The sequence below is a fragment of the Lontra canadensis genome, unplaced genomic scaffold (assembly GCF_010015895.1).
Source record: "Lontra canadensis isolate GAN:19392208 unplaced genomic scaffold, GSC_riverotter_1.0 scaffold4, whole genome shotgun sequence".
NCBI classification, from domain to species: Eukaryota; Metazoa; Chordata; class Mammalia; order Carnivora; family Mustelidae; genus Lontra; species Lontra canadensis.
Window position 1 is genome coordinate 13,836,308 of NW_022630998.1, and position 144,179 is coordinate 13,980,486.

Below are 144,179 nucleotides of genomic sequence, written 5' to 3' on the forward strand. Positions count from 1 at the left end.
TAATAGCTATTGTTACTTAGTTTTAATAATACTATGCACATTGCTATAATCCAGAGTAACTAAAGGCTCTCCTTTCCCTATATCAAAGAGAGGACTGCATATTTATTACATATTTTCATTAACTAGAATATATCAAACCTCGGGCCAAGAGGCTTGTATAGATTTCTCATTTAGTCTTCTTTGTGTGAAGTAGATCTTATCATCCCAGCTTTACAAATGGAACCCTGATGGCAAGGGAGATTAACAGTGCATCCTAATTTTATTCTACTGAGCACTTTTATTGATAATAGCAACCACCTTAATAATGAATCCCACAAACCCTTGCCGTGATAATAATTTAAACAATAGAAAATAGTCAGTACTGCATTGTGTGGACTATTTCTAATTGTTCTTTCTGTGATTATTGAACTTTGGAGCCTAAGACAAAGTCCAGCAAATGTGGGACTATCTCCATGAGCAACAATAAGGTGCTTTCTCCCTTCGGAAAACAGAGGAGAGAGTGATAAGGAGATGTTCAGAATTCAGAAAGAAAGACCTGAAGGAAGTAACACTGTTGGCCAGAATGACCTGATTAGAGAAACAGTTTGATTTCTAACTTTGGTCAACTTTTTTTCCTAAGGAAAACAATCCCAATGGGCCAATGGGATCTTAAATGAGCAAAGAGAAGCCCTAGTCCCTTTGCACCCTGGCTCCATTTCTCCCCACTGGTTCTGCCTCTGAGGAGATGGATCCCAAGCAGGGGTATTTTAATTCCTAGGAGCTGGGAGACAGCGTATGTGCGGAGACAGCGTTACGTGAGTCTAGATGTGGTGGAGCAGGTATAGAGAATATTTTGCTTGGATCTAATTATGCTTTGAGGGCCTGCTTGTATGCCAGGAGAGTATTCTCTGTACAAGCAAAATAGATCATTAATATGGAAGCCCAGTAGAGACTGGGTTTTGCCTAAGAGGCTCATAAGCATAATATTCATCACTTTCCCATCCATCCATCCTAAGAATATCCAGATGGTGAAATGCATTCCCCTATGACCAGACCTGTGAGTACTGTCTGGCCAATTCTTTCTATCTGCAGCACCTAAAATAATAAGGCTCTCTCTCTCTCTCTCTCTCTCTTTTTTTTTTATTAGTGCCTGATACTAGTGTTCTTAATTTGGTTGGAACTTGATCTTCTATAATTCTTCAATTAATCCATATCTTAATCTGAGATCTTCTAAAAAACATAGTGTAAAAAAAGGATCTGCGTGTCAGTGGTAGTTCGGGAAGCAAATAATAGCAGCGAGCGGGAGCTCAGACAGGGAGGCCCAGCAGCCGAGACAGAGCTAGGTTGCTGAGAAGGTCACTGCCATGGGTCACAAGGGCTCCATCCTTCTGGGGAAGCGTAGAGTATCTCAGCACTGTCTACCCGAGGGCACCCAGGACAAAGCATTTACCCTTTGCTCTCCTACTGCACCTCTTGTGGGTTATCCGGTGTTTTTATTCCCCAGGGGCACGAGGGTGTGTGCTGAATGGAATCCTGCAGGACTCTCAGGGCACAGAATTGGAAGGCCCTGGGGCAGTTGCTTGAGGCAAGATGTTGTCAACACCAGTGAGTCAAAGCAAACCCTTACCTGATCCCCAGAGCCAAGGCTGCAGTTAGAGATGAAGCCTGAGGATACTGAGAAAGGGCATCTGAGTTAGGCAAACAACCTTTTTATGGCAGTTCCAACTGGATTTGAATCTGAACCCCATAACTTGCTCTCTGAGTCATTTTGGACCCATTGTTTATCATTACTATGTCTCAGTTTACTCACTGTAAAACGGAAATAGTTATGTGTTTCATAGCAAGGAGCTGCTTATTAGCACCACTATAGGGAGTGTTTGAGGAATATTGCCTGGAAAATTCTAAGTCATGTAGAAGAGGTGGTTTGCAATCACATCACATGTCTCTAAAAAGGCTGATCAAAATTATTTCTGTGGAACACTACAGGACTATTTACTCTGAGTAGGGCAAGTGTTATATTTACTTTATAAGGACTTTGAAACAAAAAGAGGTTATATGATTTAACTAAAATCTCTTACCTAATAAAGGACAATGCTGATTGTTCTGCCCCTTCTTTAAGTGTTTAGTTTTTTTTTTTAATTTTTAGTAAATATTAAAATTGCTGAGTTGATCTGCAATGTGCAGATCATCGTTTACTTGCAAATACAAGTTATGGATCAAGGCTTAATTACAGTGGACTAATATCTGTTTACTTACTGAACTTGGTGAGTAGCTCTTTCCCTGTCATTGATTTTACTGTTGAGAATTGGGCAAGGCCTTGCCAAGTCATTTTTCTGTGTCAGAGTTCACTATGGAAGGACCAGTGTAATTACCTCCACCGACTTCTGGCTCTTAATTGAATTAGTGGTTCCTATAGTCTGCCTTAGATTAAGTTCTTAGGAAGCAATTTAGCTGTCAAATGACTTAGATTAAGTATGCACATTTGGATGTTAATTTTTTGAATACCTCAGTAACTAAAAAGCATACACAAAACAGGTAATAATTGAAAGAGTCCGAAACAGAGTTACAGAAACTTCATTAATCCCAAATTCACCATTTAGCAGAAATGTTAGTGAACACATTAATTTGATGAAGCTTATTCTTTCTATTCATGTATTTAATGAAAAATGCATTGCAGTTCTATACCACAGCTTAAAAAGTAGCATCATCTTCTTTGTAAACATTATATGTTTATTATATGCCCAGCCCTGCTCTAAGACTCTTACAAATACTAACCTATTTAATCTTTATAATAGCCTTATGAGAAAGGAATGATTTTTTTTTTTTTTTTTTTTTTTAGAGAGAGAAAGAGAAGGGGGAGGGGCAGAGGGAGAGGGAATCTCAATCAGACTCCCGACTGAGCATGGACCCACAGGGCTTGATCCCACAGCCCTGAGATCATGACCTGAGCTGAAATTGAGTTGGAGGCTTAACTGACTGAGCCACCCAGGTGCCCTGAGATAGGAAGAATTATACCCATTTATGAAAGGAAACTGAGGCACAAAGAGGTTAGGTGACTTGGTGAAGGTCACATAGCTAGGAAGTGGCAAAACTAAAGTTCCTATTGAGTTTACTAAGCACAGGTGATTCCAGTTAGGGATGGGGCTTTTTGTTTGTTGGATTCTCACAAGACCCTCTTAAGTAAACATGTATAGTAGAACTTGTTATTGAAATGTTTAACAAGATACATGATGTGGACTACTACAAATAAAATGCTGAGATGCCTGAGTTTCTTTTGTTTGTTTGGTTGTCCTGATTGAAATTTTCATATTCTAGATCATCTATGTCATCTTTGGGTTGCTAGGGTCAGAAGTTCCATTAAGTTGGTTTAACAAGAAAATGAAATTTATTGGCAATTTTAACTGATAATCCTGATGGTTAGTGCTGGTTTAGGACTTGATTCTGTGCAGGACATCTTTTTCTTTTTCTTTCTCCATCTCTTGGCTCTGTTCTTGTTTATTTTTCCCTCCAGTCAGGCTTTCTTTCTCTTTCTTCCTTCCTTCCTTCCTTCCGTTCGTTTGTTCGCTCTTTCTTTCTTTCTTCTTTCTTTCTAAGATTTTATTTATCTATTTGAGAGAGAGACAGAAGGAGTGTGAGAGAGAGAGACTGTACACGAGTAGGTGAGGGGTAAAGGGAGAAGCAGACTCCCTGCTGACCAGGAAGGCTGATGCAGGGCTGGATCCTGGGACTCCAGGAACATGACCTGAGTTGAAGGCAAATGATTAACTGACTGAGCCACCCATGCGCCCCAGGCAGGCCTTTTGTTTACATTTATTTTTAATTATTTTTTATTTTTCAAGATTTTATTTATTTATTTGACAGAGATCACAAGTAGGCAGAGAGGCAGGCAGAGAGAGGCGGGGAAGAAGGCCCCCTGCTGAGCAGAGAGCCCGATGTGGGGCTCCATCCCAGGACCCTGAGATCATGACCTGAGCTGAAGGCAGAGGCTTTAATGCACTGAGCCACCCAGGTGCCCCCCAGGGCAGGCTTTTCATATGTGGTGTCAATGTTGATTCTGGAGACACCAAAGGTATATAATCAGAACAAAAGCTCCTACCATCCAGAGTTCATATTAATTTCCAGAAAAGCACTGATTGGCTCTGCTTGGGTTGAGTGTCTGCTCCTGCAATAATCATTACTTCCAGAGGCATGTGGCAATTACTTGGCCAATCTGGGTTGGTTGGGATTGACACATTGTTGGAATCATATCACATATGTGACATGCAATTCCCCAAAGAAACAGAGGTTTTAGTTGCCAGAGGAGGAAAACTATCTGTGTAGCTCATAAGTCACAGTTGCTTGAGATTCCAAAATCTTCGAGTCCTTTCAAGATATTTAGTGACAATGACGACTGTAATGGACATTGTTGGACCCTGTTTTCTTATTTTCCCAGAAAGCAAGGTAATGAAAAGGAGCAATAGATACCCTGCTCATTATTTATCATCTTCATTAAATGGACAAAATAAAAACCTTTTAAAAAATTATTTATGATGAGTCTTAATTTGCTTCAGGTGATCAATGAAAGTAAGCTACTTAAAGTTAAAATAGTATAAAGCTCTCGCTTTGTGTACTGGCATACGTTTATGTGCTGCTCTCTCACTGCAATTCCAGTCCGTATCTGCCAAACATACTCTTGATTCTCAGGAGATCTACCCAGGCCACAGCCTCTGGAACTTTGCACTGACCTAACTCCTATTCTTAGCCCCTCCCCAACTGCCCAAGCAATAGCTTTTTAGACTAGGAAGAATGCGTGACTCTAATACAGCAACCTCTCTGTGAGGCAGAAGTGTTGTTATCCTTAATTTACATTTGAGGAAACCAAGGCCCTGAAACATTGCAGAGTTGGTTAATGATAGAGTCAAAATACAAATTCAGGGAGATTAGTGTCCAAACCCATATTTTTAATCACTATATTGCCTCTCGTTCAGGATGCTTATTGAGTAAATGGATTAACAGTTATTGAAAACCAGCCCTAATACTATGCCATGACTGACTAGAAAAATTAAGAGTCACAATTTTTTAAAAAAGGAAGAAAAACAAAACTGCTATTATGTTCATTTAAAAAGGAAACAGAGAAGACAATCCTCCTATATTTTGTGAATGCAGTGTTGATTGGTCAAAGCTTTTAGATTAATGTGAGGTATTTTTATAGGGTTTCTGGGAGAAAATTTTGATCTATAAGAACCAAAGCATTTGATTTAAAACACACACACACACACACACACACACACACACACACAACGCCCTTCTAGTATGACCTATAAATTCAATATATACATTTAATATTTCATTTTTCCCTTGAGGGAAGAGTCAAGCTTATGGTAATGTACATATGTTTACTTTTTTCTTTCACAAGATGTCAGTTAATGCTTGTGCTTTGACATTCTAGGAGCAAAGGCTTCTGACAGTGCTGCTGAATCAGGGACTGCTTTGGTTGGAAATTCTGTGTTCAGTGGGATGTGATATCTACCTAGCTGCTGAAAACTGGCAGTGTGTGGTTACTTTTGGCTGGAGAGCAAAAGACAAATGATTTGAATGTATTGGAAAATAATAAGATAGGGAATGGAAGTAAAGAAGGGTTGATAGATTCGTGTAAAACCAAATTAAACCTATAAAACCAAACAATTATTAAAAGCAATCATATAGTCTCTGTAGGAGCAGAATACCTTTACAAAAAATTAATGAGTTTCAACCCCAAATAGCAGAATAGTCTCACCATATTCCATATCCAGGAGAACCTTTTTGGATACCCATTTAACAAGGATCTTTATAGAATTCCAAATTTAATCCCCTCATTTAAAAGATCATTATTCATCCTAATTTATTGGTCTCTTCCTAGATAATACTAAATGTTCCTATTTTTATCTGAACTCTGCCAATTACCTGAGGAATCTTTGATTGTCACTTTATTTCTATTATTTGCTGCCAAGAATTTCATTGCCTTTTCTTCATTCTTTAAGTAAATCACTTTTTTTGACCTTTCATAATATATATTTGGGGATCAATTGCAAATAAGTAGCCATGGAAAAATAATTTTACTTTATTTTAAAATTAGGTACTTTTTTAACCATCTATGTAAAATAGTTAGCATCAGGTCTTTAGAATCATGTTTCTAAATCCTTAACATGTTAAAACTCCTTAACCTTTAAACTCTCTTCAATTTGTTCACTTCACAGAAAATACAGAGTAATGAGAAAGACCAATGGAGAATTGTCTCCCAACCCTTGGGACTCTTTTCTCCAGGGAATCCCCTATTATTTTGACTAGTTCACTGCACTGAAAAAATAAACCAGTACAGTCAGTCTGCAGTATACTCACACACATATTCCTACTTTAGTGAACTTTCACTCCTCTATAATGACATGGGTTTGTCTAGGAGACTATAGCAATAGGTGATATTTACAGGGATCCCATTAAGGGTTGAATTTTATGTCCTCAAAATTTATATGTTGAAATCCTAATGCTTGGTGCCTTAGAATGTAACCTTAGAGGGAATAGAGTCACTGTGGCTGTAATTAGTTCTGATGAGGTCATATTGCCATAGTGTGGCCCCTAATTGAATATGATTGGAGCCATTATGAAAATGGAACATTTAGACACAGACATGTCTACAAGGACAATGCCGTGTTAAAATGAAGGTAGAGGTTGGGTGGAGGCTTCCGTACAAGGCAGGAAAAGCCAGAGATTGTCAGAAAACTACCAGAAGGTAAGGGAGAGTGGTAGGATAAATTCTTTCCTATAACCTTCAGAAGGAACCAAGTCCACTGACAGACTTCTAGTCTTGGGTTTCTAGTCTCCAGCACTGTGAGACAATCATCTCTGTTGCTTAATCCATCCAGTTGGTGATACTTTGTTACAACAGCCCTAGAAAACTAACACAGACTCACACAGACTTGGAAGACCTGATCCTGATAAGCACTGACATTTGATCAGAATCTTCAAGTCTTTCTCCAACCTGAGCTCAGATCAACACCCCCGAGTGACAGTATTACCATTTGGTAAATTCCCCAAACTCAGCAGAGCCTGTACTAGAAGCCAGTAGCCAGAAGGAATATCACTAATTTCAGATGGTATTTTTAATGCTAGGATTTTAGAGCAGAAGAAACCCTTTAGATCTGAAGTGTTGATACTACTGATACTCCTCTCCTGAACTCCCAACCAAGTTTCCTTTGCTTTTAGCTCTTGTAAAACTCAGTTACAATTCTTCCCTCTACCTCTATTCCTGGATTTTATTTACTGAAGTGCTCCTAAACGTTGCCTTAATCGTACCATCATTCTGATCTTTATAGTCAGGGAGGTAGCTCGGGTTCTGAGGATCTGAGCATGCACAAGGAAGCATGTAGTGGAGAATTGGCAAGGTGGGAGAGGAGAACTACCTTTTTTCCCTTCACGAAAGAACAATGCTTACCTGCACATGGGCTTGTGTGTGACATAGCTTATGAATAACTTGAACAAGAAGTTCTCCGCCCCTGGGATAATAACACATTATGAATTCCAACTTTGTGTGTTATGGACTTCATGAGGTTCTTTGCCTATAAATTCCAAGTTGACCTTAGCAATGACCATCATTTTCATCATTGACCAAGCGTGTTTGCACCTACAGTGTGTTTGCACTGCAGGAGGTTTTAATACACTTAATTTTAGTTTATACCTAGGACAGCATTAGGGATTATTCTCCACACTGTACAAATAAAGGAAGGGAGGTTCAGAGATGTTAAATATTTAAGTCAGAAGGGCAGGAATTTTGACCGACAAGATTAATGCTGTAACAATCTAGGACAAAGTTATAAACATAAAAAGACAAAAAAAAAAAAAAGAAATGCAATAAATAGAAGTTTCTCTTTACATTGTCTGCAGTCAGAGAGATTTATTGCTCTTTTGGACATGTTAGTGAGCAAAGGTACCTCAAATCTGAAAGTCACACAATAACGAGCCTAATTCTTTCTACATGTAACTCACTCAATTTGAACAACATTTCCCCACTTCCGGCTCAAAATGTTCTACTCTTTCCCACCTTCCCTCCTTCCCTCCCTTTATCCAAGCATGGACATGGCCTGAAATGTCATGAGAACAGGCAGTATGTACAGCAGTACCTCCTACTCTGTGGCTCATGCCATTACTGTACTTTTTTTCCCCATCATTTCAGACAAGTGGGTCTTTACTGGAACTCCAAGTGAGAACTGATTTCTAACAAATTTTTGCAATAGTCTGTTGAATTACTATTGAAATGCAATAGACTGTGGCTAAATCAGCTGTCCTCAAGACTGTTGAAAATGGAGTTTTCTGAATCTCAAGGTTAATATTACTTGCAGTAAGAAGATTTCCCCAGAGGCGTTTTTTTTTTGGTTTTTTTTTTTGGTTTTTTTTTTTGCTGTGGAATACCGTAGATTTATGGCATGGTTTCAGGCAAGGTTCTGGTTTCTTTCTATCAACACCCTCTTAAAAATTCATGAATCAAAACACAGATTCAGAAATTAATAGAAGCATGAACCTGAAGATCACAATTCCAAAAGCCAGCTTGTCTTTTATTGTCATGCAGGAAACAAAAAAATACTCTCCCAGGGAACTTAGTTTAATTAACTACTCAAATATTCTATTCTAAGGATTATTGACACTTTAAATGGATTCTTTCTGAAGTAGCTAACAAAAACTTTTGTTGGGAGATTGTTAAGAAAAAGCAATAAATTAGAGCTGGTGAAATGTAAGCAAAATGGTTATTCCTTATTTGTGAGAAACAACTGGCAAGGAGCTGATCCATTCCTTTTCTTGTGAGCAGAAGAGAGAGAGAAAAAAAAAAAAAATCTTCCAAGATGTGCAGTAACATTGATTCAGGGATTCATATCCCCCAAAGACACTAACTGCACCTTTTCTTTATTTCTGCTCTTGAGACAGTAGGACAAATAAGATTTTAGAACAAGAACTAGAATAGAGAAATGCTGATTTGTGTTTATGTTTTCCTTCCTGACTGCTTCTTCCTGGTGCCATGAAGATTTTAACAAGTGGATGAACTGTAAGATCTAGAAATTATTACCAAATGGTAACACTAGATAAACAGAGAAAATGAAACCAAATGATGTAATTCTTCCATTGGTTATAAATTTCTAGGAATTAAATAAATATTAAATACATAGTATTAAACCTTTAGAACAAGTAATCTTTTTTTAAAATTAACATATAATGTATTAGTAGCCCCAGGGGTACAGGTCTGTGAATAGTCAGGTTTACACCCTTCACAGCACTCACCGTATCACATACCCTCCCCAGTGTCCACCACCCAACCACCCTCTCCCTAATCCCCTTCCCCCACAACCTTCAGTTAGAACAAGTAATCTTTGAAGGTCAAAAGTAATTTCCTTTATTCTTATTTAACATTAATTTTTACCTCCCTACTGTTTTTTTTTTCTAATATGGGACTTCAAAGGAAGATGGTGTATGTATGTTTATATTTGAATTTATAGTATGTATAAGAGGTATACAGGATAGTGCCTATGAAAGTGGGCCTTAGAGATAACTTGAACATGAATTCTGATTGTGCTGGTTGGTAAGTCTAACCTTGGACAAGTGATATTACATCTCTTTGTCCAAATATTCTCCTGTATAAATGGGTTAATAGTAGCTACTTCATGGTGGTGTTCTAAGAATAAAATGAGTTAATATGGTGGCCTAAGCCTGGTACATGAACACTTTAAATGGTAGGGACAGTTTTAAGGAAATTCCTTTTTCGATCCCCAAGCCCACATGCATTCTGCCTGAGAACTTGTGGCTGGGAAAGGGTCATGTTGGAGAGGTCGTGCCTCTTTTCTTCTCTCTTTTCACAACTGTCCTTTCCCACACTTTAAAATAAGGTGCATCTCTTACCCATCCAGAGTCTTACTCTGCTGCTTTCACTTAATGTAGAAATTCTTCAGTGCCAAGTAAAGGGACTATCTGAAATAGAGTTGTCAGTGTTGAGATGTTGAGTGACACTAATGAGTTGAATTATGTTTTTCTGCAAGTCTGGTGATTTTTAATTCTTTACTTTCAACAAAATTGAAGAAGGACTTAATTGAATTTTCAGCTGATAGATCATTAGAAATATTAAGGACGATAAGAATAGAGGCGTCAGTCATTGCTATCTACCTCTGTATGTGAACAAGTATTTTTAGCTTGTTATGTATCCCTGGTCACAATGTATTTTTTTAATTTTTAAAGATTTTACTTATTTATTAGACAGAGAAAGACACAGCAAGAGAGGGAACACAAGCAAGGGGAGTGGGAGAAGGAGTAGCAGGCTTCCAGCAGAGTAGGGAACCCAATGAGGGGCTCCACCACAAGACCCATCCCAGGATCATGACCTGAGCTGAAGACAGATGCTTGGTGACTGAACTACCCAGGCACCCCCTCACTGGTCACAATTTAAAAATTGTTTTATATACATATACATATACATATACATATACATATACATATAAATATATGTATATATTTACTGTTTGCTTTTTTTTGTTGTTTTGGGGATGATAGGTATCAAAATGACCTATACAAATTATAACTAGCTCATAATTTGTATAATACCAAGCATTATTCTGGTTGTATTTCAAAGCCCACTCATGTTCAAGGGAAAGACACAAAGATCCCACCTCTTGGTGGAGAGCTGCCAATGACATATTGTGAAAGAGTTTGTTGCGTGGGATGTATTATTGCAACCATCTTTGAAAAACAGAAAATACTACATATTATAAGAAGGGAAAACACTACAATTTCAAATTTGCAAGCAGTTTTTTGTTTCTATAAATGAGGAAGCTTGAATTTGCCTTTGAGATCAGCTGTTTCTTTTGTTTTTGGGAAGAAATCTAAACAGTTTAGTACGGCTTTTTCTGTGGTCAGTCAATATTACATTCTGAAATGAAGGGATATATACTGAGGGATGAAATTACTCTGCATTGTAAAAAAATTTTTTCCTACTAAGAAATGGAGCCACATCTCTGAAATTTGTTCCCTTTCAAAACAAAAAACTCTCCACTTTCTCCTCTAAGGGAGTCCTTGAGGGAGTTCTGGTCCTGAATTCTGAGCAGGACAGTCATGCTGAAGGACACTCATTTGTCTAGGAGCTAAATGTAACATGGCCGGATACTGGGAAATAAGGGTAGACATGTTCACAGGCAGGTATGTTGGAATGGTTTGGCCAGGGGATTCTTGGAATGGCTGTGTGTAACGTCCAGTTTTGAGAGGTTTTTGTTTTTGTTTTTGTTTTGATAATTCTGTCTTCTAAGATGTTGGAGACTTCAGTAGAATTTTGGTTTACATTACATTATACTGTCATTTTTTTTTTCTTTGTCAACTAAGGAATGGGATTTTGTTAGGATAACCAGCTTGTCCTGGTTTGCCCAGAATTTTCTGGTTCTACTACTAAAGGTCCTATATTCCAGGAAATCTCTCCAGGCCCAGGAGAACCTAGATGGTTGGTCACTATAGCTGAAATCAACACTGGAGGTGAACTTTTTGGGAGAAGGGGATGACAGCTTTGGGAAAGCTGGGTTCAGGTCAGTTAGTGGCAACCTTCAGAAGAGATGGGCCATCCTTGAATCAGGAATCAGTTCAGGTTTCAAAAAAAATGTTAAGAAAAGGTATCCTAATCTTAGAAATAGGCACAAGAGATTACTGGGCATCATTTTAGGGTCATGCTGGGTACTGAAGTTCGCAGAAATGTTATCTAATTCTCTAGTACCTTTGCTTGACTTACTGTTTTAATAATGATTATGTATCTTATATCTCTGTAAATGTTATTAACTTGTAGAAGCTGATGTGCATAATTATTTTTTGATAGCAGTGCAAATAAATTTTGTTCAAGAGATGAAATGATTTCTGTCCCATAAAAAGAAATGAACCCCTTGGGCGCTTGGGTGGCTCAGTGGGTTAAACCTCTGCCTTCGGCTCATGTCATGATCCCATGTTCCTGGGATTGAGCCCCGAATCGTGCTCTCTGCTCAGCGGGGAGCCTGCTTCCCCCTCTGCCTGCCTCTCTGCCTACTTGTGATCTCTGTCTGTCAAATAAATAAATAAAATCTTAAAAAAAAAAAAGAAAGAAATGAACCCCAGAGGTTATAGTTTTAGTGCCCTGAAGAATATTAACAGGTTTTATATTTTAATTAGTGTTCTTATTCTACTACCCTTTCTTTAAGCCACTATAAATACTTTGATTTTTGGAACATCTTGCTAGTTTCTCTCATTATTGAGGTAAATTTGATACTGCTAACTTTATTTGGGTGAGTGATATTTTCATCTTGTTGAAAATCATATTTTGACATTAGAGATTTATGGAATATACTAATATTCCTCAGAAACAGCCCAGAAATTCTTGGAGAGAGAGAACCTCCACGTAAAAAGTCAAAGTCTGGGTTCCCTACATCTTCTCTCTCTGACAGGGCTGGAGAGATGATGAGCATGAGATTATAAATAAGAGATTAGGTCTTCCTAGAATGAGGACGTGTTCTTGTTTCTCCTTCATTCTCAGTGTCAGTGCCCCCAGGACTTCATCTTTTTCTCTACCCGCAATTCCCTCCTCTTAGAGGATTCTATCAGTGATGCTATGGTGGGGTCTGGGGTGGGGCACGTTCTTCCCTGCACTCAAACCAAAGCAACTGTAAGTCAAAACTTTCTCTTATCAATATGGACCTCTTCGTAAAGCTTAATTGTACCATATAACATAATGATCCTAAAAAAGTCGGTGTTGCTTTCCTCAGTCTTGCCAAAGATGCTTTCCTTGGAACATATGGGAGATGGAATCAGAATAAAACTGTATGTACACATATAAGCATATGTGTGTGTTGTGTATCTTGTCAGGGTCCTAAGAGGAAAACAGAAACCAGAGACCACTCTACATATTTTTTAAAATGAAGTTAATACCAGGAATTGGTTAAACAGATAATGGAAAGACTGAAAAAACAATTGGGAAAGGGGAGGCACTCCAGAAATTAGCAAGAGCAGGAAACTGCTCCACCTCTCCTGCTGGTTGGACAGAGAAAGAGAAGGTAGTGTTCCTGGAGCTCACTGGCTCATGTCAAATGACAGGAATTGGATCCATGGGGAAGATGGAGCTATTGTTAGAGAAGCCTCCAGGGCAGGGAAAGGAGACAGATTTCTTCTTTCTTTCTACCTTCTCTAAAAGGTCCCACTGGATGGTCCAATAGGGAGCAGTTGATTACAAAGGTAGCCCCTTTGAGAGGAGAAAAGAATAGCAGAAGGGGAAAGAAGGAGAGTAAGAGGTGTGCCAAGCACACATGCATTATTTAGGGGGACACAGAGTAGATCAATAAATGTTAAATTCCCATTTCTTCCAGTTTCTAATTTCATTGGCCATTTAGATTATTTATCTGATTACTATGGATGTAAAAAAATCTTTTTTCCCAAAGATTTACTTATTTATTTGAGAAAGAGAGTGCATACTTGCCTGCATGCTGGATTGCAGGATTGCTTGTGTGCAGGGAGAGGCAGAGGGAGAGAATCTTTAGCAAACCGCCTGCTGAGCCCAAATCAACCAGGGCTTGACCTCACAACCCATGAGATCATGACCTGAGCTGAAACCAAGACTAGGATGCTTAACCGACTGAGCCACCCAAACGCCCCCAAAGTGCTTTCATAATATGCCCCAGGACTTTGAATTAGGTCAAAACTTCCTGAGAAGACGAAGGGCTGTCCTGCTTTGAATTTCTTGAAACTTACCCTGCTTTGAAGATAATCAACTTTGTCAGGCTAAATAAACAGTCACTCTCTCAGTTCCTCTACTCACTTCAGTACTTTTTCAGGATCTCTCTCTTTTGCCTGGCCTCCTAAAGATCTTCTTTCCCTGTTTATGATGCATCCCTAAATCCCACAAAACCCCCCAGATCTTTCACTGTTTATTTTTAATTCAATTGCTATCCTATTTCACACATGCATATGCAAAATACTGGGATTCGTGGTGAAACTAATTATACCCCCTTTTTGCTTTGAGTTCTGAAAACATTTAAAAAGTAGATACAGAAGTGAGGTAAGGAGTAAAATGGTAGCTGTTCTGCTAGAAAAGCTAGATCAAAGAGCACAGCTGGCACTTGAAGGTGAATTACACATTTCCTCCCACTGAATCAAATTTACCACTTTGTCAGAGGTCAAGAGAACAGATAACTTGCAGGCCCCGGTCCTGCATGCTCAATCCTGACCTAATTTCACCAATTTGATAAATTAATCCTTCTTCCTGGGGTCTTTTCAAATAACGAGGCAGACAGGGTGATGGGAAATAATCCCCATTGGGTAATATAGGGGAAAGCCTTTTTCCCTGAGGAATGAGAGAAGTAAATGTCTCCCTCCGTCAAACTACTACATACATCAAATGTCATTCAATCTGCTGAAACCTACCTATGGACCAGTTTAACCCCTTTCGTTACCAATTTGTGTATAATCAATCCTGGCCTCAAAAATTTGCAAATTAGACATTCCTGATTCCTAACTAAGAGAATTTTAAAATCTGATTAAATGTTTAAAATTTGAAAAGTTCTGTGTTGAAACTTGTTTTATAAATATATTATGCACTGTTATAAAAGTTAGTACAGCATAAAAAAATACACTATTGCACATCTAATATAGTCAGTAATTCCAACTCTTACAGAGTACTGGAAGCATGAATAATTCTGTAGTTTATAATAACTGAAAATATTTTCCTGCAAGAAAATGTAAGTAACAAATGTAACAGCATATGAATTCTACTTTAAAGTGTCTAAATCCATTTCTTTTAGATTTAATATAAAAATGAAAGTATATGCCCACTAGATGGCGGCAAACTAAATCTTTTAAAACCACCTCTGATGAAGCAGAGGCTGTCATTAAGTTGGTAGGCACTAGGAATTTAGACAGAAACCATGACTTGCAAAATACACTGGCAAATCGTAAAAGCTATCAACCAGGTTGTGGTTACAGACTATCTACATTGGCTTCCTAACGTCAAACTCTTTCAACACCAATTCCTTTGGACCCGTATGTTCAAAGATCACACCACAGATAAAACTGATTCAACAGTAACTCCTCACAGTCTGATGAGTTCTGAAAATATAATCATTCACTGTGACAGAGACTGACCTAATTTACAAATTCTGACCAGTCTTTGCCAAGCCCACCATGTGACTCAGTCTAGAACCAAACCCTTTCAGTACCCATCCTTCCCTGACTCCCTTCTGTGGTGTTCACTCTGGCTTGCTAGAGGTGGTAGACTCATAGAGGTATTGGCCTTGTAGAAGTGTTCCTAGTTGTGTTGATTGGGAGCTTTAATACACCAATGAAACATGCTGTTTTCAAACTTATTAAGGGATTATCTTCAACATTCCCTATGATAATTAAAATAGATTTATTTTAGGGGCGCCTGAGTGGCTCTGTCAATTAAGTGTCCAATTCTTGAAGCTGAGGCTCAGGTCTTGATCTCAGGGTTTTGAGTTGGGCTATGTTGGGCTCCACACCTAGCATGGAGCCTACTTAGAAAAAAAAATAGATTTATTTTAGGTAGTGTAAGTTAAGTTCTATCAACAGTACAGAAGCAAAGCATCAAATATCCTGACAAAGACTTTCTCCTTGACCAAACTTTAGACAGACCTCCACCACCCTCTTTTCAACCAATCTAAAAAACAGTCTTGGCAAAGAATCCTGCTAAGACATCATCCCCCTACCCTCCATAATCGGATCACCCTTACTGTCTGATCAAATTCCTCGAACCTACCTTTGGTCTATAAGTCCTTGGCTTGCTTTTAGCAAGAGTCCTGTTAGTAAGAATTCCCTCATGCTTGATGTCTCGTCTTAGTAATTTTCTATCTACCGACCCCCTCCGTCTGCTCTTTAGCTGTAAATCCCCACCTGCTTTGCTGTATTTGGAGTTGAGCACAATTTCTCACCATTATTGCAAAGTTTTTGTTTGTTTGTTTTAATTTTTAAGATTTCCTTACTTACTGGAGAGATACAGAGAGCATGAGTGGGAGGGGCAGAAGGAGAGGGCCAGAGATTCCCAAGCAGACTCTGTGGCAAGCATGGAGCCTGTTGTTGGGCTCATTGTAACAACCTGAGCCAAAACCAAGAGAGGATGTCCAACCAGCTGTGCCATCCAGGTACTCACAAAGTCTTGAAAAAAGTCTTCCTTTTCATTTTAATAATTTCTGTTTTTTTTTAATGTTTTACTTGTTTTCAAAACATTAACATGTAATCTAGCAATCATTCTGAATGGCTTTAAATTTGGAGTTATATATATACATGGCTATATATAGTTAAAGTGCATTATTTCTAACAGGAATTCTTTGTTAAAGGTCTTCTTCACCATCTGTCTTTATATTCAGCAGCTTATAAGTTTATTGATTGACCTAAATAATCTTCTACTGTCTCCAACCTCAATCTACTCAACCATTTTGCACACTGAATTCCTAGACTTCACTAGCTAATGAGTAAAATTACTTTATGTTCATTTCAAAATTATACATTCTTTTTTTTTTTTTAAGATAGTGGGGTTATGGCCCATTATTGTTTTCTTCTTCATTTTTTAAAAGGTTTTATTTATTTATTTGTCAGAGAGAGAGAGAGAAAGGGCACAAGCAGGGGGGAAAGGGAGAGGAAGAAGCTGGCTCCCTAATGAGCAGGGAACCCGATGTGTGACTTGATCTCAGGACCCTGGGATCATGACCTGAGCTGAAAGCAGAAACTTAATGAACTGAGCCACCCAGGAGTCCTCAACATCATACATTTTTCATTGTAGAACTCAGCTCTCCCAGATACTTCCATGTGCCCCTATTTCCACAAAGATGTCAGTCAGGGGTCATTCCTGAGCACCTACATACATTATTTATTTATTTTTTTTCCCCCAGCTCATTCCCTTCCAGAGTCATTTGTTATTGGAAAGCTGCTTCAGGTAGCCTTAAAACTCTTTATTACAGTTTTTAACTTTATTTCTAAATGTCTTCAGCTTTATCTCTAAGGTACCTCATGGTAGACATTGATTGTGGCTGTTATGTTTCTTATAAACCGTTACTTACTCAAGTTCATTAAGGATACTTTGAAGTGTTGTCCTCTCACTTTGGCCTTCTGTGAGAGCCTATGCTGATATATTTCCTCCTCAGTTAAGTCAACTTCTACTCATTAATGGAGGCTCTAACTTATAGAGGGCTATGCATAGTAGGTACTTTTTAATATATAGGTTTATGATTATAATTTGATAAATAATTATCTTTGTTGAAGTACTATATATCGGGAACTGTGCTAGACACTTTTAGCATATTACTTCTAACCCACACAATAATTTTTCAAATACGTTACCATTATTTTAATTGTACAGATGAAGAACTAAGGGTGAGAGTGTTTAAAAGAATTCTCCAAAATCATGTAATAACTAAGCAGAAGAGCTGGATCCAAAGTCTAGGTTGAATTCTCCATACACAGTGCTTCCTTCATGCCCCAATGTTTGTTTTTCTCTGGGTTTAAACATTATTTTGCATTTCAATTATCCAGCAGTTAGAACTTTCACCTCAATAAACTTGGGAGGTGAGGTATTAAAAACTGTCACTACATTAGATGAGAGAGAAATCAAGCATCATTTACCAGAGCAGCTAAGCAAACCAGGGCCATTTACTAAAGGCACAAATAGTTCTCCATCCCTCAATAAGGAAGTCATTCCTGTGTTAAACTACATTATGGTAATTTTTGCCATCATGTTGTTTTTCAGCTTTATTGATGCATTTGCCAAAAAGAGTTATATGAAATACACTCAGTAGGTTAATTTAGTGACTTATTCTTCCTACATACATGTTTAGAGGTTTTAGCTAAAATAGATATTATATGGAGAATGTTTAATAGCACCTCATAAACATTCATTGTTTAATTCAAGCTTGTTTCTTGAAATGTCTTAAGCTCTTGAATTGCCTAATTTCTCAGGGATTGCCTTAGTTGGTAGCTATATTCACGGCCCACATTGAAATTTCACTTGTTTAAATTACGACAGTTACTTGTTAACTTCTGGAAACCATGCAAAATTATTTTAATATCCATGTTTACAGATTCAAAGACAGTTTTTTCTACATTTAGTATTTCCAAAATTGGGTTCTGTTTTATAACTTTGTTTACATTTTCTATGAAAAGTTGTTTTAAATCAGTGACTCATCTTTCAGAAGAATACTCTGCATATGACATCTGTCCATTTCAGTATTGTCAAAGCCAAAATCGGAAACAAGCCATACCATCAACACGGGATTGACTAAATTACAGCAAATTCATACATGGGATTTTATGCAAAGCTTGAGCCACCAAATAAGAATATCGAACATGGATTGTTCAGTGTGATGTTTACTAAGGTTAAACGTGCAGGGCAAACAAAGTTCTTTCTTCTTAAATACTTAGTCTACAGTCCTTGTGGTTGGATGGTAGTACCCTCTATTATATAATAAAAACCTCATGGTTAGACATTTCTCCACTCAAATAAATGCTATTATTTAAAAAAAAAAAAGATACAATGAAATCATTTAGCTAGCTTTAAAAAATTTATTATAAAAATGGGAAAATATCAATTTAATATGAAATAGAGTAAAAGAATTGCTATTAATTCTGTGATTTAAACACATTTCACCCCCAAATAACTTACAAACTTTTTCAAAATGAAAAGGAGCCTCTGTAATCACACTCTACATTATGGTAGCCACTGGACCCGTATGGCTATCAAGCATTTGAAATGTAGCTAATCTGAACTGAGACGTCCTGTAACTATAAAATACAAACTAAATACTAAAGACTTACTGGAAACAAACACAAAATAGTCCATTAATAATTGGTGATTTCAAAAATATTAATTACATGTTGAAATGCTAATGTTTAGGACATATTACTCAAATTAATTTATCTATTTCTTTTTAATTTTTTTGTGGTGGGGACTAAAAAATTTAAAATTATGTATTTGCTGACATTTTATTTCTATTGTACAGTACTGCTCTATAACTTGGGTTTCTTACAGACTCAGAAACCTCAAAGGTCTCGTTTTTGGCTAAAACTGAAAATAAATTAGTGAGGCAGCACTTACTATTTGATTTTCACACTCCTTTGGACTTTAAAAAATTTTTTTCTGATCAAGACAACAACCAGAAAAAAAGCCAAATTACATGGGCAGATCTTCCTCTAAGACCTCATCTTTCTATCAGTAGGCAATTATGTTAGTAAACAACACTACAGGTGTGGTTGCCCTGACCTCCTAGCTCATACTCTCTGTTACAGTGGAAAGGCCACATCTTTTTATGACTGTCACCTGCTGCTTCCAGTAGTGATTTCCAGACCTAACTTTCTTAAAGGGCTAAATCATCTTTTTCTCCATGGGTATTTTAAACATTGGCTACTGAAAATATGACTATACTTTCACACAGTTGTTTCTTGCATAAAGGATTACTCAGGTAACCCTGGAAGCAAGTCAAAGGTCAATAGGTATGATACCATTTATCCGTTTGGGGCACTTCCCTTGTATTCTTAATTTCTTGTGTGTTTTTATCATGAAAAGGTGATGAGTATTTTCAAATGCTTTTTCTGCATCTACTAAAATGATCAGGTAAATTTTGCCTTTTGTTAATCTGGTATATTTCATTAAATGATCTTCAAATGTTAAACTAAATTTGTATTCTTAGAATAAATTCCACTTGATCGTGGACTATAGTTCTTTTCATATGTTGTTGGGTTTGACTTGCTAATATTTTGAGGTGATTTTTGTTTGTTTGTTTTGTTTTGTTTTTTACAGTCCTTGACATCTTTTTGAAAGATATTTTGATGGATAAAGAATTTTTGGTTGGAGACTTTTCTTTTATATTTTAAAGATAGAGTCTGGACTGCATAGTTTCTGATGTTATAATTTATTATTATTTATTTAATTTTTAACAGTTTCATTACTTATATATTTATTTTAGCATAATTTACTTTTAAAATTTGTTTCTCTATAAACTACTCTTTTCTGTGACTACCTTCAAACTGCTCTAGTTAGGCTTGATTTTTAGCAACTTGACTGTGATATGTGTAAGTATATTTTTCATTGTATTTATCTTGCTTGGGATTTTCTGAGATTAACGCTTATATGGTTCTACATCTTTCACTAGTGTTATAAAATTTGTGACCATTGTATCCTCAAATAATTTTTCTACCTCATTGTCTGTCTGTCTGTCTCTCTCTTTCTCTCACTCTCTGGTACCTCAATTATACATGTGTTAGACCACTTACAACTTATTTTCAGATACTGTATAAGAATGTGTATTTCAGACTAATGTATTTACACCTGGAAGTGATGATTCTTCTATCTGACTGTCAGTGTAGGTTTGTCAGTGTTGACAGGGGCGGAGACGGATTGGGCTTTTGTTTTTGCTCTATTTATCTTTAGCGTATCACAGGCTTCAAATTCTTCTGATGGGGATTGAAACTTCCTTACTTGGTCTGGAACTTGGAGTGCTTGAGAGTGTTTTGTTAGTGTTACTAACACTAACCTACTCTCAGCCTTCAGTGGGTCTAATATGCCTGCACCACAGAGGGGACCTCCCTCTGCTCCCTTACCCACCTATATTGGTATAGTGCCCCTGATTTGTATTCATGCAAATCTCATAATGGAAGCAGGGGATAGGTTCCCCTGGACCAGCCACAATCTTTGTCCTGAGTGTCTGAGTCTCAAGGGTTGGACTTTGCTTGTTTTGGTGCCAGGTCTCGGGAAGGTATAATGTTCTTGCTCCTCCCTCTTTGTCAGATGATTTGTATTTCTACCCTTCCTTCTCGTGGGTGAAACAGGATGTTTTCCTGCCTCTCTTTGGGTGAAACAGGATGTTTTCCTGCCTCTCTTTCAAGGACAAATAGCTTTTCCTCTGTTCCTCTTGCTTTGCAAGTGACTAGAGGACAGGAGAGTTTCCTGCCTCAATCCCAGAGACAGAACTGCTTTGGCTTTGCTTGATAAAAGGCTCAGGAACATGAAACTTCAGAGCAGGAAGGTAAGCAATATTCCCTGGTTCTTCCTCAGTATCAGCCTACTCCCCGCCCCCCCCCCCCATCAAATGCATTCCTCACTAAGGAGGGCTCCCTTGCTCTGTCAGATGGCAGAGATCTGATTTATGGGTGTGGATTCCCCTTGTTTTTGAGGTTCCTGGGGTTTCTAAACCATTATGCTACCCCTCACTTGTTCTTTAAGAATTAAGAATTCAAATGTTTTCTTTTTATCATCTTTTGTGGTTGCTTACCTCCTCCTTCTGTGTTCTACCAAAGGCGAGCTCATGTATCTCATCCTTCTTCCTAGGAGTTTGCTTCCCTCTGGAAGCAATCCCCTGGTTGCTTTGCAAATGTAGCTCTCCAATGGGCTTAAAAGTGATAATTTTTTATGTTATCCAGGGTTTTTTTTTTCTTTTGGTTATTATTGTCATTAGAGTCAGGTGACATTCTGTTTGGCTCTGTATTCTGAAAGAAGCAAAAAGTCTTAGAATAATCTCTTTTGAACAGAGCCATCTTTTCCCCTCTGCCCTCATGCAGTGCCCAGTTGGGTACCAAAGCACAAGGATGAGTCCCCCTGCTTTCCTCCTTCCTAGGCATCCTATTTCCCTTATGCTTATTAATGTCATGAAGCAATGTGAGGGGATATCCTAGTTGAGAATGATGAATATGGAAAAACCAGGGCATTTTTTCTACTTATGTAGTGATTGTTTCTTTGACAAACTAGGTCTTGTACTAAAGGCAAAATAACATTTCTACCCACTGATCGATATATTGTAAGGCAAGCTGAGGATTCAGGTTGGAAGTAGTGTCTGTGGTACCCTTTTCCACAGCTCTTCTCAGTGATTTTTCTCCTAGCACTTGCCAGCTGCACAATATTTTGTTGAAGACTTGGATTGTTTTTAGTAACACGATGTCTAATCCATTGGAAGGAAGATCCTTTCATTTCTCCTGTTAAGTCAACCGGCCTGTATATATGGCCTGAATAACTTACATATCTGTCTGAGAAAAGAAAGCTGATAAGAAGGTGAATTTTGAACCATAAAAATATACAAGTTTCTTAATCTACTACTGTTCTCCTATATTCTTTTTTTTTCAGTAAACTTTTTATACCTGAGAAAGTAAAACATACCCTGGGTCCCATCCCCCTCTTTAGGGAGGAAAATAATAATGCTTTCTACTCTTGATTAAGGATAGTTTCTAGGGCAAAAATGTCTAGGTGTAAAACACTTAAGAGAATTCCTTGGGGGTATTTTATGATCTTTGCTGGTTTCTCTAAATGTGGTACAAGTGTCTTTTTCATGTCTCTCATTTCTCCTGGTCCTTTAACAATTTTCAGGTTGTTTATAGTGAGATCATCCAGTTCAAAAAACATTACAATAATGTTATACCATTAGATAAGTCTGGAGAAATCGGGGGAGAGTTCCAGTATTGACTCACTGCACATTTCTCTTTCCTTGCTTCCTAAGAAAAAGTCTTAAATCTAGCATCTTTTGACTTCCATGAGAATTACTCTGGCACCCCCTGTTTGTGTTATCAATGATCAGAATCTAGTAGTACTAGCTTCCTTCCTTCCCCACCCCCACTCCTCTTCCCCACGTGGAAGCAGAGAAGGAAACAGCCTTGGAAGTTCTCTCTGGGCAACTGTCAGCCTTTCAGGGACGTTTGCTTTCTGCCCAAGGAGAAACGTTCCCCTCTGGAGGCTTGGGCTGCAGGCAGCTCTGGGGGCCACCAGTTCCCAGACGTCCAGACCGGCTGGCCTTTCAGTAGAGCTGGTAGAGCAGGAAACCCCTGGAAGCAACAGGGCACACCTCCTCTGGCCCAGTGCCGCCCTCTGTGAACCAACACCTCAGCCTCCGCAGGCCATCAAGCCGCCATGCCAGACGCCCTAGCGGAAGTGGAGCCGAAGGCTGCCCAGCCTCAGGTTGCTGAAAATCCTTTGGAGACGGAACAGGCAAAGCGCAAGAAAAAACCCAAGCTTTTGAAGATGGTTCCCACTAGCTTGATCAAGTTCCACACTTTCCAAAACAAAGAAAAAAGTCAGGCTGGGGCCACATCCCCCATTACGAAGAAGCCAAAAGAAAATTTGGAGGGTCCCTGCGGCTTGGGCTGTATAGTTATTTCCAGATGTCAGCGTTTCAACACGCTCCATTGCTTCCTGGTTTTCTACTGCCTCCTGATCACGTCTCAAGGTGAGCTTGAGTGGGGGTGGCGGGCATTCTGGGGAGGGCAGCCCCAGGGCGCCTTGGGACAGGCGTGAATGGGGGACCCCCTGTGGTGACCCAGCTTGAAGCAGCTGTAGTCGCTCAGGTTCTCAAGGTCAGTCTGGAATCACAGCAGGTTAATCGGGCCATTACCTTGGGTGTGTACCCCTGTCATGGCTTTACCTCGGAAGGTACGTGAGTGACAGCCTGGCCTCCAAATAGGAAGGGGCTGTAGAGTCATTTAACGTTGTTTGGTCAGGGATCCTGGGAAGTACAGGGTTGAATTAACTGGGGAGATTAAAATAAAATTGAATATGGTGTTTGTGAGCACCAGTTTGTTTTCTGTTTCTCCTTACAATTTTGAGACTGGCTGGCCAAACTGCTTGTTGCCTGGATTTGGTATCCTCACATGTGAACTGAGGAGGTGAAGTGGGACCTCAAACAACCTATACCAGAGAACTCAGACTGGAAAGTGTTTTATCTTTGCCCACACAGTTAAACAAAGCATGTGAATATGAATGCCCTTAGAGGGGGTGTCTGTTCTTTATTTGGCCTCAGCCCTCACCACTCCCTTTATGCTCAAGATTCTTTACTATCCTGTTAACACTGATGGCATTGAAGTTTCCTGGACATGATCTCTCTTTTTGCCCTAAAATGTTATTTCTAAATAAGTACAATAAAAAGGCTGTGTGTGATAAGAACCACACGAAAGGGACACATAAATAGCGATAATTTTATCTTGATTTTATTAAAGAAGTTTCTTGGGGAAGAGGTGTTTGAATCATGCCCTGATAAATAGGGTACAGTTGTGATAATGGAATGTAGTTAAGGAGTATTATATAAGAAAATGAATGTATGAATGAGTGAATGTTTGGATAAATAAACACTCAGATACAGGAAAGCCTTGTTCCAGAATGGTGAGTGATGAGTTTAGCTTGGATAATGGTTTCACTTAAGCATCCAAAGGCAATTATATTTGTTTTATTCATTGTGTCTCCTTAAGACCTAATTATAGTGACTAAGACAGAAAAGACACTCATAAGTATGTATTAAATGCATAAATGAATTAAAAAAAAGGAAAAGACAATTTTATGAAGGTCTTTAAGTGACAGACTAGAGATTTTGAGAGGACACTGAAAGTTGTTCACTTCCTCCTAATGTGCTGGGTGACGAGTAAGGTGCTTTACAGGTATTCTCTCACTGATATAATCTCCTTACTAGGTTGATAATGGGGAGCCATTGAAAGTTTTGGCAAAAGTAGTTCGCAGTGAAGTTTTTTAGCTCCACTACTTTTTAATTGACTTCATATAGATCATTAGCTTAGTTTGGGTATAACATTGGGTCTTCGATTTATAAAAATGATTTATCCATGTGTATTTACCAGTTGATCTATTTATTATTTGTTGTTACCTTTTAAACAATTTTATGAAAAGGGTGCAAAGTTGATACAAAGGATTCCTGCGTCCCCTCACACACATTCTCTAGTTGTTTACATTTCACCACATTTGTTCCTTCACCTTTTCTTGAATGTACAGACTTTTTCAGACATGGTGTCTATTATAGCTAAAGACTCCAGTGTGCATTCTCCCAAAATGAGGACACTCTTCCTCCTAACCACTATACACCTTTCTCAGTCAGGGATATCAGTGCCACACTACCATCAAATTTGGAATTGGTGGCCTCACTCAGATATTGCCAACTGCCTCAATACTGTCTCCTTTTCCTTTCTGGTACCAAACCATTCCAGGATCACACAATGGATTTAGTTGTCCTATTTTAGACTTCTTTAATCTGCAGCAGTTCCCCCACTTTCTCTCTGTTTCTTATGTCCCTGCAAGTCTTAGGGTCTTTCATTCTGTATGTTGAATTTCAACCTGGGTATATTTGATGTGTCTTTATGACCAGATTCAGGTCGTGCCTGCCTGATTGGATCCAGGCTACTATGAAATTGATATCAGGCGTAGTCCCAGAAGATATATCCATAAAGGTGGGATTTTAGTGGGTGATGGGTCATCATTTTTGGCATGTAGTGGCATCATAATGAATCAAGCTATCGCTTATGTTTGATTGGGATGAAGTACCATCTGAAGTACAGATCTTAAAAGCCCAAGTGGCTCTACGCTTTACCTGATAGTAGCGATAATGACTATAAGGATTCTGGTGCTGGATGGAATCTTCTGAGTGCCCTTAAGCACTTATGAAGAGAAAATGTCCAATTCAGTTCTCTTAACTCTCAGCTCTCAAGCCCTGTCTGAGAACCCTGGAGCTTCCTTCACAGCCCTAAAAGAAGTTCTCATTTCTTTTAGCCATAGATTTTATATTTTGGGGAATCAAACACAAAATTTAAGTGTATGGGCTGATGAATTGTAATGGCAGTTGAATGCACAGCCAGGTTTGTCCTCTTCTGTTACATATCCAGTAAGAGTTGTTGATTTTTTAGTCTGTTACTTGTTAGGACAGAATGGTGATTACCAGACTTCTTACATGTAGACCTGGAATGGTATATAAGTTTGTGCGACAGCACATTTCATTTTTCTGGATTTTATACCCAGGATTGGAATTGCTCGGTCCTATAGTAACTTTATGATTCACTTTTTAAATATTCTGTAGGCTTATCATATATGTGTTTTATGGGTTTGAGGAAGTTGTCTTCTATTCCTAGTTCATTGAGTATTTTTATTAAAAGTGTTTTGGGTTTTGTTAAATGCTTTGTCTCTCTCTCTCTCTGTGGGTGTGTTTTGCCCATTATTATATTAATGTAATGAATTACATTGATTCACTTTCATATTTTGGTAGAAGTCCCATGGATTTCACATTTAAATTTGGTGAAGCATTCAAAATAATCATAAATAGAAAAAAAAAAACTTATTTGAGGAGTTCTGTCTTATAAGGTATTTGTCAAAAATTCTCTGAATGGAGTATTTTGGCTGAAATATTTCAGTGGAAAACAAAGAGCTTCATACATTATTTAGTAGTGTTTTCCTTGAGCTTGCTAGACATTTATGCACCTGTAGAGAGGTTTTCTATTAAAATGGAGAGTCATTAGAAGTGGAAAGTCATTTGAAGTCATTTATTTTTTTTTTATTTTTTTTTTTAAAGATTTTATTTATTTATTTGATAGAGAGACAGTGAGAGAGAGCATGAGCGAGGAGAAGGTCAGAGAGAAGCAGACTCCCCGCGGAGCTGGGAGCCCGATGCGGGACTCGATCCCGGGACTCCAGGATCATGACCTGAGCCGAAGGCAGTCGTCCAACCAACTGAGCCACCCAGGCGTCCCTTGAAGTCATTTATTAAGTCATTTATTATGTTGGAGGTACCTATGACCTCATTCAGGCTCAGTGATTCAATAGAAGAATGTGGGACTCAGAGAAAGATGTTATATTCATGGTTATGATGTATTATAATAAAAGGATACAGATTAAAATCAGTAAAGAGAAAAGGTACATGGGACAAAATCTAGAAGAAACCAGGTCCAAGCTTCCATGTATCTTTTCCCAGAGGAATTGCATGGACATGCTTAATTTTCCCCCCAACAATGTGTTGTAATACATGCAAACAGTTGCCAGACCAGCTTATGTGAGCCTTGGTGTTTTTGGTTGGGGGGGCGCATAAATTATCTGATCAAACAGATGTTTACCTTAGATGACCTTGTTTAATATAAGCTGTTGAATCAGACTGGTTCTGTGTGGTCCAAGGCCTCAGGCAGAATATTCCAAAGGCTCAGAGTCACTTTCTGGGAGCCAATGAATGGCCAGTCTTGAAGACAGGCATTTTTTGAGCAACCAAGACCTGCTGACTTATCCCTTTACTGCAAAACTATACAAAACAACATGGATGAATTGCAGCTAATTTCAGGGGAACAATCAGGAAAAAAGATCATATTAAAATGTATTCTTCAGAGAAAAATATGAATAACGTCTTATTAGAGGTAAGTATGGCTAAGAAATTAAAGTATGTGGAGTGCATATCAAGAATCATATTCTTTTATTTTTCCAAAGTTACGATATCTAATATAAAGGTGTTTGAAAAGTTTTTTCTTAATTTTTAATTTTTTATTTATATATAATGTATTACTAGTCCCAGGGGTACAGGTCTGTGAATTGCCAGATTTACACACTTCACAGCACTCACCATAGCACCTACCTTCCCCAATGTCCATAACCCAACCACCTTCTCCCTCCCCCCCGCCAGCAACACTCAGTTTTTTTAGTGAGATTAAGAGTCTCTTATTGTTTCTCTCCCTCCCAATCCCATCTTGTTTCATTTTTTCCTTCCCTATCTCCTAAGCCCCCCACTTTGCCACTCAACTTCCTTATATCAGGGAGATCATATGATAATTGTCTTTCTCTGATTGGCTTATTTCACTCAGCATAATATCCTCTAGCTCCATCCACGTCATTGCAAATGTCAAGGAACCATATCTTTTGATGGCTGCATAGTATTCTGTTGTATTTATGTACCACTTTTTCTTTATCCATTCATCTATTGATGGACATCTAGGTTCTTTCCATAGTTTGGCTATTGTGGACATTGCTGCTATAAACATCCGGGTGCACGTGCCCCTTCAGATCACTATGTTTGTATCTTTAGGGTAAATACCCAGTAGTGTGATTGCTGGGTCGTAGGGTAACTCTATTTTCAACTTTTTGAGGAACCTCCATATTGTTTTCCAGAGTGGTTGCACCAGCTTGCATTCCCACGAACAGTGCAGGAGTGTTCCCCTTTCTCTGCATCCTCGCTAGCATCTGTCGTTTCCTGACTTGTTAATTTAGCCATTCTGACTGGTGTGAGGTGGTATCTCATTGTGGTTTTGATTTGTATTTCCCTGATGCCAAGTGATATGGAGCACTTTTTCCTGTCTGTTGGCCATCTGGATGTCTTCTTTGCAGAAATGTCTGTTCATGTCCTCTGCCCATTTCTTGATTGGATTATTTGTTCTTTGGGTGTTTGGTAAGTTCTTTATAGATTTTGGATGCTAGCCCTTTATCTGATATGTCGTTTGCAAATATCTTCTCCCATTCTGTCAGTTGTCTTTTGGTTTTATTAACTGTTTCCTTTGCTGTGCAAAAGCTTTTGATCTTGATGAAGTCCCAATAGTTCATTTTTGCCCTTGCTTCCCTTGCCTTTGGTGATGTTTATAGGAAGCAGTTGCTGTGGCTGAAGTCAAAGAGGTTGCTGCCTGTGTTTTCTCAAGAATTTTGATGGATTCCTTTCTCACATTGAGGTCCTTCATCCATTTTGAGTCTATTTTCGTGTGTGGTATAAGTAAATGGTCCAGTTTCATTCTTCTGCATGTGGCTGTCCAATTTTCCTGACACCATTTGTTGAAGAGACTGTCTTTTTTTCCATTGGACATTCTTTCCTGCTTTGTCAAAGATTAGTTGACCATAGAGTTGAGGGTCTATTTCTGGGCTCTCTATTCTGTTCCACTGATCTATATGTCTGTTTTTGTGCCAGTACCATACTGTCTTGATGATGACAGCTTTGTAATAGAGCTTGAAGTCTAGAATTGTGATGCCACCAACTTTGGCTTTCTTTTTCAACATTCCTCTAGCTATTCAGGGTCTTTTTTGGTTCCATATAAATTTTAGGATTGTTTGTTCCATTTATTTGAAAAAAAAAATGGATGGGATTTTGATAGGGATTGCATTAAACATGTAGATTGCTTTAGGTAGCATAGACATTATCACAATATTTATTCTTCCAATCCAGGAGCATGGAACATTTTTCCATTTCTTTGTGTCCTCCTCAATTTCTTTCATGAGTATTTTATAGTTTTCTGAGTACAGATTCTTTGTCTGTTAGGTTTTATTCCTAGGTGTATTATGGTTCCGGGTGCAATTATAAATGGGATTGACTCCTTAATTTCTCTTTCTTCTGTCTTGTTGTTGGTGTAGAGAAATGCAACTGATTTCTGTGCATTGATTTTATATCCTGACACTTTACTGAATTCCTGTACAAGTTCTAGCAGTTTTGGAGTGGAGTCTTTTGGGTTTTCCACATATAGTATCATATCATCTGCAAAGAGTGAGAGTTTGACTTCTTCTTTGCTGATTTGGATGCCTTTAATTTCTTTTTGTTGTCTGATTGCTGAGGCTAGGACTACTAGTAGTATGTTGAATAGCAGTGGTGATAATGGGCATCCCTACCATGTTCCTGACCTTAGCGGAAAAGCTCTCAGATTTTCTCCATTGAGAATGATATTCGCTGTGGGTTTTTCATAGATGGCTTTGATGATATTGAGGTATGTACCCTCTATCCCTGAACTTTGAAGAGTTTTGATCAAGAAAGGATGCTGTAATTTGTCAAATGCTTTTTCAGCATCTGTTGAGAGTATCCTATGGTTCTTGTTCTTTCTTTTATTAATATATTCTATCACATTGATTGATTTGCAGATGTTGAACCAACCTTGCAGCACTGGAAGGAATCCCACTTGGTCACGGTGAATAATCTTTTTTTTTAAAAAATTAACCTGTAATGTATTATTAGCCCCAGGGGGTGAATAATCCTTTTAATGTACTGTTGGTTCCTATTGGCTAGTATTTTGGTGAGAATTTTCACATCTGTGTTCATCAAGGATATTGGTCTGTAGTTCTCTTTTTTGATGGAGTCTTTGGTTTTGGGATCAAGGTAATGCTGGTCTCATAAAATGAGTTTGGAAATTTTCCTTCCATTTCTATTTTTTGGAACAGTTTCAGGATAATAGGAATTAGTTCTTCTTTAAATGTTTGGTAGAATTCTCCTGGGAAGCCATCTGGCCCTGGGCTTTTGTTTGTTTGGAGATTTTTGATGACTGTTTCAATCTTCTTACTGGTTATGGGTCTGTTCAGGTTTTCTATTTCTTCCTGGTTCAGTTGTGGTAGTTTATATGTCTCTAGGAATGCATCCATTTCTTCCAGATTGTCAAATTTGTTGGCGTAGAGTTGCTCATAGTATGTTCTTATAATTGTTTGTATTTCTTTGGTGTTGGTTGTGATCTCTCCTCTTTCATTCATGATTGTATTTATTTGGGTCCTTTCTCTTTTCTTTTTGATAAGTCTGGCCAGGGGTTTATCAATCTTATTAATTCTTTCAAAGGACCATCTCCTAGTTTCTTTGATTTGTTCTATTGTTTTTTGGTTTCTATTTCATTGATTTCTGCTCTGATCTTTATAATTTCTCTTCTTCTGGGCTTAGGCTTTCTTTGTTATTCTTTCTCCAGCTCCTTTAGGTGTAGGGTTAGGTTGTGTATTTGAGACCTTTCTTGTTTCTTGAGAAAGGCTTGTATCGCTATATATTTTCCTCTCAGGACTGCCTTTGTTGTGTCCCACAGATTTTGAACCATTGTGTTTTCATTAACATTTGTTTCCATAAATTTTTTCAATTCTTCTTTAATTTCCTGGTTGACCCATTCATTCTTTAGTAGGATGCTCTTTAGCCTGCATGTATTTGAGTTCTTTCTAAATTTCCTCTTGTGATTGAGTTCTAGCTTCAGAGCATTTTGTGGTCTGAAAATATTCAGGGAATGATCCCAGTCTTTTGGTACTGGTTGAGACCTGATTTGTGACCCAGAATGTGATCTATTCTGGAGAATGTTCCATGTGCACTAGAGAAGAATGTGTATTCTGTTACTTTGGGATGGAATGTTCTGAATATTTCTGTGATGTCCATCTGGTCCAGTGTGTCATTTAAGGCCTTTATTTCCTTGTTGATCTTTTGCTTGGATGATCCGTCCATTTCAGTGAGGGAGTGTTAAAGTCCCCTACTATTATTGTATTATTGTCAACGTGTTTCTTTGATTTTTTTTCTCATTTTTTTTTTTTTTTGGATACTATTATTTTTTTTTAATTTTTTTTATTTTTTATAAACATATATTTTTTTCCCCAGGGGTACAGGTCTGTGAATCGCCAGGTTTACACACTTCACCGCACTCACCATAGCACATACTCTCCCCAGTGTCCATAATAACCCCACCCCCCCTCTCCCAACCCCCCTCCCCCCAGCAACCCTCAGTTTGTTTTGTGAGATTAAGAGTCACTTATGGTTTATCTCCCTCCCAATCCCATCTTGCTTCATTTACTCTTCTCCTATCCCCTTAACCCCCATGTTGCATCTCCTCTCCCTCATATCAGGGAGATCATATGATAGTTGTCTTTCTCCGATTGACTTATTTCGCTAAGCATGATACCCTCTAGTTCCATCCACGTCGTCGCAAATGGCAAGATTTCATTTCTTTTGATGGCTGCATAGTATTCCATTGTGTATATATACCACATCTTCTTTATCCATTCGTCTGTTGATGGACATCTAGGTTCTTTCCATAGTTTGGCTATTGTAGACATTGCTGCTATAAACATTCGGGTGCATGTGCCCCTTCGGATCACTATGTTTGTATCTTTAGGGTAAATACCCAGCAGTGCAATTGCTGGGTCATAGGGTAGTTCTATTTTCAACATTTTGAGGAACCTCCAGGCTGTTTTCCAGAGTGGTTACACCAGCTTGCATTCCCACCAACAGTGTAGGAGGGTTCCCCTTTCTCTGCATCCTCACCAGCATCTGTCATTTCCGGACTTGTTAATTTAGCCATTCTGACTGGTGTGAGGTGGTATCTCATTGTGGTTTTGATTTGTATTTCCCTGATGCCGAGTGATATGGAGCACTTTTTCATGTGTCTGTTGGCCATCTGGATGTCTTCTTTGCAGAAATGCCTGTTCATGTCTTCTGCCCATTTCTTGATTGGATTATTTGTTCTTTGGGTGTTGAGTTTGCTAAGTTCTTTATAGATTCTGGACACTAGCCCTTTATCTGATATGTCATTTGCAACTATCATCTCCCATTCTGTCAGTTGTCTTTTGGTTTTGTTAACTGTTTCCTTTGCTGTGCAAAAGCTTTTGATCTTGATGAAATCCCAATAGTTCATTTTTGCCCTTGCTTCCCTTGCCTTTGGCGATGTTCCTAGGAAGATGTTGCTGCGGCTGAGGTCGAAGAGGTTGCTGCCTGTATTCTCCTCAAGGATTTTGATGGATTCCTTTCTCACATTGAGGTCCTTCATCCATTTTGAGTCTATTTTCGTGTGTGGTGTAAGGAAATGATCCAATTTCATTTTTCTGCATGTGGCTGTCCAATTTTCCCAACACCATTTATTGAAGAGGCTGTCTTTTTTCCATTGGACATTCTTTCCTGCTTTGTCGAAGATTAGTTGACCATAGAGTTGAGGGTCTATTTCTGGGCTCTCTATTCTGTTCCATTGATCTATGTGTCTGTTTTTGTGCCAGTACCATGCTTTCTTGATGACGACAGCTTTGTAGTAGAGCTTGAAGTCTAGAATTGTGAGGCCACCAACTTTGGCTTTCTTTTTCAATATTCCTTTGGCTATTCGCGGTCTTTTCTGGTTCCATATAAATTTTAGGATTATTTGTTCCATTTCTTTGAAAAAAATGGATGGTACTTTGATAGGAATTGCATTAAATGTGTAGATTGCTTTAGGTAGCATAGACATTTTCACAATATTTATTCTTCCAATCCAGGAGCATAGAACATTTTTCCATTTCTTTGTGTCTTCCTCAATTTCTTTCATGAGTACTTTATAGTTTTCTGTGTACAGATTCTTAGTCTCTTTGGTTAGGTTTATTCCTAGGTATCTTATATTTTGGGTGCAATTGTAAATGGGATTGACTCCTTAATTTCTCTTTCTTCTGTCTTGTTGTTGGTGTAGAGAAATGCGACTGATTTCTGTGCATTGATTTTATATCCTGACACTTTACTGAATTCCTGTACCAGTTCTAGCAGTTTTGGAGTGGAGTCTTTTGGGTTTTCCACATATAGTATCATATCATCTGCGAAGAGTGATAGTTTGACTTCTTCTTTGCTGATTTGGATGCCTTTAATTTCTTTTTGTTGTCTGATTGCTGAGGCTAGGACTTCTAGTACTATGTTGAATAGCAGTGGTGATAACGGACATCCCTGCCGTGTTCCTGACCTTAGAGGAAAAGCTTTCAGTTTTTCTCCATTGAGAATGATATTTGCGGTGGGTTTTTCATAGATGGCTTTGATAATATTGAGGTATGTGCCCTCTATCCCTACACTTTGAAGAGTTTTGATCAGGAAGGGATGCTGTACTTTGTCAAATGCTTTTTCAGCATCTATGGAGAGTATCATATGGTTCTTGTTCTTTCTTTTATTAATATGTTGTATCACATTGATTGATTTGCGGATGTTGAACCAACCTTGCAGCCCTGGAATAAATCCCACTTGGTCGTGGTGAATAATCCTTTTAATGTACTGTTGAATCCTATTGGCTAGTATTTTGGTGAGAATTTTTGCATCTGTGTTCATCAAGGATATTGGTCTGTAGTTCTCTTTTTTGATGGGATCCTTGTCTGGTTTTGGGATCAAGGTGATGCTGGCCTCATAAAATGAGTTTGGAAGTTTTCCTTCCATTTCTATTTTTTGGAACAGTTTCAGGAGAATAGGAATTAGTTCTTCCTTAAATGTTTGGTAGAATTCCCCCGGGAAGCCGTCTGGTCCTGGGCTTTTGTTTGTTTGGAGATTTTTGATGACTGTTTCAATCTTCTTACTGGTTATGGGTCTGTTCAGGCTTTCTATTTCTTCCTGGTTCAGTTGTGGTAGTTTATATGTCTCTAGGAATGCATCCATTTCTTCCAGATTGTCAAATTTGTTGGCATAGAGTTGCTCATAATATGTTCTTATGATTGTCTGTATTTCTTTGGTGTTGGTTGTGATCTCTCCTCTTTCATTCATGATTTTATTTATTTGGGTCCTTTCTCTTTTCTTTTTGATAAGGCTGGCCAGGGGTTTATCAATCTTATTAATTCTTTCAAAGAACCAGCTCCTAGTTTCGTTGATTTGTTCTATTGTTTTTTTTGGTTTCTATTTCATTGATTTCTGCTCTGATCTTTATGATTTCTCTTCTCCTGCTGGGTTTAGGGTTTCTTTCTTGTTCTTTCTCCAGCTCCTTTATGTGTAGGGTTAGGTTGTGTACCTGAGACCTCTCTTGTTTCTTGAGAAAGGCTTGTACCGCTATATATTTTCCTCTCAGGACTGCCTTTGTTGTGTCCCACAGATTTTGAACTGTTGTATTTTCATTATCATTTGTTTCCATGAATTTTTTCAGTTCTTCTTTAATTTCCTGGTTGACCCATTCATTCTTTAGAAGGATGCTGTTTAGTCTCCATGTATTTGGGTTCTTTCCAAATTTCCTCTTGCGATTGAGTTCTAGCTTCAGAGCATTGTGGCCTGAAAATATGCAGGGAATGATCCCAATCTTTTGATACCGGTTGAGACCTGATTTAGGACCAAGGATGTGATCTATTCTGGAGAATGTTCCATGTGCACTAGAGAAGAATGTGTATTCTGTTGCTTTGGGATGAAATGTTCTGAATATATCTGTGATATCCATCTGGTCCAGTGTGTCATTTAAGGCCTTTATTTCCTTGTTGATCTTTTGCTTCGATGATCTGTCCATTTCAGTGAGGGAGTGTTAAAGTCCCTACTATTATTGTATTATTGTTGATGTGTTTCTTTGATTTTGTTATTAATTGGTTTATATAGTTGGCTGCTCCCACGTTAGGGGCATAGATATTTAACATTGTTAGATCTTCTTGTTGGACAGATCCTTTGAGTATGATGTAGTGTCCTTCCTCATCTCTTATTTTAGTCTTTGGCTTAAAATCTAATTGATCTGATATAAGGATTGCCACTCCTGCTTTCTTCTGATGTCCATTAGCATGGTAAATTATTTTCCACCCCCTCACTTTAAATCTGAAAGTGTCTTCGGGTTTAAAATGAGTTTCTTGTAGGCAACATATAGATGGGTTTTGTTTTTTATCCATTCTGATACCCTGTGTCTTTTGATTGGGGCATTTAGCCCATTAACATTCAGGGTAACTATTGAGAGATATGAATTTAGTGCCATTGTATTGCCTGTAAGGTGACTGTTACTGTATATTGTTTCTGTTCCTTTCTGATCTACTAGTTTTAGGGTCTCTCTTTGCTTAGAGGACCCCTTTCAATATTTCCTGTAGAGCTGGTTTGGTGTTTGCAAATTCTTTCAGTTTTTGTTTGTCCTGGAAGCTTTTAATCTCTCCTTCTATTTTCAATGATAGCCTAGCTGGATATAGTATTCTTGGCTGCATGTTTTTCTCATTTAGTACTCTGAATATATCATGCCAGCTCTTTCTGGTCTGCCAGGTCTCTGTGGATAAGTCTGCTCCCAATCTAATATTTTTACCATTGTATGTTACAGACTTCTTCTCCCGGGCTGCTTTCAGGATTTTCTCTTTGTCACTAAGACTTGTAAATTTTACTATTAGGTGACGGGGTGTGGACCTATTCTTATTGATTTTGAGGGGGGTTCTCTGAACCTCCTGGATTTTGATGCTTGTTCCCTTTGCCATATTAGGGAAATTCTCTCCAATAATTCTCTCCAATATACCTTCTGCTCCTCTCTCTCTTTCTTCTTCTTCTGGAATCCCAATTATTCTAATGTTGTTTCGTCTTATGGTGTCACTTATCTCTCGAATTCTGCCCTCGTGGTCCAGTAGCTGTTTGTCCCTCTTTTGCTCAGCTTCTTTATTCTCTGTCATTTGGTCTTCTATATCGCTAATTCTTTCTTCTGCCTCATTTATCCTAGCAGTGAGAGCCTCCATTTTTGATTGCACCTCATTAATAGCTTTTTTTATTTCAACTTGGTTAGATTTTAGTTCTTTTATTTCTCCAGAAAAGGCTTTTATATCTCCCGAGAGGGTTTCTCTAATATCTTCCATGCCTTTTTTGAGCCCGGCTAGAACCTTGAGAATTGTCATTCTGAACTCTAGATCTGACATATTACCAATGTCTGTATTGATTAGGTCCCTAGCCTTTGGTACTGCCTCTTGTTCTTTTTTTTTGTGGTGAATTTTTCCTCCTTGTCATTTTGTCCAGATAAGAGTATATGAAGGAACAAGTAAAATACTAAAAGGGTGGCAACAACCCCAGGAAAATATGCTTTAGCCAAATCAGAAGAGATCCCAAATCGTGAGGGTGGGGGGGAAAGGGGATATAAAGAGGTTCAGAAAGAAAGAAAAAAAAAAGAAAAAAGAAAAAAAAAGAAAAGAGAAACAATAAAAAAAGAAAACCAATAATAAAAAAATATAAAACGGAAATATATATATATATATATATATATATATATTAGATAAACTAGTTAAAAAACGTTAAAAAAGAAAAGGGTAAAAGTCAAAAAAATTTAGGAGAAGAAGAGAAAAAAAAATTGAAAAAGAAAAAAAATTAAATTAACTGCAAGGCTAAAGAATCATGGGGAGAAAGCCATGAGTTCCGTGCTTTGCTTTCTCCTCCTCTGGAATTCCGTGGCTCTCCTTGGTATTGAAACTGCACTCCTTGGTAGGTGAACTTGGTCCCGGCTCGGTTTCTTGTTGATCTTCTGGGGGAGGGCCTGTTGTAGTGATTCTCTAGTGTCTTTGCCCCAGGTGGAGTTGCACCGCCCTTACCAGGGGCCGGGCTGAGTAATCCGCTCGGGTTTGCTTTCGGGAGCTTTTGTTCCCTGAGCGCTTTCCGTAGAGTTCCAGAGGATGGGAATGAAGATGGCGGCCTCCCAGTCTCCGGCCCGGAGGAGCCGAGAGCCTGGGGCCCCACTCCTCAGTGCGCCCTCAGAGAACAGCGCCCAATTACTCCCGTCACCCTGGCCTCCGGCCGCTCTCAGAGCTGACCGAGCCTGCGACCGGTTCAAGGTAACCCCGAGCGGAGAGTCACTCCTTGGCTCTGTCTCTGTAGCCGGCTTCCCCGTTCTACTACCTGTAAGCTCTGCGACACTCAGACACCCCCGATCCTTCTGTGACCCTGCGGGACCTGAGGCCACGCAGACCCCGTGTAGGCTTCACCCCGGTTAAGCCTCTGGAGCGATGTCCCTCAGCGGAACAGACTTTTAAAAGTCCTGATTTTGTGCTCCGTTCCTCCGCCGCTTGCCAGGAGCCGGCCCCTCCCCCGGGGTCTATCTTCCCGTCCCTTTGGATTCACTTCTCCGCCAGTCCTACCTTTCAGAAAGTGGTTGATTTTCTGTTTCTAGAATTGCTGTTCTTCTTCTCTTCGATCTCCTATTGGATTTGTAGGTGTTTGCAATCTTTAGATAAGCTATCTAGCTGATCTCCCGCTACCTGAAGTAGTCTCAGCCTGCTACTTCTCCGCCATCTTGACTCCTCCCTTTGATTTTTTGATTAATTGGTTTATGTAGTTGGCTGTTCCCATGTTTGGGGCATAGACATTTAAATTTGTTAGATCTTGTTGGACAGACCCTTTGAGTATGATATAGTGTCCTTCCTCATCTCTTATTATAGTCTTTGGCTTTAAATCTGATTGATCTGATAAAAGGATTGCCACCCCAGCTTTTTTTGATATCCATTCGCATGGTAAATTGTTTTCCACCCCCTCACTTTAAATCTAGAGGTGTCTTTGGGTCTAAAAAGAGTTTCTTGGAGACAGCATATCGGTGGGTTTTGTTTTTTTATCCATTCTGATACTTGTGTCCTTTTGTTGGGGGCATTTAGCCCATTTACATTCAGGGTAACTATTGAGAGATATGAATTTAGTGTCATTGTATTGCCTGTAAGGTGACTGTTACTGTATATTGTCTCTGTTCCTTTCTGGTCTACTACTTTTAGGCTCTCTCTTTGCTTAGAGGATCCCTTTCAATATTTTTTTTAGAGCTGGTTTGGTGTTTACTAATTCTTTTAATTTTTGATTGTCCTGGAAGCTTTTTATCTCTCCTTCTATTTTCAATGATAGCCTAGCTGGATATAGTATTCTTGGCTGCATGTTTTTCTCATTTAGTGCTCTGAGTATGTCATGCCAGTTCTTTCTGGCCTGCCAGGTCTCTGTGGATAAGTCTGTTGCTAATCTAATATTTTTACCATTGTATGTTACAGACTTCTTCTCCCGGGCTGCATTCAGGATTTTCTCTTTGTCACTAAGACTTGTAAGTTTTACTATTAGATGATGGGGTATGGACCTATTTTCATTGATTTTGAGGGGGGTTCTCTGTGCCTCATGGATTTTGATGCTTGTTCCCTTTGCCATATTAGGGAAATTCTCTACAATAGTTCGCTCCAATATACCTTCTGTCCCTCTCTCTCTTTCTTCTTCTTCTGGAATCCCAATTATTCTAATATTGTTTCCTCTTATGGTATCATTTATCTCTCTAATTCTCCCCTCATGGTCCAGTAGTTGTTTGTCTCTCTTTTGCTCAGCTTCTTTATTCTCTGTCATTTGGTCTTTTATATCACTAATTCTCTCTTCTGCCTCATTTATCCTAGCAGTAAGAGCCTCCATTTTTGATTGCACCTCATTAATAGCTTTTTTGATTTCAACTTGGTTAGATTTTAGTTCTTTTATTTCTCCAGAAAGGGCTTTTATATCTCCCGAGAGGGTTTCTCTAATATCTTCCATGCCTTTTTCGAGCCCGGCTAGCACCTTGAGAATTGTCATTCTGAACTCTAGATCCGACATATTACCAACATCCATATTGATTAGGTCCCTAGCCTTCGGCACAGCCTCTTGTGTTTTTTTTTTTTTTTTTTTTTTTTTGTGGTGAGTTTTCCCACCTTGTATTTTATCCAGATAAGAATATATGAATGAAAGAATAAAATACTAAAAGAATGGCAAAGATCCCAGAAAAATGTGCATTAACCAAATCATGAGAGACCCCAAATCATGGGGAGAAGAAAGAGGTTAAAAAGAAGTTAAAAGAAAAGAAAGAAGAAAAAATGTATATTAGACTGGTGAATAGAACAAAGCCACCCACTTGATTTTTGGGATATTTTGGTCTTTTTGAAGAAAATAACTCCCAAAATTTTAAAGAAAGAAAACACACACGCACACACACATACACACACACACAAATAAGGGTAAACTCAATGAAGGGATGGAATATGACTATAAAGATGAAAATTTTTAACGAATTCTAAAAAAGGAGTTGATGAGATAAGTTGGTTGGGAACGAAAGAAAAAGAAAGTGGAGAGAATTTGCTCAGGCTGGAGACTAGAACAAACACTGTGCTAGATTTAGGGTATATTTTGATCTGTTAGAAGAAGTTGTATCCCAAAAATCTTTAGAGGAAAAAACCCTATGTGTACACAAAATACAAAGTTAGATAAAATGAAGGATAAAATATGAGTGTAATAATGAACGTTCGAAAAGATTTTTTTTAAAGAAACGTATTGTTAAGATAAACCAGTTCAAAAAAACGTTAAAAGAGGAAAAGCTAAAAAGTTAAAAAAATTAAAATAAGAAAAAAAATAAAATTTAAAACATTTAATTAACTTTGCAAGACTAAAGAATCATGGGGAGAAAGCCTTGAATTCCATACTGTGCTTTCTCCTCCTCTGGAATTCCGCTGTTCTCCTTGATCAGTGAGCTTAGCCTTGGCTGGATTTCTTGCTGATCTTCTGGGGGAGGGGCCTGTTATAGTGGTTCTCAAGTGTCTTTGCCCAGGTGGAATTGCTCCACCCTTGCCAGGAGTCGGGCTAAGTAATCTGCTCAGGTTCGCTCTTGGGTGCTTTTGTTCCCTGAACATTTTCCATAGAGCTCTGGAGGATGGGAATTAAAATGGCGGCCTCCGAATCTCTGGCCTGGAGGAGCTAAGAGCTCAGGGCCCCACTCTTCAGTGCGCCCTCAGAGAAAAGCACTCAATCACTCCTGTCTCCTTGGTCTCTGGTTGCAATCTGAGCTCACCTGGCCTATGACCAAGTGTCTCTTTCTCTGGAGTCTCCAAACCCAGTGGATCCCTCCCACTCTTCCGGGGGGTCTCCCTGGATCTGCCACTTGTGGGGTCCCTGCTCAAAGAGCAGTCATCTGACCGTGCCACAGGATCACAGTTTAAGGTAACCCCGAGCTGAGAGCTCACTCCTTGTCTCTGTCTCTGTGGCTGGCTTCCCCGCTCTAATACCTGTGAGCTCTATGACATTCAGACACCCCTGATCCTTCTGTGACCCCGCAGAGCGATGTCTGGAGTGATGTCCCTCAGTGGAGCAGACTTTTAAAAGTTCTGATTTTGTGCTCCATTGCTCTGCCGTTTGCTGGGCCCCTTCCCCTGTGGTCTATCTTCCCATTGCTTCGGATTCACTTCTCCAAAGGTCCTACCTTTCAGAAAGTGTTTGATTTTCTGTTTCTAGAATTGCTGCTCTTCTTCTCTTCGATCTCCTGTTGGATTTGTAGGTGTTTGGAATGGTTTGATAACTATCTAGCTGATCTCTTGCTACCTGATGTCATTTCAGCCTGCTACTTCTCCGCTTTCTTGACTCCTCCCTCTGAAAAGTTTTTGAATAAACTTTTAGTTTCACCAATGTAATAAAACTAATTTGCCTATAAATTATAAAAATCTTAGGATTTTTTTTTATTACTAATCCATTACCAGGCATTGAACCAGGAAAAAAGCAAACCATCAAAGATGGAATCTGAAGCTGGTTATCTGACCTGATTGGGCTTGAAAACAATGAAAACAGCAATCTTGTGCCAATATTTGTGGAAAATGATGTAGTGGGCATTTATGTCATGTAGTGTTGTTATTTAAAATGTTGCCTAAAATCAAGTTCTCACTGAAGGCAAGACTTGGGGAGATGAATGGCTTCTCTGGCCGACTCCTATGGTAGAACTTTTGACTAGAGAGATTCTGGGGTTGATCAACGGCTTCTTACCGCTCTGGAAAGTTTACAGAAAGGAAATAAGAAGTTTAAGTCACAATTAAGGAAATGTGTGAGCTTCTCTGATGGTTCTACAAGAATCTCATCATTTTTAGTAACACACTGCATATTTTGAACAGTTCCAACTCAGAATTATAACATTTTAAGTTCAATGCACAGATTCATCAGATCACTTTTGTTATAGTTGAGATATTGATTGGAGAAGAGTGGACCTTTAAGAATTGGGTTGAAGGCATTTGTCTGGAATTCAGTGAATCTGAGGACCATAATTCCCAAAATCCTAAACCTCCTTTCCTAGTAGGAGCATTTTATGTCTTTTATGTCTGCAGAAAAATCAATTCCTTTTTTTTATAGACAGTGAACTTGCCTCATCCAAGTTAAGGGAGTGCTGATTGCCCCTTTGATCTATCCCACTACCCCTTCTTGCTGCCAGACTCATAACTACAGTTAGATCCCAGCCTTCTCAGAATAACTGACATGAAGTCTATCCTGGAAGATACTACACACCACAAATTTGCCTCCCACTTCAGAGATGTCTCTAGGGAACAATTGGTTTAGAGTGTGAGGGCTACCTCTTCTAAAATGAAGGAGAAGTTTTATCACTTTTTCTACTCCCTATTAAGAAACATAATCTTTAGTGAACCTGTGTGTGTGTGTGTGTTTTAAAGGTAGAAGTATGTTATGTAGCACTATAGCTCCCCTCAGGGAAGGCCTTAAAAAAATAGAGGTAAAAGGAAATCTTTCCAGTGGGCAGACCATTGAGCAATCTATCTGATGATCCATACTGCCTCGATACCATGCTGCCATTGCCTAACGGTTTGACCATTTGGTGACTTGGAGAGTTGGGTAAGTGGCATGTCTCTTTGAATGAGCACAGTTATCCATTGTAGATGTTCACCAAAAGAAATCCATTGCAGAGGAAGCTTTCAATAATTGGATAGGTAACCGTCCTCTGAAAATTCCCCAGTCATTGTAAGTCTTGTCCAATGGGTTCATATTTATAGTGACAGTTATGTCAAGAATAGAGGTTATGCAAGAGCTGAATGCATGGATTTATCTTTATCAGTGCTGATGTGGTTATTGCCCTTATCGAATGCCTTATACACCACTGTGATCATCGTATTTCTTATCACAATGTTTTAAATGAAGGAACTCATTTTATAGGAGAAGAAGTAGAGCAGGAAGTTCATGTTCATGGAATTCACTAATCTTACTACATATTACAATAACCAGAAGCTCTTGGCCATATATAGATAATTATAATGTCCTATTGAAGACTCAGGCAAGGTCCAGCTAGGAGACAACAATTAAAAAATTAGGGATGCCGTCCTGTAAGGTGAGAGATAAGATTTGAGGTAGCAACCTACATATGTTATGGTGATCAAGAAGTAGAAGAGAGAGTGAATAATGGAGGAGGGAAGTTATCAACTGTGTTTCCATAGCCATTTAGAGAAATAGAAACTGCAGCAACTATGCATTTTTTCTCATTTGTTTTATGTGTACACACACACACACACACACATACACATTTGTGTGTGTGTATGTATTCCATTTTTTTAATCTTTTTCCCTTATTATTTGATAAGAGAGTATTAAGGGAGAAAATGTTACAAATTCATCTCTAGGTTACAAAATATCCCTGAGAAGGGGAATTAATACCCAACCCCAGAGATGGACATAGTAACTGACAGGACATTTCTTGCCTTGACCATTATCCTGCTTGGCCACATCTAAAACGAGAGTTGAAGAAAACTCTTCTCTTTGATGCAACCAAGTTTTTAGATCTTGTCTTCTGCTGGTCTTGGTCTGTTAAACCGTTGTTGCTCCAATCTGACAGTTTCTTTTTCAGTACAGTTCCCTCACAAATTTAGTTAGGTCTATGATGTGTTTGAAAAGTTATTTATTTATACCTTTCATACCTTTTTATACCATTTATACCTTTGCAATTTACTTTTTTTAATCATTTTTTTAAAATTTATTTTCAGCATAACAGTATTCATTGTTTTTGTACCACACCCAGTGCTCCATGCAATCCGTGCCCTCTCTAATACCCACCACCTGGTTCCCCCAACCTCCCACCCCCCTACCTCTTCAAACCCTTCAGATTGTTTTTCAGAGTCCATAGTCTCTCATTGTTCACCTCCCCTTCCAATTTCCCCCAACTCCCTTCTCCTAACTCCCCATGTCCTCCATGCTATTTGTTATGCTCCACAAATAAGTGAAACCATATGATAATTGACTCTCTCTGCTTGACTTATTTCACTCAGCATAATCTCTTCCAGTCCCATCCATGTTGCTACAAAAGTTGGGTATTCATCCTTTCTGATGAAGGCATAATATTCCATAATGTATATGGACCACATCTTCCTTATCCATTCGTCCGTTGAAGGGCATCTTGGTTTTTTCCACAGTTTGGCAACCGTGGCCATTGCTGCTATAAACATTGGGGTACAGATGGCCCTTCTTTTCACTACATCTGTATCTTTGGGGTAAATACCCAGTAGTGCAATTGCAGGGTCATAGGGAAGTTCTATTTTTAATTTCTTGAGGAATCTCCACACTGTTCTCCAAAGAGGCTGCACCAACTTGCATTCCCACCAAAAGTGTAAGAGGGTTCCCCTTTCTCCACACCCCCTCCAACACGTGTTGTTTCCTGTCTTGCTAATTTTGGCCATTCTAACTGGTGTAAGGTGGTATCTCAAGGTGGTTTTAATTTGAATCTCCCTGATGGCTAGTGATGATGAACATTATTTACTTTTTGTATTAAGAAAGTCCATTTAACTTTATGATTGAACTAGAAGATGGAGTAATTTTACCTTGTGGTAGATATGATGACTGGTTGATCTCATGTCTGCTTTTTTTTTCCTTTTTCTTTTCTTTTTATTTTTTTTTGAAAGAGAACATCTTTGTAAGAATGATAAATGCACAATGTTAGGCAGAAGCATGATGACGTTGCTATTAATTTGGCATGCTAGTTTAAATAGAAGCAGAAGGGTGAAAATGAATCCTGAGTGTCTAAAAGGTGAACTCTGCGAGCTTCTTGTCTGTTGGCCATAGACTTCATTATGCGTGGTCTGGACTCACTGCTTTTTCCAAGGGGCATAGGAGACTGTAAACTACATTTCCCAGCCTTTCTTTCTTGCTGGCTTCCACTTAGGTGTTGCCAATGAGAGGCTGTGACAGTAGATTTGGAAAAGGGGCAAAGGAAAGCCTCTTTTTTGTTTTCTTCTCCCTGTGGTGACGTCTTTGGCAATAGCAGCAATACTGGGTGAATAGGAACTCCTGGATTTATGCTCAGGCATCACTGCATCTCCATCAGCAGCAACAGTTGGCACTTCAACAGCCAATGCTTATGGCTCTGCCTCTGCAAATGCAAGAGCAGCAGAAGTAGTGGAAGGCTATGAGTTGGCTCTCAGAGCATTAGCAGTAGTGTAGGTTCTGGCCTTCTGGAAAAGAGGTAGCTATTGCAGTTCCAACAGCAGCAGCAGCCCATGTTCCAGCAACTTCTGCTTCATAGGTATTCATGAGCTTTGATTGGTAACTCTTTTCTGTTTTCACTTCAATAAATGTATTACTTTTGTATCCAACCTCTGTATGAATTTCTTGAAGTTTCAAATATTTAGTACAATATATTTCAAATATTGAGGACAATTGTTTTTTTCCTAGTTGGATACTAGGGGATAGAAATGCACCTCTATGATAAAATTTACTTAATGTTTAGGAACATGACAAACAATTCTCCACATTGTTCAAGGATGTACACATTCTGACTTTTAAAAGAGTCAGAAATTACGACCTTCAAATATAGGTTATGGGTTATGGAGAGAGAGAAGAATGCATTTTGGGGGGGTACATGCTTGGCTTCAAATACTTTGATGTTTTATTTCCTATTTTGGGTGATAGATAAGTATTCATTAAATTGTCATTTATTTATTTTTTAAAAAGATTTTATTTATGTATTTGAGAGCGAGAGAGAGCAAGAGTGAGAGAGTGTGAGCAGGGGGGAGATGCAGAGGAAGAGGGAGAAGCCGACTCCTTGATGAGCAAGGAGCCTGACACAGGGCTCGATACCAGGACCCTGGGACCATGACCTGAGCCAAAGGCAGATGCTTTACTGACTGAGCCACCCAGGTGCCTCTGTTATTTATTCATTTTTATAACTGAATCATAATACATTAAAATAAAGATCAGTATTAAGTATGATGACTGAAAAAGATAAGTATTCTCCAGTAAATCAGTACAGAATAGGTAAAATTCAATTAGCAAATATTTCACAAAGGTTAAGGCCTGTTAGTATTTTTTTTAAAAGATTTTATTTATTTATTTGACAGACAGAGATCACAAGTAGGCAGAGAGGCAGGCAGAGAGAGAGGAGGAAGCAGGATCCCTGCCGGGCAGAGAGCCCAATGTGGGGCTCGATCCCACAACCCTGGGATCATGATCTGAGCTGAAGGCAGAGGCTTTAACCCACTCTGCCACCCAGTGCCCCAGTATTTTAGAAAACAAATCATGTATTTATGGATCTTAAACAGTCAGAATAATGTAAAGTAAACTTAAATCAATGTAAATTGTTTTGGTTGGTAATGATTATAATGATGTTCTATTTTGTCTCTTAAAATGCATGTTACTGCTTTCTTTTTTTTTTTCTTGTTACATTTTAGGTATTGTGTTTGGTCTCAAAGAACTGAGCATAGACACTTTTGAAGAAGGCAATCATCTGAAAGATGTGGAGAATTTATTGTTGCCTTTGACTTATGATATTTCATCTTTCCTGGTAGCAGTGTTTATAGCATACTACGGAGGGAAAGGAAACATACCAAGATGGGTTACATTTGCCTCCTTTTTAGTGGGATTTGGATCACTTTTATTTGCTTACCCATACTTTACTGAGGGAGATTTTAAAGCAAATGTAGATATTGAAGGTAAGATTATAAAAGGTGTCAAATTATTATTTAAATTATTTTAAATATTTGAAAATATTTTAAATATTTGAAATATTATTTAAATATCCATCATTTCCAGTATTCCCACAAAATTCCTTTTATAATTGTATTTTTTTTGAGAATATAATGACTGATTTTAGAACTGCTACATTCAGTATAAATGAAATGTTAACTTAAAAAAAAGGTGTATTGGTGGAAATAACTTTGTAAAAGGTGAAATATTTCATGAGAGATACTGCATATTTGTTGTATGTTTAATTTTGACTCATTTAACAAAAATAATTGTCTTTTTCAGAAGATATTTGCCAAGAAATGAAGACTGTCCAGGCTTGCAGGAAAACTGTATCATCATTCCATGTGAAATATTTAGTTTCCTTCATCCTGGGGCAGACTGTGCAGGGAGTAGCAGCAATGATTCTTTATATCCTTGGCATAGTCTTTATTGACAACAGTGTTGCCATACACTCAGCTGGTATTTATATAGGCAAGTTTTTTTTTTTCCTCTCTAATATGGTTGACCCATTTTGAATTTTTATTGAGCTTTTACATCTTGGTGTACATATCTAAACTGATATGTAAGTGCTAATTATTGGCCCTTATAATAACATTATAACAAATGATAAGTTGTGTGTTTGACTTCAAAATCACATTAGGTTGCCTAATTCTGAGGAATTGCTTGAGATTTTGAATTGTAGACAAGTCATCTGAAAGTCATCAAAAAGATAAAGAGAAATAGGAAAAGGACATACTTTCTTAAGTAATAAAAACTGTACTCTTTCTATGTATTGTGTTTAACATATAATACATAGAACATTGATATATATATATGTGTCATATCAAACTATATAGATTACATTTCATTTCTCTGGAAAAAGTCTCAAGTTATTAGATTGAATTGTCTGAATAATTGTATGTTTAAACTTTGGGGACATAGGTGAGAAGTTGCTGCCATCATGTTCGTAAGGGGATAGAAATACTGTTTCACATTTCCTCAGTAGTTGATTCAGTGTGGTGTTGAAATCATCATCATCATTTTACTAAGCTCTTTAATGCTTTAACTCAGTTCACCTTTTGCGGGACTCAGATATTTTGAAGTTAATGAAAATATAATCTTGTTCATTCTATCAAGGAGGGAAGTGATATGCTATTTAATTGACTACAATGTAGTACATTCTATTTCTAGTCTTTTGTGTCATGGTATCCTACAATAAGTAACCCAGGGGTATATCTCACAATAATCTGTATTTCTTCATGTTGCAATAGCTCTGCTCTTGGTAGATCATCTATCTGTACAGTGTTATCATATTTAAAAAAAAATAAAAAAAATTTAAAGTATTGGAAAGGTAACTTTAGAGAACATAGCATTTTGCACCAAAATAATTATTTTTTCCATGAGAAGTAAGGAAGGTTATGTAAATAAATTTAAATAGATGATATTCATATTTATGTTTGCTTTTAGAAAAAAATGCAGTGATTTATTAGTGTTGGCTGAGGATGGCAACAAATCTGTTTGTTTTACTTTTGGTTCTACTGATTAGTAATTAAAATGCACATCTACACACTGCAAACAGTTGCCACCTCTTGCCACCATGGCAGCTAAGGTGAAGTATACAAAGTTGCCACAAAGTGTAATCAGCTATATTGGATTTATATTTATATTAAATATAAATATATTTATATTATATTAAATATGTAGATTTTAAATAAGATACAGTGAATTATATAATTATCTAAGTTTCTTTAATATAGATACTAGAATATATGAAAATATGTATATATATGATTAATTTTATATGTCAGTTTTGCTAGATTTGTTCGGTCAGACATCATTCTAGATGTTTCTGCTATATTTTTTAGATGTGAGTAACACAGTCAGTAGACTGAATAAAACAGATTACTCTCCATTATGTGGGTGAATCTTATCAGTTGAAGGCTTTCAGAGCAAAAATGTAGGTTTCCCAAAAAACAAGCAATTCTTTCTCTAGACTGCTAGATTAAAAACTCTGCCTGAGTTTTTCCAGCTTTCTAACCTGCTGTTCAGAATTCATTTTTGATGTTCAGTATTCATTTTATAGGTATAATGGAAGCTTCCTTTGTATTTGGATGTTCTCTGAGTTATGGGATAGCAGCACCCCTTTTGAAGGGCACTAAGAACAGAACTTCTGCAATTAAGTAAGCCATTTTATTTCCTTGTTTGTTGTTTACATTGTTTACAACATTTTGGGCAGATACTGTAACCTATAAACATATACGCTTAATTTGTAATAACCATATTTTTAGGACAAACATATGTAAATGTGACTGATATGGATATATATGTACATATAAATCTAGAATATACACTTTTATCTTTAGTGTTTCATATGTAATTTTTAAAAACACTATTTATAATGACAACCTTATTACTATTCTACATAGTTTTTTGAAAAATTGTGGAGAAACCACATAACATAAAATTTACCATCTTAGCCATTTGTAAGTGTATGATACAGTTGTGTTAGCCATGTGTACTTTGTTGTGTAACAGACCACTAGAACTTTTTATCTTGCAAAGCTAAAACTCTATATCCATCACAGATAACTTCTATTTACCCACTTCTCCCCAGACTCTGAAAACCACCATTCTACTTTCTACAATTTTGACTACTTTTTATAACTCATGTAAGTGGGATCATGCAGTATTTGTCTTTTTCGTGACTGGCTTATTTCGCTTAGCATAATGTCCTCAAGGTTAATCCATGCTATATAGCATATGCCAGTATTTTCTTCCTTTTTAAGGCTAAATAATATTCCATTGCATGTATATGCTTTAGTTCTTTATTTTTTAAGCTTTCATTTTTTATTTATTTTTATTTATTTTATTTTTTTCCCCACCCTATCCCTTCCCCCCACTCCCCTAGTAACCTCAGTTTTGTTTCCTGAGAGTAAGAGTCCCTTATGGTTTGTCTCCTTCCCCGGTCCCATTTTGTTTCATTTTTTTTTCTTCCCTTCCCTCCACAACCCCCTGCTTTGCTTCTCAAATTCCTCATATCAGAGAGATCATATGATAATTGTCTTTCTCTGATTGACTTCTTTCACTTAGCATAATACCCTCTAGTTCCATCCACGTTGTAGCAAATGGCAAGATTTCTTTTTTGATGACTGCATAGTATTCCATTGTATGTATATATACCACGTCTTCTTTATTCATTCATCTGTTGATGGACATCTAGGCTTTTTCCATAGTTTGGCTATTGTGGACACCGCTGCTATAAACATTTGGGTGCACGTGCCCCTTCGGATCACTGCATTTGTATCTTTAGAGTAAATACCTAGCAGTGCGATTGCTGGGTCATAAGATAGCTCTATTTTCAACTTTTTGAGGAACCTCCATGCTGTTTTCCAGAGTGGCTGCTCCAGCTTGCCTTCCCACCAACAGTGTAGGAGGTCCCCTTTCTCCACATCCTCACCAACATCTGTCATTTCCTGACTTGTTAATTTTATATACCATACTTCTTTATCCATGTATCTGTCTGTGGACATTTAGCTTATTATGTCCACCCCTTGATTACTATGAATAATGCTTCAGTTAACATGGATAACATGGATAAGCAAATATCTCTTTGAAATTCTATTTTCAGTTCTTTTGGATATATACTCAGAAATGGGATTGGTAAATCATACGGTAATTCTATTTTTAATATTTTTGAGGAACTTCCATCTTATTTTCCATAGAGGCTCTGCCATTTACCTTCCCACTAGTAGTATATAAGGGTTCCAATTTCTCAATGTTCTAGCTAGCACTTGCTATTTTCTTTTTTCTTCTGCATCCTCCTCCACCTTTTCTTTCTTCTTTCTTCTTCTCTTTATCCTTCTTCTAATAGTCATCCTGACAGTTATGAGGTGATAGCTCATTGCAGTTTTGATTTTCTTTTCCCTTATGATTAGTGATATTGAGCACCTTTTCATTTACTTGTTGCCTATTTGTCTATTTTCTTTGGAGAAATGTCTAAACATTTAGTCTGTAACATGTACATTGCTTCTTCTAACAGTACTATTCAAAGACTCATAGATGCCATATTCATCACTGTGGTTTCTCACATCATACTACCTCTGACAAGGGACCATTGAGAAGACAAGTGTGACAGTATGACAACTACAGATTTCACTGGTCTTACTCTGTAATCCATTGTCCAGAAATAGCTGACTTGATAGAATGGTGTCATGGCTTGGTATCTTCACCAGTTTTTTGGTGGAATCTTTAAGTTTTCTATATTTAGGATCACGTCATCTTCAGAGACAGTTTTACTCATTCCTTTCTGATTTGAATATCTTTATTTATCTTTCTTGACCAGTTGATTGGGTTAGTATGTCCAGTGCTGTGTTGACTGAAAGTGGGCATCCTTGTTTTGCTCCTGATCTTACTTTGACATATATGGTTTTTATTATGTTGATGTGTGTTTCCTTAAACTCAATTTGTTGAGAGTTTTTATTATGAATGAATGATGAATTTTGTCAATGATTCTCTATATCAATTAACATGATCCTATGATTTTTATCTTTCATTTTGTTCATGTGGTGTATCACATTGGTTGATATGCAGTTATTGAACCATTCTTGCATGCCTGGAATAAATCCCACTTTGATTCTTTTAATGTATTGTTAAATTTGGTTTCCTAAGATTTTGTTGAGCATTTTTGAATCTGTGTGCATCAAGGATATTGGCTTGTAATTTTCTTTTCTTGTAGTGTCCTTGTCTGGTTTTAGTTATACATATGAATGTAACATCCAATTTCAATTTATTTTTTTTATTTAATATGACAAATGGGTAAAGTTTCTCTTTTGCCCATCAAAGGGATAGATATCTTATTGTACTGATGACATTTATGGATCTTTCCTTTTTTTTAATTTTAATTTTTATTTATTTATTTATTTTTTACATAAAACAGACTTCAATATTTATGACATAAAGGGGTACTAAATTAATACATTAAGAATCTTCTACAGATCAATAAGGGGAAAAAAACTCCTGCAAACACTTGTAAAGATTAGCAGGAAGTTCACAAAGGAAGGAATACATATTCCCAATAAACATAAAAATATATAGAAATTGGTTCCATTTCACTATTTGCAAATAGAATAACAGTGATATATATAATATGCATATTATTATATTAGATATTATATTATATTACATTATATTATATGTAGTTAGCAAAGATTCTGAATATTTAGTGCTAGCTAATTTGTGGTAAAAAGACAATGTTTGAAGAATATAATTAGAATAACTTTTTTTCCTTTTTACTTTAAATTCAATTAACATATAGTGTATTATTAGTTTCTGAAGTAAAGTTCAGGGATTCATCAGTCTTACATAATACCCAGTGCTCATTACATCATGTGCTCTTCTTCACCCAGTAACCCCATCCCCTAACCTCCCACAGCAACCTTCAGTTTGTTTCCTATGATTATGAGTCTCTTATGTTTTGTCTCCCTCTCTGATTTCATCTTATTTTATTTTTCCCTCCCTTCCCCTATTTGTTTTGTTTCTTAAGTCCCACATATGAGTGAGATCATATAATAATTGTGTTTCTCTGATTGACTCATTTCACTTAGCCTGATACCCTCTAGTCATAGCCAAATACCATCCACGTTATTGCAAATGGCAAGATGTCATTTTTTGGATGACTGAGTAGTATTCCATTATGTGTGAATGTATATATGTATGTACATGTGTATGTATGTATATATGTTTGTGTGTGTGTGTATATATGTGTATATATATATATATACATATATATGTATGTATATATATATATATATAAACAATATTTGTTCTGGCAGTCCATAAGCTTGGAATGTTTTTCCATTTCTTTGTGTTCTTCAGTTTTTCATGAGTGTTCTATAGTTTTCTGAGTACAGATCATTTGCCTCTTTGGTTAGGCTTATTCCTAGGTATCTTAGGGATTTTGGTGCAATTGTGTGTGGGATCAACTCCTTAACTTCTCTTCTGTCTCATTGTTAGTGTATAAAAATGCAACTGATTTCTGTGTATTGATTTTATATCCTGCTACTTTGCTGAATTCCTGTATGAGTTCTAGAAATTTTTTGGTGGAGTCTTTTGGTTTTTCCACATAGAGTATCGTGTCATCTGTGAAGACTGAGAGTTTGACTTCTTTGCTGATTTGGATGGATGCCTTTTATTTCTTTTTGTTGTCTGACTGCCGAGGCTAGGACTTCTAGTACTATGTTGAACAACAGTGTTGAGAGTGAACATCCCTGCCATGTTCCTGACCTTAGGGGGAAAGCTCTCAGTTTTTTCCCATTGAGAATGATATTCTCTGTAGGCTTTTTACATATGGCTTTTATGATATTGAGGTATGTACCCTCTATCCCTACACTTTAAACAGTTTTAACCAAGAAAGGATGCTATACACTGTCAAATGTCTTTTCTGAATCTATTGAGAAGATCATAGGGTTCTTATCCTTTCTTTTATTAATGTATTGTATTACACTGGTTGATTTACAGATGTTAAACCACCTTTGCAGCCCAGGAATAAATTTCACTTGGTTGTGGTGAATAAGCCTTTTAATGTACTGTTGGATCCTGTTGACTTGGTATCTTGGTGAGAATTTTTGTATCCATGTTCATCAGGGATATTGGTCTGTAATTCTTTTTGGTGGGGTCTGTGTCTGATTTTATGATCAAGGTAATGCTGGCCTCATAGAAAGAGTTTTGAAGTTTTCCTTCCATTTCTATTTTTTGAAACAGCTTCAGAATAATAGGTATTAATTCTTTAAATGTTTGGTAGAATTTTCCTGGTAGAATTTTCCTGGGAGGCCATCCATCCCTGGACTCTGTTTTGGGGAGGTTTTTTTTTTTTTTTTAAGATTTTATTTATTTGCCAAAGAGAGAGAGAGTGAAAGCACGAACTGGGGGAGCTGCAGGCAGAGGGAGAACCAGGCTCCCTGCTGAGCAGGGAGCCCAATTCAGGACTCAATCCCAGGACCCTGAGATCATGACCTGAGCCAAAGGTAGATGCTTAAATGACTGAGCCAGCCAGGCATCCCTGTTGGGAGATTTTTGATTACTGCTTCATTTTCCTTGCTGGTTATTGGTCTGTTCATTTTTTCTATTTATTCCTGTTTCAGTTTTGGTAGTTTATATGTTTCTAGTAATGTCTCCATTTCTTCAAGATTGCCTACTTTGTTGCTATATAGTTGCTCCACAATATGTTCTTATAATTGTTTATATTTCTTATATTTCTTCAGTGTTGGTTGTGATCTCTTTCATTCATTATTTTATTTATTTGTGTCCTTTCTCTTTTCTTATTGATAAGTCTGGCCAGGGGTTTATCAATCTTATCAATTCTTTCAAAGAACCAACTCCTAATTTCATTGATCTGTTCTACTATTTTTTTTTTTTTTTGGTTTCTATTTCACTAATATCTGTTCTAATCTTTATTAATTCTCTTCTCCTGCTGGATTTAGTCTTATTTGTTATTCTTTCTCCAGCTCCTTTAGGTATAAAGTTAGGTTGTGTATTTGAGCCCTTTTATTTTTTTTTGAGAAAAGCTTGTATTGCTATACACTCTTAGGACCACCTTTGCTGCATTCCAAAGGATTTGAATAGTTGGATTTTCATTTTCATTTGTTTCTATGAATTCTTTTAAATTCTTCTTTAATTTCCTGGTTGACCCCATCATTCTTTAGTCAGATGCTCTTTAACCTCCTTTTATTTGACTTCTTTCCAAATTTCCTGTTGTGATTGAGCTGAAATTTCAAAGCATCATGGTCTGAAAATATGCAGGGAATGATCACAGACTTTTGGTACTGGTTGAGATCTGATTTGTAACCTAGTATGTGATCTATTCTGGAGAATATTCCATGTGCACTCCAGAAGAATGTATATTCTGTTGCTTTAGGATGGAATGCTCTGAAAATATCTGTGAAGTCCATTTGGTCCAATGTGTCATTCAAAGCCCTTTTTCCTTGTTGATTTTCTACTTAGATGATTTGTCCGTTGCAGTAGATGGAGTGTTATAGTACCTTACTATTATTGTATTATCATCAATATGTATCTTTAATTTTGTTGATAATTCATTTTTATAATTGGCTACTCCCATGTTAGGGGCATAAATATTTGCAATTGTTAGATCTACTTGGTGGATAGACCCTTTACTTATGATCTAGTGTCCTTCCTCATCTCTTTATTACAGTCTTGGGTTTAAAATCTAATTTGTCTGATATAAGGATTACACCCCAGCTTTCTTTTGATGTCCATTAGCATGATAAATGGTTTTGCACTCCCTCACTTTCAATTTGGAGGTGTCTTTGTGTCTAAAATGAATCTCTTGCAAGCAGCATATCTGTGGGTCTTGCTTTTTATCTAATCTGATACCCTGTGTGTTTTAATTGGGGCTTTTCCCCCATTTACATTTAGAGTAATGTATATCAGAGTATCTATTGAAAGATATAAATTTAGTGCCATTGTATTACTTGTACAGTCACTGTTTCTGTATATTGTCTCTGTTCCTTTCTGGTTCATGTTACTTTTGGACTCTCTCTTTGGTTAAAAGATCCCCCTTAATATTTCTTGCAAGGCTGGTTCAGTGATCACAAATTCTTTTAGTTTGTGTTTGTCCTGAAGCTTTTTACCTTCCTTCTATTTTGATTGGCAGCCTGGCTGAATAAAGTATTCTTGGCTGCATATTTTTCTCATTTAGCACCTTGAATGTATCATGCCAGTCCTTTCTGTCCTTCCAGGTCTCTTTGGATGGGTGTTCTGCCAATCTAATGTTTCTGCTTGTATATGTTAAGGACCTCTTGTCCTTACCTGCTTTCAGGACTTTTTCTTTGTCTCCAAGATTTGCAAGCTTCACTGTTATATGTTGAGATATTTACCTATATTTATTGGTTTTGAGGGGGTTCTCTGTGCCTCCTGAACTTGAATATTTGTGTTGAATATTTTTGTGACATAGATCACAAGTCAGACAGAGATCACAAGTAGGCAGAGAGGCAGGCAGAGAGGGGGTGAAGCAGGCTTCCTGCTGAGCAGAGAGCCTGATGTGGGGCTCGATCCCAGGACTCTGGGATCATGACCTGAGCCGAAAGCAGAGGCTTTAACCCACTGAGCCACCCAGGCGCCCCTCTAGTATTGTTTATTTTTATAGTATCATTTATCTCTCAGATTCTCCCCTCATGACCCAGTAGTTGTGTATCTCTTTTTCTCAGCATTTATTCTCCATCATTTTGTCTTCTATATCACTAATTCTCTCTTTTGCTTCATTTATCCTAATAATTAGTGCCTCCATTTTTTATTGCATCTCATTAATACCTCTTTTTATTTCAACTGGATTAGATTTTAGTTCTTTTATTTCTATAGAAAGGGATTCTCTTTATTGAAAATATTCCACTAAGCTTATTCCTAGTAATTTAAAGTGTTTTTGTTAGCATTGTGCATGGAATCTTTATATTATTATGTTTCTTAATTATTTCTAGTAGGAGGAAAATCTATTGATATGGAGGGCACTGTATTCAATTCTTTGCTTATACTTTTCTTTTTCCTTTGTTCTTTGCTTACACTTTTAATTAATTTCCTCAGTCTTCTTGGTTATCAATTGTTTGCACATATGTAATAATCATATGTAGCATAATGCACATACTTATAATACATAGCTGGATTCAAAAACAAAAAGAGAAAAAGAGAAAATTTCTAAGTATTATAATCAGTGAGGAAACACATAGCCCTAGTGACAATCTTCTCCCTAAGTGATACAAAATAATTTCACAACTATGAAAATTTTTCCAAGATTGTGGCCTTAGCATAACTGAAGACAAAGAATGTTGAACCTGCAAAATGTACAATCAGTAAAAAGAGAAAATCAACAAATCCAGCACAGGATCCTTCATATTCCCATCCCACCCTGCTCACTGCAAAGTCTATAAAGGCAGACCAAGAAAAACTGCAGAAGATAAAGCCTATAAAAGGGTCCTTTGGGCGATTAGGTATGATCACTAGAAGGGTAATTAACATTCAATCTGAGTTGAGTCAGAGAAGGAACTGTATGAAAGAGATTTCCAAGTATTGGTGATTTAAAGGGCCAGATATCAGAAAAAGTGTTAGTTATGTACCTTAAAGGGCCAGGGCTGTCCTAAAGGGTGTGCATGATTTAAAGGGGCAGGAGTTTAAAGGATAGGTGATATTTAAAGGGATAGTCTTCCAAACTCATGGTTTCAGCTGAAGAAAAAAAGTTAAAAGAATAAAGAATTATTTTTGCCACCTGGGTGGACATGGGAAAAGAAAGAAAAGGGAAAAATTTAGACTCCTGCAGGATAAAAGAAAACTACATAATTGGAGGACTCACAATCAGCAAAACAAAACAATAGGGACAAATTAACAGAAAATGCCCCATCTCTCTCTCTCTGTTTGATTATGACATTGTTGTAATGAAATACACGATGTTAAAATTTTTTATTTTTTCTCTGTTAAAGTGTTGAAGACAGTTATGACATTCAAAGCTGGCTGCAGCATTGGTGGATTTATTTTGGTATGGTTTCACTTATTGCATGGTCTACATTAATACCATTGTCATGCTTTCCACACAGTGTACGAGGTGACTATAAAACTATAATTCATTTAATTAAAAGACAATAGATTCCTTGTCCCCACCCCCATCTCCAATGTCAGAATATGGCTGAACTATATTTCTTTTTGTTATGGAGATATGGTGACATATGCTAGTGTTATTTGAGCAAATGAAGCTGGATTTGGCCAAATATTATTTTATTTATGTGCTAGACTTTAGTATGTATTTTTGCTTCTTGTCATTTTTTATACTAGAGTTCATAATTTTTCTTTAAAAAGAAACATGTTTTAATCTATTTATCTAGTATTATTTAATACATGAAAGAATTATTGAAGATAAAATAAGTATTAACTTTTTTTTGAAAACACTGAAAGCTAACATGTAACATTAGAGAAATCATATACTTTCCTAACAGTAGTACAAAATATTTTTAGCAATGTCAAAGATTACTCTTTTACATTTTAGGGCTGTGCTGTCAAATGCTAAAGTCACTTGCCACATGTGGCTACTTAAATTTCAAATTAAAATTAGAAACCCATGTACTCATTCATAGGAGCCACATTTCTAGTATTAATAATAGCTTCAGATAGCCCATGGCTACAGTATTGGACAGTACAGATATAGAAAATTTTCATTACTATAGAATATTCTTCATGACAACACTGTTTTAGGAGAATGTGCTTTTTACTTAATTAGATTGATCTTAGCTTGTTCACCCATAGCTCACTTATCATTTCAAGAAAAACTGGGTTTATTAAGATGTGTGCATATATTTAACTTTTTAAATTATTCAAACATGTCATAAGATTCTTTTACGTGTTATCATATAGGTACAGCAAAGATAAAAGCTGAGAAGCGTAAGCAGCCTCATCAATTCGGTGGACAGATTAAAGATAAGGAATTTGAAACTAGTATCAAGGATTTATTTGCTACTATTTGGGTAAAGTAAAATATTTTATGCACATAAGGCAAATAAGCTGACCTGTAGAAGATATAAGAAAATAACCACAAAGTGTTCAACTAAAATCTGAGTAGGACTTTTGAAGTCTTAATTAACTTTTTCATTTTATAGATAATGGAAAATAGGACCCACCTTACATAAGTGGCGTTTCCAGGAACATGGCTAGTGTCAGAGGATGGTACTAGTATTTTCCTTCTCTTTCTTTTAATTTTACTTTTGTGTTAATTTGTTTTGTTCTTTCCCTGAAGAAATACATAAGACATTTAATGAGATGACTTACAGGTATGTTTTAGTATGTTTAAATGACTTAGCAGAGAACTCTAGAAGTTAGTAAATATTGCAGACATCATATTTTATGGAAAATATCTCAGTATCCAATGGAGAAGAAATCTTTGCTTCTCTAGGTGAGAAACAAGACCTGCGATATAGACATAGATTGAAAAACCCAACTTCTTTTTAAAATTTTTTAGATTTTATTTATGTGAGAAAGAAAGAGAGAGGGAATATGTGAGTGCAAGCAGAGGAGGAGCAGAAGGGGGCGGAGAGGGAAAGAATCTCAAACTCAATGCTCAGCGTGGAGTGAGCCATGGAGCTCGATCTCACGACCCTGCGATTATGATCTAAGCTGAAACTGAGAGTCCGATGCTCAACTGACTGAGCCCCCTTCACCCTGAAAAAATCCCAGCTTCTAAATAGTGATCCTATATTCAATTTGCTTCCTCTTCTCCTTTTCATAACTTTATCCTTTATGTTGTGGGCAGAACAGCATTGAAGATATAAATCTAACACCCATGGCTCTATGGAGCCATGTTCTTGTGTGGGTCTTAGATCTTAAAAAAAATACAGATTAAAAGCAAGTGATTAACAATTATGTAGAGGAAATTCCATGTAAAATGGAATTGGGTCAAAGTAGGCTTCACCAAACAGGAGCTTTTAAATGGAAAACCCTAAAGCAAAAGAAGGAATTATTCATGCAAAGAATGGTCATTAAGAAAATTCCAGGCATAAGAAGCACATGTGGAAACTTGTGTTTGAGGCAGCAGAGTTTTGGCTACATTCTGTTTAGAGAATACTTGTATGTTTAGACCATGGTTGCTTGGTGGGCAGAGTGAAAGGATATACGAGGTTGGAGAGACAAGCAGAGGCTAGCTCTTGAAGGTCCTTGTGGGACATAACGAGAACTTCAGATTTTTTTTTTTTTTAAAGATGTTTTTTATTTATTTATGAGAGAGAGAGAGAGAGCGAGCACAGGCAGACAGAATGGCAGGCAGAGGCAGAGGGAGAAGCAGGCTCCCTGCCGAGCAAGGAGCCCGATGTGGGACTCGATCCCAGGACGCTGGGATCATGACCTGAGCCGAAGGCAGCTGCTTAACCAACTGAGCCACCCAGGCGTCCCGGCAGATTTTGTTTTTAATGCAATAGGAAGTCACTAATATAAATAAGGGAATAATGTTCTAAGAACTTTAAAACATGGTTTTACGTAAAAAATGGGTTAGAGTGGGATAAGAATTGAAAAGGCAGTATGATTTGGGTGTTGTTAACAGGAAGTTTTCTCTCGGTATTATAAATGGTTATTTTTTATTCAACTGTAGTACATGAGACCCAATTACAAGAACCAACTAAAGAATTACTTGGAATTTGTAAATTCAGGGCTATTGACAATGGTTTGTAGAAGAAGAAAAAAGGTAGACCTTTCACATAGGAATATGATTTGAGATTCTTGAGCCTTAAAAAGAAAGAAAATAAATTAAAACCTAAAATATGGGGAAGCAAATGTTCTAAAATCTACATATAGACATGTAATATTAAGATCCAACAGAAAGCTTATGTATCTAGACTCTTGCCTATAGGTAAGAAAACAGAGGGGAAAATGGGCCATACTTTAGGGAGCCTACTAGATTAGAAAAGTTCCCACTGTTTGCTTTGTTTCATGGTTTAGCACCTGCCAAAACTATTTCTTAGCAAAATGTAGCTATGTTGGTGAAATTATTCTATTTTATTTTATTTTATTTTACATTTTGGTGAAATTTGAGTAGGGCATTTCTTCTCTGATCCTAAGTGAGTCAGCCAGTGATTTCTATTAGGTTGGTGGTTACTTGTGAGTTAGTTAAGCAATGCAGGTCATTAAAGAATTCACATAAGGAATGTAAGAATTCATGTAAGGAGTTGAGCAGTGGGTAAAAATCTCCTGATGTTGTAGGTGTAGGTTTTTTTTTTTTCTAAAAAAAGAGGTTTCTTGTCATAAATTTTTATTTAAAGGAGCCAGAGAACTATCTAGTTTTAGAATGTATTCTCTCTACTATTACCATATTTCTTGTTGGTCCTTACTTATATATTTTAGAAAATTCATCAATTAAGGAAAGAAAAAAGTTTTATTCAAATGTCAGTAAAGATAATTTTAATTTTAAAATAGATAAAATAGACATAAATAAAAGCTAAAAAGCCTGAAGAGAGACAAAATATTTAATATATTTATAAAGTTATAATATCCATTGCAAATCCTCAATAATATATTAGCAAATCAAATCCAACATTAAAAGAATTATTCACCATGATCGAGTGGGATTTATTCCTGGGGTGTAGGGTGGTTCAATATTTGCAAAACAATCAACATGATATATTACATTAATAAAAAGAGATAAGAATGATATGGTCCTCTCAATAGGTGCAGAAAAGCGTTTGACAAAATACAGTATCCATTTTTGATAAAAAACCCTCAACAAAATGGGTGTATATGGAACACGCCTCAACATTATAAAGGCCATGTATGAAAGACCCACAACTAATATCATTGGGGAAAAACTGAGAGCTTTTCTTCTAAATTTAGGAACAAGACAGAGATGTCTATTCTCACCATTTCTATTTAACATAGTATTAGAAGTCTTTAGCCTTTGGCAACCAGACAACAAAAAGAAATAAAAAGAATCTAAGTTGACAAGAAGTAAGCTTTCATTATTTGCAGAGGACAGGACACTTTATGTAGAAAATCCAAAAGATTCCACCAAAAAATTGCTAGAACTAATACATGAATTCAGCAGAGTTGCAGGATACAAAATCAATGTACAGAAATTTGTTGCATTTCTATACACCAATAATGAAGCAGAAGAAAGAGAAATCAAGTAATTGATCCCATTTACAATTGCACCAAAAACCATAAGATAGGAATAAACTTAACCAAAGAGGAGGTAAAAGATCTGTACTCTGAAAACTATAGAACATTTATAAAAGAAATTGAAGATGACACAAAAAAATAGAAAGGTCTTCCATGCTCATGAATTGGAAGAACAAATATTATTAAAATATCTATATTACCCAAAGCAATCTACATATTTAACACAACTCCTATCAAAATACCACCAACATTTTTCACAGCACTAGAACAAACAATCCTAAAATGTGTATGGAACCACAAAGCCACAGAAAAACCAAAGCAATCTTGAAAAACAAAAGCAAAGCTGGAGGCATCACGATTCTGGACTTCAAACTATATTACAAAGCTGTAGTTATCAAGACAGTATGGTACTGGCACAAACCCAGACATGGATCAATAGAACAGAACAGAAAACCCCAAAATGGATCCACAACTATAAGATCAGCTAATCTTCAACAAAGCCGGAAAGAATATCCAATGGAAAAAAGACAGTCTCTTGAACAAATGGTATAGGAAAAACTGACAGCAATAAGCAGAAGAATGAAATTGGATCACTTTGTACATTACACACAAAAGTAAATTAAAAAATGGATGAATGACCTAAATATGAGACAGGAATTCATCAGAATCCTAGAGGAGAACACAAGCAGCAACTTCTTTGACATCAATGGTAGCAACTTCTTACTGGACACATCACTGAAGGCAAAGGAAACAAAAACAGAAATAAATTATTGGTAGTTTGTAAAGATAAAAATCTTCTGCACAGCAAAGGAAACAATCAACAAAACTAAGATGTAGCCTGTGGAATGGGAGAAGATATTTGCAAATGACATATCTGATAAAGGGTTAGTATCCAAAATCTATGAAGAACTTACCAAACTCAACACCCAAAACCCAAATAATACAGTTAAGAAATGGGCAGAAGACATGAATAGATATTTTTTCTAAAGAAGACATACAGATGGCTAACAGACTCATGAAAATATGATCAATATCACTCATCACTGGGAAATGCAAGTCAAAACCATGACGAGATACTGCCTCACACCTGTCAGAATGGCTGAAACTAATGACACAGGAACTAAAAGATGTTGGTGAGGTGTAGAGAAAGGAGACCCCTCTTGCACTCTTGGTGGGAATGCAAACTGGTGCAGCTGCTCTGGAAAACAGTATGGAGGTTCCTCAAAAAGTTAAAGATAGGGGTGTCTGGATGGCCCAGTCAGTTAAGTGTCCGACTTTTGATTTCAGCTCAGGTCATGATTTCAGAGTCCTGGGATTGAGCTCCGCATCGGGCTCTCTGCTTAGTGGGAAGTCTGTTGTCTCTCTCTCCTTCTGCTTGCTCTGTCTCTCTCTCTCTCTCTCAAATAAATAAAAAATCTTAAAAAAAAAAGTTAAGAAAAGGACTATTCTATAACCCAGCAATTGCATTATAGGTATTACCCAAAGGATTAAAAAAAAATACAGATTCAAACAGGCATATGCACTTTGATGTTTATACCAGCATTATCATCAATAACCAAAATATTGAGAGAGACAAAATGTCCATCAGCTGATGAATGGTAAAGAAAATGTGGTGTACACACACACACACACACACACACACACACACACACAGGAATATTACTCAGCCATCAAAAGAATGATATATTGCCATTTGCAATCATGTGGATTGAGCTACAGTGTATTATGCTATGTGAAATAAGTCAGTCAGAGAAAGACTATGCCATATGAGGTGGAATTTAAGAAACAAAATAGATGAACATATGGGAAGGGTAAAAAGGAGAGAGAGAGAGAGAGATGGAAACAAATCGTTAGAGACTCTTAATGATAGAGAACAAACAAGATTGATGGAGGGAAGTGGGAAGGGGATGAGTTAAATGGGTGATGGGTGTTAAGGAGGGCAGTTGTTATGATGAGCACTGGGTGTTGTATGTAAGTGATGAATCACTGAATTCTACTCCTGAAACAATGTTGTACTTTATGTTAATTAACTAGAATTTAAATAAAAATTTGAAGAAAAAAATAAACAAGTAAAAAAAATTATAATATCCGTGAGGTGAAAAGTTATAAATAAAAAGTCAGTGGGTCTAAGCTTAAGAATAGAAGGTGAACCCTCTTATGCTGTTGTGGGAATGCAAGTTGGTGCAGCCACTTTGGGAAACAGTATGGAGGTTCCTCAAAAATTAAAAAAAAATAGGGCTACCCTATGACCTGGCAATGGTACTATTGGGTATTTACCTGAAAGATACAGATGTAGTGAAAAGAAGGGTCATATGCATCCCAATGTTCATAGCAGCAATGGCTACAATAGCCAAACTGTGGAAAGAGCCAAGATGCCCTTCAATAGATGAATGGATAAAGAAGATATGGTCCATATATACAATGGGATGTTACTCAGCCATCAGGAAAGATGAATACCCAGCTTTTGCATCAGCATGGGTGGGACTGGAGGAGATTATGCTAAGTGAAATAAGTCAAGCAGAGAAAGTCAATTATCATATGGTTTCACTTATTTGTGGAACATAAGGAATATCATGGAGGACATTAGAAGAAGGGAGGGAAAAATGAAGGGGGGAATCAGAGGGGGAGAGGAACCACAAGAGACTGTGTACTCCAAGAAAGAAACTGAGGGTTTTAGAGGGGAAGAGGGTGGGGGGATGGGTGAGCCTGGTGATAGGCATTAAGGAGAGCACATATTGCATAGAGCACTGGGTATTATATGCAAACTATGAATTATGGAACAGTACATCAAAAACACTACATCAGAAACCCCTGTACACATATAGGAGTACTACTGTATGGTGACTGACATAACATAATAAAAAATAAATAGATTAAGCATGTGAATTAGTGAAATGTTAATGTGGAATTTTGAAAATGTTTCAAAAATATCTTGTTATAGAATGCCAAAAAAAAAGAGCAATAACTACCCATAGCTCTCAGAATATAATGGATTAAAAATATATTTCAAAAGAATAAAAATAGAAAGCTTAGTAATTAGGGAAATAAATCAGGGAAAAGAAAAAATGAAATTAAGACTGGCTAGAAGCAGGTAAAGAATAAGATTTTATAGGAGAAAACTTTTTAAATGTATAGAGCATAGAGATCAACACTTTATCTTCTTTATCTCATGCCTTAAGTCTTATACCTTATTAACAGAGAAGACATTTATATACTAGAACTCCAGTGAATGAAGAATTGTTAATGAATATTATGATATGAAAGAACTTTTTGAACTATAAAGGATGAATTGAATTTAAAGTGTTATTCATTAGTTTTGTGACTAGAAATGGTTGACAGAATACATCAAAGGCAACTAGTGTCCAATTATTTAGATATTATGCTATTGATAGTCAAAATATTGAATTTCCTTGGAAAACAGGTAAACTTCTATCATAGAAACTAGAATCAATATACATTTGACACAAGTAAGAGTTTTAAAAATATAGTTATTACTTGTATTTCTATCAGAACATCATGTACTATTTTCAGTCTCTGATTCATCTACTAGGTTTGATGAAATAAATTGTTGTTTGTAGAAGCAGAGTAAGTGAGATTTCAGGATAGAGGGCTGAAACATTTTTAAACTTGAAAAACCAGCCTTTTCTAGGTGAGTTATTTTACTCTTATTGACAGATTTAATAAAGATAACCATCATTGATTTTCTATGGCTAATTGTAGATGTTCTTCATGAGGAACCAAGATGAGAGAAAGGGAGAAGTTAGTTGATCAAGTAAAACACTTGAGTAATTCAAAGAAGTTTATTGGTATCCTCTTCAACTTATGTTTTCCTTCCTTTTGTTGACATGAAGGCCTTTTACTGGCAAGATCATTGTCTCCTGTCATGCTACTTTGATTAGGGTAGGAAATAGATTAATGCTTCTATCACCTGAAAGAAGAAGTTCCGTAATTGATTGGGACACTGCATACCACATCTTCAATGAACCTTGGTTGGGTCTTTAGGAGCTCTTTCCTTCCTGCAGCATTCCTCTGCCTCAGTTTCCTCGTTAACATTTGTTTCCCACTGCTACTTGAACCCTTTCCTGTATCTCAGTCTACTTGTCTTTGTCTACTATACCATTTACATTATATTTTGCTGATCCTGTCCTTGTTTCCTACTCTTACTGAGTAAGTACATGCAGGAGTACTATTTTGGCTGGTTACCATTTGAAAGCATGCATCCCAGACCAGCATGAACCTCCTCTGGTGTGGTAAAGACCATGGTTTTAGATAAAACCATGATGGAGTAGGGCTGAGACCCACAGTGCTATAAGAAATGGCTATTGCAGGAATTATCTGCTACTATGCAGATTTGATTTCTTCTTTTCTTTTTCAGTACATTAAGCCTGATTTTATTACATAAAATCCCTTGAATACTGATTTTATGTCTGGCCTTTTTCTTTGCCTCCCATATTTATATGTACGAAAAAAATAGATTTTTTAAAAAAGATTTTATTTATTTATTTGAAAGACAGAGATCATAAGTAGGCAGAGAGGCAGACAGAGAGAGAGAGAGATGGGGAAGCAGGCTCCCTACTGAGTAGAGAGCCTGATGTGGGGCTTGATCCCAGGACCCTGAGATCATGACCTGAGCCAAAGATAGAGGCTTAACCTAACACTGAGCTACCCAGGTGCCCCCCCCCCCCGCCCACCCAAAATAGATTTTTTTAAAAAGAGGAAAGCCTAGATAGTTTTTCGGAAGGGTCTGTTGTAGTCTGAGTGTTTGCTATGCTCACAGTGTCTTTCTAAGTGCCCATAGCCCTTTCTGAATAAAGGGCCCAGAAGTGTTTCCTTGTGCAGAGTTGCCATGCTCTATATGATGTAGTTCAAATGTCCTAGTTTAAAACTAGGTCTGGGATCAGTACTTAAACCTAAGATAGCAATCCTTAGATTTCTAGAAAACCTATTAAATAGCTTGAGAAAAATATCCAATAGGGAGACCTGCTATAAACCGACTAGTTAACGTTCTATTTCTTGGGAGAGTATACGTAGGAGAAAGGCCAGGAAACTTACACGACACAGCTCTAATAAACTGACATAGAAAAAATGAATGTGCAAAGGCCATTGAGATAGAGAAGCAAATGGAGAGACAATACAGTGAGTAGCTGTAATAGAAGTAGATATAAGCACAATCAGCTGACGGAAAGAAGCTGAATATCTGGGTCTTTGTAGCAATTAAGACAAAACAATGGAATGCCCACTAGAGAGCAGACCAGATAAACTGCCATTTGCTTCTGAATAATCTGTTTCTTTAGGAGTGCTGAATTATTCAGCTACTCAGTGTTTTTGGCTTTGTCACTTTACTGTGTAACATTATAGTAAGTCTCATCAACTGGATTAACCTAGGAGTCTGTTCATTTTAATTCTAAAAAGTTCAAACACAAAAATTATCTAGTGCAGTGGTTCTTAGTGTGGCTCCCAGGCCACCACCATCATCATCATTGCCTAGGAATCTGCTAAAACTGCAAATTCTTGGGCTGTGCTCCAAACCTACTGAATCAGAAACTCTGAAAGTAGGACCTGGTAATCTGTGTTTTACACCATCCCAATGATTCAAAGCACACTATAGTTTGTAAACAACAAATCTCATAGTCTAGTGTGATCCTCTTATTTTATAAATTATGAAAATGATGTGTATTCTTTCCTGGGTAACTTCTAGCTGCCAGAAATTAAATTATTACATATATTCCATTTTCATGATCACCTGGAGATATATATATTATTATTTCTAGTTTATAGATCATGAAGCAATAATTTAAAGAGGATGAGTAATTTTTCCAAAGGCATATATATCTTTGGATACACTCACACACACACACACACATATACAGGTAGCTGAACCGAGATTAACAATATAAAAATATCTCATGTACCTGACTCTAACACCATTCCTGCATCTACTATTATATAATACTCCCTAAAAATGGGATATAGAGAGATGTGATTTGCTAATTGTTGTTCCAAAAATCAGTTGCAGAGCCAAGATAAAAGCGAGGTTTTCTGTTCCTTATTCTACCTGTTATACCTAATACAGATTGCCGTTTCCTATAAAATCATGGTATAGACCAGTGAAACAGAAGACAGAACTCAGCAACAGATTAATATATATAAAAACTTGCTATCTGATAAGGGAGGCACTACAACGATATAGTTCAGTAAATGTGATGATAAATTTGATTCTCTGTATGGTGAAATGAAGTCGGACCACTACCTCGTATGATACGCAAAGGTGATTTAGAGGTTAATAAAATGAGACTAGGAAAAAAAAAAAAAAAGAACAGCACAGTTAATGCTAAACCATGAAAGAAGTATCTTGTGACATAGAGGTAGGAAAGGTTAAGCAAGGTTGCAATAGTGTAAAATACAAAGTAAAAATTAGTGGATTAAAGTTATGACAAAGATTTCTGTTCTATGAAGGAAACTGCAGACAACGTTAAAAGATGGGTAACGGGCGCCTGGGTGGCTCAGTGGGTTCAGCCTCTGCCTTCGGCTCAGGTCATGATCTCAGGGTCCTGGGATCGAGCCCCGCATCGGACTCTCTGCTCAGGAGGGAGTCTGCTTACCGCCCCCTCTCTCTGCCTGCCTCTCTGCCTACTTGTGATTTCTGTCTGTTAAATAAATAAGTAAAATCTTAAAAAAAAAAAAAAAGATGAGTAACATCTCTCAGTCTAACAAGAGATTAGTATTTAGAATAAATAAGGAATTCCTGGAAGATCTATACAAAAACTTCAGGAAGCCTAATAAAAATATGAATAAGCTGTTCACACACAATAACCAAGTCTAAATAGCTATGAATTACATGAAGAAATGCTCAGTTGGATTTGAATTTAGGAAAGTACCATACAAAAGCATTGTGGTATGACTTTATATCCATCAGCGTGGTAAAATTTTAAAAGCCTGCTGATAATACCAAGTGTTTGTGATTATGTGGGGTGTACTACTTATCTATTGCTACATGACAAACCACCCCAAAACTTAGTGGCTTAAATAATAGAACATGATTTTGCTCATTCATCTGCAGCTTTGTCAGGGCTTACTCCACTCAGCTCTACTTGTCAATTAAAGTGAAGTCTGGGGGATAAAATCTTCTGATGGCTTGTTTACTTAACGGTGAGCTATCGATACTGGCTGTTTGCTGGAACACCCACACATGGCCTCTCCATCTGGCCTTGACTTTCTCACAACATGGTGAAAGAGTCCCAAAGCCAGAGTCCTGAGAGAGTGAGCATATACAGCAGAAGTCCTATTGTCATTTTATGATCCAACCTCAGAAGTCATGCAGCATCTCTTTGTTGAGACAGTCAATAAGGACTTTCCCAGTTCAATGCCTCCTGATGGGAGAATGGCAAAGTTCTGGAAGGGTATGTGGAACTGAAAATATTGCTGTGGTGAATTTTATAAGTTGCTACATGAAGAAAAAGGAAAACTCTGCTACATTATGGTGGGATTATAAAGTGATACATTTTGGGGTAAACATTTAAAGAAATAATGGAATGAAGTGTATAGTACATCTTAATGCCCATGCAATCCTGTTCTGGGATATATACTTCCAAAGACATTCTACCCTAGTCCTTAAGTGTGCACGCACAGGCACATTTAATATAGTCTTGTTTGTGACAGTGGGAGTTGAAGTGAGCCTAACTTGTGGGAGTAGATGAATATGGTAGGATGACAGTATGTAAATTTAGATAGCACTCAGAAGATGAATTAGATTAATACTTAGAATATGTTTAGATTTTTTAAAATGGTGTTTATGACTAGAAAAAAAAATTAAGTTAATTTAACAATATATAAACAAAATGCCACTGAAATTTTTCAAAGATAAGCATATATAAGAAATATAGAAATCAGTTTGAAAGTTTATATTTTAATGTTATTATCATGTTAATTACTATGTATAGTATAATAGTACTATACATCCTCCTGAGGCTTCTGAGTAAGTTCAAAAAATGCAGAATTTGGGCGCCTGGGTGGCTCAGTGGGTTAAAGCCTCTGCCTTAGGCTCGGGTCATGATCTCAGGGTCCTGGAATCGAGCCCCGCATCAGGCTCTCTGCTCAGCAGGGAGCCTGCTTCCTCCTCTCTCTCTGCCTGCTTCTCTGCCTACTTGTGATCTGCCAAATAAATAAATAAAATCTTTAAAAACAAATGCAGAATTTACGTGACTTCACTGTATGTGGAATACCCAGGAGTAAAATGGTATAGAATCTTAATAGTAATACTAGTAATTTTCCTTGTGTGTGGCTTAAATTATCTTCATTTTGTTTTTTAGTTAGGTGAAAAGATTTCTTTTTTTTTTTTTTTTTTTTAAAGATTTTATTTATTTTTCAGAGACAGAGGGAGAGAGAGTGAGCAAGCACAGGCAGACAGAGAGGCAGGCAGAGGCAGAGGGAGAAGCAGGCTCCCCACTGAGCAAGGAGCCCGATGTGGGACTTGATCCCAGGACGCTGGGATCATGACCTGAGCCGAAGGCAGCCGCTTAACCAACTGAGCCACCCAGGTGTCCCGGTGAAAAGATTTCTTAAGGAAAGAAATAGATTAACTAAGGTAAAGGAACGTTCTAGACACCTGGTTAATGATATCTATTTTTCCTTAATTTTTGTAGAAATTTCCTTATTTTTGTAGAAAACTGCCAGAATCTCAAATAAAAATTATAGGTGGCATGGAGGTCAAATGAATAAAAATTGTTCAAATACTACATGTCTTTAATAGTATATTATTATATATTATATATTGGTGAACTGCAGATTTTGATTTATATATATGTTCAGTTTAGATTCGGAAAGGTAAAATTTTTGCTGATTGGTCATTAACATGTGAGTGAATAAATCTATTTTTCTTTACCTAACAAAATGAAATAATTTGTGTATAACATTTCTATTTTAGGTTCTGTTGAAGAATCCAATATTAATATGCCTAGCTCTGACTAAAGCTGCAGGATCTTTTGTTTTTATTGGAGCTTCTGAATATTTGCCTTTGTATATAGAAAATCAGTTTTCGTTAACACGCTCTATAGCAACTAAAATTGCAGGTAGACCTTTTTGCTCATTATACTCATTTTGAAGTTTTTATATAAAATTTTCTTATATGTTTTTATGAAATATTTGAAATACGCATAAAGTAAGAGTAATGTCATTTGCTGAAGTTTCATTTATCTTATTTCATTTTATTATTTTTCAATGCTATATATTACTATATATCACTCAGTGCTCATCAGTGCTCATCACAATGAGTGTACTCTTAATCTTCTTTATTTTAGCTACTCCCCCACCCACCTTCCCTGTGGCAACCACCAGCTTGTCATCTGTATTTAGAGTCTGGCTTTTTGTTTGTCCCCCTCTTTTTTTTTTTTAATTTTTTTTTCTTAAATTCCACATATAAGTGGATCATTCGGTATTTGTTTTCTCTGAATGACTTATTTTGCTCAGGATTATAACCTCTAGGACCATCCATACTGTTGTGAATGGCAAGACTGCATTCTTTTATTCCATTGTATATGTATTCCACATTGTCTTTATCCATTCGTCCATCTATTAGTGGACACTTTGACTGCTTCTATAATTTGGCTTTGTAAATAATGCTGCAGTAAACATAGGGAGGCATATATCCCTCCAAATTAGTGCTTTTGTATTCTTTGGAAATATTCCTGGTAGAGAAATTACTTGATCATAAAATAATTCTATTTTTAATTTTTTGAGGACTTCCCTACTGTTTTCCATGGTGGTTGTATCAGTTTGCATTCCCACCAACAGTGTACAAGGGTTCCTTTTCCTCCACGTCTTTGTCAGCACTTGTTTTGATTCTAGCCATTCTGATAGGTATGAGGTGATATCTGGTTGTGGTTTTAATTTACATTTCCTTGATGGTGAGTGATGGTGAGCATCTTTAAATGTGTCTGAAATGTATCTCTTGTAGGCAACATATAGATGCTTTTTTTTTTTTTTTGAGAGAGAGAGGTGGGGAGGGGGCAGAGGGAGAGAGAGAGAAAATCTTAATCTTTTTTGTGTTTTCTATCTCTTTGTTAAGGGTCTCATTGATATTCTCCACTCTTTTCTCAAGTCCAGTGAGTATCTTTATGATCACTACTTTGACTTCTCTATCAGGCATACTACCTATATCTGTTTCACTTAGATCTCTTGCTGTGGTTTTGTTTTGTCCTGTTATGTCATTTGGGACATATTCCTCTGTCTCCTCATTTTGTCTAACCCTCTGTGTCTATTTCTCTCTGTTAGGGAGCTATGTCTCCTTATGAAGAAGAAGTCCTGTAGTGCTCTGCAGTGCAGAGTCTTCTGTTCACCAGAAGCTGGCACTTCAGGGGTGTCTACGGTGTGTGTTGCTTATGCCCAGCTCTTGTGTCCCGGCTGCTTTTTCCTTCAGTCCATCCAACTGAAGAGGCTCTCTTTACCTGTTGTGGGCAGTGTTAAGTCCCCAGCTGGGGTGGGGCACACAGTTTTAACAAGGTATACCTTGGGCTTCCACAGGGCCCACTCCTGCTGCTGCTGGGACTGAGGCCCTTAAAACATGTGAGTTGGGAGGTATGGTGTTGGCAAGGTTTGCACCAGTGTTCTGGGAGAAGACTTCTGCAGACACTGGGACAGAGGCAAATGTGGCTGGGAAGGGTGGATCCATCGAAATCTGGGAGTCCAGGGCACAGTGTAAACCAGTTAGTTAGTGAATGTGGGGACAACTCTGGAGGAACATAAATCTTATAATAGACAGTAATCATGCTTATCTTTTGATCCAGAAGAAGACATTATCTTTACTGTACTTGACAGTAAATGTATCTTCTCTCAGTTCCAGGAGGAACATAATCTCTGTTTTCTAGAACTATAAGCAAACTTGCCTTCTGTTATTGAGAACACTATCTCTATTACCCAAGGCTATTTGTTCACTGTGCAAATATCTTTGAAGAGATAGGACAAAGATCAGTCAGTGATTCTGCTTGCTAGATATGCAGAAACATGAGCTACATGGAGAATTGCTGCCCACTATATGACAGTAATTATCTAACATATAAATAATGATTGTCAGATTAAGCAGACAATCTAGTATGTTACTTGCAAGAGGCACTCCTTAAATATGATGACATGAAAAGGTTGAAAGTCAAAGGGTAGGAAAAGTTCTACTATGTGAAAGCTAGCCAGAAGAAAAGGTGGTATAAGTATAGTAATTTTAAATTAGTATTCTCAAAGCAAGAGGCATTAGTTGTTGTGAAGAGATCATTTATAGTGACAGCAGTGAGGTAGATGAAACAATTATACATGGGCATGCCCTCAACAATGTAGCTTTAATTTTTTAAAAAAGATTTTATTTTTTTGTATGAGAGAGAAAAAGAGCACAAGCAGGCAGGTAATTCAATAAAAATGGACAAGAGACTTGAAAAAGTATTCGATAGAAGATGCTATCCCTTGGCCAATATTCATATGAAAGTGGGTTCACCTCTACTGGTTTTTAGGGAAATGCATATGAAAACCACAACACAATACTACTATTCATTCACCACAATGGCTAAAATGAAAAAAGGGAAATGCATGTTGGCATGGATGGGGAGTGGTAGCATTTCATTCACTACTAGTGAAAGTAAATTGGTTTAACCATTTTATATCTGTTTGGTAGTATCACGAAAAGCTGAACTTATACATATTCCCTCCTTCAGGAATTCTACTCCATGTTACATACCAAACATAAATTCCTCTCTTAAGGATATACCTAGAGGAAGTGCAAATATTTATAAAAAGACATACATGAATTTTTAAAGTTGCACCATTATTCACAATATCACAGTGAATAAGTTGTGGTGTATGAGTATTTTAGAATGCTGTTCAGCAATGAGAAGGCATCATCTGTTGTCATGTATAAAAACATGAGTGAATTTTTCAAACATCATACAAACAAAGGAGCCTTAATGTATACATACTTTATGATCCATATTTTATAAAATCCTGTAAGTGCATAAAAGAGCCTTTGATCTTCTGGCAGTGTTAGATTTTTGATCTGGGTGGTAGTTTTATAAGAACAGTCACTGAAAAGTCATCGGCATGTACAATTGTGATTTGTGTACTTTTCTGTACATCAATAAAATCTTTACAGAGTTGAAGTTCTGTGCATTGGTTGAATTTCCAATTATCTTGTTTCCTTTTGGGGTGGGCTTTAAAGAGCTAGCCATTTAATTGTTGAACTCCCTGTGCCCAGTATTTTCTTATCACCTAGGGCAATAGCCTGACAGGCAATGTTTTCCTAGCTGAGTGGAGTTCTCAGTTTTGTGCTCACAAATGTTTGTGGTTTTCCCAAATCTGTAGTTGTTGGGTTCAAGCTGAATAAACCAAGGGCCTTTTCCTGGGTTAGTTATATGGCTTGGGGATGGGGATAGGACTTGGAGCTCAAACATTTTATATAGACTGCCATCTGTTCCCCTTGTTTTTCCTTTATCTCATTCCTGCTTGTGGTAGTACCTATTGCCCTTCATTTCTGAGATTCTGGGGTAAAATGCAGCTTGCCTCTTTTTGACTTCCTTACTTTCAGGCTTACTTCTCACCCTTTGAAGTCTCCTGATTCAGTTCCATTTCTCACAATTTTCTTGATAAATATTGCCCCTCCTCTATTTATTTGTAGTTTTTTTTTTTTTTTTTTTGCTTTCTAATGAATTTATTTGTGAATGTCCACCTTTTATCAAACATTCATATGTTTACTTTGTGCCTGAACACTTTTCTAAGCGATTAAATATGGGCTCATGTAATTCCCCTAACAACCTTATCATGGTGATATAATTATTTATAGATTTTCCTTAATAGTATCTCATACATTTAAGTGTAATTTTCATTATTTTTCTGTCCTAAGTATTTTTAAAATTATGATTCTCATATTTTTATTTAAGTCACGTCTTACTTTTTTTGGTTTGTTTTTTTGTTTTTGTTAAGATTTTATTTTTTTTTTTTTATTTGACAGAGAGAGAGAGAGAGATCACAAATAGGCAGAGAGGCAGGCAGAGAGAGAGGGGGAAGCAGGCTCCCTGCTGAGCAGAGAGCCCAATGCGGGTCTCGATCCCAGGACCCTGAGATCATGACCTGAGCTGAAGGCAGAGGCTTAACCCACTGAGCCACTCAGGTGCCCCTTAAGTCATGTCTTATTGAGAAGAGATTTTTAGTTTTTAAATATATGGTTTGCTTTTCTTTTTAAATAACTATTCACATCGAATAATAGTTTCCATATCTTTAGTAATGTTGTAAGCCGAGTCTTTGTTTATGAGAAAGCTGAGTCAAAATACTTTGCTTATGGATTTTTAATTTTCTGGGCAATTTTAACAAAATTTATTTTATGCAATGTTAAATATATATAGGTTTATGAACTACATTTCATGGCATATTTTTTTAATATTTTATTTTCAGACTTTCCTTTAAAAATACCCAATTTAATTATCTGTCTTTTTAATAGTTAAGCTTTATCCATTTACCATTATTGGGTATTCTGGCTTTTTTTTTTTTTTAAGATTTTATTTATTTATTTGAAAGAGAGAGAGATCACAAGTAGGCAGAGAGGGAGCCCAGTGTGGGGCTCGATCCCAGGACCCTGAGATCATGACCTGAGCCGAAGGCAGTGGCTTAACCCACTGAGCCACTCAGGCATCCCTAGATTCTGACATTTTTAAGTAACTTTTAACGTCTTACTTACATTTCTTTGTTTATTACCTTTCAATCTGCTTCTTTCCCCCCCATTATCTTGTTCTCTCTCAATAGACTCATTTCTTTTTTTCATTTTATCCCTTTTGTTTTGTTCAGGAGATTTTAACAATCCACTGGTAGTTCACTAGCCCCACTCTTCAAGAGTGAGTGCATGTGTTCATGTCTAGTCTAGTTCAGGAGGTTTTAACTACCCACTGAGATAGTTAACTAGCCCCATTCTTCAAGAGTGAGTGCATATGCTCATATCATGTCTAGATAATTTTATCATTTATGAATTAGGTATAATTATTCTTTTGCAAGTAACATGCTGTTTGGCAGATTTTTACAATTTCTCTTTATTCTTGATGATATGAAGTTTTCTTACCTTACTTCTGTATACCTTAGGATAGATTCAATTATTTACTCTTAATCGTTCTCAGTAGTTGGAGTGTTCTTTTATTCCCAGAACTAATATCTTTTTCTAATGGTGGAAATTTCTTATTCTCAATTTCAATTGTTCATGTATTATTTCTGGGGAAATAATTCCCCAGAATTTATTCCATTATACTTCTCACAAGTGCAGTAAAGCATTTTGTAGTGCCTCTTACCCTGTTGTCTTTTTTTTTTTTAAAGTTACTTTCTTATTAAACTTACAAAAAAAAATTTGGAGGTAGTACAGACAGCTCTCATACACTGCACACCTCATTTCCCTTTTTATTAACATCTTACATTAGTATAGTAGTTTTGTTATAATTAATGAGCCAATGTCAATACTAACTGAAGTCAGTATCTCATTTTTATTTCCTTTGCTTTTACACAATGTCCTTTTTTCTATCCCAAGATTTCATTCAGGATACATCATATTTAGTTATCATATCTCTTAGGTTTCTGTTGGGTTTGGCAGGTTCTAAGTCTTCCACTGTTTTTTATGATCTTGACAGTTTTGAGGAGTGCTGGTCAGGTATTTTTTAGAATGTTCCTTAACTGGGAATTGACTGATTTTTTTCCATCTGTGATTAGACAGGAGTTATGGGTTTTAGAGGGAGGATCACAGAAGTAAAGTGACGTTTTCATCAAATCATATCAAGGGTGCATACTGTTAACATGGTTTACTACTTTTGAATTTGACCTTGTTCAACTGGGTAATGTTTATCATATTTCTCTACTGTACTCATTGTCCTTTAACTACTTATCTTGGTTATTCTCCTTTCACTCTTCCTTTTTTTTAAATATTACATAGTGCATGAATTATACAATGTTCTCTTCCAATTTATTAACTTTTCAAATGTCTCTGGTCTGGGATTTTAGTTTTTATTTTAGGAATTAAAAGTTTTAAATATCCAGGTTTATTATTTTTTATTCATCTGCTCTGATTTCATTCCTTTATCTTTTTATTTTATTTCTTCTTTTTATGGAAGTTAAACTTTCATTTATCTTTTTGAACATTCTAAAATTACTTACAAGTCTCCCACAGACCTTCAAAGATAATAAATTTAATCCGATGTTGGTGGAACTTTTTTTTTTTTTCCCTTATATTTCTCTTGCTATATTCTTATCTAAATCTACCACTTCTTTATGTTTGGAGCAAAGGAAATCACAGCAATGTTTGCATTTACTGTGCTACTTTTATATGACTATCTTCTAATTATATGTCTTCTTCTCCCTCTTTCTTTTCCTCCTCCTGTTTGCCTCTATTTAATCCTTTATGCTTGATTGAAAAGAAAACTATTTCTCATAGTGACTATTCTGAAATCTCAGTTTGTTGTAAGATTGTTAATATTGCACACCCATTCATAGAATCAGTGGGTGGCTTAGATAAATTTCTGGTAGTAAGTTTCTGTTACTGAACTCTTGTCATGGGCATGTCTCTTGCTGTAAAGTATAAATCCAGACAACTATCCAATAATAGCTCTGAATAAGACAGTTCTCATCTTCTGTTTTACGTGGATTAAGTTCTGGGTTTACCTTAGATGCTGTTACCACATAGGAACAAAATTTCTCCATCATTCCACTAGGTCTGTAGGTTTAGCCCTACTCCCAAATTTGTACTTCTCTTAAGATTCAGGTTTGTTGAGATGTTTATCATGCCTTTAAGTTTTCATTGTCTTTTTATTTCAATCTATATTTGATGTATGTTTAGAGCAGGGGGATTGTATCAATGTATGAATGTTCTGTACTATCATCAGCTATTTTTTTTTAAACTGTTTTCTTTTCCTCCTCCTTTCTTTTAGGATTTGTTTTACTTCCAGCAGGTGGACTTGGCGAGCTTCTGGGAGGTATCATTGTTTCCACGTTACACATGTCTTGTAAAGCCCTTATGAGATTTATAATGGTTACATCTGCTGTATCACTTATGTTCTTTGGGTTTGTAATTTTTATAAACTGTGCTCCAGTACCGCTTGCTGGGATCAATGAAGATTATTCCGGGTAAATATTATTTTGCAGATTGGATATTTACATTCAAATCAACAATGTATTTTTCAGTTAATTAGTAATTATCTAGTAACCCTGTAAGTTTATGCCATTCTTAGAATTATTCAACATGTAAAATAAATATGAAGCACACTTTTACCTTTCATATTAAGGGCAAAAATATCATGATGGTAGCTTGTGACACGGCTGTTTATGCATAAAGCACTAAAGAAAAAAAAGGCATTGAAATGATTCAGAACCAAGAAGTAATATTCTGTATTTAAGTGGCTAACAACTAAAAGACAATACTATCTGTACAAAGCCTTACCTTGTGTTCCTGAATTGGTAGATCCGCCTTTTTATAGATACCAAAGAATAGAACTGAAGTACAGCTGAAAGTATGTGTAAGTAATATCTCCTTTAACCAAAAATTCAAAGAACTGGGCAGAGGTTGATATTAAACACAGCAGAACAGAATTTGAATAGAAAACCTAAGGACAGAGCAAGTAAAATAAGTAAAAAAAAAATAAATAAATGAAGAGTTTCATTGCTCCCCACAATGGAGTAATTTGTGGCAGACCAATGCTCCCACGGAGAACAACTATACAAAACTGAATCAAGTTTAAAAGATTTGTCTCAAGATATCAGAGAATTGTTTAGGCAAATAGAAATTCAAAGGCCAAAATTTTGGACTAAGGCAGACCCTTAAGAAGAGAAGCAACTTCTTGCATTTGGATACTTTAGAGGTATTTGCTAACTCTCAACATTGAGAAGAAGCTGAAAATTTGGGCAAAGGTCTGGGCAAAAAGCATCTTGTTAGATGACAAGAAATCAGCACACATTTGTGACAGATGCATCAACTTAGAGACACAAAAATAGAGCAGGATATCAGAGAGGAGAGAGAGAGAGAGACAAATGACACAACACACTGTTGGGTTTTCACTCAGTACATGTGTGGAATTATGAATGTAAGAGGCTGAAATCAAGCAGGAATCTTAGAAAAAGTAGAGGAAAAATCTAGCAGTACTGTGATACTCTGTAGATGAGAGTGAGTTTAGCATACACTGGGAAGAGGCACTGTGATGAATACTACTTGTTCTCTGATATCTCTGTAAGGCTAAGACCCGAGAGTAAGGGCCTTCCAGAAGTACTATAGCCTATCCAGAAGTTAATTTGGTCTCTAATTGGATTAATTTGGTCATCTAGCACTCTTTAACTAGCTGCAGAAAAAACCAACACTCTAAAAAAAAAGATAATACCCAAAACTATCAGACAAAACAGACAATAGGACAGACCACAGGGGATCCAGAGATCATCATTATCAAATAAGAATGTTAAAACAATATTAAGAAACACACTGAGGGTTTTGGAGGGGAGGTGGGGTTAGGTGAGCCTGGTGGTGGGTATTAAGGAGGGCACATATTGCATGGAGCACTGGGTGTGGTGCATAAACAATGAATCTTGGAACACGGAAAAAATAAAATTAAAAAAATAGACAAATGGATTAAAAAAACCAATATTGATATAAGCAATAATACAAATGACTATGAATATCTCTTCAGAAACCTTGGGCTCAGAAGAGAGTAAAACAGTAGCTTTAGAATGCTGAAAGACAACTCCCCGCCCCCCAAAATAAACATTGACTTATAAATCATTATCCAGTGAAAAGAGCCTTCAAGAATGAAAATGAAGTAAAGATATTCTCAGGTGAAGGATAACTCATAAAATTTGTTATTAGCTCTAAAAGAAATTATTAGGTATTTTTTCAGTCTGAAACAAAATAATCCTAGAGGAGAACCTGGAGGATAGAGGAAGAATAAAACAAGTGATAAATATACTAGTAAGTAGACTAACTTTTCATCTTATGTTTAAAATATATATAACTACTGAAAGAGACGTATAACATTGTCTGGTGTAGTTTTTCAAAGGTTGTAGATGTCATACATCTGACAACTATAAAGGGAGAGAAGAAAAGGACCTCTTATAACACTTATACATTTTAAGTATCGTGGCAAAATGTCAGCTTGAAGTAGAAAAGTAAGTATATATACATATAGTTTAGATATCTATATCTATATTTCCTGTCTTCGTATGGTCTGCACACTAAGATTGTTTTTATATTAGTAAGTGTTGTGAAAAACAATAAAGAACAAGAGGACTTACAGTTTCTACTCCAGTATGTAAAGAGCTTGTAAGTCATCACTCCCATCCTCACAATAAGGATAAAACAACAAATAAAATAAAAAATCAAACAAATAAAATCAACAGTAGAGGACAGACTGGGCAAACTGCTGTGGCCCAAAGTGGAGAGATAGGCAAATAGGGAGAGTTATAGTTTGCTAGGAGCAGAAGCCATTGGAACTGAATATTAAACAACACTTAATCATTTGCAGGAGGTAGAACATGGAGTAACTTGAGAGTTAAAATCTACTGGGGACTCGGTGGTAGGAGGACCCCACACACTCTCATGACTCTAAACATCCAGGTGCTCTGCCAGGTTCTCAGAGTGGAAACTGAAAGAAAATCCTCTTGTGTTTGGGCAGGAGAAGAGGGAAAATAACCATTTGAAATATGCCCAAGAGAAGTCTACTGTCTGTAACAGAAGCCTTACCCTGTAGGAAACTACTTTACCAGAGTTTCCCCTGCCAAACTTTAAAAAGGAGGGTAATCAGACAAGTCAATCCTTCTCTAACCTTCCTGTCTAGCATAAGGGAAAGGAGAAAAAGGGCTAAGAAAAACTGAAGGTCACAGCTTAGAGACCCAGGCACACTGGGGTGGAAAGAGACACAAAATCCAAGATTTTATTTTATTTTACTTATTTATTTGACAGAGAGATCACAAGTAGCAGAGAGGCAGGCAGAGAGAGAGGGGGATGCAGGCTCCCCGCTGAACAGAGAGCCCCATGCTGGGCTCGATCCCAGGACCTGAGACCATGACCTGAGCTGAAGGCAGAGACTTAACCTACTGAGCCACCCAGGTGCCCCCAAAATCCAAGATTTAAATGTAAGATTATAGAGCACTTTCCCTTAGCAATATCTTACCGCCACACCAGTAGATCCCCAATATTATAACAGAGAAGCACAACTGAGAGAGCTGGAAGGCTCACTCTGTTTCATAAAAAGATTCTAGGGAAACGCAAAGACAACTAGGAAGACAGAATGAGGATACCATGGGAAACCAAGGCCTTTGCCACCTCGCTACAGCAAGCTTTAAACAAAGCCTAACTCCTAGACAGAGAAACATACAAACCTCTTATTAAAAGACCAATTTACCTCTGTTTTTGTTAACATGATGCATAATGCCTGACTTTTAACAAACACATTACAAGGTATTCTAAGGGCAAGAAAACATGCAAACTGAAAAAGCACAACATGCATCAGACCCAGACTCAGGTATGGCACAGGTTTGGGAATGATCGGACTGGGAACATAAAATAACTATTATTAATATGCCAAGGGTTCTAATGGGAAAAAGTGGGCAACATGAAAGCAAAAATAGATAATAAGAGAGATAGAAATTCAAGAAAAAATCAGAGGTAAATTTCAGAAAGCAAAAACCATAAGAGAAATGAAGAAACCCTTTCATGGGCCCATCAGGAGATTGGAGAAAACTGAGGAAAGTATCAGTGACTGTGGAGATATGTCAATAGAAACTTCTTAAACCGAAAAATACAGAGAAAAAGATGAAAAAAAAAAAAACAAACCCAAATGAACAGAATGAACAGAAATGAATAGTCCAAGAACTGCAGCAATTACAAAGGTAAAACCAATAACAAAACAAACACCAGAAAGAGAAGGACAAGAGAGGAACAGAAGAAGGGAGTAATAATGGCTGAGAATTGTCCAGAATTAACAAACACTAAACTACTGATCCAGGAAGCTCAGAGAACACCATGAAGGGAAAAAAAAAAAATTACAACTAGGCATTTTATATTTAACCTGTAGAATCAGGAAACAATGACAAAATCCTGAAAGAAGCCAGAAGAAACAAAACCTCACTGATAGAGGACTGAGGATTATTTAACTCAGACTAATCTTACAAACCATACAAAAAAGAAGACAGTGAAATGAAATATTTAAAGGACTGAAAAAAAAATCATTAACCTAGAATGCTATGTGCAATGAAATTGTCCTTCAAAAATAGCAAAATAAATATATTCTCAGATAAACAAAAACAAAACAAAACAAAAAAAAACCCCACATGAATTGTAAACATGCTTTGCCAGGAAGTTCTTCAGAAAAAAGAAAGATGGTATGAGTCAGAAATTTGAATCCACCTAAAGGAACAAAGAAACATGCTTTGCAAGTAACTTTGCAAGAAATGTTTAAAGGAGTTCTTCAGAAAAAAGAAAAATGATATGGGTCAGAAATTTGAGTTTGCCTAAAGAAACAATACCAGAGAATGACTAAATGAAGGGATAATATTTCATTTTTTATTTTTAATTGGTATAATTGAAGACTTGTGTTCAAAATAATAATGGTGATAAGATGTTAAGTGTTTAAAGTCTATGGATAGTGAAATAGATGAGAGAAATCTTATAAAAGAGGAAGGAGGAATTGAGAATAATTTCTTACAAGGTACCTTCACTACCCATGAAGTGGTATTGTGTTATTTGAAAGTAGACTGAACCTGCTTATATACTGGGAATCCTATAGAGACTCCTAAAACATTTTTAAGAAATATAATTTTTGTGGCCCCTGGCGACTCAGTTGGCTGAGCATCTGACTTTATTTCTGCTCAGGTCATGATCTTGGTGGGACTGAGCCTCCTGTCAGGCTCTCTGTTTGCAAGGCAGTCAGCTTGAGGGCTCTCTCTTTCCCTCTGCCACTCCCCCGCTCATGCACACACACACCCTCTCTCAAATCTTTAAAAATAAAAATAAAAAGTATAATTCCATTCTAACATGAGAAAAAATAGAATCTTATAAAATAATAAAAGCAGAGAAGGGCAAAAAGAAAGGAAGGAAGGAAGGAAGGAAAGAAAGAAGAAAGAAAAAGAAAGAAAGAAGATGAAAAAGAAAGAAGAAAAAAGAGGGAAGGATGAAAGCAAGAAAGAAAAATTTGTTGGCATGTAATTGTTCATAGTCATCACTTAGGATCTTTTGTATTTGTGTTGTGTCATCTGTGACGTCTCCTTTTTCATTCATAATTTCATTTGTTTGAGTCCTCTTTTTTTTTTCTTGGCAAGTTTAGCTGAAAGTTTGTCTATTTCATTTACCTTTTCAAAAAACCATAGATCTTTTCTATTGCTTTTTTAGTCTTTATTTCATTTATTTCTGTTCTGATCTTTGTTGTTTCCTTCCTTCTGCTAACTTTGGGCTTAGTTTGTTGTTTTCATAGTTCCTTGAAGTATAAAATTAGGTTGTTTATTTGAGATCTTTCTTTTTTCACAATGTAGGCATTTATTGGTGTGAACTTAGAATTTCTTTTGCTGCATCCCATAGATTTTGGTATGTTACACTTCTACTTTTATTTATCTCAAGGTATTTTTAAAATATCTCTTTTGATTTCTCCTTTAAACCATTGGTTGTTCAGTAGCACGTTTTTAAACCTCCACATATTTGTGAATTTTCCAGTTTTCTTCTTGAAATCGATTTCTAGTTCCATGCTGTTGTTGAAAAAGATGCTTGATATGATTTCACTCTTCTTAAATGTAATAAGGCTTGTTTTGTGGGCTACTATGTGATCTATTCTGGACACTGTTCCACATGTACTTGAGAAGAATATGTACTCTCCTGCTGGGGATGCAGTGTTGTGTAAATGTTTGTAGGTCCATCAGATCCAATGTGTAGTTTAAGTCCAATGTTTCTTTACCGCTTTTCTGTCTGGATGATCTATCCTTGTTGAAAGTAGGGTGTTTAAGTCCCCTACTATAATTGTATTGCTATCTGTTTTTCCCTCTAGGTCTGCTAAATTTTGCTTTACATATTTAGATGTTCCTCTGTTAGATAAATAAATATTTGCAAATGTTATATTCTCTCACTGGATTGATTCTTTTTCATTATGAAATGATATTTGCCTCTCATTACAGTTTATTGTCTACCCCAGCTTTCTTTTGGCTTCTACTTGCATGGAATCCTTTTCATCTCTTTACTTTCAGTCTGTGTGTGTCCTTACATATGAAGTGAGTCCCTTGTAGGCAGTTTATAGATCAGTCTCGTTTTGTTTTGTTTTTATCTATTCAATCATTCTATGTCTTTAGATTGGAGAATTTCATCCATTACATTTAAAGTAATTATTGATAGATATGTACTTGTTGCCATTTTGTTAATTGTTTTCTGGCTCTTTGTAGTTCCTGTTTCCTTTTGTCTTCTCTTGCTTTCCTCCTTGTGGTTTGATGATTTTCTGCAGTGGTACGCTCAGATTCCTTTCTCTATATCTTTTGTGTGTCTACTATAGATTTTGTGTTTCTGGTTACCATGATGTCTACATAAAATATATTTTTAATGGTCATTGTTGAGCTCAGCTTAACCTTGAACATATACTAAAGCTCTAATTTTTTTTTTAAAGATTTTGTTTATTTATTTGACAGAGAGATCACAAGTAGGCAGAGAGGCAGGCAGAGAGAGTGGAGGCAGGGGGAAGCAGGCTTCCCACTGAGCAGAGAGCCCGATGCGGGGCTCCATCTCAGGACCCCGAGATCATGACCTGAGCCGAAGGCAGAGGCTTTAACCCACTGAGCCACCCAGGTGCCCCAAAAGCTCTAATTTTTTATTCCTTCCCTACATTTTATGTTTTTGATGTCACAATTTATATCTTTATACCTGTGTATCCATTAACAAATTCTTGTAGTTATGTTTATTTTTAATAACTATATTAACCAGATAAACCTTATCTATAACCAGATAAACCTTATCTATAATCTCACCTGTAATTATAATTACATGAAACTTTTCATTCAGCAAAGCCTGGGCTCTTGGTTGTCTCTCAAACTTTTGTGATTGTCCAAATTACCTTCTTTGTTCTTTGTGGGTCCTATTAGTTGAGAATGTGCTAGACCTCTCAGTGTCCCAAAGGGGAGAATAACAGTCAGTACCTAGATTTAGGCTAATTGGAAGCTGGACCCTCAGCAGTGTTAAGAAAGAGTTAGTTTTGACTCTTCCAGGGAGAAACTGGGAGTTGTGGGGTTTTTTTTGCCTCTTCCCCCTTTGCTGGGTTTGAGTGTATAGCTGCAGGAGGGTAGTTCTGTGCACATTAATGACTGCTTCTTTGTCTGCTATGGTCCTGTGGGGACTCCTCAGTGCAACACCTTTTGGTTATGAGAGCCATACAATCCTGGGACACATCCTTTCGGTGGCAGCCACAAAAACGGGGATGCCAGTATAGGTAGAAGCTGCTTCTAGGGAGACATTGGCAATTTGGAGTGAGCCGAAATGAGAAGGCAAACGTTATGTCTAACAGTTTCCCTGATCTCCGGGGAGGATTGCAGTCAACCCCAACAGGCCTTCTAAATTAGAAACCTGACCCTCAGACAGCTGCTTTTAAAATACTCAAATAGGCCTCTTTCAGGGAAAATGTGAAAGATGGGTATTTTTTCTTGCTCCCTCTGCACTGAGCCCTGTGGAAATAGCTGGTTAAGAACTGTTTCTTGGAAGGGCCTGGGTGTCTCAGTCCTTAGGTATCTGCCTTCGGCTCTGGTCATGATCCCGGGTCCTGGGATCGAGCCATCTCTCTCTCCGTGTGTCAAATAAACAAATAAAATCTTTAAAAAAAAAAAAAAAGAAAAAGAACTGTTTCTTTGTTTGCTACAGTACTGTGAAACTCTGCAAAGAGCATTGTGATCAGCCCCTGAATACATGTTAAATTAGAAGCCTGGCCCTCAAGTGGTGACTTTTAAATTATGCAGATAGACCTCTTTCAGGCAAAGATAGAGATGAACATATTTTTGCATTCTCTTTCTGTGCTGAGCCCTGGCGGGGATAGCCATGGTGAGTCTGCAGAGATCATTGAATGTTTCTTCTTTGCCACAATCATGGATCTGTGGATGCAAACCCCATTGGCTTTTGGAGCAAGTGTTTTGGGTGCCTACCACTTGGTTTGAGTCTTAAAAGTTGACGCAATAGATGTGGGGTCCATACTCTTCACTCCTTAGGGAGAGGTTGCTAGTTGGGTGGTCCTTCCTGAATATCAGGCACTGTCCCTGGGGAAGGGATTATGGTAAAAGTATGTCTCCGGTTTTCCTCCCTGTTTCAGTGTGGGTGATGGAATTTTCTCACTTGCCCAATGGGTAGGAGGGATTCAGCTAGTTTTGGATTCTTTTCAGTGGAATTTCTCTGTGTGGCTATAGTTTGGTGTCCTTGGGAGGAGGTCAGTTCTGGAGGTCCCTATGTCATCATCTTGGACTGCAACCAAGATAATCTTTTCAACAAATGATGCTAGAAAAACTGAACATGTACATGCAAAAAAAAAAAAAGAAGAAGAAGAAAAGAAAAAGAAAAAAAGTCTAGAGACAGACTTATATGCTTCACAAAAATTAAATCAAAACTAACTAAAAATGGATTATAGAATTAAATATAAACACCAAACTATAAAACTTCTGGAAGATAAAATAGGATAAAATCTAGATAACCTTGGGTTTTGTGATGATATTTCAGATACAACACCAAAAAAGGAAGTATGAAAGAAAAAAAATATGTTAAATGTCATTAAAATTAAAATCTTAACTCTGTGAAAGACACTGCTAATAGAATTAAAAGACGATGCACAAATTGGGAGAAAAATACCTATTTGATACAGGACATATCCAAAATATTTAAAGAACTCTTAAAACTCATCAATTTACAGAGAAACAACTCAATTGCAAATGGCCAAAAGGTCTGAACATTCACCTCACTAAGGAAGATGTGCAGGTGCTGATAAGCACATGAACATATGTTCAGTATTATATGCCATCAAGGACCTGCAACTTAAAACAACCACTACACATCTATTGAAATGGCTGAAATCCAAAAAACTGACAAAACCAAATGCTAGCAAGGATGTGAAGTAAAAAAGACTCACATTTGCTGCTACTGGAAATATAAAATGGTAAGTCACTTTACCAGTTTGGCAGTTTCTCACATCGCTACACATAGCTTTTCCATACAATTCAGCAATTGTGCTTTCCAGTATTTACTCAAAGGAATTGGAAACTTACATTCACACAAAAACCCGTCAGTGAATGTTAATAGCATCTTCATTCATAATCACTAAAATTAGAAACAATCAACATACCTTTCAGTCATTGAATAGATAAACTATAGTACACCATACACAGAATATTATTCAGTGATAAAATGAGCTATCAAGCCACAAAAAGACATGGAAGAACCTTAGATGTATATCTTGCTAAGTGAGAGAGACAGTATGGAGGTTACATATTATATGATTCCAACTATAAGACATTCTGGAAAAGGCAAAATTATTGGCAAAATTGCATATTTGATTTGGGCTTTTAAAAATATCTTCTGGGGGTGCCTGGATGGCTCAGTCAGTTAAGCATCTGTCTTCAGTTCAGTCATGAGCCCAGGGTTCTGGGATCGAGTCCCACATTGGGCTTCCTGCTCTGCAGGAAGTTTGCTTCTCCCTTTTCCTCTGCCCCTCCCCCTGTTTCTGTTCTCTCTGTCAGATAAATAAATAAAACCTTAAAAATTTCTATTTAATCTTTTGAACATATAGAATACTGATGTAATAACTGATATAAGATCAATTGTGAAAAAATGTACCACACTAAGGCAACTGACTACTAATTGCTGAAACTGTGTGTTGAAGGAGAAAGAGGTATATGGTAACTCTGTATGCTCAATTATTCTGTAGACCTAAAATTGTTCAAATATATAGTTTATAAATCAGAATATAATAATCTAAAATTATTTTGAACTATAGGTACTTTTTCAAATGATTTATAATATAAAGTAAGACCCTTTGGCTTTATTCTAAATTTATATTTGGAAATTGTCCTGGGCTTTCACTTCCAGCCAGGATGGGATAACAGATTTCCTCTCCTACCAAAACAACCAAAAATTTGACAAAAATTGAAACAGTGGTTTTCAAGATATTGGAATCAGTCACTGAAGGACAGTGGTACATGAGATGAGAAACATTCAAGATGAGCCCTGCAATTCCTCCAGCTTACTGCCTTAGCAGAGTTTTAAGGTCATAGCGCAGGGAATGCGAATGAGACAGATTCTGGCTGATTGCCTGAATTGAGGACATTGAACTGAGAGTTCAGAGAGACCAATAGAGCTAGGGTTCACAGGCTTGTATACTAGAGGACATACCTGTAGAAGACTCTCTTATGTATTCAGTAAAGTGGTAACTAGTAACTAGGCTGTGTTTGAAGAAAGTTATTGAGTCTAAGTCCACCAAGAGAATGAGAATTACAGTGTCCACCACTCATACAGAATTGTCAAAAATATCTGTTCTCATCAGTCAAATTGAAAGCTCAAAAATCACAGTTGTAAAGTACACAGAAGGATCTTGTCTCAGCAGTGGGTGATAATTAATTCTAAACCGAGTACTACTCTCACTCTTCCTGTCAAATCTGCCTACCGGCTAAGAAAGATAAAAGTGTTTCTGAGTAAATTAGCTGCATTTCAGAATAAAGCTTAAAAATAGTCACAAAAATAGTCAACATTCAACATTGCAATTTACAAGGTCCAATATCCAGTAAAATGTTGTAAGGAATTCAAAGCAGCAGAAAATACAACCCATAAGAAGAAGCTAAATCAGGTGATCAAAACTGACCCATAACTGATGGATGTTATTATCAGAGTTAACACAGTTACTATATTAGTATTCCATATGTTCAAAAAGTTAAGTAAAAGATATTTTTAAAAACCCCAATTGAGTATATAGAAACAAAAAACCAGGAACTCTGAGGAAGACACTATGTATGAGAATAATGACGGATTAGACATTGCAGAAGATTTAATAAATTTGAAATTAATAACAGCAAACATCCAACAGAAAACACAGAGAAAATACAGTTAACAAAAATGAAGCATCAGTGAGTTGGACAAGTTCAGTGGCCAACCATATGTACAGCTGGAGTCTCCAGAGGAGGGGCCTTGGGGAAAAAAAAAATTGAAGAAATTATGTTCAAGTTTTAAAAATGTCATGTAAGCTATAAACCTACAGAACCGACCCGGGGAACTGAGCAAACCCTCAGAACAAGAAACACGAAGAAAATTATATCATGCTACATAATGATCTAATTGCTCAAAATGAGTGTAAAGGAAAAATCTTAAAAATCTTAAAAGAGTGGGAAAAATACATTATATACAAACGACCAAAGATAAGAGTAACGGAGGGTGGTGGAAAGGGATGTGGGTGGGGGGGGGGTGACATAACTGCGTGATGGGCATTTAAAGAAGGCACCGGATATGATGAGCACTGGGTGATACACTCAACTAATGAATCATTGAACACTATACGTCAAAAACTAATGATTGCTCTACCTTGGCTAACTGAATTTAAGTTGAAAAAAAGAAACAATGCAGATAAGAAGACAGTAGGATAATATTTTAGAAGTACTGAAAGAAAAAAGCCAACTAATCATTCTACACCAAGTCAGAATGTCTGTAAACAATGAAGGAAAAATAATTTACGCATAAATAATGTAAGTAGTATTTGAACAACAGACTTATACTAAATGAAATATCTAAAAATGTCTTTCTGGATGAAATAAAATGATACCAGATAAGAATATGAACTACACAAAGCAAAGAAGAGGAAAAGGAATGGTAATTTATAGGTATTTTTTCTTATTTAAATCTCTTTTAAAATAATTATTTAAAATAGATAAACATAATATGGGTTTACTCAAAGTGCCATAAATCACATGTTGGTAGACTGTGTTAAGCTAAAGATGTATAATATACATGCTGAAGCATCGTAAAATAACAGAATCACAGCTAGTAAGCCAAGCTGACACATAAATTAAAATAGAATTTTATAAAAACATTGTTTAGTCTCAAATTAGGCAAAAAAAAAAAAAAAAGAAAAAAGAGAACAAAGAAAAGATAAGAAAGAAAACAAATAGAAAGGATAGATTCAAATCTAAAAGTAGTGCTAATTGCATATAATGTCAGTAAAAAGGCCGAAAATTTCCAAGTTGATAAAAAAAAAAAACAAGACCCACCTATATATGTTGTATAAAAGAAATGTGCTTCAAATCTACACAAGTAGATTATGAGTAAAAGGATGGGAAAGGATGTATCATATTAAAAGTAATCTAAAGAAAGCTGGAGTATAATAGTAGACAAAGCAGATTTGGGAGCAAATAATATTAGCAGGAATAAAGAAGGTGATTATGTAATGATAGAGTGATCAATTCATCAAGAATTGAAACAATTCTTAATGTTATGAACCAAATGAAAGAGCTTTAAAATATGTGAAGCAAAAACTTAGACACTGCAAGTAGAAATATAGAAATCCACAAAAACAATCAGATATTTTCATACTCTTCTCTAAATAATAGAAATAGGCAAAAGTGGGGATACAAAAGATTTGAATAACATTAACAACCAACTTCACATAATTGATGTTTGTAGACTATTTCGCCTATCCAAGAATACACATTCTTTTTAATAGTACAGGAAACCCAAAGTAAAGCATATTCTGTAAAGCAAGTCTCAGTAAATTTAAAGGATTAAATCATATAATGGAATTATATTTCTGACCATGATGAAATTAAATTAGAGGCACATTAATAAAAAAAGATTTCTGAAAAAGTCCTGAATATTTGGAAACTGAATAACAGACTTCTAAATAACTTGTGTTCAAATAATTTCTTCAGAAGAAAAATTGTAAAGTATTTTGAAGTGAATGAAAATGAAAACACAAGTAACAAAACTTATAGAATGTCGCTAAGAGACTACTTAGAGGAAAATTTATATAGCTTGTATTAGAAAAGAAAAAAGTCTCAAACCAATGACACTTGCCTCTGCCTTAATAAACTAGAACCATCAAAGCATATTGATCCCAAAGTCAGTACAAGAATGGAAACAATTGCAGTTAGAACAGAAATCAATGAAGTAGAAATGAGAAAAACAATAGAGGAAATATGATCAGGTCAAATTAAAAAAAAATATTTATTTATTTGACAGAGAGAGAGTGAGATCACAAGTAGGCAGAGAGGCAGGCAGAGAGAGAGAGGGGGGAAGCAGGCTCATGCGGGGCTCGATCCCAGGACCCTGAGATCACGATCTGAGCCTAAGGCAGAGGCTTATCCCACTGAGCCACCCAGGTGCCCCTATTCAGGTCAAATTTTGAGGAGACTGATAAAATTGCTAAACCTCTAGACAGAGAAAACTACCACTATCAAGAGTTAGAGTTCTGATGTGATGTTTTTATAGATTCCACCAGTATTAAAAGGATAGTAAGTTGATGTTATAAACAACTTATGCACATAAATCTGACGGCTTCCATGAAATGGGTAAATCCTTCAAAGGACACAAACTCATATAAAAGAAAAAAACTATGTGTCTAGTAAGTAAATCAGATTTGTACTTAAATACTTTCTGACAAAGAAAATTCCAGGCCCAAATGGTTTTACTGAGAACTAAACCAAATATTTAAAGAACATCTGACTTTACACAAATTTTTTTCAGAAAATTGAAAAGGAGTGTATACTTTTCAACCTATTCTATAAAACTTGCATTACCTTTATTTCAAAACTGGACAAAAGACATTGTAAGAAAAGAAAACTATAGACCTGTTTCTCTCATGAACATAGATTCAAGAACTATTAAAAAATTCTGGCAAATTGAACCCAGTAGTATAGAAAAAGGAAAATAAATTATGATCAAGCACAATTTATCAAGGGAATGTGAGGTTGCTTTAATATTTGAAAGCCAATTGCTATAATCCACATATTAATAAACTAAAAATGAAAAAACCCATAATCATAATAGGTGTCAAAAAGCTCCACAGTGAAGTGCAACATCTATTCCTTATAAACTAGGAAACTAGGAATGGAAGGGAAGTGTAAAAACATACAGTTAACACTATACTTCGTGATTATTGTGGAATGAATGTGTTTACCCTCCCACTAAATTCATGTGTTGAAGCCTTAATCTCCAATGTAATAGTGTCAGGAGGTGGAGCCTTAAGAAGATCATTAGGTTTAGATAAGTTCCTGAGGGTAGACCACCCTCCCCCGATGATGGAGGTTAGTGTCCTTATAAGAAGGGGAATAAACCAAAGACTTCCCTCAATTTGCCATGTGAGGATACATTGAGAAGGTGATGGTCTGTAATCTGGGAAGGGAGCCCACACCAGATACTGTGGGGAATAAATGTTTGTTGTTTAAACTACCCAATCTATAGTATTTGTTACAGGAGTCTGAGCAGACTAAGACAATGATGAAACATTGAATAACCAGGAGTATAATAAGAATATCTACTTCCAGTACTTCTATATTAACATTATCGTGGATGTTCTAACCATTGCAATACTGTATGAAAAAGAAAGAAAAGGCATCCTGATAAGACAAATAGAAGTAAAATTGTGTTTATTTGAAGGTGACAAAATTACTTCTGTATAAGAAGATCCAGAACCTACTATAATTTAAAAAATGAGTTTAGGGGTACCTGGGTGGTTCAATGGGTTAAGCGTCTGCCTTAGGCTTGGGTCATGATCCCAGGCTTCTGGGATCCAGCCCAGCAGCTGGCTCCCTGCTTAACAGGGAGCCTGCTTCCCCTTCTTGCTTTGCTGTTGCCCCTGCTTGTGCTCTCTCTAACTTGCTTTCTGTCAAATAAATTAAAAATCTTAAAAAAAAAATGACTTTGACAAGTTTGCAGGACACAAGATCAACATGTAAGAACTTACAGTATTTCTACATACAACCTACAAATAAGCAGAAATTAGTGTAAAAAATAACACCGTTAACAGTATTAAGAAAAAAGAAATACTGTAGAAGAAAAGATCATTATACAAGAAACTATAGTGTTTTTATATACTACCTACAAACAACTGGAAATTGATAATACACAAAAATGCCATTAGCATTAGTATCAAGAAGAAGAAATACTTAAGGGCAAATATAAGATGTGAAAGCCCTATTCATAATTACTACAAAATATTCCCGTACTAAATTAAAGACCTAAATTTTTAAATAGATATCCCATGTTCATGGGTTGGAAGACTCAATATATTAAGAAGTTAATCCTCCCCAAGCTGATGTGTGTATTCAGTGTGATCACAATCAAAATCCCAACAGGCTTTCTTTTTTAGATACCATACAATAACTCAAATTCATACAATATACAAAGGACCTAGAAAAATAAAAAAACGATTCTGATGAAAAGTGGAGGACAAACACTATTTGATTTCAAGAGTTATTAGCTAATGTAATAAAGAAAATAGTATTGGTGTAAATATAGACAGATATATCAGTATAAAGAATAGAGAATCCAGAAATAGGCCCACATGTAAATGGATAATTTATTTTTGATAGGATGCATGGGCAATATTTTCTTCTTAATTTGACAGACTGAGATCATAAGTAGGCAGAGAGGCTCTCAGGGGTGGGGGGCGGGTGGAAGAAGGTTCCTGCTGAGTAAGAGCCCGATGCGGGGTTCGATCCCAGGACCCTGGGATCATGACCTGAGCCGAAGGCAGAGGCTTAACCCACTGAGACACCCAGGCGCCCTGGATACATGGCCAATTTAGTGGAGAACATATAGTCATTTTAACAAATGATGATGGAACAAATAGATATCTATATGTAGACAAATGAACTTTGGTCCCTATCATGCAGCACATAAAATAGTTAAAATGGATTGTAGATGTGACTATAAAATACAAAATACCAAGAATATAGGATAATATCTTGTAAACTGGGGCTCAGCAAAGTTTTCTTAGATAGGCACCAAATATATGATCCATAAAGAAATACATTGATTAATTGGTCTACATCAAAATAAAATATTTCTGCTCTTTGAAAGACCCTGTTAAGGGAATGAAAAAACAAGCCAGGGATTGTAAGAAGATATTTGAAAATCAGATATCTGATGAAGGACTTGTTTCCAGAATATATAAAGAAATTTCAATGCTTAATAATAAGAAAATAAAATACAAATGGGCAAAAGGTTTAAACAGACATTTAACCAAATATATACAGATGAGAAATAAGTATATGGAAAGATGGCCACATCACTAGCCATCAGGGAAAGGAATATTAAAAACCACAATATGAATCTACTATATTTTTGTTAGAATGTCTAAAATTAAAAAGACTGGGGGCACCCAGGTGGCTCAGTTGGTTAGGCATCTGCCTTCGGCTCAGGTCTTGATCGAGCCGCACATTGGGCTCCCTGCTCAGAAGGTTCCTTCTGCCTGTCACCCCACTTGTTCTCTCAATCTCTCTCTCTCTCTCTTTCAAATGAATACATTAAAAAAAATCTTAAAAAAAAAGACTAATTATACTAAGTGTTGGTGAGGAATGTAGAAAACAGCTAAAACTCTTATACACTGCTGATGAAAATATAAAAGAGCACAACCAAATTGGAAAAGTGACGGTTTCTCAAAAAGTTACATGAACACCTACTGTATGATCCTACTCCTTAGTAGTTACCCAGGAGACATATCATTATACAAAGACCATATAAAGAATAACTGCATGAAAGAAGGCAGACAAAGACAGTGTACATACTGTATGATTCCATTTCATAAAATGCTATAAAATTCAAATTAATGAATAACAGCAGAAAATACATCAGCAGATGCCAGGGGACAGAGGTATTTACAAAGGGGCACAATGAAATTTTGGAGGTGATGATTGTTAACATGATTGTGGTGATGATTTCACAAGTGTATACATATATTAAAAAAGTTCAGGTTGTAAACTTTATTGTATATATTGAGTATGCGTCAATAAACCTGATAAAAATAAATTAATTTAAATAATAATATGTTTATGGATTTCATTGATATCCTGATATCTACATTAATAAGTATAATACTGTGGTATAATTACATTAAATCTCTTTTTTTACAGAACAGGACAGTTGGGAAACCTGACAGCTCCTTGTAATTCTCACTGTAGATGCTCATCTTCATTTTATTCTGCTATCTGTGGAAGAGATAATATTGGATATTTTTCTCCTTGCTTTGCAGGCTGTACACTATTTAAAACATTAAATGATAGCAAGGTAATTATTTTTTATTATGCTTCTCCCTCTGGCTGGTCTTTGTGAGGGGGAGAGAGCAAGAGAGATCTTTATTTATCAGGACGAATGGGCATCATGCTACCCCCATAGCAAGCAATAGTGTCTTTTTTTTTTAAATAATGTCTTTTGTTATTTATACACCTCCATAAAAATATGTTTTTTCCCGTTATATACAGGTCACTTTTTTAAAAATAGCATATTAGCATACCTGACCAACTCTGGTTCCTCATAGTCAGGTTTTCACCAGTGTATGACTTAATACTATATCTTCAATTGTTTTTAATGAATATCAATATAAAAAAGGTTACATACACTTTAAAAATATCTCTTCTTAAATGTTACAGTATATGTTTTAAATGATACTTTAAGTCTTTAAAATATATTACTATGGAAAACGTTAAGTGTAATAGAATATAGGAAAGCATACTGAACTCCTATATGTCCATTACCTCTCTTCAGCAACTTATTAACTTAAGGAGAATCTTACTTTATATTCCTTCCAACTTCCTCTCCTCCATTTCAGTTTGAAAAAAATAAATGACCTTTTTAAATGCTCCTGTTTTCACTACAGTATAAAGCCTAATTGTTTGACCTCTGTGTTTTGATCCCATGTGATATTCAAGAGCTAAAAGAGCCATCCACCATAGATTTCCTTCTTTCCTTTCTTGGGGGATTCTCTTTTAGGGAATCCTTAGGGATTTTTTTCTTTTTCATAAAAGTCTTTATAATCTTCTTGCATTTGTCTAAGGAGTAATTAACTCAATGAGTAGCAATGATAGAAGTAATCCACAAAATTGTCACTCAATCTGTGTGGTAACATTTGATACTGAGTAAAATTGCAAGAAGAATAAAATATTTTTGACAAATATTAAAGCTGTTAGAAATTATCCAGAATCAGACTTGATAGAATTAATGGCTCTGAAGGGAAGTGGAAAATAGCCAAAGCTATTAATAGAATTTGATTAATATAATTTGATATGGATAGAATGATTAATAGATGATTAATGATTAATGCAATTTGATATGGATAGAACTGATGAATAGATAAAATATGCTTTAATTTCAAATGGGAAATAATTGATACCAATATAAATATTATAAATTATAAATAATTTTCTTAAGCAAATATTTAATAATTTCATTAAATAATTTAATTTTATTAAATTTTATTAAATGACAATTAAATAAAAGAAATAGTATATATAAAAAGTAATTTTGTATATAAATGATGTTAATGGAATTCCCGCCATTGAAAATATTTTTTCAGTCAAAGTATGTCAACTTTGAAATAATTCTGATTAAGAGGCACCTGAGTGACTCAGTCGGTTAACTGTGTAGGTCTTAATCTCAAACTCAGGTCTCCCCCTCAGGGTTCAAGCCTTACGTTGCGCTCCTAGTGAGTTCAAGCCTTATGTTGTGCTCCTAGTTAAAAAAATTTTTTTTGCTCTGAAATAATTCTGATTAAATGTTTATATTTAAAACATCAGAGTAAAAGTGAATTAGAATTGGATATTCTTCAAATACACTTATGAAAAAATATTGAGTGGTAGAAAATACTTTAAAGATTTCTAATTTTCTTTAGAAAATTAGAGCCTTACTAAAACTGAAAATAGGTATCTGTTCTTCGTACTGCTAATATTCCTGGGCAGTTTTGTATCATTGACATCCATTTGCATTTTTCCCTATCTGTGCTACCAAAGATCTTCAAATTTCCTTAATATAGATAACTAAAGAAATCTTGGGCTTTATTTCATGCTCTTGTCACTCAGACTAGGTTTTTTTTTCAGCTGATATAGCTTACATTTTAAATATCAGGATCATGCTGCTTTTCCCAAAGATTGCTCTATTATAACAGGAGCGTCATTCTAATTATCTATGAAGGGGGTATTAATCTCGCCCAAAACATTAAGAATTATAAGAAGTCAGGCTTTAAAATCTCCTTCCATTGGCACATCCTTAGATATTTTAATTTCATTTACTCATTTTCCACCTTAGTTTTATTTTTATCATCTACTGTATTTCTTCATGTATTTTAAATGATATGAACTATCATTACTGTTCTGTAAAGTCAGTATACACTTATATTTACCCATTTCCTTGCATTTCCATGTTTTCATATGAGATTACTTTCTTTCTTCCCAAAGAACCATATTTCACCTTCATTTCTGAAAAACAAAACAAAACAAAACAAAAAACAAAAACTGTTTCACTGGGTCTGGAATTCTATATTGGCAGTGATCTGCCCGCCCCCAATCTTGCAACCCTGGAATTTAAAAGATGCCATTTGATTGTCGTATATCTCTTACTGCTTGGTGGCTATTAAGATTTTCTTTTTGTTTTTGGTTCTCAGCAGTTTTACTTTGATAGTCCTAGACTGGAGTTTCATTACACTTACTTTGCTTGGTTTTCACAGAGCATCTTTGGTCAGTTGATTTATGTGGTTCTGTTTGAAAATTCTCAGCTGTTGTTTCTCCCTTACTCTCTTCTCTTTTTTGTGGGCAGTGGGGAACCATAAGTTAATTTACTATTGCTACCTGACAAATTACCACAGGCTTAGCGTCTTTAAATAATTCTGTTTATTTCACAGTTCTAAGGTCATATGTCCAGACGCCATGACCGGGTACTTTGTTGAGTGTCACAGACTGAAATCTGGGTGTTGGCTGGGCTGTACTCCTTTCTGGAGGCTCTGGGGAAGATTCTGCTTCCAAGTTCATTCAGGTTATTGGCCATTCTGTTGTTTTGAGATGTAAAGAATGAGATCTTTGTTTCCTTGCTAGCTGTCAACTGAAGACCAATTTTAGCTCTTATAGGCTACCCCCATTCTTCACTGCATGATTCCCTTTGTCTTCAAGGCTGGAACAGATGGTCACTCCTACGTCACATGCTTTGAATCTCTAATTTCTGAAAAATCCCAGTACTTTTCAAGGCTCACCTAGTTAGGTGAGGTTTATCCTCTCTCTTTTATAGTCATCTATATCACATAACGTAATTTACTAAGGGGAGAAAATTTCAGCAATTCATAGGCCTCAGAATCATGCAGGCTTATGCAATGGGGGTGAGAATCTTAGGTGGCATCTTAGAATTCTACCTCACACCCATTACAAATAGGCTTTCCGCTGTGTTTACTCACCATGTTTTTCAGTTCTAACATTTATGTTTTTGTAGGATGCAAAACCCTGGTGAAATTCCACATCATTTAAATATTTTATCCATTTCCCCCTCTCTCTCCTGGAAATTATTAATCATTGCTATTTTAACTTTCTTACTGTTAGGTGCGTTATGTGGATCATACATGAGTCTTACTTGTATTTGTTCTTCTCTTAATGATAAGCCAATTATTTTATCTCCCAATAAAATTTTACAAATTGTCTATTTCTCTGTTTTAGCTTCATGTATTTTTAGACTCTTATATGTATACACATTGATAATTGTTACATCTCATTACTGAGTTACTTTCATCTTTATTAAGTGTCTTTTTCCATCCCTAGTAATTGTCTTTGTCTCTACATCTATATTTTATTTTTAAAATTTTTTAAAAATTATTTATTTATTTATTCATGAGAGACAGAGAAACAGGGGCAGCAGGAGAAGCGGGCTTCTCATGGAGCAGGGAGCCCAATGGGGTCTCAATCCCAGGACCCTGGGATCATGACCTGAGCCAAAGGCAGATACCTAACCAGTTCAGCCACCCAGGTGCCCATTAACATCTATATTTTAAACAGTCACTTTAGCTTTCTCTTGCTGACTATTTCCATGTATATCTTATTTCATCATTTTATGTCCCAACTATTTGTGTCTACATTTAAAGTGTTTCTTATAGTCAGCATGTAATATGGTTTTGCTTTTTCTTCAATTCTGCTAATCTATTTTTTTTTAAGATTTACTTATTTATTTGAGATAGAGAAAAAGAGTGTGTGCAAGTGGGGGGAGGGGCCGAGAGGGAGGGAGAGACTCTCAAGACTCCCCACCAAGTGAGGAGCCTGACATAAGTCTGATCTCACCCCCCTGAGATCATGCATGACCTGAACTGAAATCAGAATTGGACGCTTAACCAACTGAGCCATGCGGGAGCCCATCTGCTAAATCTCTTTTAATTGAAGTTTTCCTCTACTGGAATTTTTTGCAATTATTGATATAGTGGATTTGGATCTACCTTCTTCTTTTTTTATTATTTGAATTGAATATATTTTACTATTTTATTTTAATGTAACTTTTGGCATTTTGATTATATTGCTTTGAATATGACTCCATGGTCCTTCAACCCTTCCAGGTCCAAATATCTTGTGGTTCTACCGTTTGCTCACTAAACCTTCTTTGTATTTTCATTTTGCCCTTTGTCAGCCTAGGTTCTATTGTCTGCAACCATTTATTATGCATTTATCTTTTGTCTAAATTTCAGGTCCACTTTTCATTTTTCTCTATATTCCTCATTGTTCAAGGAGAGAATGAACTATAGCATGAGAGCGTCCTTGGCTTCTGACTGGGTTAAGATAATAAAAAGTTCTAGTAGAAAATCAGCTCAAGTCATGATCTCAGGGTTGTGAGATCAGACCCATGTCAAGCTTCTCACTCAGTGGGGAGTCTGAGGTTCTCTCCCTCCTTCTCTACCCTCCCCACCACTTGGAAACACTCTTTTTCTCTCTCTCAAATAAATAAGTAAAAAAAAAAAAATTTTTTTTTAACCTGGAATATACTTTTTTTCAGACAACCACAAGGCTCACTTCCTTATCTTCTTCAAATCCCTGCTCAAATATCACTGCATCACTGAGACATTCCCTAATCATGCTAAATTCACTTCTATAATCTCTATATTTTTTTCTTGCTTTATTTTTTCCTCCAAAGTTTTTGTCACTGTGTGTTTCATTATAAAGTGGTTTTTTTTTTAAATTACCTGCCTTATCCAAGTTATCTACGTGATGGCAGGGATTTCTTTTGTATTGTTTACTGTGTTTTCCCAGCACCTAGAATGGTGTTTGGCACATAGGCACTAAAAAGAATATGGTGGAATAAATTAATTACAATTTGAATATTTGGATATTTCCAGTTGTTATCTAACAGATCTAGCAATCACATAACAACTGCCCCAAAGAATCCGACATGATTTTGAATCACAGTTTTATGAATCACTCAAATTCAAGTCATCTTTTTTCCTCTTATTCTTTAACTGGTAACCTAGTTCCATATTTCTGGTGAATTTATTGTTATTTTTTTAAAGTTAGAATATTTTCAGTAGACTAGTAAGTTGCTAACTAGTCTCTGTATCACCAAGCTCTGTTTAGTTCTTCTTAGAAAATATTACCTATTTATTTTCTTTGATTTATCAACCCTACAACAACAACCCCAAATTGTCATTCGGGGCTACATTGTAACTTTAATCAACTCTAGACTCTTTTGCCTTTGTAAGCCCCTTCCCTCACTTAAAAAAAAAAATAGTGTAAAATTTCATGGAATGGGGACAAGTGTGATCCCAGCTGGATTCATTTATTTATTCATTTTTATTATTATATTCATTTTTCCTTTAATTTTAGGAGACACTAAAACTCAAACGTCTGATTGGGCCCTTAAAGTATTGTGGACCTTAGACATTGTGCCTACTACTTTGCCTAATACATAACAGCCCTCATCATTACATACAAAAGTCTTATCTTTTTCTCACGGTTCCAAAACCTTTACAGTTGGGTAACTGTCCATTTTTCAAGTCCCAGCTAAAAATCCACTTTATTCATTATCTTAATTGTCCTCATTTTATACAACTCTCCAAGAATTATTTGTGCAATTGAATGTAAATACCTTTGGTGAAATTTTTTAGCTTAATAGAATTTATCAAAAAAAAACTCTAGTTACACACACATGCACACACATTTTGTTACATAAAATACCTAGGGCTTATCATTAACATTTCATTTCTAATAATGAATGGCAGAGTTAATGTACGAATATTGACTCATAAAACTAGCTAGTGTCCCTGCAGTTGTTGATTTTATTTCATTTTGCAATAACAGGAGTATTGCTTTATGACTATATTTCTAAAAGATCCTTTCTTATTTTCATTTTCCTAGGCATACTACAATTGTTCTTGCATTCAAGAAGGATTAACAACCTCGGATGAGCAAGGTGATTTTATTGATGCTAGACCTGGGGCATGCAATACAAAGTGCTATAAATTGCCTTTGTTCATTGCTTTTATCTTCTCTACGATTTTATTTTCTGTTTTATCTAATACACCATGCACCCTGACCATCCTCCGGTATGTATATATTATTCAAAATCATTGTTCATTTAATGCACGAGAAAGCCAATTTTAGGAAAATTTTAGAATATTGCTATAAATGATTTACTCTTCTGTTTTGAGGTACCAACTGTAAGAAAGGAAATTGCTATATTATTGAAATTCATATATTTGCTTATTTCTCTGTTTGAACTAATTTTATTTGCTTAAAGTTTGTAACTATCACATTTAGGTTCAATTAAATTTAACTTACAATGTGGTAACTTCTTATATAGGAAAATTGTTATATTGTCAAAATTCATGTATATGTTCTAATTTTTTATTTTATCTAATTCATTTACATAAAGCATATAAATAACACATTTAGCTTATCTTTAAAACTACTTGATTAACTTGATTCAATACACCTGGAAAAATCATAAATAGAAAATTCATAAATAGAAAATTCTTAATAATAACACAAATGTGATTTTAATGTTGATTCATTAGTTACAGGTATTTATTAAATATTTGTTTCTATATTAACCAATTTGATTATGAAAAAACATCAGTGTCATTAGCAAAGGAACATGACAACTTAAAAAATTTTGGAAAACCAGTACACAAGTTTTTCTAAATTAAAGCAACATTTGCTCTTATTTCTACTTTTTTTTAAAAGATTTTTAAAATTTATTTATTTGGCAGAGAGATCACAAGTAGGCAGAGAGGCATATGCAGAGAGAGGAGGAAGCAGGCTCCCTGCCTAGCAGAGAGTCCTATGCGGGGCTCGATCCCAGGACCCTGAGATCATGACCCGAGCTGAAGGCAGAGGCTTAACACACTGAGCCACCCAGGCGTCCCTATTTGTACTTTCTGAATATGTGAAATACATTTAGTATTTCTTTTCATCATATTAGAAAAATAGTCACTTATTATTTTCAATTATTTTTTTCAAGAGACTAGCATAAAACTTTAAGTCATGAGGATCAGTTTGTCTCCTGGGAAAACAGACTAGAAAACATAAATAAATGTATGCAAAAACGATTCTGAGAACTTGGGGACATGTGGTTTCTGCTTTCAATTAACTTGCAATTTAGATGGGAGACAAAAGTTGGACATACAGCTACAGTAAAGCAGCTTTTTTATCCATTCATCTGTGTTGGACTAAATTTCAGGGGTCAGTAAGATATATGCCTTGCCTTCAAGTTGCTTAGAGTATAGGAGGAGAAAAAACACGTAAGTATAGTGACTAATTAAAGGTGCCTTGATGGAAGTTTGGAGAGATTGACACCGGAAAATGTGGAAGAAATGGTCATTCTTATCTAGGATGATTGGGAAGTGCTTATAGAAGGTATGGTGCATGAACTGAGTTATGAAGATAAGTGCTTTGTTATAATGCAAATAGATTAAGGGAAATTTCTTAACAGGAAAACTGAACAGTGAAAGTAGAGGCAAAAATGTGTGAAATATCTTGGCAAGGAGTTTGTTATGACTGGAGTAGCATGATGGTAAATGAGACAGGGAGATTTGTATTCTATAAGGGTCTGATCATGGAAGGGTTTCCTTACCATATTAACATGAATTATGGAAAGAAATGAAATATGAAATATGAAGAGGATCTCAGGATTGACAGATCTCCTGTATCTCTCCAGCATATATTTCTGCTCAGAAGGAGAAGGCCCCACCTTATAATGGAAGTTTTGGGAGCACACCCTAAGTAGATAAGTCAAGGTAGACGCTCTCTGGAAAGAATGAAAGAAAAGGCCTGGAAAATGCCCAGGAGCTCCAGACATAGCAGATTTCAAAAAGTGCCAGCAAAATGTACCTTCTATAATTGAATGCATAACATTAGAAAACAAGAAATATGAAGAGATCTCAGAAGCCCATGGCTTGCAGTAGAAGTTCTTTTGAGGTAGACCAGAATTGGAGAGGCACAGGAGGTAGAGCCATACATAGGAATCATAGTTAAGTCCTCCCCATGTCAACAGAGGAGATAACTTTAGTTTTGAAGCTTGGAAGCCCTGCTTTATGTTCCATTATCATAACCTGTCTCTAATTTAAGAAAGTTCATCTTATCATATTGTATAGCCTGGTTTCCACTTATTCAAGTAGAAAAGGAAAGGTTTCCGCCTTCATACAAAATAACCATAGTAAAAGAAATGAAAGTTGTTAAACATTACTACACACAATGAAAACTCAATAGAATACTGTTACTGTGAATCAGATAAAAATATAAATGTAGCTATATGTAAGTTTAAGCTAAAAATAATTTAAAAAAATATGGCCACAAAATGAGAAAATAGCTAGATAAAAGTGGTTATGGAATGCAAACTAACAAAACTCAGGAAAGAAATCGAAAGGAAACAATTCAGAAATGTGAACAAAATTACAAAGCACACAGGGAAGTAAAAACAACATAGAAACCAACCGTGGTTGAGAAAGAGGGAGGGAAAGCGGGAGGGAGAAATGGAGAATATAGAATAAAAATAAGTAACAAGTATTAGAAAAAAAGGGACAAAAATAGAAGATAGGAAAAGAAGATCCAACATACACATAATTGAAGTTCCCAATGAAGAAAACCAAACAATCCAACAATAAATCTCAGGTTAAACTTTACTGAAATGATATTTAATAAATACTGAAAGAGTAAGCAATAATAATAAATAATGAATGTATACTGAAATATAAAATATTTACATATTAAATGGCACATCAAGTTTCTAAGGAAACTGACTCAAAACAGTCAATGCTGAGATATATAATAGTAAAAATGTATTTAGAGATGAAGAAATAGTTCTTTTCCCATCTAAAAAAAGAGGAAAGCAAAAAAGTTTTGCACTGGATTTCTCGACAGCAACATTCACCTCTACAAAACTAGAGAGACACTTAAAAGATTGCTGAGGAAAGAAAATATGAGTTAATTATTGTATCATCAACAAACTTCCTTACGATTATAAATAGTTTTGATGTGGCAGAACCCAGGAAATGTTGTTATGAGATATTTCTTAAGAATTGACAGCAAGACAAGTTATAACTAGCCAAGACATGATTGGGAAACTTTGATAAAAGGTCCATTGCAGAGCATTAGCTATATTAAACTAACAGGTTTAACTGCTTATATTTAACTAATATATCTTCTAAATATAATTAATTTATGCTAGAACTAAGACAAATACTAAGCTGAGCATAAGGGTTACAAAACAGAATGCAATGTAATATGATTTGATAAGTAGAAATTATATAACAAAAATGGGTGAAGAAAACAGATCAAAAGAAGGACAAGCTTGTTGGATGCCTAATAGATAATAAATGAGGAGTCAAGGGAAATCAACTTTATAGACATTTTACTGAAACATAGTATATATTAAGAAGAGTGCATGTATCACTTGTATACAGTCTGGTGCATTTTTACAAAGTGAAGACACCAGTGCAACCACAATCCAGTTCAGGAAATCAATAATTATAAATATTCCAAAAATCCTTCCAGGAATAACTTCTTTCTTGTCACCAATTCTTTCATTCCTTAAGGTTACCATTATCCTGACTTCTATGCTGAATAGGTTAATTTGCTCTGTTTGTATTTTATGTGTATAGGAGACACATAGTCATTTGTGTCTATATTGTGTTACTCAACAGTATATTTCTAAGAGTCAATATTGTTGCATGTGAAAGAAATTATCTTCATTGCCCTATAGTATTGCTGTCCAACTGTATATTCTAAAATAATGAAATGTTTTATATATCTGCAGTCCAAAATAGTGGTCTCTATCCACATGTGTATGTTGACATTTGAAGCACAATTAAGTTGAATGAGACACTGGACTTTAATTTTTATTTAGTTTTAGCTGACTAAAATTCAAGTAGGCATAAATAGTTAATGGTTACCATATTGTATAGCCTGGTTTATAGTAGCCCATTGTATGAATATACTAAAATTTGTCCATTTTTCTATGGTTAATGTTTTCAGTTTAGGTCTGTTAGGATTGCTGTTTCCACGAACATTTTTGTACTTTGTTTTTGGGAAAGATATGAATACATTTTATTGAATACATATTAAAAGAACAGAATTGCTGGGTTATAGGGTTTATGTATGTTAAGCCTTTTAATTTTAAAAGTATTTGCACAAATTCATTCTTCTAGCAGTCTATTTTTTTTTTAACTTGAGCAATTTTGATGGGTATGTGTTAATATTTCAATGCGATTTTAAATTTCTTATTTAAAGGACTGATATGATTGAACACATTTTCTTGTACTTCTTAGCCATATGAAAGTGCAATTTTTTCAAGTATCTGTTTGGTTCCTTTTTCTTTTTTTACACTGGGTTGTCTGTTTATTATTGATTTGTAGGATTTCTTTCTATATTTTTTATATACCCCAGGTCGGAAATTACTTGTCATATATTCATAACAAATATTTTTTTCCAATTCAATGCCATGCCTTTTTGGCTGTAATAATGTCATTTTTTGAGGGAAATAAATTTTTGATTTTAATGTAGTATTTAAGAAATATTTCCCTAAGCAGAATCATGAGAACATTTACTACATTATTTTAATAAAAGTTATGAAATAATTCAGCTGGAAATTTTTAAAATATAATATAGAAATCTAGTTTCATTTTTTAATTTTATGCATACTAAGAGACTCTCCACCCTTTACTAAAAGGCTATACTTACCCTGTAGCAGTGTACAAGAGATGCTATATATGTGGCTCTGTTTCTGTATCTATTTCTGTTCCATTAGTTTATTTATGCATCGTTGCACCAGTATTCCACTGTCTTAATTGTTGTATAGTTATTGTGAATATTTGTATCAGTTGTTGTTGTAAGTCCATCTTCGAGACTTTCTTGGCCATTCTTGTACTTTGAGGTGATTGAAATCCAACTAGTCAATAATAACATGATGAGATTTAAAAAAAAAAAAAACATTTTATTTGATAGAGAGAGAGAGTGCGCAGGAGGAAGGGGCAGAGAGAGAAAGAGAATCTTCAAGCAGACTCCCTGCAGAGCAGGGAGCCTGATGTGGTGATCGATCTCATGACCCATGAGAACATAACCTGAGCCAAAGCCAAGAATTGGATGCTTAACCAACTGAGCCACCCAGGCATGCCAACATGATGAGATTTTAAACAGAATACCTTTAAAACTATTTGAGAGAATTGCTATACTTACCACACTGAGTTTTATGAGGCATAATTCCTTCTCTTATTTAAATCCTCATTTATTTCTTCCAATAATTTTTCAGGATTCATTCCTAGGTAATTAATGTTTTCATACCTAGTATAGCATAGGATAGTTGTTTGTTGTTGGTATGAAGAATGCAATTCACTCTTGTGCTTTGATCTTACATTGACTATGCTTATATTAATTTCTATTGGTTGGTTGGTAATTTAACTTGAGATTTTCTATGTATATAATGCTGATCTGCAAATAGTGATTTTTATTCTTTTCAACCCTTATACCTTTTTTTCTTGCCAGATTAAGCTATCCTATACAGTGTTGAATAGATGTAGTGATAGTTACTGTCTTTGTTTTTTATGTGCATCATGATGACTTTTGATATTTCAGTCATGATGATGACTTTTGAGATATGAAATTTGCTATAAATTTTACCATTAGGTGTGGTATTGATAACTGTCTATCAGAATAAGCCAATTTTCTTTCATTTCTCATTAACTAAGACTTTTTTTCTGTCTTTTTTAATGAATAAATTTTGAAATACATTTGATGCATATGTTGAGATGATCACAATATCATATTTCTACTTTATTCTAGGAATAAATTGGACTTGGTCAGTTGCTTGTCTCATTTTGCTAATATTTTATTTAGTATTTTTGCATCTTTCTTCATGACTAAGGTTACCTTATAATTTTTCCTTCTTATTAATACGTTTGTCAGGTTTTGACCTTAATGTTCTGGTCTCATGAAATGAGTTGGGAAATATTTCCTCATTTTTTTGGTATCTGGGCTATTTTATGAAGTTGTGGTTAAATTTGTTGTTGTTGTTGTTAAATCTTTGGAAGAAATCACTTGTGTTGTCACCTGGGCAGGGAAATTTCATTGTGGGGTTTCAAGTTAAAAATGGAATGCCTGTGTGTGTGTGTGAGAGAGAGAGAGAGAGAGAGAGAAGGAGAAAGAAGCTAATCTTTTTGCTTTTAATTTTTACTTTTCATCATTTCACTTTTATGCTTATTATATTTTTATTTTATTCACATATACCTTCTGTATATTGATATATATTCTTTTTCTGTCCAAATGTGAATATAGCTGTATCCCAAAAGTCTTAATATGTATTTTTTGCATTCTTTCAATTTAAATATGCCTTTCAATGTAATTTTTTATTTAAGCCATATCTTATTTAGAAATGTATAGTTTAATTTCTAAACATTTGAATTTTTCTTGTATATCTTATATTTGTATATAATATAAACATAATTAGTATTCTATTTATTTTTAAATGGAGCCCACTGTGTTTAGGAAACATAATTTTATGTTTTCTTTCTTGAAAACTTCTTTGGACTTACACATTATTTAAGACCTTTTTTTTTATTATGGTGCATTTGTCCATTATTGCATCATTTTTGCTGTATATATTTTGAGGCTATATTAGTTGAAAAAAATTGAATTGCTACAACTTGTTTTATTGACCCTTTAGATCCTTTAGAAATATTCTAATATTCTTTTTTATCTCTAATAACTTCTTTTTTTAGAATTACTTTTTCTCAATTTAATATTGTTTTATCTACTATATTTCTATTAGCATAATATACATTTTTCCATTCTATTACTTTCAATAATTCTCTGATTATACATATTTAAGGTATCTACTAAGCAGTCTGTAGTTGCCTTTAAAAAAATCCAGTCTAATAACTTAGTTTTTAAACTAGACTATGTAGACTATTAAATTAAGAATAATTGGTGATATGTTTGGATATTTGTCTCATTTTAGTATTTGCTTTACTATATTTTCTACTCATTCTTTTAGTTCTTTACTTCTTTTGCATTATTTTTAGCTTTCATTATTTTCCTTTTATTATTTTGCTAATTATGTATTATTCTTCTTATAGTAGTCAAGACATCATAAGAGTATATATGGTTTGTTAGAGTCAAATTAAATTAGTAGTTTTGCCACTTTCTGGATAATTCAAGGACCTAAGAGTACTTTAACTCCATTAACTTTCTTCCAAACCTCTGTTATTGTTGTCATATATTCTGGTGCTACACAAATTTTACAATCTAATGGATGTATTTTATGTATATACTTAATATCATATTATCAGAATCTCTTTGTATTTTCCTGCATTTTTTCTTTCTTCAGAGATCATTTCTTTCCTCAAAAGAATTCTTTTACTGTGGGTCTGATGGAAATGAATCTTGTTCTTTTTGTTTGTTTGTTTAAAAATGTCTTTAATTCACCTTTATTTAAAAAAATGAATAGGGAGGAGCTCTCTATTTTTATGCAGGAAAAGATCTTAAGAATATATTGTTACATGAAAAAAATCAAGTACAGAACAGTGAATATAGTATGCTACCTTCTGTGAAGAAAGAAATACAGAGATATGCATTTACAATTATTTGTATTTTCATGAAGAACACTAGATATAAGCAAGAAAGAAATTAAAATGGTAGCCTAAAGATAGCCCAAAGGAATGGGGTAGAAATAGACGTAGATGAAGGCAGGGGTAGAAGCAAGCAAGTTTCTCCAGCATATTCTCTTCATATTGTTTTGCTTTCCAAATCATGTAATTACACCACAAATGCAACAAATAAAGTTTAATTAAAAAAAATACAGTAAGATTCAGAACCAAAGACATAAATTGTGAAATCTCTGACAAACAAATGATAATGAAAGTCAAGGAAGAGGGGGTAGCATGGAGTACTTTGTAGCAGGCCAATCATCCTATAGAGGGCAACTAAAAAAACTGGGTTAAAGGATAAAAACTATGTATTTAAAGGGAGAAAAAATGACAGAGAACTAGAGGGATTAAAATTCTAGAGAGAGCAGAAGTTTTTAGAGGTGAGCTGGAGATCTAAAGCTGTCCCTGAGGTTCTTGCCAATTCTTGATGAAGGCCAGCAGCTGACAGTCTGGACTAGGTCCAGGTAGGGAGTCACTGCTGGGACAAGCAAACTGGTAGAGTTTTTGGTGATCACGGGACTAAGAGTGACAGAATTATTTTTTTCTCTGGAGAAATTAGTTAAAATCTGAGATGTGTGAGGCTGAAGTCTAACAGAAAACTACCATGACTCATCTGTATCTCTCCATGAAGATGCTTATTAATAAAAATAATATAAAATAATATAAAATAAAATGGTAAAATACATCAGAAATTTTAAAATGTAAGTGGATTAAAATCAGATTTACAAGTTTAACCAAATAAATAAATAATAGTTGAAATAAAGGAAAACAAGAAAATAACTTAAAAGAAAAATTAGTTCTTCATTTCTTTCCCTTCCGTCCCACATTTAAAGAATAATGTTTATGTCTTCTCAGCTGTGATAGTTGCCAGAGATTCAAGCAAGAAGGTAGATGAGAACTTTAAAGAAAAATGTAGAATAAAAGAGAGATAAAAATATCCAGTTCCCTGCTGCACTGGTAGCCATTGGAGGGTGGCAAAAAAAGCAGCAAAAAATAAAATAAAATAAATTTAAAAAGTGTGTTTTTACTAGTAAGCAGTTAGAATATTAAAACACATTGCAAAGAAAATGCAGGGAAATGAAATGAGAAAATTATACGACAATCTAACTCAGTCCAAGGATTAGACAGGGTGTTCTGGAAGAACTGACCTTTAAGCTGAGCCTTAAATGTTAGGGGCTGAGTATTTCACACAGTGGCAACATAGGCAAAGAGTCTAAGTGGGGGAAGCAGCTTCATAAGATTGTTGTGTCATCAAATGTCATGAACAGGGAGGGTGATAAGGGCAAAAATGTGGTGTGAGGTGGTATGTAATGAGACTGATGTGATCAAGCTGACTTTTGTAAAGTTTTCTGCAATTCTAGATGTTACCATAAGAACAAGGAGAAGCTGTTGAAAGATCCTAGTGGGGCAGTGAAATGATCAGAATTTCATAGTTAAAAAAAAAATCACTTTGGCTGTTCCATGTAAAGTAGACTGAAAGGATAAGGATGGTTGTTGGGAGATACATTAAGAAGTCATTTCTTTTTTTTAAGGGGTAAGATACAGCCTTGGCATAGGCCAGTAGTCTTAGAGATAATTTTTTTTTTTAATCAGAGAAAGATATGAAAAAGCTGTATTTTTTTTTTAAATCACAGTATTTGGTTATTGAGTCTGGTCAGTGAGGAAAAGGGGTATCAAGAATGCCTCTTCACATTTTGGGCTTGGACATTGCATGATGGTGGATGACAGTTCCACTTCTTGTGATAGGCAACACTAGGGGAAGATCAGCTTTTGTGCAAAACAGTAACTTAAGTCTAGAACTGATGGCTTTTAAGAAAGATACGGAGTGAAAATATAAATTTAGAAGTCATAAGAGATAATAGAAGTTGCTTTTTTACATTTTGGAAGAGTACTAATGAATGTTTTCTTTATTCCATGAAATTCTGAAATCATTTTATCCTAGCCTTACTTCATTAGATGATGTACAAAAAAATTCTCTTCATTGGTAAAAGATACTCATTTTCCATTAAATATTTTTAATACATATCTATTATTCATTTTGTGCTGTTCATTTAAGTGATTATGGAAAATCCTAGGGATCATTGCTCTTTTCATCTTGTTTTATATATATCAGAAAGATGGTTAATCAAACTGAAGATACATAAATACATCTTAATGATTATACTTGAGCTTTGGTCAACTCTATCTATGCTTCCGAAAGCAACGATAAGCCACGTAAGAAAACTACCTATGCTAAATGAAGAAGAACACACAATTAAAGTTAGGGTTATTATTCATATTTCCACATTATACCAAGACCTATAAAAAAGTGTGGTTCTAAAATGTGACACTTTCTTTTTCCTCCTTAAGAATCTGCTCATTATAGAAGTGTAAGTTATTTTTTTATTTTAAAATATCATTCTCTTTTGAGAATTGGTTTATTTGTTTTCATTTTCCTAATAGTAAACATCTAAGGAAAGGATGTATATTTTCACCAGGTTGATATGGGTAAAATTACCTCACTTTTAGTAAAATAGCCACAAAATATTGTATATATGCTACATTTTAGTAAATTGAGTCAGTTTAGATGAAAATACTGGTCCTACTAGTTTATTGTTCAAGTTCTAGAGCAAGGAAACAAAGGGTAAGAATAGAGTTTATTTAAAATAAAATGTAGCTCTTATTTTTTTTTACTCCCTAGTATGTTCAAAGGTTGATTTTTTTATTGTATTTTCATTTTCCAAACTAGCATGTGGCATTATGCATGTTTTAAAACAAAATGTTCATTTTTTTATATTTGGGAAAGTTATTTTTTGTTTATTTTAGCTTTTGAATAGGGAGGGTACTAGTCAGAGGTCCAGTAGGAAGACAAAGGCACCTTCCAATTAGGACAATTTAAGCAAGGCTGTAGAAAGTGACTATTTAAAATGTGGGTGGAGTATAAGAAATCACATGGTATAGTATAGTACCTCTGGTCTGTTACCACTTGGCTAGAGGAAAACAGGGATAGGAAGAAGAAAGACCTGTAGAGGGGACTGCTTTGCCTAGAGACCAAGTCAACCTATTATATCTCTGCAAGAGAGAGCCTAGCCAGGAACACCTTGACCTCACTTTCCTTCCTCACTCTAGAGCATCCAATTCGCAAACGCTAACTAGAAGACAGAAAACAAGAGACCCTACTTATTTAGTACATTTAGGTCAGCCTTCCAAGACAGAGATAAAGGAAGAGGAATGTAGGGAGTGGATCTCACAGGGGCAAAAAGGAGAAATCGAAAACAGTGGGTATGCCCCTCAAAATGGAAAAAAGGTAAGTGTGAGAGTTAGTGCTAAGTTTTTTTCAGCAAATGAAAAAGAGGCTGGGGCAGAAGGTTTGGTCCACAAATTCTTCCTCCTTGTGGAGAGCAAGAAGCTTTGGAATCAGTGGGCAAGGGGCAGGATATGAAGAAATTGAAGGAGTGGTGCTTCTTTGATTCACCTGAATGAACTCTGTCAACTGGCTAAAGATTCTTAGTTTAACTGACACACAGGAAAAAAAAATAATCTTGAACCTAGCAAACATTCTCTATAGCTAATAATAATGATGTTTTAGTAATATCATTACTATTTGCTTGCAGGATTGTATCAGACAATCAACGTTCTTTGGCCTTGGGTGTGACCTATGTGATTTTGAGAATATTTGGTATGGACTTTTGGCAATCTTTTATTACACTGAATTGTTAATTTTTTTTATGTGTGTCTACATGTATATTTGGAATTTCAAATTTATTATTATTTATTTATAATATTTATATTTATATTTATATTATTTATATTATATTTTACAAATATTTACAAATATATTATTATATTTATATTATTATATTATTATATTATATTATTATTATTATTTATAATAATAGTTAACTGACACAAAACAACTGACTGGGGGAGCTGCTTTGCAGAATTTAGGAGATGATATTTATGTTAAAAAGACAATACCTAATGCAAAGCCCATCCTGTCATATAAAATATGTATTAATATTATATTTGATTAGAACAATCTATTTGATTAGAGGTATACGCATCAAGCTCCTAAAAGTGGTTTGGTAAGCTGAAACCAAACATATAACCACAGGATTGCTTGCATGTTTGGAAAGTCAGTAATCTAAACTAGTACTTTTAAACATTTTCATGACCAAAGACTCTGACTCTGACATTTTCATGACCAAAGACTCTGACTCTGACTCTAAATCTTCAAGGATTTATAGCTAAAGAAAAAATTGGTTTTGCTGAGGGTAAAGCACTTTGTACTTCAGGCTTTCTTAATAGCAAAAACTAGCTTTCCAAATCTACTTTATGACTATATCAGCACCCCCAGTTCAAAGTTGATTAAAAATATTAATAGGAAAAAAATATTAATAGGACAAGGAAAAGATTGAACTGGATTGAAGACTGAAAGATATATGATAAATGAAGTCAAGAATATAGAAAAATTAGGGTGCCTGGGTGGCTCAGTGTGTTAAATCTCTGCCTTTGGCTGAGGTCATGATATCAGGATCCTGGGATGGAGCCTGGCATTGGGTTCTCTGCTCAGCAGGGAGCCTGCTTCCCTTCCTCTCTCTCTGCCTGCCTCTCTGCCTTCTTGTGATCTCTGTCAAATAAATGAACAAAATCTTTAAAAAAAAATGTAGAAAAAAAGTATGGTTTTGATGGAGATCAAAGAAATAGTTTTATAACTAGATCAGTATGTGAGGTTAAAATTGCTTTTTTAATCAGGAAAAATTAGAGCATATTCTTGTGTGAATAATGACCCATTAGATAAGGACAGCTTTTTTTTTTTTTTTTTTTTTTAAGATTTTATGTATTTGTTTAAGAGAGAGAGAGAGAGAGAGCATGAGTCAGGGAGAGGGAGAAAGGGAGAGGGAAAAGCAGGCTCCGCAATGAGCAGGGAGCCCAATGCGGGATTCTGTCCTGAGCCGAAGGCAGATGAAGGCAGACACTTATCCTTAACTGACTGAGTTACCCAGGTGCCCAAAGTCAACTTTTTTTTTTTTTTAATTAACATGTAATGTATAATTTGTTTCAGGGGTACAGGTCTGTGAATCATGTCTTACACCTGCCCCGACTCCCCTTGACCCCCCAACAACCTTCAGTTTGTTTTCTGAGATTAAGAGTCTCTTAGGGTTTGTCTTCTCTGGTTTCATCTTGTTTCATTTTTCCTTCCCTTCCCCCCATGACCCTGCCACCCCAAGGACAACTTTTTAATGGGTGAAGGAACAGGAGAAACACCAAGTATATAAATAGTTTCTGCATCAGAAAGGAAGCCAGGGAGACTAATACATTTTTGATGGAAGAGGGTGGAATATGATATTTTAGATACAGACCGACTCTATATCTAATGATTTTGCCAACAGAGAGTTTGAAGCAGAGGACAGAGATTATCTGATTTACATTTAAAAGATAACTCTGCTTCTGAGGGAGAAATACTTACAGAAGATAAATGTGGAGGAAAAAAAGGCTTCTGCTGAAGTCCACATCAGAATTATATTAAATTGGTCTTTGGGGGTTGTAAAAGAGACTTAGAAATCAAGATATGTCTAGAGTTAGTGTCACACAGATTTATTATCATGGGTTGGAAAAATAATGATGAAAAGTAGAAAAAAATGAACAGGAGGCCTAAGCTTTTCATCTTGAGCAATTGTAAACAGTGTTAACGCTCAATGAGATTGGGAAAATTGGTGATGGATAGTGATCTTTGGCAGGAATCAAGAGTCATGAAGCATGAGGGCCCTGAAAGAAGGAAGATGGTTAAGACATGTTAGTTCTGAGATCCTTTTTCTAGTATCTTTGGGGTGGCTTTTTTCCCCCTAAGATTTTATTTTGAAGTCCTCTCTACATCAAACTGGGGCTAGAACTCATAACCCCAAGGTTAAAAGTCTTATGCTTCACCAACTGAGCCAGCCTGGCTCCCCACTGACTTTTAAAAGTGACTTTTAATTCAAGTTTAGCTGAAATTGTTGCTGAGCAGATTTGTCTCTGAGTATATAGAGATTTACCTCAGGCAGCACACAACTGTTCCTCTGGACTAGAGGTTCTCTGAATTTAGGGGGCACTACAAACATACCAAAGCATTTACATTTTCAGTTATTTCTGTCAATATCTTGATAACAGATGTATATTGGATTATGAAACCAAGTTATCACTGAAAATTTCACAATTTGAAATATTTGGAGGTACACTGAGTTCACAAAAATAGTATTTAATATCCCTTTTAAACACTTTCTCCTAAATTTTTAATTGAAAAATTAGAAGTTTTGAGATGTCAACTGCATATGTACACCATTCTAAAAATATGAAAGATATTAATTTTTTATACCTGCAGAGATAAGGATTTTTTTAATAATATAGTCATTGTTTCCAGTTGTTAGTAATTCTATTTGTAAGTAAACTCTTAGCTAGTTTTAAATGCCATATTTAAATGTGATGATGACTAAATGTATGTTTAATTTTAGAATAAAAGCATTCTTATCCCTACCTGTGGTATTTTCAAGGAGAATTTATAATTATTGCATTTTTCATAGCGACGATACCTGGACCAATACTTTTTAAACTGGCAGGAGACTCTTCTTGTCTATTTCGGGAGACTGAACACTGTAAAAGGAAAGGAAATTGTTGGAGCTATGATAAGAAAAAAATGGCCTACCTTATGGTAGGAATATGTAAGTAATACCTATTGAAGAAATATAGGAAAGTGTAATTATTTTAAAAATGTATAGTTGTTTATAGTAATGTACAGTAATAAACTGAACAAATGGTTACTTTGATGTAAGTATGTAATAAGAAGACATATATAAGAAGTCTTATATAGATAATATTTTAGAAACTAAAGTTCTATAGTATTTGTGTGAATATTTGAGTCACTCCACTGTACACAATAGTTTTATGTTACTCCTGAATAAAGGGTGGTAATTAGCAAAATTTCAATTTAGGAAACAATTTTGTCCATATACATATACAACCAAGTTGATTGACCTTGTGACCATTTCCATTTCCATAGTAAAGGGTTGATAATTAAAAATTATTTTTCACACTCTTAAAGAACATCAAGATATTTTATACTAATTACATGTAAGTTTCACTGTTTCTTTTGCTCAGTGTCATAACAATCCACATAGCAAGCATTCGTTATTTGTTGAATAAATAAGAGATATGGAGAATTGGGATGCTATGGTAGTATGGGCTATGGCCAGTGTTGAGAAAGTCCAGATATGCTTGTATTACTTTGGAAAGCTCACTAACTCTTCCTGGATCTCAATTTATTCATCTGTAAAATGAGGATGTTGGACTACATAATTTCTGAAATCTTGGTCACTGCTAACATTCAGTGATTTTGTTGCATAGATGTCGTTGGTGTGATAAATACTTAGAAGTGTTTATATGTTTTGTGATTTTAATGAGTGGGTTCATGAACTCAAAGAAACACGTAATAATAGACTCTACTATTTAACAGTAACAGATACCTCTGTGATAAAGTATACAGTGTGCCTTGTAATTCAAAAGTCAGTTATCCAGCAAGCTTAGTCTACATTAAGCACTAAGTAAAATTTTAAAAAACAGTTAAAAAATTAAAAAATGGGGAGCCTGGGTGGCTCAGTGGGTTAAAGCCTCTGCCTTCAGCTCAGGTCATGATCCCAAGGTCCTGGGATGGAGCCCGCATCGGGCTCTCTGCTCAGCAGGGAGCCTGTTTTCTCCCCTCCTCACCCCCTCCCCCCACCAAGGCTTCTCTGTCTACTTGTGATCTCTATCTGTCAAATAAATAAAAAACCTTTTAAAAAAAGATAAAAAATGACATTTAAGTAGTTAAAATTTATCAGAGATAATTGTACAAAACTAGGCATTGTTCATAATTAAGTCCTCTTAAGACACTGCTGAGCCTTTTAATTTTTATTTAGATATAACTGTAGCAAACTTATTTATTTTCAAACAGCACATAATTGAGAAAGCTGGTGAACTGCTAGAGAACCTGCCAAGGAGCTATTAACAGGAGGTGATAATAATAAAGAAATAGGGAATTAAGTCACAAAGGACAAACACGGGAAACTACAATAGGAATATGCTTTTGTGGCAATTTAGTGTCAACTAGTCCATTTTGAGGAAATGAAATAATTAAAAGATAGGACTGTATCTTTAAGAAATCTAAAAGTTTTTATAAACATTAAAAAAGTCTCCTTTAAATAACTTGACATGCGTTTATGACATTAATTACATTTTACAATTGGAAAATTGATCTTTTATGGAGATGAAATATACTTGCTTTTTCTTTGGTATTTGGCATTTTTTCCACAAATATTTTCACTCTAAGTAGATTGATACATCTGATGCTTGTATTTTTTTAAATTTAGGTTCTGTTTGCAAAGTATTCGCTATCTTCTTCACTGCTATTGCATATTGCCTGTATAAATATATATCAAAGAGAGACGGTGACAGCCTGCATATACCTGTAAAGAGTCTAAAAGTAAAAAAAAAGGGAAAGAAGTGATTTATAATTGGATCATCGATGTGGAAGAATTATACACTGTCAGTCCATCAATGTAATGCTATATTAATAAAATTCGAAATAATTACAATATAGTTACATGTTTAATAAATGAATGTGATTCATGTGACCCCTTAAGTTTTATTATAATTTGAGTACAAATATAATAACATAGTCTCTGTGTTTTAGATTTTTAAAAGATACTGTAAAATACACATTTAATGCTTTCAATAGAGAATACTTTGAAAGAAGAACATGAAGCAGAAGTGGGAAAATACATGTAAGTTAATTCTGACTACAGTGATATCCTTATGTATTAGTTATTAGACTTTGTTGATGTAGGACTACTTAGGTTTCATATAGTTTATTCTTATTACTTTTCATTTGGGCTGTGGATTTTTGTTTTTCTATAATTTTTCAAAATAACATTAGATTTGTCAATCCAGTTAATATAATAAAAATTTAAATTAATGTCATGATTTTTAACCAAAAGAAGCTTGTTTTAAACATTATAAAAAATGTCATTTTATTTATCTTTTATTTCACCACAGAGAGTTTTCTTCAAAAACTCTCTGTGGTCAGTTGGCTAATTTGCAATATACATTTTTATGTTCCTTTAATTTTATTAGACACAAAATTCAGTATGATCATATATTTTTACTTTGGCCTTAATTTTGTTGATAATGACTGTCTGATACCTGAACTGGTTTTCATTTTTGTGCTTTTATATTTCATTGTATGATAATTATAATTGTTCCATGTGAGATTATATTCAAATTTCAATGTAGGAAATGTGTCAACATTTTTGGAATTTTTCTTAACCTTAAATATGTTCCTCTAGAGAGTTTTTCTTATAATTACTTCGTATATTGTACATCCATCCAAATTATATAGCAATCTTCTAAATATTGGAGTAAAAATCAAATTTTTATAAAACAAAAACTTCTTTACATTGTTTCCATTGTTTTGTTGGAAGAAGAAACAACTGACAAAATTTCTCCTTTATTATACATATTAGCCAATGACCCTGTTTTAAGGGTAGACATTGTCCTATTCTTTACTTTGTTTCCCTTTCTCCAAATTTTAATTTAAATTCCAGGTAGTTAACATACAGTGTAATATTGGTTTCAGGTGTAGAATTTAGTGATTTCTCACTTACATACAACACCCAGCGCTCATCACAAGTGCCCTCCTTAATCCCCATCACCTATTTAAACCATCCCACCTGCACCACCACCCCCACCCCCAGCAACCTTCGGTTTGTTGTCCATAGTTAAGATTGTTTCTTGGTTTGCCTCTCTGCCCCCACCCCCCCGCCCATGCTCATTTGTTTGGTATCTTGAATTCCACATATGAGTGAAATCATTTGGTATTTGTCTTTCTCTAAGTTATTTAGCTTAGCATAATACTTTCCAGCTCCTTCTACATCACTGCAAATGGCCTATTCACGGTATTGGCTGGCAGAAGGAAATGTGAAGCGTAAGTATTCATATTTTATTATATATCATTCTTCCTTAACTTCAACATGCATTTATGAAAACCTATATACTAGACTTTATGTGAAATTCTACTTGACTGCTTGACTCACTCTTCTCTTTGGACCAGTAGGATTGGAGAATATCTGTGGATCAGAGTGTGAAACAGGAGTTTCTCCTTTAAAGATTCTACAAGGTCTGTTGCTGTGCCCTATATTCAGAAAAGAAAAATCACACATGATGTTTACATAAGTAGTAGAAATGTATCTATAGTGATCTGTATTTTCATAATAGAATACCTTCTTATGAAACATGTCTCATGTTTTTAAACTGCATGGGAATTGAGAGGCAAGGTGGGGAGTTGTGGGGAGTAGGGAAGGAACAAATGAAACAAGATGGGATCTGGAAGGAGACAAACCATAAGAGACTCTTAATCTCACAAAACAAACTGAGGGTTTTTTTGGGGGGGGTAGGAGGGTGGGGATAGGGTGGTTGGGTTATGGACATTGGGGAGGGTATGTGCTGTGGTGAGTGCTGTGAAATGTGTAAGCCTGATGATTCACAGACCTGTACCCCTGGGGCAAATAATACATTATATGTTAATAAAAATAATTAAAAAAAAGTGTATGGGATTTTAGACATCAGTGTATAACATAGGTTTTTCTAGGAAAATTAAAGTTTTAATAGTTTTAGTTTATTCATTTCCTTAATATTTTTCTGTCTAAAGATATTATCTGGAAATTTATACAACCAGGAAATAAAGGTAAAACAATAACACTTAGATCCATTTTGAAGGTGCTTGATGCCTGTGTGTGTGGATGTGTATATATTATCTATAGATCTGTCCTGTTTTCAAAAAAAAGAAATCAAATGTAAAACAAAATTACAGTAATTTGGGGAGTAGTGTTAAGACTTTAAATTTGATGATAGCTTTGATACAAAAGACCATTTGTTTCTGTCACAAATTAGGGTGTAGTAGATGGCTAAAGAGGAAAATGATAGAAGTATAACCCAGAAGTTTCATTGGTTAGCACCAAGTTAGCAGCTTTTGAAACAACCAGGGGAATCTTTCTTACTGTTACACAAGACCTCAACAAGAAATGAAATCTTAAGAAAAAAAACGGCTAAAAATCCTACAGTAGTACCTTCCTCTGGAATCAGTTTTGATTAGTTTGATGCTATGGAGAATCATTATGCTTTTTACAATGTTACCGTATCCAGTGAGGCTGCAAGTGCTGGTGAAGAAGCTGCAAAGATATTTCTAAATATTTTTATTTCTGATAAGACTGACTTCTGTTGGGAATAGGTGTCCTCAAGATCTATCTCAGTGGAAGAAGGTGAGCCCCAGGGTTTAAACATATGAAAGATAACTCTGCTACTGGGTAAAAACCCAGCTGGTACTGTACTGGGTGAAAACCGAACCTGTATTTAGCTATACGAAAATGTACTAAGATTGTGGTTGTTTTTGTTGGAACTCAGTTACAAAGTTGCAGTGGTTTACCTCTACATTGTTTTCTCCAGAAGCCTAGTTATTTCTGGTGTTTGATTTTGCCCAAGGGGATGTTTTAAAGGAATGCACATGTTATTATAGCAGAAATGTTTATATTTTTATTTTTATTATTTATTTATTTATTTATTTATTTTTAAAGATTTTATTTATTTATTTGACAGAGAGAGAGAGAGATCACAAGTAGGCAGAGAGGCAGACAGAGAGAGAGGGGCAAACAGGCTCCCTGCTGAGCAGAGAGCCCAATGCAGGGCTCGATCCTAGGACCCTGAGGTCATGACCTGAGCCGAAGGCAGAGGCTTTAATCCACTGAGCCACTCAGGCGCCCCAGAAATGTTTATATTTTTAGCATTGAGAGTTTCGAATTGCATGTTCTCCAAAATCTTAGGATAATTGCCATGAAAATCCTAGTTCCTCAGTGTTTTTGAAAATTAATTCTTATGAATATTGGATTACAGATTTCCTGTTTTAACATGTGGCATTCAATTTTCCATACATAGTCTAGAAAAAATCAAGTTTTGATGTATTAGTGTCATATTTCCCTTCTCAGCACTAAGAGTTTATTTTCATTTTCCCCAAGCTTTGTTAATATACAGTTGTATATATAGTATATAATTCATTACAACACTATAGAAGTTTAATGTATACAGCATGGGGCGCCTGGGTCGCTCATCAGGTTAAGTCTCTGCCTTCTGCCTCTGCTCAGGTCATGATCTCAGGGTCCTGGGATGAGCCCCTGCATTGGGCTTCCTGTTGAGCAGAGAACCTGCTTCCCCCACTCTCTGCCTGCCTCTCTGCCTACTTGTGATCTCTCTCTGTCAAATAAATAATAAATAAAATCTTGAAAAAAAAGCTATACAGCATAATGACTTGATTTACATATGTTGTGAAATGGTTATCAAAGTAAGTTAGGTAACATCCATCATATATAAATACAAAAAAGAAAGAAAGCAAACCAGTGTTTTTTGGCTCATGAGAACTCTTAGTATCTCCCTCTTAACTTTCAAATATTCTGCAAGCAGTGTTAACTGCTGTCATCATGTTGCACATTATATCTCCAGTCTCCAGTACTTATTTATCTTACAACTGGAAGTTTGCATATTTGACCCACCTTTGTCAGATTCCACCCCCTCACCCAAACCTCTGCTTCTGGTAAGCACAAATCTAATCTCTCCTTCTATGTTTTGTTTGTTTGTTTTATATCCCACATATAAGTGAGATCATAAAGAATTTGTCTTTCTCAGGGGTGCCTGGGTAGCTCAGTCGGTTGAGTGGCTGACTCTTGGTTTTGGCTCAGATCATGATCTCAAGGTTCTGGGATCAAGATCCACATCAGGCTCTGTGCTGAGTGTGGAATCAGCTTGAGATTCTTTCTCCCTCATTCTCCCTCTCCTTCTGCCCCTGCTCTCTCTCTCTAATATGAATAAATGAAATCTTTTTAAAAAAAGCATTTGTCAAAAGATGGGCAGAAGACATGAACAGACACTTCTCCAGTGAAGACATACAAATGGCTAACAGACACATGAAAAAATATTCATCATCACTAGCCATCAAGGAGATTCAAATCAAAACCACATTGAGATTCCATCTTATACCAGTCAGAATGGCCAAAATTAGCAAGACAGGAAACAACATGTGTTGGAGAGGATGTGGAGAAAGGGGAAACCTCTTACACTGTTGGTGGGAATGCAAGTTAGTGCAGCCACTTTGGAAAATAGTGTGGAGATTCCTTACGAAATTAAAAATAGAGCTTCCCTATGACCCTGCAATTGCCCTACTGGGTATTTACCCCAAAGATACAGATGTAGTGAACAGAAGGGCCCTCTGTACCCCAATGTTCATAGCAGCAATGGCCACGATTGCCAAACTGTGGAAAGAACCAAGATGCCCTTCAACAGACGAATGGATAAGGAAGATATGGTCCATATACACTATGGAGTATTATGCCTCCATCAGAAAGGATGAATACCCAAATTTGTATCAACATGGACGGGACTGGAAGAGATTATGCTGAGTGAAATAAGTCAAGCAGAGAGAGTCAATTATCATATGGTTTTACTTATTTGTGGAGCATAAGAAATAACACGGAGTACATGGGAAGATGGAGAGGAGAAGGGAACCATGAGAGACTGTGGACTCTGAGAAACAATCTGTGGGTTTTGGAGGGGAGGGGAGTGGGAGGTTGGGTGAGCCTGGTGGTGGGTATTATAGAGGGCACGTATTGCATGGAGCACTGGGTGTGGTGCATAAACAGTAATTCTGGTACACTGAAAAGAAATAAAAAAAAATAAAAAGCATTTGTCTTTCTCTGTCTTATTTCACTTAACATAATGCTCTGTAGGTCTATCCATGTTATCACAAATGAAAGGATTTCTTTTTTATAGCTGAATAATATTCTGTTGTATATACATACACCACAACTTCTTTATCATTGATGGATGCTTGGGTTGTTTCATGTCTTGACTATTATAAGTAATAATGCTGTGAACATGAGAATGCAGATATCTCTTGGACAGTGTATTTATTTATTTTGGATATATGTTTCTAGGAGTGGAATTGTGGACGATATAGTAGTTCTATTTTAAGTTTTGAACAACCTTCATACTATTTTCCATAGTTGGTGTACCAGTTTATAAATGTACCAACAGTGAACAAGGGTTTCTCTTGCCTTCATCCTCATCAGCATTTGTTACCCTCTTGTCTTTTGGTGATAGCCATTCTAACAAGCATATGGTGATGCCCCAGTGTGGTTTTGGTTTGCACTTCCCTGATGGTTAATGATATTGAGCATGTTTTCATGTACCTGTTTGCCATTGGTATATCTTCTTTGGAAAAAATGTCTATTCAGATACTCTGCCCATTTTTTAATTGGATTGTTTGTTTGGCTACTGAGTTGTATGAATTCTTTTTATATTTTGAATACTAACACCTTGTCAGTTATACTATTTGCAAATATCTTTCCAAATGGTAAATCGTCTTTTCATTCCATTGATCATTTCTTTTGCTGTGCAAAAGGTTTTTAATTTGATGTAATCCCACTTACTTATTTTTGATTTTGTTGCTTATGCTCTAGGTTACATATCCAATAAAATCATTGCCAAGACCCATCCCAAAGTACTTCTTTTTTATGTCTTCTTCTACGTGTTTTATGGTTTCTGGATTTACATTCAAGTCTTTAACTCATTCTAAGTTAATTTTTGTAAGTGGTATAAAGTAGGGATATAGGTTCATTCTTTTACATGTGAATATCTAATTTTCTCAGCACCATTTATTGAAGACTCTTGTTTCTCCATTGAGTATTCTTGAATCCTTTATCAAATATTAATTGATCATATATACATAGTTTTATTTATGAGCACTTCATTATGTTCCATTAGTCTATGTGTTTGTATTTATAGCCGCACCAAAATGTATGGATTGTTCTCTTGACCTCGGTGTGCATCTTTATGACCATTATTTTGAACTTTTTATGTGGTAAATAACTCATCTTCATTTCATTAAGATCCATTTCTAATATTTTTAGCTTTTTAAAAAATATTTATTTACTTGAAAGACAGAGATCACAAGTAGGCAGAGGGGGGCAGGAAGCAGGCTCCCCGAGGAGTACAGAGCCAGATGCGGTGCTTGATCCCAGGACTCTGGGATCATGACCTGAGCCAAACGCAGAGGCTTTAACCCACTGAGCCACCCAGGTGCCTCAATTTCTAATATCTTTAAGTTTTATTTATTTTTTCAGGGTCCATTGCAATGTTATGTTAGTTCCAAGCATACAGCAGTGATTCAACAGTTCCAGTTATTACTCAGTGCTCATCAAAATAAGTGTACTTTTAATCCTTTTCACTTATTTCACCCATCCCCCAACCCACTTCTCCTCTGGTAACCATCTGTTTCTCTTCTATAGTTAAAAGTCTGTTTTTTGGTTTCTTTCCCTTTTCTTTTCCTTTGTTCATTTGTTTCTTTTTTTTTCTTTTTTAAGATTTTATTTATTTTAAGAGAGAGAGAGAGCATGCAAGCAGGGCGGGAGAGTGAGAGGGGTAGAAGGAGAGGGAAAAGCAGGCTCTCCACTGAGTAGGGAGCCCAGTGTGGGGCTGGATCCCAGGACATCAGGATCACAACCTGAGCTAAAGGCAGACGCTTAAGCGATGGAGCCACCAAGGTATCCCTCATTTATTTTGTTTCTTAAATACACATATGAATGAAATAATATAGTATTTGTCTTTCTCTGACTTATTTTGCTTAAGATTATACCCTCTAGGTCCTCCATTCTGTTGTGAATGACAAGATTTCATTCTTTTTTATGGCTGAGTAATATTCTATTGCATAGCTATATACCATGTCCTCTTTATCCATTCATCTGTTTTTTTTTTTAAGATTTTATTTATTTACCTGACAAACTGAGATCACAAGCAGGCAGAGAGGCAGGCAGAGAGAGAGGGGGAAGCAGGCTCCTCACTGAGCTAAGAGCCTGATGCAGGGCTCAATCCCAGGACCCTGAGATCATGACCTGAGCCGAAGCAGAGGCTCAACCCACTGATCCACCCAGGCACCCCTCCAATCATCTATTGATGGACACTAGGGCTGCTCCATAATTGGCTATTGTAAGTAATTCTGCAATAAACATGGGGATGCCTATATCTCATCAAATTAGTGTTCTTGTATTTTTTTGTTAAATACCCAGTAATCTGGATCATTGGGTATTTCTATGTTTAATTTTTTGAGGAGGCTCCATACTGCTTTCCACAGTGGTTGTACCAGTTCTCATTCCCACCAACCATGCAAAAGAATTCCCTTTTTCTACATCCTTGGTAGCACCTGTTGTTTTTTGAGTTTTTGATTTCAGCAATTCTGATGGGTGTGAAGTGGTATCTCATTGTGGTTTTGATTTGCATTTCCTTGTTGATGGGTTATGTTAAGCATCTTTTCATGTATCTGTTGGCCATTTGTATGTCTTCTTTGGAAAAATGTCTGTTCATGCCTTCTGCCTATTTCTAAATTGGATTACTATTATTATTATTATTTGGTGTTGAGTTGTGTAAATTCCTTATATATTTTGGATGCTAACCCTTTAGAGAGGTCATTTTCAAGTATCTTCTCTTATTCAGTAGGTTGTCTTTTAATTTTGTTGATTCTTTCCTTTGCTGAGCAGAAGCTGTTTCTTTTGATGAATTTCTATAATTTAATTTTGCTTTTGCCTTCCTTGCCTCAGGAGACATACCTAGAAAAATGTTACTATGTCTGATGTCAGAGGAATTACTGCCTGTGTTCTCTTCTTGGATTTTTATGGTTTCAAGTCTCACATTTAGGTCCTTAATCCATTTTGAGGTTTTTTTTGTGTGTGGAAAGTGGCCCATTTTCTTTCTTTTGCATGTAGCTGTCCAGTTTCTCAACACCGTTTGTTGGAGAGACTATCTTTTTACCATTGCACATACTTGCCTTCCACACTGAAGATTAATTGACCATATAATTATGGGTTCATTTCTACATTTTATATTTTGTTCTATTGAGTAGTATACATTTTGATTACTACAGTTTTGTAATGAAACTTGAAGTCTGGAATTGTGATACTTGCAGCTTTGTTTCTCATTTCCAAGATTCCTTTGGTTATTTGGGGGTCTTTTGTGGTTCCATAAAATTTTTAAGATTGTTTGTTCTACCTCTATGAAAAGTGCCATTGGAATTTTGATAGGGATTGCCTTGGATGTGCAGATTGCTTTAGATAGTATGGACATTTTAACTGTATTAATTCTTCCAATAATGAGAATAGTGTATTTTCCATTTATTTCTATTGTCTTGCCTAGTCTAGGGCAATAGTGAATATATTAATACAAGTAAATACTGAAACTTCTAAAATTCATTAAGCAAATACAAACCTCTAAAAAAAAAAAAGAAGAGCATTTCATAGAGGAGGAAAAACAACTGCCCAATAGTCATATTAAAAGTATGATTAAGGATTTAATTAGTAATCATGAGAACACAAATTGAAATGCATCATAAAGATGCCATTTCATACTCATTAGAACTGCAAAAATTTACAAACCATGACAAAAATCTCTTGCTGCAGCTTTGGATGAACTGAAGCTTTCTTAGACTGCTGGTGGAAGTGTAAAATGTAAAAAGTATAAAATGGCATTGTGGATAGCCATTTAGTTTTTTTTTCTTAAAAATGTATATACTGTAACCCAGAAATTCCATCTCTGGGAATATATATTTTAGAAAATTCCTTTATATAGTCAAAAAAAGACATGTTCAGGGGTCCCTGGATGGCTCAGTTAAGTACCTGCTTTTGGTTGAGGTCATGAACTCAGGGTCCTGGGATCTAGTCCCACATTAGGCTCCCTGCTCAGTGGGGAGTCTGTTTCTCCCTCTGCTGCTCCCCCTGCTTGTGCACACTCTCTTGCTGTGTCAAATAAATATTTTTTTTTTTTAAAAAGAGACATGCCCAACAATATTTGTAGAAGCATTGGTTTGTATTAGCAAAGATGGAAAAATACAAGTATTAATAAGAATGCATAAACAAATTGTGCTATTTTTGTATTGGAAACCATACTACTATGAAAGTGAATGTAATTGAAGTGTTGCTATCAAAATGAATAAATCTTAAACAATTTTGACAAAAATGCCAAATTGTAGACTATATGTGTGTTTGTGTGCGTGTGTGTGTGTGTGTGTGTTTATGTTTATAATATGCAATATTATTTATGGGCATACACATTTGTAATAGAATTATTAAAAAAATTAAGGGAGTGATAAAACATCAGTTGTGGCAGCAAAGTTATCATGCTGCATTGCTTATATCCACTGGGGGAGAAATAAACTCTCTCCCCAAATATGAAAAGAAAAAAAAAAAAACACTCCTTTGCTTCTGTCTGGTTGGACAAATTTCGTTCCATGCCCAACCTGGAACAGTAACAGTTGCAAAGGTAATACTAACCAGACTGACTTAAATTTGAGCTCCTAAATTAATAATTTTTCAAGAAGAATATAATTGCCATAATTAGATGATTTACGTGGTCCTAACCCTAGAATTGAACATGGAATCGGTATCCCCTAGGTCCCATGAGCAGTTTGGGAGAGGTATATATAATCAACAAAATGGAATTTTTTTAGGAAGAAATCTGTAGGATTTAGGAGTAGAGTAGTTACAGTGGAATTATGGGTAGCATGTGAATGGTGAAGGATGAGAGGTGAGGGAGTGAGAGAAGGAAGAAAGAGAGTTGGGGTGGGTGGAGATGGAGAGAGAGAAGGTAATTCAACTTGGTACCCTTGTAGTTGGTTTGTAGACTTTTATGTAGAGTGTTACCATTTATTAATATGTGAATCATAGGAGGAATAGAGGATTTAGAAGAGGAGATGAGTTCAGTTTTGAACATGATGAGTCTGAGGTACCAATGAGGCAGCCAAGTGCCATTTGGCAGCTGAAAATAAAGATCTAAAGCTGAGGAGAGAGATCTCAGTTGGAGTCACAATTGGGGATCACCAGTATGACAATAATTATTTGATCCATGGAGAAAAGATAAATTTTCTCAAGAAAGGAAAAGAGTCTACTACAATCTGAGGAATTCTGAAGAATATAACATGTAAGAAATGCCTAGAGGAAGAAACTAAGAAAGAAAAGCAAGGAGAAAACCAGAGCTAAAATCAGTATAATAAAAGTAAAGTAAGAGGTTATATAAAGATGATGGGAGCAGTCAAAATTGCCACATGTCGGTGAGAGTTCAAGGGAAGTAATGATAATGTTTACTGGATTTAGTAACAAAGAGTTTGTTGGAAACTAGAATGAGAGAAATTTCAGAGAATTTTAAGAACAGAAGCCAAATGGCAACAGATCAAGAAATGTGTTGGAGATGAGCACTGGACACATCATATGTAAACAAGATCTTCTATAAGTATAGCTGTGAAAAAAAAATGTAGCTGTGAATAGAAGATATGTCCTTAGTTGGCTGCAGTGCTGAGGTTTGTTGAGGAAGATGAAGTAATTGTTGCTATGTGTTGTGATGGCTGGTTTGAGCATGTTCAAAGCTGATAAGAAGAAACAAGTAGGAAGAGATTGGTGTTTAAGAACAAGAATTAATAAAGCATGGCTAAGGTGATCGAATGGGTTCCAAAGCACAGGGAGAAGGATTAGCTTTAATAAGGAGAGAGAACTTCATCCTTTTCAATAGATCACAAAGGAAGGGATGGGTGCAACCGCAGGTAATTCTGTAGGTTTGGTGGTATGAACTTGAGCCCACATAATCTTCTGAATGTGTCTCCTCTCCTTATAATCATTTCCTCATGATCTAACCTTTGCAACCTATGTTCTGTTACATAAACAGCATGATACCTCTATAACTGTACTCTTGGCTTCTTTTTTCTTCCAACCCACTCCTTTCTCTGTTGTGAAAGGAATCTTTAAAATGTCAGTCTGATGATGTTATGTAATGAGTTGTAATTGTTTACTTGCCTCGCTCTTTTCTAGATAAGGAGACTATGAAAGGAAGTATTGTGTTGCTCATTACTCTGTTCTCTTTTTTAATGTAATGTTCAAAAAATTTTATTTGGATGAATAAATGGCTGGTGACTTTATCTTTAATGTCATTGGCACCAAAGTATTTGTTTTTTATTGAGATTACCAGAAGATAGATTGCTGAATACAAGTATAAAACCTTCTGTGGGACTTTGAGAATTCACAATTAAGATCTTAAGGACTTCTTTTCAAAGCACAACCCAGCTTGTTCAAACCTCCCTCATTTGCTATTTAAAAGCCTATTTCAGCAAATTTGTTCAATTGTAGGTTAAACTATGTCCCCATAAAAGATATTTTGGGGTCCTAACTTTTAGTACCTGTAAATGTGAACTTCTTGGGAAACGGGATCTATTAATTCTTTTTTTTTTTTAAGTTTCATTTATTTTAAGTAATCTCTATATCCAACATGGGGCTCAAATTCACAACTCTGTGATCAAAAGTCACATGCTCTTCCAACTGAGCCAGGTAGGCACACTGGAAGACAGGATCTTTGAAGATGGAATCAAGTTAAGATGAAGTTGAACTGCATTAAGCTGGGCCCTACTCTAATGACTGGAATCCATCTAAGAAGAGGGAGATTTGGACACAGAACACACAAGGGAGAACACTATATGAAGAATAAGGCAGAGATAGGAGTGATCCACCCAAAAGCCAAGGAACACCAAGAAGCATAGGTAGGAAGAAGATAGGAAAACTTTTTCCCTAGAGCATTCAAAGGTAGCCTGACCTGGCCAATACCTTGATTTTGAACTTGTAGCCTCTAGAGCTGTGAGAAAATCAAATTATGTTGTTTTAGCTACCCAGTTTGTGGTACTTTGTTATGACAGCTCTAGGAATCTAATACACCTTATATATGTATATCTTTGTTCTTGATTAGATTTATTTCAGGAGTCTTATGAAACTTCCAACTAGATAAGTCTTCTCACTTCTTGAATGAAAGTTTTTCGGTCTCATCCATCCAGGGAGCTAGTCTTTCCCATTACAACATAAAATTCAAACAACAACACTGCAATAACTTTATTATCTTTAGAACAAAAATGTACTAATACCATGGGTTTGTTTTCTTTATTTAAAATTTCCTCTATGACTTTTTTAATTTCAATGTTGTTGTTGTTTGACGAGGAAGAAAGATTTTAAATGGCATTAATCTGTTTAAATGGCTATGTGTGACACTTAGGAATCCACGTAGGTGGTGGGAAATTTTTGACACAGGTCATGGACTTCACAAAGAAATTTTACAAAAGAAAAGTCTCCATGTTAAATGATTTCAGGAGAATCATACAAATAATTAAAACTGTGACACTTCTGACTCTAAAACTACTTCACTATTGACAAAAGAAAAAGAAAAAAAAAATCTTACATGAGAGCTTGTTTCCAAAATACCAAGATATATCTGCCTTACTCTTATTTAACCTGGAGATTACAAAAGGGCAAGTTAGCATTTCTTTAAAACATATTTTATCAACTTAAAATATGTAAAAATGTTATCTTTTTTCAGTAGTAAACATTTAGGACTGTATTAGAACAAACATAATCTTTTAACTAGGTTATAATGGGTATATTTATCTCAATTTATGCAAAATGTTGCTAAAGAGAGTTATAAATTGAACTTTTATGTCATGAGCTGACAAATGAAACTACTGTTTAATTTAGTCATGTAATATGAACCAAGGCAATTAAGGATAATAAAAATAAGAGAGTTTCTGGTTTTCACTTACTACAAAGTATTATAAATTAATTCATCTTTTTATCAGAGATAGGTATATTGGTGATGAGTTATATAAAGTGATTATTGTCATATTTTTAATATGTAATTTTGCTTTGTGTCATCAAGTCTAGATCCAGGGATTGCCAGTATTATTTAGGAAAAATAGCTTTTTGTTTAGCTCAAGGAGAGGGAAGGAGATTAAGAGGTGTGAATAAAGGATTAGCATTCTTTTTTTCTTTATTATGCTCAGTTAGCCAGCATATAGTACATCATTAGTTTTTGATGTAGTGTTCAATGATTCATTAGTTGCATATAACACCCAGTGCTCATAACAACACATGCCCTTCTTAATGCATTTTTTAAACGTATTTAAACATATCTTATCATTTTCAACATATTTTATCATCTTAAAGTAGGTATAGAATCTGTTCTCCACTTCTCTGAGTTTTCCTGTTTTAGATTCCAGACGTAAGTGAGATCATAGAGTATTGTTTTTTCTCTGACTTTTTTTTTCACTTAGTGTATTCCTACCAAGATTCATCCATGTTTTCACAAATGACAGAATTTCCTTCATTTTTGTGAGTAAATTAAGGTTCCTTTATATATAAAAACTAATATTTATGAGTTAATAGATACACATATAAATATATAAAATAATATTAAATATATATCACATTTTCTTTTTTTTTTCCATCTGCAAATACTTTGTTGTTTTCATATCTTGGCTTTTGTAAATAATGATACAATAAGCATGGAAATGCAGGTATCTCTTGGATATATAGTTTCCGACTTACAGTGGTTTGACTTACAATTTTTCTACTTACAATGGTGTAAAAGTAAACAAGCAATAAAAAACACACTTCAAAGATTTGGGATACTTTATCAGATATATTATTTGCAAATATTTTTATCAGATATATCATTTGCAAATATTTTCTCCCATTCTGAAGGTTGCTTTTTAGTTACGCTGATTATTTCCTTCACTGTGCAGAATTACTAAATTCTACTCCTAATACTAATATTACACCATATATTAACTAACTGGAATTTAAATAAAAACTTGAAACTATTAAAAAAATATATATATACTTCAGATTTTGATCTTTTCTGGCTAGGATATGTGGTATGATACTCACTTATGCTGCTGGGCTGTGGCAGTGAGCTGCAGCTCCCAGAAAGCCATGCAATCATGAGGTTAAATAACACATTCACTGACAACCATTCTGTTTTTTACTTCAGAACAGTATTCAAAAAATTTAATGAGCTTTCAGCTCATTATTATAAAATAGACTTTGTTTTAGATAATTTTGCCTAAATGTGGTTCTAATATAACCAATATAAGTGTTCTAAGCACATTTAAAGTAGGCCAGACTAAGATATAATGTTTGGTAAGCTAGTTGTAGTAAATGCACTTTTGACTTAGGATGTTTTCAACTTATAATGGGCTTATTTGGAGGTAATATCACCCTAAATTGAGGAAGATCTGTTGTGATTTCATTTCCTTTGGATATATACACAGAAGTGGGATTGCTAGATCATATAGTAGTTCTTTTTTCATTTTTTGAGGAACCTCTGTACTATTTTCCATAGTAGCTGCACCAATTTATATTCCTGCCAACAGTGTATGAGGTTCTCCACATCCTCTAATCTTTTGTCTCTTTTATAATAGATATTCTAACAAATTTGAGATAGAGAAAACCCATTGTGGTTTTGATTTGCATTTCCTGACAATTAGTAATAGCATCATTTCATGTACTTCTTGGTCATTTAAATATCTTCTCTGGAAAAATGCCTATTTAGGTCTCTTGCCCATTTTAAAATCAGATTATTTGGGGTGTTTTGCTCTTAAATTGTATGAGTTTCTTACACATTTTTAAAAACGGTTTTATTTATTTATTTGACAGAGAGACAATGATAGAGGGAATACAAGCAGGGGGAGTGGGAGAAGGAGAAGCAGGCTTCTAAGGGCTTCTAAGGGCTGAGCAGGGAGACCTAAGCGGGGCTAGATCCCAGCAGGGCTCGATCCCAGGACCCTGTGATCATGACCTGAGCTGAAGGCAGTTGCTTAATGATTGAGCCACCCAGGGTCCCCAAGTTTCTTACATATTTTGTGTATTCTCTTATCAGGTTATGGTTTGCAAATATTTTTGTGAGTTTGTAGGTAAGCTTTTCATTTTCTCGATTACTTCTTTAGCTGTGCAGAGCTTTTTAGTTTGATGTGGTGGCATTTGTTTATTTTATTCTTGTTGCTTATTCTTTTGATGTCATATACATAAAATCCGTAAGATCAATGTCAAAGAAGTTTTTCCCTATATTTTCTTATAGGTTTTATATTTAAGACAATTAAAACTTATTTTATCCCAGGGATTTGAATCAAGAAAGTTAGATGAGAGTTTGAACTGGCAAAGAATAGGTGAGAGAAAAAGGACTACAGTTTATTAAACAGTCTCTAAAACATTTTGTAATCTCTTAAAGGTTATGGATGTCCTTGGGAGTATCAGTCTCAAACAAGAATTTGGGAACAGTGAATTTGGGAACCTGATTTAGGACAACTACTAAATATATGTAGGCTATTCTATGAACTAATTGAAAACTTCTGGTTTAGCTGGAAGTAAAGCCTGGAGCCCATTTTCTATGCGTGGAATTTCACTACAGAGATCACAGGATGTATATGATCATGAAATGAAAGAGTTAAATTAAGAATGGTGACTATAGGGGCTCCTGGGTGGCTCAGTGGGTTAAGCCTCTGCCTTCGGCTCAGGTCATGTCTCAGGGTCCTGGGATCGAGCCCCACGTCAGTCTCTCTGCTCAGCAGGGAGCCTGCTTCCCCCTCTCTCTCTGCCTGCCTCTCTGCCTACTTGTGATCTCTCTCTCTGTCAAATAAATAAATAAAATCTTAAAAAAAAAAAAAGAATGGTGACTATAACAACCTCGATGCCAACTAGGGATATATTTTTCTCACAAATTGGAAAGCCTCACCACTGCTTTTCAACATTATACTAGAAGTTCTAGCTAATATAATAAGACAAGAAAAGGAAATACAAAGGTATACAGATTGGGAAGGAAGAAATAAAGTTGTTTTTATTCACAGATGATATATTCATTTATGTAGACAATCCAAAAGAAAGGACAAACTCCTGAACTAGTAAGCAATTATAGCAAGGTTACAGAATACGTGTTTAATATGCAAAAGTCTGTCACTTTTCTATATACCAAAAATGAACAAGTGGAATTGGAAATTGAAAACACAATACCATTTACATTACCAAGAGAGAAAAAAAAAAAGAAATTCTATGGTATAAAGCTAACAAGAGATGTATGATGTGGAAAACTGCAAAACTATGATGAAAGAAATTAAAGAAGAACTAAATAAATTGAGAGTTATTCCATGTTCATGAATAGGAAGACTCAATATTATCAAGATGTCAGTTCTTCCCAAATTAATCCTTAGATTCAATATGATTTCAACAAACTATTTTATAGATATGACAGACTGAATCTAAAGTTTATACAGAGAGCAAAAAGACTCAGATGAGGCAACAAACTATTGAAGGAGAAAAACAATGTTGGAGGACCAAATTATCTGATTTCAAGACAATATAAAGCTATAGTAATCAAGATAGTGTACTACAGGTAAAAGAATAGACAAAGTAGATCAATGGAACGTAATAGCTCAGAAATAGATCTACATAAATATATTCAATTTATCTTTGACAAAGGAGCAAATATAATGGAGCAAAGATAATCTTTTCAATTAATGGTGCTGGAACAACTGGGCATTCTGTCAAAGAAATGAATCTAGACACAGATTTTATATCTTTCACAAAAATTAACTTTAAATGAATCACAGACCTAGATGTAAAATGCAAAACTACAAAACTCATAGAGGATAACATAGGAAAAAACTACATAATCTTGGGCATATTGATGACTTTTTAGATTAAATATCAAAGGTACAATCCATGAAAGAAATGATTGATAAGCTGGATTTAATTAAAATTAAAAACTTCTGCTCTTCAAAAGACAATGAGAAGATGAACCACAGACTGAAAGAAAATATTTGCAAAAAGACTGATAACCAAAACATAAAAGAACTCTTAAAACTCAACAATAGGGAACAAACAAGTTGGTTTAAAAAATGAGCCAAAGACCTTAACAGATATCTCATGGAAGAGGATATACAGATGGCAAATAAGCATATGGAAAGAGGCTCCACATCATTTGTCATCGTGAAAATGCAAATTAAAGTGAAATACCACTATACATCTATTAGAATGGCCAACATTTGGAGTACTGACAACACCAAATCCTTGTGAGAATGTGGAACAAAAGGAATTCTCATTCATGACTGCTGGGAATTCCAAATTGGACAGCCACATTGCAAGATAGTTTGGCAGTTTCTTAGAAGAGTAATCATACTCTTACCATGAGACTCAGCAATCACACTTACTGGCATTTACTCAAAGGAGTTGAAACTTTATATCCACACAAAAACCTATACATGGATTTTTACCTCAGGTTATTCATAATTACTAAAACTTGGAAGCAAACAAGCTGTCCTTCAGTAGCTAATGGATAAACTGGTACATCTAGACAATGCTATATGATTCAGTGCTAAAACAATGAGCTCTCACGCTGTGAAAAGATATGGAGAAAATTAAATGTATATTAAGTGAAAGAAGCCAATCTGAAAAGACTATAAACCATATGATTCCAACTATATGACATTTCAGAAAAGGCAAAGCTGTGGAAACAGTAAAAAGGTGAACAGTTACCAGAGGTAAATGGGCAGGGAGGCATGCATATTGAGAGCACAGATAATCCTTAGGGCAATCAAACTACCCTGTATGATATTATAATGGTGGATACATATCATTAGGAAATTGTCCAAATCCATGAAATGTATATCAAGAGTAAACCTAAAGTATAATTATTTGAGTGATAATAATTTGTTGGTGTAGTTTCATCAATTGTAACAAATGTACTACTCTGGTGAAGGATGTTGATAGTGGAGGAGGCTATCCATGGGTGGGACAGGGGCTAGGGTTTGTATGGAAAATCTCTGTGCCTCCTCTCATTTCTGCTATAAACCTATAACTCAGCCCTAAAAAAATAAAATCTATTATAAAAAAATTTACTCTTGACTTATCAGATGATTTTTCCCATATAATTACTCATTTTCCCCTTCTTTTCTTCCTGATATAACTTATAGTATTTATCTATAAGACACTACTCTGCTTATATCATACTAGGTGTAGCTAGTTATGCCTTTTATGTGTATGATTTTGCCATTCTAAATAAATGTTATGCTCCTTAAGGGAAGGGATTCTGTTTTATTCCTCTAAATTTTTTCTTAAAGATATTACTTATTTATTTGGGAGAGAGAGGGAGAGAACAAGAGAGAGCAGGAACAGGAAGAGGGGCTGAACAGGGAGCCTGATTTGGGGCTGTATCCTAAGACCCTGAGATCATGACCTGGACTGAAGACAGATGCTTAATCTACTGCACCAACCAGGTGTCCCTAAATTTTCTTTCTTCCAAGTATATATATGTCTTGCTCTCTGTATATTTGTAAATAAGACATAAGAAAATGTTTATTCTGCAGAATAATGCTTAATATTTATTTTCCTTTCAATCTGTAATCCATATTCTATAATTTTCAATTCAACAAAGCTGACATTTTTCCTATTAATGTGATTTTTAATATTTTTTTTGCTTCTAAAAGTGTTGGAGGCAGCAGGTAGTATTTTTTTAAGGAGATATAAAGTTACAGGACTACCTAGGAAAACAGGATTAACTTGTTCTGGAACTTATATGAATATGGCAATGTATTACTGAATTCACTTTTCTTCTTCCCTGTCTCTAAGACCGAAAGGAAAACATATTGTATTACTCCATTCCCATGAACTAATAAAAGGAGGCTTATTCTTAAAGTTTTTAAATGTGAATTTTATATAAAAGTTATTGCATGACATAATAAGAATTCTCTTTATGGCAGGTATGTTAAAGCTGCACAAATGTTTTTCATGTTCTATTGTGGTAGGCAAAATGACGGCTTCTCAAAAACATCTATCTCCCGATCTCTGGAGGTTGGAGATGGAATTAAGTTTCTAATCAGGTAACCTTAAAATAGAGAGATTTTCCTGGATTTTCTAGGTTACATGTAATCACAGGGATCCTGAAATGTGGAAGAGGGAAGCAGGAGAGTCAGTGTCAGAGTGATGTGATGTGAGAAGGACTCAAAAGCCCATTTCTCTCTTTGAAGAGAGAAGGAAAGGGAACTATGAGACAAAAACACCTTGATTATAATCCAGCAAGGCCCCTTTTGGACTTCTGACTTTCATATTATAAAATGATAAATTTTTGTTGTTTTGAAGTCACTTGTTTGTGGTACTTTGTTAAAGCAGCTATAGGAAATGAATAACACCCATTATATTAGCCCTTAAAAGCTTACAAGAATGGCACTGTCAGAGAGATGATATTCATCAAATATTCTATTTTCTACACTCAAATTTCCAGTCTCCTTGAAGCTGGATGTTACTCATTTTGGCCAATGAAATATGAACAGAAGTGGAATGGATCTCTTTCAGATTCTTTTCTTCTGTTTGTGTGATTCAGACGGTACAACTACAAGGTGGTAGGTCCTCAGTCACCCAGGGCCACAGACTGTGTATGTATAGCAGAGTAGACACACTCAAATACTTGTTGAACATGTCATGAAACTAGACAAAAATGCTTTACTATGTTGAGCCACCACAATTTGAGTGGTAATTTGTACTGTAATATGATGTAGTTTATCCTAAAAAAAAAAATACAGATACCAAGTTATAGCTTAATAAAGATCAGGGATTAAGTTTCTCTGATTTCTAGAATTCTGGCTTAAAAATAGAGTTCAGAAAATTTAGAAGACTTCATGGTTAACATTCACTTAGACTGCCTACAGTTTCAGCACACAGATTTCCAATTCCAAATTATGCTCTCTGGCCAGTGATTAAAAGGAAGACTGCGTATCTTATCGAAAAAAAAGCCATACCTCTTTATGAAAAATGATCAGTAGCAGAATAAGATATAGTTATTAACATTAAAGATTTTTAAAAAAATGTTCTCTTAGAGATAATTCCACATTTTCATGAAAGTGGCTGGGGCAGGGTCTATAGTAATGCCTGGCAAGACATTTCTCAAAGAGCTTTCAGCCTCTCATATGCCTGAACAAATATTTCTTTAGCAGTTGAGAGTTCTCTAAGAACTAAAAGTTAAGATTTTATCTCCGCCTAGAAGTTTTTAAAGGCAAGTTGTTGACATTTTATCCAGTCAATTATAGAAGAACTTAGTGTGAATCTGTTACTAAAATAACCAAAGGCAGCCCCTGAGTTGTTTATTTTGTCATAGAGTTCTGGGACTTATTAGCCCAAAGACCATGGGTGCCAAATTAAAATTTTTACACCCTGATGTTATATTTTCAGCATAGCCCAAATAAACAGATTTTTGTTCATTCGGAGCTGGCTTGCTTTGCGTATCACGGAAAACAGTGCCCAGCAACTGCCAGCCATGGATAAAATAACCCCTGTAGCTATAAAACTTCCTGAGCTGATGCTGCCCTTTGGAACTCTGTGACCCAGATTCCCTGCTTTCAGCTGTTGAGTGGTATCGCCTAATCGTCATCACGTTTGTTGGTAGGATTCAGTTTTTTCAAGGTATTTTGGACCAATGGCCTCAGTGAATCACTAGCTTTTGCCCAGAGGCTACTCTCAGTTCTTTGTCATGTGGGCCTGTCCCTGTGGGCTCACATCATAGACCTTGTGTCATTAGAGCAGCAAGCTAGAAGAGCCAGAGAGTAAGCACAAGCAAAATTGCCTTCTGTAGACTAGTCTCAGAATTGACATAGCATCAAAAAATTTTTTATAGCCTTGAGATCTTTTATTTTCTTACACTTAGTATGCTATGAACTCACAGGAAATGGATTCCAGCAGCTCAGGCTCCTTTCTATTGGTTCTCACCAAGTGTGCTCCTCTGGGTGCAGCAGGTTGGCCCTTCTGTTGAACCCAGATAACCTTTCTCTTTGGCTTCCTACATTGTGGGATCACTTTCCTTCACATGCTCATGGGTTTTGTGGAATGCCCCTAAATTTGGGTTTGCTCGATATTTTTTCATGATTACACTGAAGCTTTGCCTTATGGGAAAGATAACACAGAAGTGATTTGCTCCTTCCCATTGCATCTGTTCATGGACACCTGATGTCATGTATTGCCAGTATTGTTAACCTTGATCATTTGGTCAAGTTTGTATACACCAGGTTTTACCCCAGCAAAGTTCTTTTTTTATCATCCTACCCCCACCACTTTTTGCCTATCTTGTTTGTTGGTGACAAGTCATTAGTTCTAACCAGTACATACAAGAGAAGGGAATGAAAGAATGTCATAAATAACAGAAGATAGGGTTCATGGAGAGTCATGGCAGAAACTGCACATCATACTATGAAAGGAAATGAAGGGATTTAGTGGTAGGTACGGTAAAGATGTGTATGCAGATAAGGTAAGGATACAATAATGCATATAAATGACTTACTATGTCGCTGTCAAGATGAAAGGCAGCTACTATGATGATTATTATAATGATAACTATTTTGTGGCATTCTTTCAAATTGATTCATTAAACAAATATTTGTAGACCCCTTATTATTGCCAGAAGTGGAAATACAAAACTCCTCTGGTTTAGGAAGATAATAATAAAAAAGTTTAAAGAAAGTATTTGCAAATTGTGATATGTAATATAAGGAAAGTAATCAGGACAAGGTGATACAGAATGTGTATTTGTGTGCATGTATGATGATTATTTAAATCAAACAGAAAAGCCTTCCTGAGATGACATTTCTGCTGAGATTGAATGATGTGAAAATATCAGCTTTATAGATAGAATAACAAGTCCAAGGACCACAAGGCAGAGAAGAATTTGTTATGTAAAGGAAGTAGGAGAACCTTAGGACTAAAACATATTTAGCAAGGGGTAAAGTGTTATGAACTAATGTTGGAGGTAGATAGGGGCTAAAATATATATGACCTTGTAGGTCGTGGGAAGAACAGTATTTTATTCTAAGTATAATGGAAAGCATTGGAGAGTTTTATGAAAGGTAATAACAAGATCTTACTTTTACAAATTTTGGTCTCATTGCAAAATTATAAAGAAAACTTACAAGAAGAGTGCAAGGAAGTTCTATACATCCTTCATGTGAATTGAAAATTATATGACAATGCCAGCTTTGTATTATTCCGATCAAATCTATTCTATTTAAAACATCTAAATGGTATACTGGCCTTTACTTTTCTAGGATTCAAAGAAAGACGTATCTGTACATACTAAGAACCAGAAATCATAATAATTAGGTTCCTTTCTCTTCAAATATTTGGATAATAACTGCAAAAATGTTGGGAGGACTATTAAGATTATCTGTAATGTTTATGTTTAGGAGATCCACAGATTAGTGCCTATTGGTTAATGGGAAACTATTTTCCAGATCACCCTCTATTGTCTTGTGTCATTCCAGGTATCCCATGGCAATTTTATTTTACTGGTTGAATTTTACCTTAGGATGTTTGCATTTCCCCTTGACTTTTTTTTTTTTCTTTTTTGACAAGGAAATATTAGGTATAAGTTTCTCAACCATGGACATTATTAAAGAATGTATAAATGATTCCAAAGTTTTGACCATCTGTGATGTTTGAATGTTATGACACCTACATTATAGTAACCAATTATTGTTTATGCTTACATCATGATTATAGCATACCATACTTACTGACTTACCATACTTAGTAAATCTCATGTGGCATTTGTTCAATATACCTCTTATATTCAAGTACATTATTTGAGAAATTATTTTTAGTGTACAATTGTGTATGGCTTACTGTTTTATGACTCATTCCACTTCATGAATAACCTCAAAAGCAGGTAGTATCCTCATCTGGCTTCATTCTTGTTTTCTTACTTTCCACCCACATCCCGGGACTGAATCTTTCTTTGCTAATACGTACTTCGAATGCCTTAGACACATAAAGAAAACAAGAGTCTAGGTAAACAGTGTTTCAGAAGGCTGAGGAATCTTTTGTCTATTCAGTGAAAGAGCACTAGGAAAGGAAGGTAGTTAAAACCAACAAACATCTTAAGCAATGAACTCATGAAAGCTTCCAGTTAAAATACATCATGGTCCGTTTATTCGTTTGGCCAAAGTTTGGAGATTAACGTAAGCTAAACTATGGGAATAGGATAGGGCAAAGGAATAAAAGTGGTCTAGTAAGAAGATAAAGGAGTTCTAAGTATGGTTCTGACAGTAAATAGATGTTTGATGAAACAAATTTAACTAAATTTATGTTCATGTCAATATTGTATTAAATTAACAGGTGATTACAGATTTTTAGCATCATTGTATTTCAGATTTAGAATGGGCTTCAAAGGCTTCAATCTACTTTATCTCATTTTGTAAAGCTCTAATTCTACAGGCCTTAAATTATTTTGTCTCAGGACCCATTTATACTTTTAGCACTTACTAAAATTGCAGAGCTTTTGTTTTTGTGGGATATACCTATTGATGTTTATCATATTGGAAATTAAAATGAACAATTTAAATGATTCATTTTAAATAGCTATATATTTATATATTAACAAATACTTTTAAGATTCAATAATTACAAGCCAGACACAGAAAGACAACTATCTCATGACCTCACTTGTATGTGGAAGTCCCAAAACAAAACAAACATTTGCATTCATGTAACAGAAAGCAGACTGGATGTTACCAGAACATGGGAGGTGTGGGGGAAAGGGATATGTTAGTCAAAGATTATACACTTTCAGTTGTAAGATGAGCAAGTTATGGAGATCTAATATACAGCACAGTGACTATAGTTAATGTAGACTAGAAATTTGCTAAGAGAGTAGATCTCAGGTATTTTACACACACACGCACACACACAGATACCTATGTGAAAATTGATAGATACGTTAATTGACTGTGGTAATTATTTCACAATATATACATATATCAAAATATCATGTTGTATACCATAAATATACACAATTTTTGTTTGTTAATCATACCTCAATAAAGTTGGAAAAATATATTTTCAAAAATTATGGTGAGAAGAATGGAATGGTTTTGCCTTTTTTCAAATCTATTTTATGTCTGGCTTAAGAGGTTCTTATGTCTTCCTTTTGTGATATGACATGTCTAGTGGTCTCTGGAAAACATCACTGTAGGCTCATGAGAAAATGAGAATCTAAAAGGCAAATAAAACCCCAGTATCATTTTGAATATAATTGTGAATTGGAAGAGCCCTTGAAAATATTTCAGATTTCCCCTGGGTATCCTGGATAACATTTTGAGAATCACTGCTCTAATTATAAAGATTTTCTTTATTTGGAGCCCATATTTTTCTTCTACTTTCAAGGTCCTTGTACTAATCTCAAGAACCATAAAGAGTAAGTCTGATCTGTCTCAAATGGTATCCCCACTTAAATATTTTTTGACAACTCTGTTGTTAACCTTGTATCTTTCTTTCAGGATCAACCTTCGTAGTTCTTTCAACTAATGTTCATGTGACAAATCTCAATTTTTCTTTCTATCTTAGTTATGTTATCCTTGGGCCTGCACTCATTAGTCATTTGTTCTTTTGGTGTAACAATTAGGGTTGAGTACAATATTTCAAGATAGTCTGAATGTTGGGAAGTTGAGAAAAATAAATCTTAACCTGGATTCCACGTCTCTTAAGTTCTATACAATTTGATCCAGATTTTAACTTGCTAATATTGTCTTTCCTATTTTATAGTTTTAAATTGATACATAGAATTTTTTTTTTTAAAGTCTGTCATCTTATTAGAAGATGGATCATCATTTTAGCTTGTGGATCTTGATGGTATATGAAGTATATCATAATATTTATGGCAGATAGTATTCACCAAACTTTTTCATCTTCCTCCTGGACATGCAGCACGACCATATACTGAGCCCTCCTTGTATCCAGGTAGAGCCTAGGACTGAGTTCTTGTCAGCTGGGTGTACAGTTCAGTGCCGGCCAGAAACATGCAGTATAAATATTTGTAGTCTCCCCACAATTGACTTGCTGCAAGTGAAGAACTCTGAGAGAACTAGAAAGTGGAAGGAACTTGGATCTGAGTTCACTATTTGAAGGAAACCTTTCCACAGAGGCTTCCAGAAGGGGAAATCCATCTTGATTCTTCTATGAGCTAGAAAGTGTTATATGTTGCTTGAAGATCATGGGATTTTTGATTGCCTATGCCACTAAATGTTCTCAGCTTTATTAAAACACTCTATGTTGACATTAATCTGTTATTCAGTCACTATTTTTCTATAGTCATTCAATCAAAAAAGACCATACAACTTCAGCCGTACTAATTGTACTAACCCTGCCCTCATTTATCCCATACTTATCTTACCCACGAGAATACAAGATAACTTTTGATAGATGCTATGGTGAAATTTGGATAAATGATGAGTAATGCTGTCATCACAATGAGCTGGGGATGTGTTCTCTTTATTTATTTATTTTTTAAAAGATTTTATTTATTTATTTAACAGACGCAGAGAGAGAGCATAAGCAGGGAAGCAGCAGGCAGAGGGGAAGGAGAAGCAGGCTCCCTATGGAGCAAGGAGCCTGATGCAGGGCTGGATCCCAGGACTCTGGCATCATAACCTGAGTTGAAGGCAGGTGCTTAAACAGCTGAGACACCCAGACTTCCATGTGTTCCCTTATCTTTAATTTTGTGAAAGAATTTGTGTAGAATTGGTATTAGTTCTCCCTTATATGCTCAGTAGAATTCACTACTGAAGTCATTGCTCGTGAGGTTGTGGGAACATTTTTTTAAAAATTTTTTATTTTTTATAAACAAATAATATATTTTTATCCCCAGGGGTACAGGTCTGTGAATCGCCAGGTTTACACACTTCACAGCACTCACCATAGCACATACCCTTCCCAATGTCTATAACCCCACCCCCGTCTCCCAACCCCCCTCCCCCCAGCAGCCCTCAGTTTGTTTTGTGAGATTAAGAGTCACTTATGGTTTGTCTCCCTCCCAATCCCATCTTGCTTAATTTATTCTTTTCCTACTCCCTTAAGCCCCCATGTTGCATCTCCACTTCCTCATATCAGGGAGATCATATGATAGTTGTCTTTCTCCAATTGACTTATTTCGCTAAGCATGATACCCACTAGTTCCATCCACGTTGTCGCAAATGGCAAGATTTCATTTCTTTTGATGGCTGCATAGTATTTCATTGTGTATATATACCACATCTTCTTTATCCATTCATCTGTTGATGGACATCTAGGTTCTTTCCATAGTTTGGCTATTGTGGGCATTGCTGCTATAAACATTCGGGTTCACGTGCCCCTTTGGATCACTACGTTTGTATCTTTAGGGTAAATACCTAGTAGTGCAATTGCTGGGTCATAGGATAGTTCTATTTTCAACATTTTGAGGAACCTCCATGCTGCTTTCCAGAGTGGTTGTACCAGCTTGCATTCCCACCAACAGTGTAGGAAGGTTCCCCTTTCTTCACATCCTCGCCAGCATCTGTCATTTCCTGACTTGTTAATTTTAGCCATTCTCACTGGTGTGAGGTGATATCTCATTGTGGTTTTGATTTGTATTTCCCTGATGCTGAGTGATGTGGAGCACTTTTTCATGTGTCTGTTGGCCATCTGGATGTCTTCTTTGCAGAAATGTCTGTTCATGTCTTCTGCCCATTTCTTGATTGGATTACTTGTTCTTTGGGTGTTGAGTTTGCTAAGTTCTTTATAGATTTTGGACACTAGCCCTTTATCTGGTATGTTGTTTGCAAATATCTTCTTCCATTCTGTCAGTTGTCTTTGGTTTTGTTAACTGTTTCCTTTGCTGTGCAAAATCTTTTGATCTTGATGAAATCCCAATAGTTCATTTTTGCCCTTGCTTCTGTTGTCTTCTGTTCCTAGGAAGAAGTTGCTGCAGTTGAGGTCAAAGAGGTTCTGCCTGTGTTCTCCTCAAGGATTTTGATGGATTCCTTTCTCACATTGAGGTCCTTCATCCATTTTGAGTCTATTTTTGTGTGTGGTGTAAGGAAATGGTCCAATTTCATTTTTCTGCATGTGGCTGCCCAATTTTCCCAACACCATTTATTGAAGAGGCTGTCTTTTTTCCATTGGACATTCTTTCCTGCTTTGTCGAAGATTAGTTGACCATAGAGTTGAGGGTCTATTTCTGGGCTCTCTATTCTGTTCCATTGATCTATGTGTCTGTTTTTGTGCCAGTACCATGCTGTCTTGATGATGACAGCTTTGTAATAGAGCTTGAAGTCTGGAATTGTGATGTTACCAACTTTGGCTTTCCTTTTCGATACTCTTTTGGCTGTTTGAGGTCTTTTCTGGTTCCATCTAAATTTTAGGATTATTTGTTCCATTTCTTTGAAAAAAAAAAAAAAAAGGATGGTACTTTGATAGGAATTGCATTAAATGTGTAGATTGCTTTAGGTAGCATAGACATTTTCACAGTATTTGTTCTTCCCATAACATTTTTTTAAAAAATATTTTATTTATTTACTTGACAGAGAGAGAGAGAGAAAGAGAGAGAGAGAGATCAGAAGCAGGCAGGCAGAGAGAGACAGGAAAGCAGGCTTCCTGCTGAGCAGGGAGCCTGCCCAATGCAGGGCTGGATCCCAGGACCCTGAGATCATGACCTGAGCCTAAGGCAGAGGATTAACCCTCTGAGCCACCCAGCGCCCCAGGTGAGAACATTCTTAACTACAAATTCAATTTCTTTGATAGACATAGGTTGTTTAGGTTACCTATTACCTCTAGAAAGATCTTTTGTAGTTTGTTTTAGAAGGATTTTTTGTCCTTTTTATCCATATGGCCTAACTTATTAGTGTAGAGTTAGGTA

At 35.7% G+C, this 144,179-nt stretch overlaps 1 protein-coding gene across 1 annotated transcript; it reads left to right on the top strand.

The window, feature by feature from the left end:
- The first annotated feature begins 22,616 nt into the window (after positions 1 to 22,616).
- Positions 22,617 to 116,155, top strand: SLCO6A1 (solute carrier organic anion transporter family member 6A1). Its single transcript, XM_032845772.1, has 13 exons — positions 22,617 to 23,177; positions 45,541 to 45,801; positions 46,118 to 46,306; positions 47,898 to 47,994; positions 56,295 to 56,416; positions 57,220 to 57,329; positions 69,386 to 69,530; positions 76,389 to 76,584; positions 93,550 to 93,703; positions 99,781 to 99,968; positions 111,155 to 111,219; positions 114,101 to 114,238; positions 115,922 to 116,155. Exons 1-13 carry the CDS (start codon positions 22,862 to 22,864, stop codon positions 116,056 to 116,058), a joined length of 2,118 nt encoding a protein of 705 aa, XP_032701663.1. The 5' UTR covers positions 22,617 to 22,861; the 3' UTR covers positions 116,059 to 116,155.
- The last annotated feature ends 28,024 nt before the right edge of the window (positions 116,156 to 144,179 follow it).

Coding starts and splice junctions, on each gene's coding strand:
- SLCO6A1 (XM_032845772.1), top strand. CDS start 22,862: ATGCCAGACGCCCTAGCGGAAGTGGAGCCGAAGGCTGCCCAGCCTCAG. Junction 57,330..69,385: donor ATTTATTTGCTACTATTTGG/GTAAAGTAAAAT, acceptor TTTCTATTTTAG/GTTCTGTTGAAGAATCCAAT. Junction 69,531..76,388: donor TATAGCAACTAAAATTGCAG/GTAGACCTTTTT, acceptor CCTTTCTTTTAG/GATTTGTTTTACTTCCAGCA.